This window comes from Myxine glutinosa, chromosome 3 (assembly GCF_964187855.1).
Source record: "Myxine glutinosa chromosome 3, kmMyxGlut1.1, whole genome shotgun sequence".
NCBI classification, from domain to species: Eukaryota; Metazoa; Chordata; class Myxini; order Myxiniformes; family Myxinidae; genus Myxine; species Myxine glutinosa.
This window is the reverse complement of record NC_136263.1, coordinates 17,326,004-17,470,182: the sequence shown is the minus strand read 5'-3', so window position 1 is coordinate 17,470,182 and position 144,179 is coordinate 17,326,004. Positions and strand designations below refer to the sequence as shown.

The window sequence follows — 144,179 nt, the reverse complement described above, 5'->3', positions numbered from 1 at the left end:
TGCAGTCGAATGGCATAAGGCCCATAAAGCCTGTTCAATGGTTGCCAACCTGTGGTGGTTTGTCCATGCTATATATCCTTTGTAAATGCTGAGTATGAAGCAAGGAAGCAGCACGTACCACATTTAACGTCTACGGTATGACTCGGACGGATTCGAACCGCTTTGCTCCCAGACCCAGAGAGGACGCCCCTACCTTTACACCAGAGAATAATTCCTTGGTTTAGCGAGCTGTTCCTATTGGTAAAATAACTTTCCTCGGACGAACCCAACAATCCATAATCCACGTGTTTTTATAATCAAATTGAGATATTCCGAGGTACTCGGTTATGCATAAGCAGAGGTTGAACTGATCCACTGGGATTAAGCTCAGAGTCTCTCAGTTTATTGGGCCCTCTGGGCTACAACAATACTCACCCAAAACTATGCTCATTTGGCTATGCAAGCACAACAACAGAAAGGTGAGATTAAATGATCCCAAAGTGTTTATTGGTAAAAGCGTTTCAGCATCAGATCGAAAACATTTCTACTGATCCTTGGAATTCTCTTTATCACAAAGGGCGTGCGTCCGTCCGTGCATTGAGTGTTCATGTGCAAGTGCTTCCCTCCGGATTCACTCGTTGATCGTGGCCACGGTGCAGTTTTCTGGCGGTTTTTTACATCCATCTGTAAAGTCTCGATGTCATTCGTTAATACGATGTCCATCTCATGCACAAATTTATCCCATCTCGTCTTCAGTTGTCGTACCCTTCCTCCAGTCCATGGTACACTGAATCTTGTGGTGAGGCAGTTGCCCGGAAACAACTTGCCTTTGCCTCTTGGAAGCAAATCCAACTGAAGGCAATCTCAGTTCCTTCGACCAAGCTCGGAACAAGTGTGTGTCTACCCTCAGGAGTGCCAGGAAGCACTATCTCTCCTCACTCAAGATTGAACTCTCAAACCTGTCTCCTTCCTCCAAATCCTGGTGGCGTCTGGTCAAATCCGTTTCTGGTGTTTGTTCCCCCTCCATCCCCTGCCTTACATCAAATGGCTACACAGTTGACACCAACGTGACAAAGTCGAATGCCTCAACTCTGTGTTTGCCTCAAAATCTTGTGTCCCAAACCCATCTCTCTCTGTTCCCACCTTTCCCAGTCGAACCCAACTGCTCCTGGACTCTGTGTCCTTCTCTCCTGACAAGGTGGAGAAGTTTTTGTCAAACCTCGACTCTGATTCTGCAACTGGACCAGACGGCATCAGCCCACGGGTCCTAAAATCCTGCTCTGCCGCTCCATCTCACCCTCTCTCTGTTCTTTTCACCCTCTCTTTTGCTCAAGGTCATCTGCCAGCATCTTGGAAATCAGCAAACATTACCGCTTTACACAAAAAATGTGCAAAAACAGATCCTTGCAACTACAGACCAATCAGCCTGCTCACAATTATCAGCAAAGTCATGGAATCCATCATTTCTTTGGATATCAAATCCTTCCTCTTCTCCAATGGCTTGATCTCTGATCATCAATTTGGATTCCGACCAGGTCATTCTAATCTGGACATGTTGCTTCTGCTGTCTCAACAATGGATGGAGGTCCTCAATGCCAAACAGGAAATCAGAGCTGTCTCCCTTGACATATCACGTGCCTTCGATACGGTCTGGCGCACAGCTCTGCTCACCAAACTCTCCTATGGTATCCATGCAAATCTCCACTCTTGGCTTGCGGACTTCCTTTCTGGTCGTAGGCAACGTGTGGCCCTGAATGGATTTCTCTCATCTCCCCTTCCTGTTCTGGCTGGAGTTCCCCAAGGTAGTGTTCTGGGCCCTGTGCTATTTCTGGTCTTCATCAATGATCTCTCCGACTCTCTGGAAAATCCTCTCTATCTCTTTGCTGATGACTCCACTATCTGCAGCTCCATTCCTCATCCCTCAGATTAGCAGTCTGCAGCCTCCTCACTCCCTGCAGACCTGGACAAAATCAGACTGGTCAAGCAAGTGGAACATGTCTTTCAATCCTGACAAATCCCACACTCTTACTATGTCTCTCCGAAAAGACTGACTGGAAAACCCTCCCATCTACTTTCTCCACAATCCTCTGCAAGTAGTTCTGTCGCTCAAGCTTTTGGGTCTCACTATCTGCCATGATCGTTCTTGGGAAACCACATTTCCAAGCTGGCCTCCAAAGCCAGTTGCTGACTGGGCATCCTCCATCGTGCGAAGTCCTTCCTTGGCTCACCTGAGCTCCTCACCACATACAAGGCTTTCATCCACAGCTCAATGGAATACTGTTCCCCCCTCTGGGCCGGTGCTCCTGCCTCACACCTAGCTCGGCTTCACGCTGTATAAATCAAAGCTTTCAGAATCATTTGAATCTCCTGCGTTGAAGCTATCTCTGAGGGCCTTTCACTCACTCACCGCAAGCAGGTAGGTGGTCTTTCTGTCTTCTACCGACTCCTCTCCGGCCTTGCTCCCCCAGCTCTCTCTGTGCTCTGTCCCCCTAATATTCCTAGAGGTCGCACAAGATCTGCCAGCAACCCTATTATGGTTAAACTGCCAAAATCTAGGCTCTCTGCTCACCTTCACTCTTTCATTCCCCTTTTCTCCCACCTCTGGAACAAACACCCCCACTCCCTTCAATCCCACTCCTCCCTCGAGGTCTTTAAAACAGCTGTTCACTACCATCTCTTATCTTCCCCCATCCAAAACCTTGATCTTTTCTACCCCCGCTAATTTTCACCCCAGATACACTTTTTTTTTGAAATTCCAACTTCTTTCCTGGAAGTCCTTGCAGTGTTGATGTGTTTGAAACCTCTGCCACCTCCCCCCAAGCCCTCCCCCTCCCACATTTCTCTCGGTGTCTTGCTCTCAAATGTTGTGTTTGTGTCCTTCCCCCTCTCTCCCCATCTAGTGTTCCGCTCCCCTTATTTTGTGTTTTATGTGTCGGTTGACTTTTTGTGTGATTAATGTTAGGTCTTTCACAAGCCTCGATCTTGTATACAAAATTTTTTTTTTATAAATGAGAAAGGTTATCGGGTTCTGTACATAGCGCAAGTGCATGCACTAGTCCAGATCGCTGGGCCGGACATCTCCCAGGTTAATAAAGGAGTCTGTGTTCATGGAGTTGAAGGTCTCAATAGGAATGGCACGTGATGCCATGCAAGTGAAGATTAATCCCCATTGTTTGAGCTCCTTTCATCCTTCTTTGATGATAAATGGGACAAAGTAGTCGACGACACTGTACGTGAAAGGTGGAGCTGGATCCAGTCTGTCTTTTGGTAGGTCAGACATCTTTTGCCCACATGGAGCACCTCGATGTTTCTGGCAGGTCACACATCTTAACACATGCATTGTCACAGCGGCTCTGGCTAGAGCTCTCCAAAATCCAGCTTGACAAATTCCATTCAATGTCATGCCACGACCAGTGACCACTCTCAACATGATAATGGTCGATGATGATGCTACTGATATGGCTGTGACGTGGAAGCAGAATGGGATGTTTGACATCCCTTAGCACCGCTGCTCTCTTAATGCGTCCACCAACTCTCAATATTCTGGTTTTATCTAGAAATGGGTCAAGCATGCATAGCGGGCTCCTCTTGCTGACTGACTGATATCTGCATTGATTCCCATCACTTGAATCATGGCTAGATCCAGATCTGCTCAGAATATAGATTTCCCTGGGGAAAGCCTGAGCCTGCCCCAGTCTCACAATCATTTCTTCTGCCTGTTGCATTTCAGCCACAGAGACAGGAGAATACGTCTTCATCCTGTCATCGAGCAGCACCTGGCGGTTAACAGGAATTCTAGATGGCATCTTCACGCTGTAATTTGTAAGTTTTTCATTAAAGCAAAGACACACTGCAATGTCTCTCTTGAGGCAAAACCAACTGGAGAAACGCTGAAATCTATCTATTAGACTTGTAGAGCCAGCGGGTGTGGCCTGGACACTGAATGCTGATAAGCTCTTCACCTCGGGATCATCTGTTGTCAGCTGGACACATTCATCGACAGGTGGTGGGATATCAGTCGTTGAAAGGAATTCTAGACCAGTCCACGATAACTTACTGTCAATCAATTCTTGGGCTGACAGACCACGGGAAGCGAGATCAGCTGGGTTGCTGTTGGTGTCAATATATCTCCAGTCCTGTGGCGAAGTGTAGTCTCGTATCTTCTGCACACGATTGGCAACGAAGATATGGAATCGTCTACTTTCATTGGAGATATGCCCAAGTACCACTTTACTGTCAGTATAGCAGAACTGAGTGATGTTATTGTATTCCAATTCCTTCAAGAGAAAGCTGCTCACTTTCACAGAGGTGACAGCCGCTGTATGCTCTAGTCTAGGTACTGTGACCAGTTTCAATGGAGTCACTCGCAATTTCCCCATAACCAGTGTTGAGCTCACTCTACCTTTAGCATCTGTCAGTCGAAGATAACTGCACTGACCATAACCATCCAAGCTGGCAACAGAGAAGTGGTGTCGTTCTGCTAATTTTACATCATCAAAGTCCTTTGGCTTGAAGCATCGGGGAATCTCAAGTAAAGACAAGTGACAAATATCACGTCTCCATTTCTCCCACTGGGCTTTGGTGCTTTCAGAGACTGGATTGTCCCAGTCACGTCTTTCATGGCACAACTCTTGGAGAATGAGTTTTCCCACGAGCAGGAAAGGGGCAACAAGACCAAAGGGGTCAAATATGGAGCTGACTGTAGACAGAATTCCACGGCGAGTGAGAGGTTTATCTTGGAGTTCAACTCGAAATTGGAAAGTGTCTGATTGAAGAAACCACTGTACTCCTAGAGTGCACTCCATAGGCAAATCTTCTGGAAACATGTCAATGTTCTGAACGTCCTTGGCACGCTCAGAAGTGGGGATTGCCTTCAGAACATCTTTGTCATTTGAGATGTACTTGTGGAGATGGAAACCTCCCTTCTCATATAGCCGCCTGCTGTCTTCTATCAGTTGTCGGGCTTCAGCACTTGATGCCACCGACTTCAACCCGTCGTCAACATAGAAGTCCTTCTTGATGAAATCTGCAGCTTTCTTTCCACAAATCTTCTCAAATGAATCTGCAGCAGACTTGAGTGCAAAGTTTGCACATCCTGGTGAGGAGGTTGCACCAAAGAGGTGGACAGTCATACGATATACCACTGGTGGATTGTCCAGTTGGCAGTTGCGGTCCTTCTCATCAACACTGACTTGGTGAAACATGGCCTCAATATCACAAGTGAAGGCCAAATGTTCCTTGCGGAAGTGGCACAAAACACCAACTAGATTATTGGTCATATCAGGGCCTTGCAGTAGGTGTCTGTTGAGCACTTCACCTTCATAATCTGCACTGCAATCAAAGACGATCCTTATCCTCCCAGGCTTCTTTGGGTGATATACACCATGGTGGGGTATGTACCACACATATCCATTGTCGAGAGCAAGCTCACTCTCTGGGACCCTCTCAGCATAGCCCTTGTCAATCATGTCCTTCATGGCGACAGTGTAGTCATCCCGGTATCCAGGGCATCTGATCATTTTTGCCTTCAACTTGTTAAGTCGTCTCAATGCCATCAGTTTATTGTTTGGAAGTTGGATCTTATCTGTCTTTAGAGGTGGTGGCATTTCAAAATGGCCATCGTCCTTTGAGTGGATTCCTTCTTGCATTTTTTTGGAGAAATCTTCTATCTTCGACAGACACCTTCTCATCCGTGGCCCTTTCAGTAAAGTCCAACTCAAACATCTTGCTGACCTAGATGGGAGTTATCTCCTTCACTTGGGTACGAAAGGCAAAATGACACTGTCTCTCATGTGATATGGTTGCAAATCCACTGGCATAGTTGTTGTCACTTGTATCTTCATGATGCATCATTCCAACGACATCCCATCCTAGTGCAGTGCTTACTGCATATGGGTCTTCTTCATTACCATGCACCACATCTCTGGGTCTGATAGCACGTGAACAATTAAAACCAATTAGAAGTCCAATTTCTGTGTCCTTTAGATTGGGAGGGAGCAAGTTTGCAACTCCTTTCAAGTGCGACCACCGTCTAACTGTACCTGACCTCGGAATCTGGCTATGATTTGCATTAATCGACTGTCTCGAGTAGGTACCTGGCAATGGTATCTCCTTGTTCTCATTCAATCCCTTGACGACAAGGCCATGTATTTTCTTGGATGACACTGTACCTTTACCCAGTATTGTAGACAAATTTAGTTTAACTGCTTCTCCATCCACTTCGAGCTTGTCCAGAACAGAGTCTGAAACAAAGCAAGAATCAGCATGTTCGTCGAGTAGGGCGTACACAATCACATTGTTTTGTTTTTTTTTGTTTTTTTTTGTTTGTTTTTTTTGTTTTTTTTTTGTTTTTTGTATACAAGATCGAGGCTCGTGAAAGAGCGAACATTAATCACACAGAAAGAAAAACCGACACATAAAACATCGGGAGCGGTAGACAAGATGGGGAGAGAGGGGGAAGGACACAAACACAACATTTGAGAGCAGGGACCGAGAGACATGGAGACATCGAGAGATCTGAGAGAGGGCGAGGGCTTTGGGGGGGGGGGGGGGGATGGGAAGGGGGCGGGTGGTGGGAGAGGTATAAAATATATGGACACTGCCAGGACTTCCAGGAAAGAAGTTGGAATTTCAAACAAGGTGGATCTGGGGTGAATTAGCGGGGGTAGAAAAGATCAAGGTTTTGGATGGGGGAAGATAAGAGATGGTGGTGAACAGCTGTTTTAAAGACCTGGAGGGAGGAGTGGGATTGAAGGGAGTGAGGTAGTTTGTTCCAGAGGCGGGAGAAAAGAGGAATGAAAGAGTGAAGGTGAGCAGAGAGCCGAGATTTCGGCAGTTTAACCATCAGAGGGTTGCTGGCAGATCTTGTGCGACCTGTAGGAATATTTGGGGGACAGAGCACAGAGAGAGCTGGGGGTGCAAGGCCGGAGAGGAGTCGGTAGAAGACAGAAAGACCACCTACCTGCCTGCGGTGAGTGAGTGAAAGGCCCTCAGAGATAGCTTCATCGCGGGAGATTCCAATAATTCTGAAAGCTTTGGTTTCAACAGCGTGAAGCCGAGCTAGGTGTGAGGCAGGAGCACCGGCCCATAGGGGAGAACAGTATTCCATTGAGCTGCGGATGAAAGCCTTGTATGTGGTGAGGAGCTCAGGTGTGCCAAGGAAGGACTTCGCACGATGGAGGATGCCCAGTCGGCGACTGGCTTTGGAGGCCAGCTTGGAAATGTGGTTTTCCCAAGAAAGATCATGGCAGATAGTGAGACCCAAAATCTTGAGCGACAGAACTTCTTGGAGAGGATTGTTGAGAAAGTAGATGGGAGGGTTGTCCAGTCGATCTTTTCGGAGAGACATAGTAAGAGTGTGAGATTTGTCAGGATTGAAAGACATGTTCCACTTGTTTGACCAGTCTGTGATTTTGTCCAGGTCTTCAGAGAGTGAGGAGGCAGCAGACTGCCGATCTGAGGGAAGAGGAATGGAGCGGCAGAGAGTGGAGTCATCAGCAAAGAGATAGAGAGGATTTTCGAGAGAGTCAGAGAGATCATTGATGAAGACCAGAGAAAGCACGGGGCCCAGAACACTGCCTTGGGGAACTCCAGCCTGAACAGGAAGAGGAGATGAGAGAAACCCATTCAGGGCCACACGTTGACGACGACTAGAGAGGAAGTCCGCCAGCCATGCGTGGAGATTTCCATGGATACCAAAGGAGGAGAGTTTGGTGAGCAGAGCGGGGTGCCAGACCGTGTCGAAGGCACGTGATATGTCGAGGGAGACAGCTCTAATTTCCTGTTTGGCATTGAGGACCTCCATCCATTGTTGAGACAGCAGAAGCAGCATGTCCAGAGTAGAGTGACCTGGTCTGAAACCAAATTGATGATCAGAGATCAAGCCATTGGAGAAGAGGAAAGATTTCATATCCGAAGCAATGATGGATTCCATGACTTTGCTGATAATTGGGAGAAGGCTGATTTGTCTGTAGTTGCTAGGATCTGTTTTTGCACCTTTTTTGTGCAAAGCGGTGATGTTGGCTGATTTCCAAGCAGATGGCAGTTGACCTTGAGCAAAAGAGAGGGTGAAGAGAACAGAGAGAGGGTGAGATAGAGCAGCAGAGCAGGATTTTAGGACCCGTGGGCTGATGCCGTCGGGTCCAGTTGCAGAATCAGAGTCGAGGGTTGACAGAAACTTTTCCACCTTGTCAGGAGGAAAGGACACGGAGTCCAGGAGCAGCAGGGTACGACTGGGTATGGTGGGTACAGAGAGGGATGGGTTTGGGACACAAGATTTAGAGGCAAACACAGAGTTGAGGCATTCAGCTTTTTCACGTGCGGAGTCAGCTGTGTAGCCGTTTGAGGTAAGGGAGGGGATGGAGGGGGAACAAACACCAGAAACGGATTTGACCAGACGCCACCAGGATTTGGAAGAGGGAGACAGATAAGAGAGTTCGGTCTTGAGAACGGAGAGATATTGTTTCCTGGCTCTCCTGAGGGTGGACACACACTTGTTTCGGGCTTTGTGAAAGGAAATGAGATTTCCTTCCGTTGGATTTGCTTTCCAGGAGACGAAGGCAAGTTGTTTCTGGGCAACAGCCTCACCACAAGATTCCGTGTACCATGGACGGGAGGAAGGGTATGACAACTGAAGACGAGATGGGATAAATCTGTGCATGAGAGAGAGCAATTTACTTTGGAAGAATTCCCAGGATGAGTTGATGTCAGAGGTGGTAGAGATGGGAGACCAGTCCAGATGATTGATGGCTGCTTGAAGACCGTGCCAGTTGGCCTGAGTGAAATGCCAGACTCGTCGACGCTGAGCAGGCTCCCTGAGGATGGTCAGAGAGATGTCCACTTTAACAAGGACATGATCAGATGATCCAATCGGAGCAGAAGAAGAGCAGCAGACATTTTCAGGGAAGTTAGTCATAACCAAGTCCAGAAGAGAAGATGTTCCGTTGACTGAGATCCGGGTCGGGAAATTGACAGATTGTGTCAGTCCCAGTGAGTGGCAGAAGTCCTTTGCTGAGGAGTTATGGCTGGTGAGAGAGGTACCCACACCCAGCCAACTGGCATGATGACAGTTGAAATCACCACATATGAGGAAGAGAGAGTTGGGATGAGTAGATAGAAGTTGGTCCATATCATCAGACAGCGAGTTGTAGATGGAGTCATCACTGTTTGGTGGACGGTACAACACACATATGAACAAGAGGTGGGAGCGAAGGGGAAGCCGTAGCCAGAGGTATTCCTGGGGGTGAGGTGGAGAGAGTGCAGTGCAGGGCGAGTGAGGAAGAGAGTTTTTGATAAAGATAGCAACCCCGCCTCCAGGACGAGGCTCAGGTCTATCATACCGGAGGAGGGAGTAGCCCGGGAGAGATACTATGGAATCAGAGACATCATAAAGGAGGAAAGTTTCTGTTAAGCAGATCACGTCTGGTTTGACAGAAGCAACCTGTATGGAGAGATCAGTTAAGTTTGAACGAAGGCCCCGGATGTTTGAGGTCCATACCGTTAATGAAGAGGAAGGGGGAGCATCGGATACAGAACAGGGGGGAGGAGGGGTAGGGTAAGATGTGGAAGAGGTAGGGAGAGCTGTTGAAGGTGTGTCAGAGATTTCAGAATAGCTCGGAGAAAGGGAAGGATGGGGCGGACAAAAGGTTTGATGGTGATTGGGTGAGCCACAATGAGGTGTTATTTGAGGAGGGGGAAGAGCGAGGCAGAAGGTTGGGGGAGATGGAGGTGAGAGTTTGAAGGGGGAAGAAGCGGGGAGGACGCTTTGAGGAGGGGGAGTGAGAGGGGGGAAATTGAGAAGCAATGAGGGTGGGGAGATTTGAAGGGGAGGGGTGAGGGGGGAGTTTGGGAGGGAAGGGACAAGGGGAGGGATTTGAAAGGGATGGGATATGGGGGAGATTTGGAGGGGAGGGGTGAGGCAGGAGTCTAGGAGGGGAGGGGCGAGGGGGCGTCTTGGCGGGGAGGGGTGAGGGGGTAGTTTAGGAGGGAGGGGGCAAGGGGGGAGATTTGAAAGGGATGGGTGATGGGGAAGATTTGGAGGGGAGGGGTGATGGGGAAGATTTGGAGGGGAGGGGTGATGGGGAAGATTTGGAGGGGAGGGGTTATGGGGAAGATTTGGAGGGGAGGGGTGAGATTGGATTTTTGAAAGTGTACGATTTATGGGAAACGAACATTTATTGCAAAATGAGTTTCTTGTGACCTTCGAGTTAAAAATACGTTTAAGGACGCTGGATGGAGGATGGAGTGCAGGAGAGTTTAGGGAATGTAGAAAAAAGGCACTATAGGAGATGGATATTTTTTTTGGGATGAATTGATTTGGTGAGCAAGTCGAAAGCAGCCTTTTAAAGAAGAAGAAGAAAAAGGTGTTATAAAATATGACGGAATACATAACTTGAGGGGAAAGTGTAAACATTGAAGGTTAATGAGTGAAAACTATCTGGGGAGATGGGGGAGAAACACGTGGTCGAAGAACGAACGAACGAATAAGAATGAATAAACGAATGAGAACAGAGAAGGAAATGTTTTTGGTTTTTTTTTTTGTTTTTTTTTTGAGTTGAGATTTACACAAGGAAGTAGGTAGGCTATGGGTGAAAAGACTGGGAATACAGAGAACGAAAGTTATTGGATCACAAACGACGGACCGCTGAGAGAAAAACAAAGCCTCAAGGTTGTACAGTGCACACTGTACAATGCCTCAAGACACGACACGAATTAACACGATTTTCAATACAGGTATGAAAGATTTGCACCTGAAAAATCTTCATCGGTACACAATATACGTACAGCACCATAAATAAATACAGTTTTAACGAAAATACAAATGGGAACAATCACTTAACTTCGATTTCAAATCGTTCGCGACGCGGCAAAGGCCTTGCTCGCGACACGGCAAACAGACGATCAATTTATGAAAGATAAACACCGAGAAACAACCAAAGTTGCACACAATAACTTCACACACCGAAAGATAAATACAGTTTCGACAAAATACAATTGTGAACAGACTTAACTTCGAAAAACGTGGAGACCGTGTGGAGCTTCGAAAATCCCTCCCACCGTCTCCGAGATCTCGCGAGATCTGATCTACTCCATGATGAGTCAGTGGATTGTTCTGTGGATTGTCTTGCTGGCGAAGCAAAACAGGGACAATGAGAGTATGAAAACAGTTCTGAGCAACATCACAAGTCTGGACACGATGTGCGGTGGTGATCTGGGCTTTGGTCTCCTTGTCATCACGGATGTCCTTTGTTTCTTTCTCAGGTGTTGACTCTGACTCATCATGGAGCAGTGTCCGGTGAGAGCGTCCACAGGTGGAGCACTGCTTATGTTTGCATTCGCGTCGTCTGCTACCCCATCTCACACATCCAAAACACAGGCCTCTTTTCTTGAGATAGTCCAGTCTATTGCTGAGATTCATGGCCTTGAAACTGAGACATGATTCAAGGCTGTGGTGACTCTGGCACAGAACGCATTTAGGCACGGAATCTGTAAAGCTGGGCTGATCGCTGCCTTTGCGAGACGTGGGATTTAATAAAACCTCATTTGTCTTTGAAGCGAAACTCTGAGCACGACCAAACTTGTGATGAATGGTGGGTTTAATGTTCTCTTTTTTGCTGTCATTAGGATTTAGGTTGAAGGGGCTGCAGGCAATGCATGCCACTCGACCTATAAACTTACACAGCTCGGAAAAGGGAGGGTAGTGAACATACTGAGTGTCAGTATTAAGATCAGCATCAGTACTGTCGGGACCATGTGTCCATTGGTCGATGACACAAAGCCACTTTTCCTGGATGTTCTTTGGGAGTTTTAGAAGAATCTTATTGTGCTCAGCCGGGTCGTCAAGTACATTTAACTGGCTGAGAGTGGCCATGGCTGTCTCACAATGGAAGAGGAAGTCAGACAAGTTGCGAAGTGCTTTGCCATCTCCTTGCTTGACTGTCGGCCATTTATCTATCTTCTCACGATAGGTGTTGGCGACCATAAACTTGTTGCCATATCGCTCAGCTAACAGTCTCTTTGCTTTGGTGTAGGCATGTGTAGTATTGAGAGTGAGTAGGCCTTTGATGCACTGATGAGCCTCACCAGTGGTATATAGGCCCAAGTAGTAGAGTCTGTCAGAGGCTAAAGGATAGCGTTTTTCAACGAGCACGATGAAGGAATTTATCCACACTGGGTAATCAAACACACAGTCCTTGAAAACTTCTGGTTTCTTGTTAGGTAGTTCCTCTTGTCTGTGTGCTAGTACATCAGCTAGAGAAGATATGGCACTGAGCAAATAATTTGGTCGAGCACTGGGATCAGCAGGTTGAGCCGTGTCACCGGGAACCGGTGAACAAGGCAAGGGTTGAGTGGATTCATCGAGTAAGGGGGCTGAACATGCAGCATTGGGCTGGTACCAAAATGAATTCGAGTTCTCACCAATTGGAGCACACAGAGTGGAGGTATTCAGTGCTTCACATTTATCAGCTGCCCTTTGGGAAGTCACAATGGTTAACAGTGAGTCAGTCTTCATGGCAGGATTTGTCGGTGTCATTGTTCGACTCTAATAATGACCCATCAGTAGCATGGGATTGGTCAATAACAACATCAAAACCTGTCTGCTTCAGTTGAGTGCTGCCGTCGTCAAACTGATCCAACACATTGATCCTAGCTCGACTCACTTCCATCTCAGTTTGTAGATTAAGCAGTTCAGTCTGTCTTTTAAGCTCGAGACGTGACAGCTCTATCTGTTGAATCAGTCTTCTATTGTCAAGATGCAGTTTATGCATGCGGTTGACAGCAGCAGAGTGAGCACCGAGTTCAGCTCTTTTCTGTTCTTCTTCAAGGCGTAAAAGTTCAGCATTGGAGCGTAGAGAGCGTGAACTGTCTTTTGAAGCATTGGACATATGAGATCTCTTGCTTACTACTGAGGCAGTGTCACCAAGCTGAAGATCATCTGCGGCCTTGGGCTGCAACAGTTTAGTGAAGAATTCCTCCACAGTGGCCTTGAATGCTTTAAGATTCATGGCCTTCTTGCTAAAGGTCTGGGTTTGCTGAGATTGCTCTTCTTCATCGAGGAGGCCAAAAAGTTCTTCTTCAGCGTTCCGAAACCCAGCATACTGCAAAGCCCAGTCTTTATACTCTTCGTGTATCAGGTGGGCAGTTCCACCAGATTCTATCACACACATGATCCGTGGCATCTTTTGACAAAGTTATTTATAGAGTCGTTCATAAACACAATGCCTTTTTTCTCGTAGTAAATCCCTACCTTTCTCTGTCAGCTTGATTTCTCTTCCAGTTCGACTCTTCGATCCAAAGGTGTTCCTCTCAGTCATGGCAAATCCCAAGGATAGTTTTTACTGTGGCGGTCATCACACTTTATGTCTATAATCCTCAGAGGTCACGGGACTTGTCTTGGTTTCAAAAAGCGTAGCCTTTAATTCAGGTAAAAACTGAAAAGGTAAAATACAGCCATTCAGTACATGCCGTTAATCATGACGGCACAACGAACTCGCTTTATGATTTACACAAAACCTACTACGATACATTTTGCACCCACACAATACAATAATTTTCCGAAAGTTACTTCGAGAAGTTCAACTATAAATTGAGATTCAGCTTACCTCTATCCAAGGGTCGGGTATTAAAGAGAAAACATCGAAAATGGAGCCGATCAGTTCGTTCGTTCGCCGAGGACAAAACAGTATGGCGGCAGAAGGTGGAAGTGCCAGAATGCGAATACAGTGAAGTGTGGTGAGTGAAGTGTGGTGAGTGAAGTGTGGTGCTGCGCACACACAACTTGCTTGCCAAAGAGGTAGGCCACAACGCGTTTGTTAAAACAAAAGAGTCTTTATTTCGAAAGCTCGAACTGCAGCACTGAGCGGGCTCGAACTTAGAGCCCGCATATATGTGCCGAGGCCACGCCTAGTCCCCGGGCGTGGCCGATCGGTCGAAGGGCGGGGCATGTGCCATCGGTCCCCGCCTGGGCGCTCGCGCCACCCACTGGTGCGCGGAATTATTGCCCCTTGTGCCCGCCACAACAGCGCCCAGCCACACAGGAAGTCATAATAATAATATTTGCTTACACAACAGTTACAGGATGAGTGTGATTGAAGAGCGTGTGCAGGAACAAAAAGGAAGGAACAAAAAGGAATGAAAGAGTGAAGGTGAGCAGAGAGTCTTGATTTTGGCAGTTTCACCAGAAGAGGGTTGCTGGCGGATCTTGTGCGACCTCGAGGAATATTTGGGGGACAGAGCACAGAGAGAGCTGGGGGGGTGGGGGGGCAAGGCCGCAGAGGAGTCGGTAGAAGACAGAAAGATTCCAATGATTCTGAATGCTTTGGTTTCTACAGCGTGAAGCCGAGCTAGGTGTGAGGCAGGAGCACCAGCCCAGAGTGGGGAACAGTATTCCATTGAGCTATGGATGAAAGCCTTGTATGTGGTGAGGAGCTCAGGTGTGCCAAGGAAGGACTTCGCACGACGGAGGATGCCCAGTCGGCGACTGGCTTTGGAGGCCAGATTGGAAATGTGGTTTTCCCAGGAAAGATCATGGCAGATCGTGAGACCCAAAAGATTGAGTGACAGAACTTCTTGGAGAGGATTGTTGAGAAAGTAGATGGGAGGGTTGTCCAGTTGGTCTTTTCGAAGAGTCGCAGTGAGAGTGTGAGATTTGTCAGGATTGAAAGACATGCTCCACTTGTTTGACCAGTCTGTGATTTTGTATTGCACATTAAAGGTCAACAACCTTTTCAAATCTCTAAAATACTGAATTTTCATCCAATTGACTTGGAATTTGAATGGGATTTTCATATCGGTTAACTGAATTCAACCATCAACTATTTTTGATATCAACATAGGTCATAAGGTCAATATAGGCTAAAGGTCAACTACTTTTTTCAAATTTCTAAAATCCTCAATTTTCATCCGATTGATTTGAAATTTGAATAGGATTTTTATATCATCGAACTGAATTCAACGACCAACTATTTTTGAGATCAACATAGGTCATAATGTCAACATAGGCCAAAGGTCAACCACTTTTTTCAGATTTCTAAAATCCTCAATTTTTATCCCTTTGACTTGAAATCTGAATATAATTTGCATATCAGTTTACTGAAACAAACCATCAACTATTTTTGAGGTTAACATAGGCCAAATTTCTAAAATTGTCAATTTTCATCAGATTAACTTCAACTTTGAAGGTGCTTTGCATATCAGGTCAATGAATTCTACCACAAATTATTTTTGAGGTCAAAAGGATGCTCTACTGAGTGCCATTCTACTTTGTTCTGTTTTGCCAAGTGTTGCTCTTTGAGTGATTTTTCATTTGTGTGTTTGTTTGTTTGTTTGTTTGTCTGTCCGCTCACTTATACTTGCCTACAGGTCACAATTTTAAACCGATCTTCACGAAACTTCACCAAATGGTAGAGTTTGTGGTCCGACAAAATTCTATATCGTTTTGAGGTCAAAAGGTCACAAGGTGTAAATAAATGATAGGTCAACCAATATAATATAATAATATAATACAATATAATAATATATATTATATTATTATAATATTGAAGAGCAGGGCCCTTGCTTGAGACGGACGAAGTGACGGGCAAGACACAGACTCGTCCGAGAAGATGTTTATTGTAAAAACCAACTCGGGAACTTTCCAAAGCCCGTTTATCGGGCTGCATATATATCAAAACCAGAAAGCACAACTGAAACCGAAAGCCACGCCTCTTAGGCGAGGTGCGCTTTGGTGGTCACGTGACCGACAGGTGCAAAGGATTATAACCGCACGCGCGGCACGCTTTGGTGGGGGTCCGGTGTGGTGGCGGGTGGCCGGACGGGGGGCGGCCACCGGCCACGCCGCGGTGGGAGAGCCAGCCGTGGCGGCTGGCCGACGTCCATGTGGGCCGGCTTGAGGCGGTCCAGCGAAATCTGGTCCGCCCGGCCGCCGATGTTGACGATGAAGGACTTGTTGTCCCGTCGTAGGACCCGGAAGGGTCCGTCGTATGGTGGCCGGAGCGGCCCCCGGTGCGCGTCGTGGTGCACGAAGACGTACTCCGCCGTGCGGAGTGCTGGGGGGACGTAGGATTGGGGGTCGCCGTGGCGGGATGTGGGCACCGGGGCGAAACGTCGGGCGGCCTCCTGGAAGTCCGTGCGCTGGCGCGCGGCGGACCAGGGGCTGGTGGTGTAGGGAATGAACTCGCCCGGTATGCGGAGGGCCTGGCCATACACCATTTCGGCGGTGGACGCCTGGAGGTCCTCTTTGGGAGCCGTGTGGAGGCCCAAAAGGACCCACGGGAGCCGGTCGGCCCAGCCGTCGTCCTGGAGGCCGGCCATGAGTGCGGCCTTCATGGAGCGGTGGAACCGCTCGCACAACCCGTTGGCCTGGGGGTGGTAGGCCGTGGTGCAGTGCAGGGTAACGCCCAACGTGCGGGCGACCGCGCTCCATAGTTCGGACGTGAACTGTGGGCCGCGGTCCGACGAGATGTCTGCTGGTGCGCCAAAACGCGCGACCCAGGTGGCGATGAACGCCTGGGCCACGTCGGCGGTGGTGGTGGAGGCGAGGGGCATGGCCTCCGGCTACCTGGTGGTCCTGTCCACCATGGTAAGCAGGTGGGTGAACCCCTGCGATGGGGGAAGAGGACCCACCAGGTCCACGTGGACGTGGTCCAACCGTCGCTCGGGCACAGTGAAGGGAGCCAGCGGAGCTTGGGTATGACGGTGGACCTTGGCCCGCTGGCAGGGTGTGCAGGCGTTGGCCCAGTCGCGGACGTCCCGTCGCAGCCCATGCCAGACGAAACGCGCCGCCACCAGCCTCTGGGACGCCTTCCGGCCCGGGTGAGAGAGGCCGTGGAGCGAAGCAAAAATGCGACGCCACCAGGTGACAGGCACAACGGGGCGAGGTCGGCCTTGGGAGATGTCGCACAGCAGGACCGTGTCCGCGAAGGGGACGTCAGCCAAGCGGAGGCCCGTGTCTGCCACCCGGAGCGCCTGCACCGTGCCGTCAGTGGCCTGGTCCGTTGCCATTAGGGTGAAATCGACGCCGAGGTGGACGGCGTTGGCGCCGGCTCGAGAAAGGCAGTCGGCCACGGCGTTGTCCTTCCCGGCGACATGCCGGATGTCCGTGGTGTACTCCGTCACGGCGGAGAGGTGGCGCTGCTGGCGGGCCGACCACGGCTCCGTGACCTTGGCCATGGCGAAAACCAACGGCTTGTGGTCGACAAAAGCCGTGAACGTGTGGCCCTCCAGGAGGTGGCGAAAATGGCGGACGGCCAGGTACAGCCCGAGGAGCTCGCGGTCGAAGGTGCTGTACTTCAACTCGTTGGGCAGGAGTTGCCGGCTGAAGAACGCGAGCGGCTGCCAGGCCCCGTTGACCCATTGTTCATGGACCGCGCCCACGGCGTAGTTGGAGGCGTCCGTGGTGAGGGCGATGGGAGCCTGGGGTACCCGGTGGGCCAGCAGCGTGGCATTGTCGAGGGCCCGTTTTGGGCCGGTAAAAGCCGCGTCCATGTCCGTGGACCAGACAACGTCGCGTTTCGCCAGCTGGCCGCGGAGGGCGGCGTACAAGGGCCGCATGAGTTGCGCAGCTCGGGGCACGAAGCGGTGATAAAAGTTCACCATCCCGAGGAACTCCTGCAGCGCCTTGACGGAGCGGGGGCGCGGGAAAGCGGCGATGGCCTCGACTTTGGCCGGTACCGGCACGGCGCCGGTCCGGGTGATGCGGTGGCCCAAAAAGTCGATCGTCGCCGCACCAAAGTGACATTTGGCCAGGTTGACAATCAATCCGTGCTCGCTGAGGTGGCCGAACAGCGTCCGGAGGTGGAGGAGGTGCTCAGCTCTGGACGTTCTGGCGACGAGGATGTCGTCCAGGTAGGTGTAGAGGAACGGCAAGTCGCGCAGCATGCCGTCCATCAGGCGCTGGAACGCCTGTGCCGCGTTTTTGAGGCCGAAGGGCATCCGGAGGAATTCAAAGAGGCCGAAAGGTGTAATAATGGCCGTCTTCGGGATGTTGCCGGGCGGACGGGCACCTGGTGGTACCCCCGAATCAGGTCCACTTTTGAAAAAATGGTCCGCCCCACCAACCGGGCAGAAAAATCCTGGATGTGCGGGACGGGGTACCTGTCGGGAGTAGTGGCGTCGTTAAGGCGGCGGTAGTCGCCGCATGGCCGCCATCCGCCCCCCGGCTTCGGGAAGATGTGCAGCGGCGAGGCCCAGGCGCTGTCGGAGCGCCGCACGATGCTGAGGCGCTCCAGCGCAGCGAACTCGGCCTTGGCGATGGCGAGTTTGGCGGGATCGAGACGGCGAGCCCGGGTGTACACCGGCGGGCCCGTAGTGGGGATGTGATGCTCGATGCCGTGACGCACCGCGATGGCCGAAAACATCGGTCGCGTGAGGGCCGGGAAAGCCGCGAGGAGACGTGTGAAGTCATCTGCCAATGGGAGGGCGCAGGAAAACTCGGTGGGCGCGGAACGGCTCAAAGCGCATGCCAGGGAGCTGAAAGTTTCGGCGTTGACGAGACGCCGGCGTTTCACGTCGACCAGTAGCCCGTGGGCGCACAGAAAATCGGCCCCGAGCAAAGCCATGGGGACGTCCGCCGTCACGAACTCCCAGTGAAAGAGCTGGCTTCCGAAGCGGAGGGCGACGGTGCGTGGGCCGAAGGTGCGGATGGCGGAGCTGTTGGCTGCAATTAAGGAGGGGCCGCAAACGGCGGCCCGCCTGTCCTCTGCCGAAGTGGGAATGACACTCAGCTGGGCACCGGTGTCGCAGAGAACGCGCCGCCCCGACGCTTGGTCCGCGATGAATAGCAGGTTTCCGGAACGGCCGGCATTCATTGCTGGTAGGGAACGCCGGCCCGCCCATTTCCCGACTTGCCGAACGTGCACGGGGGTCGACATGATCGGGCCTGCCGCCCGAACCTGGCGTGGAAATAACACCAGGCCGGGTCCGGCGGGGGCTCCGGTCGACGAGTCGGGACCGGGCGACGCGGCGTCGCCGCTGCCAGTCGCGCCGGCCCGGCGGCCTCTGGGAAGGAAACTGCGTCGCGGGCGCTGGGCGGGTGGGCGGGAGGGCTCCCGGCCGCCACCCCGACGAGCTGGCTCGCCGCTCCGGCGAGCTGGCTTGCCGAATCGATCTTGTCGGCCTCCTTGGCGAGGTCGCGGGGGTTCACGGTGGTCGTGCCTGCCAGGGCGACCCGTACCTGGGCCGGGAGCTGGTGAAGAAAAAGCTCCCGAAACAGGAAATCCGAGGGGTGGTCGCCGAGCAACGCGAGCATGTAGTCCATGCGTTCGGACGGGCGCGTATCGCCGAGCTCAGGAAGGTCGAGCAGGCGTCGTGCACGCTCAGCCGGGGAGAGAGCGAAAGTGCCCAGAAGAAGTGCCTTGATGGCGTCGTACTTGCCGTCAGCGGGCGGGTTCTGGAGGAAGCTCAAGCAGCGGGCGGCGGTCGCGGAGCCAAGCGCGGCGACCATGTAATGGTATCGCGTGGCGTCCTCCGTTATGCTACGCAGGGCGAACTGGGAGTCCGCCTGCGTGAACCAGATGGTGGCATGTGCTTCCCAGAAGGTGGGCAATTTGAGGGACACTGCGGTGTCCATCGTGTGTCGTAAATTCGGGGTCACTAGTGAAGAGCAGGGCCCTTGCTTGAGACGGACGAAGTGACGGGCAAGACACAGACTCGTCTGAGAAGATGTTTATTGTAAAAACCAACTCAGGAACTCTCCAAAGCCCGTTTATCGGGCTGCATATATATCAAAACCAGAAAGCACAACCGAAACCGAAAGTCACGCCTCTTAGGCGAGGCGCGCTTTGGTGGTCACGTGACCGACAGGTGCAAAGGATTATAACCGCACGCGCGGCACGCTTTGGTGGTCACGTGACCGGCCACCCCGGCGCCGTGGTTTGCCTGCCGGTTACGTCACCGGCTGGAGCAAGGAGATTCTGTTGCTGGTCTCGCTTGGGGGACCCATGGGTCTCTACAATATATTATTATATTGTAATAATATACATAATAATATATATAATAATATAATAATATAATATAATAATCTTACTATAATTCACCAAATGTCCCTCTGTCCGCCCGTCCGTCCGTTCGCAAGTACCGCAAAAACGGCTGAACCGATCGAACCGATATTTTGGGTGGGTAATCCTGGTACCCCCTGGAGTAAAATAGGCTATATTGTTTTTACAATTTCTCATTTGGCCTCCAGCATTTTTCGGTTTGAACTCCCTCATAACATTATTTTCCTGGGTACCGCACAAACGGCTGCACCAATCTCAGTAGAGGGAAAAAGTTGCTTCTGGACCACCTCTAATTTTACATGTAAGTGAATGGTGAAAAAGGGGAAAAACTTTCTGACCGGCTGTCCCACCATAAAATTGTGCACCCTTATTTCTCCCCCACTGAGACATGATCAAGTCCAGCCAGTTTAATATCTATCAAATCAAACCCCTGGTGTGTGTATTGACAACTGTTGCAAACTCAAACAAGGAGCCAATGAACACCCCTTCAACCTTTGGCAATAACTTAATTTTTTTTAAACATCCATCTCCATCCAGTATATTGATGAATAATACATTATCATTTTGTTCCAAGTATTTCTTTTGAACCAAGATAAAATGATACACCTCTCTTAATGACCTTGTTTGGTTGACCAAGCCACATATCATTTTAAGATTATAGTAAATTATTTTTCCCTCGATTTCTTGACAACCATCAAAATTTTCTGTCCATTCCAAGATATTTATTTTCCTCACATCCTCCAACTTATTAGTATTGAAATTTATTCTTTTATTTGTTTTATTTACCTTCACCCCCATTATCTCCTCAATTATACCTATTTGGTATTTCTCGCATTCGTTATGCTTTGCATTTATATACCAAGGTTGATTACACCTCCATTCCTTGGTTTGGTTATAACCTGGTTCAATCATTTATGTAATAGTAAAAAAGGCGACGGTAGCCCGTTAAAATCCCTAACCCACCTTTAAAAAAAAAAAAAAATCTTATCACTTATAACCACAAGAGACACTATCAATTCCATTCTCTAAAATAAATCTCTTATCATCAAAAGCCACCAATGCTTTCTTATTGACCTCTTCAGTATATACCTCATGCTTATAACTTATTATCGTATTCATTTTCCTACACTCTTCTGTCTTTAATGTTAAACAATTATAATAATTCTCAAAGTTTATACTACCTTTAATTACACCCTTCTTTATTCCTTTTAACTTTTTATCACAATTTTCAATGTTCCTATCAATATATTTATAAGCATATGCCTTTGACCTTAATGCAACAAATTCAGTCATTATCTTTCCGCCCAACTCATCTTTAAATTTACCAATATCTTTTTTGTTCACGTTTGAAAATAAATGATTACCCGATTCATAATTACTAGTATCGTAAATATCAATTTCATCAATCATATCTGAATAAACATCCTCCGTATTTATTTTCAAAATAAAACTATCTGTATCCATATAAAGTAGGTTAACTCTATTCTTGTATTTCTTCCTTAAATTGTTGTAAAAGTAGTCATACATTAATGACTCTGACAAGTCAAGAATTGATGTTCCTATATAAATTGGTTTATCCATTTCAATACTTTCTTTAATCATACTAGGGCATGCCCGTACTATATATAAGCTAGGACGTGCCCGTACGTGGGTGCCCGTTCCTTGCCAAAAAAAAAAAAAAAAAAAAATTTGTGTAGGGGTGTGTGTGTGTAAACATCCTAGGGCGTGCCCGTACGTGGGTGCAAAAAAACATGCGTGCAAACAACAACAACAAAAAAAAACTTTGAAACCACGTGGCAGTAACGACCACAGAACCCCCCCCCTCTATTTACATGAATGGTTTGGTCCATTCGCAACGACCACAGAACCCCCCCCTCTATTTACATGAAATGGTTTGGTCCAAAGCGAACGGCTTGCGGTGTTTGGTAAAGAAATCGCCATAGCTCGGTAACTACTTGTCCGATTAATTTCAAACCTTGAAAAGGCACATCCTCGGGTCCCCAGCAATATACCTGGCAAGTTTCAAGTATATCGGACCGGTAGTTGTCGAGAAACAGCGGTCACAGACAAACATACATACATACATACATACATACAAACATACAAACATACAAACATACACACAGAGATTACTGGAATTATAGATAGATGAATAGCACAAAAGTTTTCTGAAAACACTTCCGCTCTTTGAAAACTAGGTTTATTAATTAATTTAGAAGCTTGATTCCAAGATGAAGCAAGCCTTATGTTTTGTCTATTCCTAACATTTTCCATAGTCTTACCAAATACAGCATTATTCATTAACTTATAAAAGTCCTTTTCAAAATCAGTTTTAGCTTCAGTTCTTCTACTCGTATTGAAGTCAATATATTTCTTTAACCAATGACTTTGTCTAAACTGTACAACTCTATGAATTTTCTTCACTCTCAATCCGGCAGATAAACACTGTCTCAAATTTCTTTGATGTAAAACATAATTCTCTTTATCATACAACGTAGTAAGTAATTTTCCTGTTGATTGACCGTTGATATTAAATGATCGTTGATAACCACTAAACCATTCTTTTCTTGGACTTTCTTTAACAGGAGCATATGGCAGGTATTTATGTTCGTTGTGGAGTTCTTCAGGATATTTCAAATCAACTTCAAAATAATAATCAACTTTAGCTTTATCCAATTCTCCTTGAGTAGAAATTTTTACTCGTCTCAAAACCTTTTCATAATCTTTCTCTTTAACCTATTTAAGTTTTCCATGAGGTAGAGATTGAGACATAGCCCACCCATACAAGTTATTAGCATCATAATACATCAGGTAAGAACTATCTTCCTTAGCATTATAATTAGGAAGATATTTGTTGTTAGCTTTAGCATATCTCTTTGAACATACTTGAGATATTCCACCTCTTTTAGCCTTCTCTATCATCAATAGCATATCTACATCGTTGATTAATTCTAAATTCTGTTTTGTCATTTTTAGCATAGCACTCCAAGCCAATCCAGGAGCAGTGTAATAGTGAGCGGGATCTAAACCATAAGAATTTTTATTATGACAGACCGTTCTAAAGGTCTCAAACACATCAGCCACAATAGGACATCAGTTTTAAGATACAAATTATGTGCACTGTACAACTGTACAGTGTGCACTGTACAACCTTGAGGCTTTGTTTTTCTCTCAGTGGTCCGTCGTTTGTGATCCAATAACTTTCGTTCTCTGTATTCCCAGTCTTTTCACCCATAGCCTACTTCCTTGTGTAAATCTCAACTCAAAAAAAACAAAAAAACATTTCCTTCTCTGTTCTCATTCGTTTATTCATTCTTATTCGTTCGTTCGTTCTTCGACCACGTGTTTCTCCCCCATTTCCCCAGATAGTTTTCACTCATTAACCTTCAATGTTTACACTTTCCCCTCAAGTTATGTATTCCGTCATATTTTATAACACCTTTTTCTTCTTCTTCTTTAAAAGGCTGCTTTCGACTTGCTCACCAAATCAATTCATCCCAAAAAAAATATCCATCTCCTATAGTGCCTTTGTTCTACATTCCCTAAACTCTCCTGCACTCCATCCTCCATCCAGCGTCCTTAAACGTATTTTTAACTCGAAGGTCACAAGAAACTCATTTTGCAATAAATGTTCGTTTCCCATAAATCGTACACTTTCAAAAATCCAATCTCACCCCTCCCCTCCAAATCTTCCCCATAACCCCTCCCCTCCAAATCTTCCCCATCACCCCTCCCCTCCAAATCTTCCCCATCACCCATCCCTTTCAAATCTCCCCCCTTGCCCCCTCCCTCCTAAACTACTCCCTCACCCCTCCCCGCCAAGACGCCCCCTCGCCCCTCCCCTCCTAGACTCCTGCCTCACCCCTCCCCTCCAAATCTCCCCCATATCCCATCCCTTTCAAATCCCTCCCCTTGTCCCTTCCCTCCCAAACTCCCCCCTCACCCCTCCCCTTCAAATCTCCCCACCCTCATTGCTTCTCAATTTCCCCCCGCTCACTCCCCCTCCTCAAAGCGTCCTCCCCGCTTCTTCCCCCTTCAAACTCTCACCTCCATCTCCCCCAACCTTCTGCCTCGCTCTTCCCCCTCCTCAAATAACACCTCATTGTGGCCCACCCAATCACCATCAAACCTTTTGTCCGCCCCATCCTTCCCTTTCTCCGAGCTATTCTGAAATCTCTGACACACCTTCAACAGCTCTCCCTACCTCTTCCACCTCTTCCACATCTTACCCTACCCCTCCTCCCCCCTGTTCTGTATCTGATGCTCCCCCTTCCTCTTCATTAACGGTATGGACCTCAAACATCCGGGGCCTTCGTTCAAACTTAACTGATCTCTCCATACAGGTTGCTTCTGTCAAACCAGACGTGATCTGCTTAACAGAAACTTTCCTCCTTTATGATGTCTCTGATTCCATAGTATCTCTCCCGGGCTACTCCCTCCTCCGGTATGATAGACCTGAGCCTCGTCCTGGAGGCGGGGTTGCTATCTTTATCAAAAACTCTCTTCCTCACTCGCCCTGCACTGCACTCTCTCCACCTCACCCCCAGGAATACCTCTGGCTACGGCTTCCCCTTCGCTCCCACCTCTTGTTCATATGTGTGTTGTACCGTCCACCAAACAGTGATGACTCCATCTACATCTCGCTGTCTGATGATATGGACCAACTTCTATCTACTCATCCCAACTCTCTCTTCCTCATATGTGGTGATTTCAACTGTCATCATGCCAGTTGGCTGGGTGTGGGTACCTCTCTCACCAGCCATGGCTCCTCAGCAAAGGACTTCTGCGACTCACTGGGACTGACACAATCTGTCAATTTCCCGACCCGGATCTCAGTCAACGGAACATCTTCTCTTCTGGACTTGGTTATGACTAACTTCCCTGAAAATGTCTGCTGCTCTTCTTCTGCTCCGATCGGATCATCTGATCATGTCCTTGTTAAAGTGGACATCTCTCTGACCATCCTCAGGGAGCCTGCTCAGCGTCGACGAGTCTGGCATTTCACTCAGGCCAACTGGCACGGTCTTCAAGCAGCCATCAATCATCTGGACTGGTCTCCCATCTCTACCACCTCTGACATCAACTCATCCTGGGAATTCTTCCAAAGTAAATTGCTCTCTCTCATGCACAGATTTATCCCATCTCGTCTTCAGTTGTCATACCCTTCCTCCCGTCCATGGTACACGGAATCTTGTGGTGAGGCTGTTGCCCAGAAACAACTTGCCTTCGTCTCCTGGAAAGCAAATCCAACGGAAGGAAATCTCATTTCCTTTCACAAAGCCCGAAACAAGTGTGTGTCCACCCTCAGGAGAGCCAGGAAACAATATCTCTCCGTTCTCAAGACCGAACTCTCTTATCTGTCTCCCTCTTCCAAATCCTGGTGGCGTCTGGTCAAATCCGTTTCTGGTGTTTGTTCCCCCTCCATCCCCTCCCTTACCTCAAACGGCTACACAGCTGACTCCGCACGTGAAAAAGCTGAATGCCTCAACTCTGTGTTTGCCTCTAAATCTTGTGTCCCAAACCCATCCCTCTCTGTACCCACCATACCCAGTCGTACCCTGCTGCTCCTGGACTCCGTGTCCTTTCCTCCTGACAAGGTGGAAAAGTTTCTGTCAACCCTCGACTCTGATTCTGCAACTGGACCCGACGGCATCAGCCCACGGGTCCTAAAATCCTGCTCTGCTGCTCTATCTCACCCTCTCTCTGTTCTCTTCACCCTCTCTTTTGCTCAAGGTCAACTGCCATCTGCTTGGAAATCAGCCAACATCACCGCTTTGCACAAAAAAGGTGCAAAAACAGATCCTAGCAATTACAGACCAATCAGCCTTCTCCCAATTATCAGCAAAGTCATGGAATCCATCATTGCTTCTGATATGAAATCTTTCCTCTTCTCCAATGGCTTGATCTCTGATCATCAATTTGGTTTCAGACCAGGTCACTCTACTCTGGACATGCTGCTTCTGCTGTCTCAACAATGGATGGAGGTCCTCAATGCCAAACAGGAAATTAGAGCTGTCTCCCTCGACATATCACGTGCCTTCGACACGGTCTGGCACCCCGCTTTGCTCACCAAACTCTCCTCCTTTGGTATCCATGGAAATCTCCACGCATGGCTGGCGGACTTCCTCTCTAGTCGTCGTCAACGTGTGGCCCTGAATGGGTTTCTCTCATCTCCTCTTCCTGTTCAGGCTGGAGTTCCCCAAGGCAGTGTTCTGGGCCCCGTGCTTTTTCTGGTCTTCATCAATGATCTCTCTGACTCTCTCGAAAATCCTCTCTATCTCTTTGCTGATGACTCCACTCTCTGCCGCTCCATTCCTCTTCCCTCAGATCGGCAGTCTGCTGCCTCCTCACTCTCTGAAGACCTGGACAAAATCACAGACTGGTCAAACAAGTGGAACATGTCTTTCAATCCTGACAAATCTCACACTCTTACTATGTCTCTCCGAAAAGATCGACTGGACAACCCTCCCATCTACTTTCTCAACAATCCTCTCCAAGAAGTTCTGTCGCTCAAGATTTTGGGTCTCACTATCTGCCATGATCTTTCTTGGGAAAACCACATTTCCAAGCTGGCCTCCAAAGCCAGTCGCCGACTGGGCATCCTCCGTCGTGCGAAGTCCTTCCTCGGCACACCTGAGCTCCTCACCACATACAAGGCTTTCATCCGCAGCTCAATGGAATACTGTTCTCCCCTATGGGCCGGTGCTCCTGCCTCACACCTAGCTCGGCTTCACGCTGTTGAAACCAAAGCTTTCAGAATTATTGGAATCTCCCGCGATGAAGCTATCTCTGAGGGCCTTTCACTCACTCACCGCAGGCAGGTAGGTGGTCTTTCTGTCTTCTACCGACTCCTCTCCGGCCTTGCACCCCCAGCTCTCTCTGTGCTCTGTCCCCCAAATATTCCTACAGGTCGCACAAGATCTGCCAGCAACCCTCTGATGGTTAAACTGCCGAAATCTCGGCTCTCCGCTCACCTTCACTCTTTCATTCCTCTTTTCTCCCGCCTCTGGAACAAACTCCCTCACTCCCTTCAATCCCACTCCTCCCTCCAGGTCTTTAAAACAGCTGTTCACCACCATCTCTTATCTTCCCCCATCCAAAACCTTGATCTTTTCTACCCCCGCTAATTCACCCCAGATCCACCTTGTTTGAAATTCCAACTTCTTTCCTGGAAGTCCTGGCAGTGTCCATATGTTTTATACCTCTCCCACTGCCCCCTTCCCACGCCCCCCCCCCCCAAAGCCCTCGCCCTCTCTCAGATCTCTCGATGTCTCCATGTCTCTCGGTCCCTGCTCTCAAATGTTGTGTTTGTGTCCTTCCCCCTCTCTCCCCATCTTGTCTACCGCTCCCTATGTTATATGTTTTATGTGTCGGTTTGTCTTTCTGTGTGATTAATGTTCGCTCTCTCACGAGCCTCGATATTGTATACAAAAAAAAAAAAAAAAAAAAAAAAAAAAAAAAAAATCATGGTACTCTCCGAGGTTCTTTATATTAAACTTTCTCCAAACATTTTGTGCTTGTGTATAATCTTTATCAGTTATATGACTTTTATTTAACTCATTGTAGAAATTTTCTTTTGAGGGAAGTTGTGTTTCTTTAAATCTATCAAATGAATCCATATAATCATATGGATATATTCCCTTTTGTGATAAGAGTTCAATTTCTTCTTCCCTTGAAAAATGTGATTGAAGATTAGGAAATTTTTAAATGTTTGATGCTAAGTTAGATAATGGACTTGCCATAAACTTAAATGTATCAAGAAATCTAATACGAGTTATAGGGGATGTACGAATTGTTTTTGTGAATGAAATGTATTTCTGATCTGTGTTTGGAATCGCTGAAATGTCTCCAGATGTCTTTGAAAGTTCATTTATAAATAGATGTGTGTCATAGTTAGCGTTGTTATGAAGAAAGACAGGAATGAAAGAAGGAAGTTTAAAATTGAGATTACAACTTTGATGAGCAGGACCTCGATATTTACCGGTGAGATGACAATGGTCTCTTACCATTGGATCTTCACTAATTTCCTCCTCACAAATATGACAGACATTGTTTTTTCTAAATTCCCTTTTCTCTTCACTCGTCAAGGACATTGGTCTATTGCTTTTTCTCATTACCTCTGATAACCGAATGCAGTCTCTTTCTAATCTTTTAACAAACTCCTTTGAAGCATCAGGTCCTCTATAATGTTCTAATTTGTTATACTTTTTACCCACAGATGACTTAAAATAATAACAGAAACCGCAGGGAGTATGTTTTTGATATTTATTGGTGTAGGACCCTTTAGGGTCTGGAGAAGCAGTATCTATCTTTTCAAGGATACTTTCAAAGTCAGCATATATCACGAATGGATGTTTTATAGATTTATTAAAATCTTTAAATGATATATTTGAACCCGCTTCCGGCATAGTTGTAGCTGTGGATTTATGATTACTGCAATATTTTGAATGTTTCTCTAATCGTTCTTTAGTATGAAAGAAGTTGAGACATCGCTTACAAGGATATGTTTTATTTCTTCTATTGGACACTTGCGATTTGAATAATCTTGATAGATCTTTAATGTAAGCATAATGTGAATTTTTCCCTAAACTATAACATAGAAGGTCAATGTGTGTTTTATCATCTTTTTTATTATTGGAAATCTTAAATATCTGAACTTTGTTTGTATCTGTTCAACCGTATACATTAACTGAAAGATTATTCATCTTTTCAAATTTTGGAATATCTACCAATGTCATAGGGAACTTTAGATTCAGCGTATTCTCATATTTCTTATAATGAGATACTCTTTCAAGATGGTTATCTTGTGGATGTAGGTGTGCAAGAACAGACCAAAGAAAGCTTTTATTATCTTTATTCCTGATATTTATAATTGCTTTTTTACGTTTTATAACTGTTGGCAAATCAATGTAAGAAGAAGCCCTAAGAGTCAGATTTTAGAATGTGCATATCTAAGAAAATGATTTTAGTGATATTATATCCGCTACCTACTACAGTGTTATCAACATCTTCTTCTTGTCTACAGAGTTCTTCATAAACATCACTTACGATAAAATCTTGGAATGATGTAATAAAGTGAGGATTTGTTCTCATATAGGAGGATTGTTCTTCACCTTCCCTTTTCATCTTTAATTTTACTCCCATATAAAACTTTATTAAAGGACCGAATTCACCCAATGTGTTTTAAATTAGAGTTTCAACAGGCGGTTTTACCATATCAATGGCTTCAAGGATAGAGGATGGTCCGGGGTCTTCAAAGTGAAACAATCTCATTTTTATATGTCCCTTAAACGCCTCATCATTGTTTTCAATATAAAATTTACTCTTCTCATTCTTCTTGTGTTTTTGTGATTGAAGGTGTCTAGAAAAACTCTTCTTCAAAACATCCTAGAGCAAGTATCGCAATGTTTTGTTTCTTGTTCAAGTGGAGATATTAGATGAAGTAAATTAAACGTGTGTTTGTTGGTTTTGAATATGCTTTTTATAATATTTGTACTCTTGATTACAAACGTCGCAATACGTTGTATTCACCATATTTATATAGTAAAAAGATTGTTTAATTTATAGGTGAATCTGTGCTTAAACTAAAAGCCACTTTTTTACCTAATGAATACAATGTTTCAAAACACAAAAGCAAAATTTCAATCAATCGCCTCAACTAAAAAGGACATTGAAATATATTGCATGGATGTAAAATTGAACAAAGATGATTATAATAATTTTTGGATTAAACCCATTATGAAAGATAATATGAGTTCCTCAATCCCTTTTAAAGGAAGGGCATTCTCTATCTTTGGAAAACCATCAATTAAAGTAATTATAACAAAAGTTTCACCCTTGTTTATGGAGATTTATAATATACTAGAAGAGGTAATGAAAGATGTAAAAGTGTCAAAAAAGAAAACTCTTTTTAATGAAGCTGCCGAAAAAGAAGATAAAACTATTAACTCTAAACACGGTGAAATTTCTATTTTCTTTAATAATCCTAAAGATGTTAATCTGGAAGAAATGAGAGACGTTAATATATCGGGTGAAATGTCGTTCCACTCATTCGGAATTCGGAATCATTTTAAAATTACATTTAACATTAAAAATATCGTAGTTGAATCTACTAATGAGAAAAAGTATATGGATATATATGGTAATGTTTTTTCTACTAATTAAATATGAGCCATTATTCAAGTGAAGACTTTGGAGAATATGAACAAACTGATTCTGATGACTCCAATGGAACTCAAGACAGTTATTCTACCCTGTGTTCAAATGATAGTTATGAGAGTAGCTTTATAGATGATAGTTTGTGTTTGAGTGATAGTTATACTTGTAGTGATATTGAAAGTGTAGATGATATTGAAAGTGTAGATACTATTGATAGTGATGAGTCTTCATTTTAAGTAAAGTTTTACTATATAAATATGATGCGTTCAAACGATATGTTGGATTTTGAACCTCTTGAATTCTCAGATACTACATATGATAAATTAGAGAATTGCCCTGCGTGTGATAGGTTAGGATTAAACATAGAGTCAAAAGCTCATAAACAATGTTTATTTTGTGATTATCTATTAATTAATGATGATAAAAAATATAAAAAGGAAAATAATAATTTTAAAATTACACCAAAAATGAATGACTTTACAAGATTAATAAGAGAAATGAATATTTATTACTTCGATGATGTTAAACACCTATTTAAAAATAACTTGCGCACTGATATTGGTATTCATAATGTAGAAGATGCTCCTTTTCTCCCAATGGAAGAGATTGATAAAATTAGAGTGATGTTTCACGGTTTAGTGTTATTTTCTGTTAACGATTATCATTTTCAGGGTAATATCAACACAAAATATTATATTAATAAAATAATGGATTATTTTGAAATTAAACGTGAACTCAGGTTAAATTGTAGAATATCAAAATAAGCATGTAAAAATTTAGATCTCCTTTTTTCAAAATATATAAATGAATGATTTTTTACCCGGTTGGGAAAATAAGATAAAATTTAATAACCATAAAAATCTTCCAAATTCATTGAGATGTCTAATAGTTGGTTCAAGCGGATGTGGAAAAACCTGTTTGCTTTTAAAGATGCTCGTTAGTCCTAATTTTTTAGATTATGATAATTTAATAATTTTTGCGAAGTCAAGTTTTCAACCCGAGTATCAACTACTCTCACAGGGTTTTAATGCGGGTCTTAAAAAGGAAGACATTATCAGTTTATTTAAACTTCAAAACAAACTAAATGATAATAATATTGAAGATATATATACAATTATATAATACAATTATTTTGTGCTACACAGAAAACAAAGAAATCAAAACCTATTACTTGTATTCTCAGTGATAATATGGATGATATACCTTCACCTTAAGATTTAGATATATCAAAAAAGAATCTTGTTATCTTTGATGGTTGTGTTAATGAGAGAAACCAAAGGGTTATTGATAGCTACTATACAAGAGGGAGACATTCTTCTTGTAATTGTATTTATCTTAGTCAGTCATATTTTCAACTCCCTCGGCACTCAATAAGAAACAATACCAATACTTTTATTTTATTTAAGTTAAATTCAATAGATACAAATAATTTTTGGAGAGATAAATTGTTCTACATTATGTAGTAAGAAGGAATTTGAAAATTATATGAAGCATACGACTGGAAGATATAAATATGTTGTTGTAAAACAAGATGAGATATTAAAGGATGTATTTTTATTTTTAAGATAATTACATATATAAATGACAACAATTATTATTAATCTTGTGGGTAAATCTGCTTCTGGAAAAAACTTTCATAAAACTAGGTTCTTGAATAGTAATAATGAAAAGATTGCAAGTTTTATTAAAAAACATCCCGTGATTCATATTGTATCTACAACAACTAGAACCATGCGACCTGGAGAAGAAGGTGAAGATTATTACTACATTTCAATGGAGAAACATATGCGATTGAAGAATGAAGGTCGAATATTTGAGGAGGTCTCTCTTGGTTCTACAAAATATTCACATTGTAAGAGTGACGTTTTTACATGGCGACTTCATCCATCCATCCATTTTACATGGCGACATTCACATGACTTCATCCATTTACATGGCGACGAAGGTAAACATCTAGACCATGACATCTTTCGGCCATATCGATGAATTCGACCCTCATGAGGGGGATTTTGACACGTATTCTGAGCGGTTGTCTTTCTACTTCGAGGCGAACGGCATTGCGACTGAAGGCCGGATGAAGGCCGTCTTCCTGTCCGTTTGCGGAGGTGAGACGTTCACACTCGTTAAAAACCTGATTCGGCCTCGGACAATCCAGGAGCTCACGTATGCAGAGCTCAAGGCCGCTTTGAAGGAACATTGCAACCCATCTCCTTCAGTCATCCTGTGTCGGTTTAATTTTTACATGTGCAGACAGCAGCAAGGTCAGTCGATCGCAGACTTCATTGCACACCTCAAAAAACTGTCACATCTGTGTGAGTTTGGGGACACGATCGATGACATGCTTCGTGATTTGCTGGTGGTTGGCATGTCCGATGACCGCACTCGTAGACGCCTGCTTGCTGAGAGAAGACTGATGTTCCAAAATGCCAGAGACACCGCCATTTCCATGGAAAGTGCTGAACGCAACGCTACAAGCATCGGTGCCACTCGCTCATCTGGTACCAGCCCTGCTGTGAATCGGTTGGATCATGTTCAGCCACAACGTTGGAACAAGGCTCCTCGTCAGAAGCCAGTGCAGTCTCAAACCCACAACAACTGTTTTCGGTGCAACGGAAAGCACCCTCCGGAGACGTGTCGGTTCAAAGATGCCACCTGCCATTTCTGTTCGAAAACTGGCCATATTGCTCCAGCTTGCATCACTCGCAAATCGGGAAAAGGAAAAGCTGCTGACAAGATTCATCAGTTTATCGGTTCGGAGGAACCCGAGCTTGACCAGGTGAGCTCTGTTTCCGACAACTCAGAATCGTATGACCTGCTTCATATTGATTCTCACCATAGGCGGGACCCTCTTCTTGCCAATGTTGTCATCAACAATCGACCATTGCAAATGGAGGTCGACACTGGTGCGGCCGTCTCGCTCATCAGCCATGCTGTTTTCACAAACCTGTGGAGTGATGCTGACCGACCCCATCTGAAACCTACTACCTATGGACTCTCCACCGATACAGGTGAGAAGATTGTTCCCTGCGGTACATGTGATGTCATGGTGGGCTACGATAACCGTGAGTTTCACCTACCCCTGATCGTCATTCCTGGAAAGGGCCCTTCCTTACTCGGCAGGAACTGGTTGAGCATAATTCGACTGAAGTGGGAAAGCATTCATCAACTCCGGGCAGCCAACGTTTCTCCTACCGCAGCATACACACTCAAAAATGTGCTGGATACGTACCCGGATGTCTTCAAGGATGAGCTTGGAACCTTGAAAGGACATACGGCTAAACTCAGGGTTGACCGGGATGCCAATCCTATATTTTGCAGGGCTCGCCCAGTCCCTTTCGCCCTGCGTGAGCGGATTGACAAGGAACTGGATCATCTTGAAAATCTGGGGATCATCGAGCAAATCCAGTATGCCGAATGGGCGGCGCCCATCGTTCCGGTCATAAAATCGGACCAGTCCATCCGCATATGTGGAGATTATAAAATGACCGTGAACAGGTGTTCTTCATTGGATAAATATCCAATCCCGAGGATCGAAGACCTCTATGCTCGTCTCACGGGAGGCAAGACTTTTACGAAACTCGATCTCAAATCCGCCTATCTACAGCTCTGCTTGGACGAGAATTCGAAACAGTATCTTACCATCAACACGCATCGTGGGTTGTATAGGTACCACCGACTTAGTTTTGGAGTGAAATCTGCACCTGGAATTTATCAGCGTGTCATGGACAGTTTGTTTGCCGCCGAACGCAACGTCGTTTGTTACCAGGATGATATTCTGGTTACTGGTCGTACGGACGCGGAACATCTACAGAACCTGGAGAGAGTTCTGAAGAAGATTTCGGACTCCGGCCTACATTTGCATCGAGACAAGTGCAAGTTTATGGTGCCATCAGTCACGTACCTGGGTCATACGATTGATGCCGAGGGTCTACACCCGACAGATGAGAAAGTCCGAGCTATCAAGGATGCTCCTTCTCCACGAGATGTGACCGAATTGAAGTCATACCTCGGTTTGCTTCAGTTCTATGGTCGTTACATCCCGAATGTGACCGACGTTTTGGGCCCCCTTTATCGGCTTTTGAGGAAAGGAGTCTCCTGGAGCTGGGGGTCTACTGAACAATCAGCATTCCAGACCTCTAAGGATCTGCTCAAATCGTCCAATGTTCTCGTTCATTTTGATCCAAAGAAGGATCTTTTGCTGACATGCGATGCCTGTCGGTATGGAGTGGGGAGTGTATTATCGCACGTGATGCCTGATGGTACGGAAAGACCGGTTGCATTTGCATCCAGAACGTTGTCCCCGGCAGAGAAAAACTATTCCCAACTTGACAAGGAAGGATTGGGAATCGTTTTCGGCATCGGCAAATTTCGCCAGTACCTTCTTGGACATCATTTCACGATTCGCACTGATCACAAGCCGCTGATCAGTCTGTTTGGTCCAACTAAGGCGACATCTGACACACTACCACCCAGGATCATCCGCTGGTCCCTGTTTCTCGCTGCTTATGACTACACCATATGTTATAAGCCCGGTTCGTCTATCACAAATGCAGATGCCATGAGTCGGTTACCCCTTCCAGAATCCGTTGATGATTCGCCTACACCAGGATCCATTATCGCACTGATGGATCATCTGGAAGATTGTGCTGTCGATTCCGGCCAGATCCGCACTCATACTCGACGAGACCCCGTTCTGTCCAGAACTGTCCAGGCTGTACAGCTTGGATGGCATTTGCTTCCTGAGGGTGACCCAGATTTTGCGGCTTTTAAAGCACGTAAAAACGAACTCAGCGTGGAAAATGGTTGCCTACTCTGGGGATGTCGTGTCGTGATCCCGAAAAATCTGCGTTCCAGGGTCATGGATGAAATCCATGACTGTCACCCCGGGATTGTGAAGATGAAGTCACTCGCCAGAAACTATGTGTGGTGGCCGAATCTTGATGCTGATATCGAACATCATGTTCGACATTGTTACCCCTGCCAGAGCACCCGGAATACACCTGCGAAAGCGCCACTGCATCCCTGGGAATGGCCCAGCGAACCGTGGCATCGCCTACATCTCGATTATGCCGGGCCTATTAACGGCAGCATGATTCTAATAATTACGGACGCGCACACAAAATGGATTGATGCCTATGTGACGCGTGGTACTACGTCAGCCATTGTCATCGAAAGCCTCAGACGCTGTTTCGCCACTCATGGTCTGCCCAGGATGATCGTGAGTGATAACGGTTCGTGTTTTTCCAGTACCGAGTTTGCCAAGTTCACACGTCGGAACGGCATCAAACATAAGTTTGTCAGCCCACATCACCAGGCTTCAAATGGCTTGGCCGAACGATCCGTGGGAATCATCAAATCCGGATTGCAGAAACTTCAGGAGGGAACCCTGGAAACAAAGCTGTCTCGTCTCCTGTTCAAATACTGCATCACGCCACAATCAACAACCGGTGCAGCTCCGTCTGAGTTATTGATGAAACGACACTTGAGATCGACACTTGACAATCTCAAACCAGACATATCATCAAATGTTTATCAGAGCCAGCTTAATCAAAAGTTGGTGCACGATAAGACGTCCAACAGTCGATGTATCAACATTGGAGATCCAGTGTTTGCCCGAAATTTTGGTGCAGGTGCGGCATGGCTACCGGGAGACATCATCGAGAAGCCAGGTCCACTGTCCAGTGTGATTCGCCTGCAGGACGGCCGCGAAATTCGTCGACATCAGGACCACATAACCTACCGTCACTGTGAGTCAATGGAGCCTGTAGCATCGTCACAGTCAGGACAACAGTTCGACCCGCCACTGCCGGAGATCGTCGTGGCCGCTCCAGCCAGCTCGGATGCCCCGAAAACCTCTGCAAACGCTACACCCTTCGTGGAGACCAAAGGAATCACCTCGGACTCTGTATCCACTGGTACACCGCGACCCAAAGGAATCACCTCGGACTCTGTATCCACTGGTACACCACGACGCTCAATGCGTGAGAGAAAAGCACCCGACCGGTTGAATCTTTGAAGATGTTTTTTTTTTCACGTTGACACATGTTCTATTTTCACGTATTTTCATTATTCTCATAACCGTTTGCACACATATTTTCACATGTTTTGGAAATGTTGCTTTTGAAATGTCAATTCTGGAAATCTAGCACGTATTGCTCTTGGTAATTTTGGACTTAAAGGGGAGGATGTCATGTATGCAGTGCAAATGTTCACCGTTGTATCCCTACACCGGGACCGGGTTGTATCCCTACGCCAGAGCTCGGATGGCGCTGCTGTGAATCGGGCCTTGATCGGCAGAGTGAATAAACGCGTACGACAATTGATCGCAGTTTGTCGAGATACTTTACAGTTAAATAAACTAAAATCTAACGGTCTTGGGATTTTAGGAACTAATCCTGAAGGAATGAGACAAATTATTAAACATTTGCGTGGTGATGAAGTTAAGATTTTATCATTTGGTTTTGATATCGATGAGGAGACTCAACGCAAACGTATGAAAAGCAGAGATACAAGTATTAGTGAAGAAGAAATAACAACTCGTATTAATGCTAATAAAGAATTTGATGAAATATTTAAAGAAAAGGATTTATTTCAACACATCTACTATAATGACGAAGAAAAGGAAAATTTCCCCATTCACCTTTACAATTCATAAATGATATTTTCCAATAAATAAATGGATGCAAAAGAACATGCAAGACGGTTTAGGGAACATCAAGAGTTGGTTTCAAAAGTTGTAAAGCAAAAGGAAGACATAAAGAAGAAAAGGAAACAGAAACTGACGGGCGAAGAAGCGTTTTAAAGAAAACAAGAGAAATTTTTTAAACCGCTTTTAAAACTCCCCAAGGAAAGATTTCTTCGACATTTCCTATGATAGAATACACTCCAAAAAAACTTCAGATGTTGGATGATTTTAGTCAAATGACAGAGCAAGAACTTGAAGCTATAAAAGATGTTCAAATGCCAGAATTAGAACATGATGATGAAGAACTATTCCAACAACTAGAGGAGACAAATCAACCCCCTAATTATGTTGTGAAGGCTCTTCAAACATAATGAATATTCAACGAATTCAAAAACCATAGCAGGTCTCATTCCAACAGAATAACCAGCAGTATTCATTCTTGTTGTAGAAAAGGTATTGATACATAATAATCAATTAATGTTTTTGACCAAACTCAACCAAATGTTAAATTAACTCCAAGATTCATGTTTCTTCTCACAAAAGATGGATATACTAATTCAAAATATTTTGATGAACCGTTGAATACACAAAGTGAAGATGATAGAGTATATATTGATTTACTAAACTCATTTGATTATGGAGTTTCTGTTACTGGTAAAAGTAAGAAGAATGAGAAGGAGAAACATATTATTGATGCTTTAAGTAAGCTTGGTTCAGGTGCTAGTTTTCTTCCAAATGACCAATCGCAATTAGTTAATAGGCTATTATTGTTGTTTTTTTTTTTTGTTTTTTTTTTTTATGTGTACAGAGTCGAGGCTCGTGAAAGAGCTAACATTTATCAAACAAACAAATCAAACAAACAAGCAAACAAAGTATATAAAAAGGGGAGCGGTCGACAAGATGGGGAGAGAAGGGGAGGAAGCACACAAACACAGCATTTGAGAGCAGGGACATCGGGAGATGTTTTTGGAGGGAGAGGGCCTGGGGGGAGGCAGGATAGGTATAAAACGCAAGGACACCAAGGAGATTTTGGCAGTTTCTCCATTAGAGGGTTGCAGGCAGATCTTGTGTGACCTGAAGGAATATTTGGGGGACAGAGCGCAGAGAGAGCTGGGGGAGCAAGGCTGGAGAGGAGTCGGTAGAAGACAGAAAGACCACCAACCTGCCTGCGGTGAGTCAGTGAAAGGCCCTCGGACTTAACTTCATCGCAGGAGATTCCAATGATTCTGAAAGCTTTGGATTCAACAGCGTGAAGCCGAGCTAGGTGTGAGGCAGGAGCACCAGCCCAGAAGGGGGAACAGTATTCCATTGAGCTGCAGATGAAAGCCTTGTATGTGGTGAGGAGCTCAGGTGTGCCAAGGAAGGACTTCGCACGACGGAGGATGCCCAGTCGGCGACTGGCTTTGGAGGCCAGCTTGGAAATGTGGTTTTCCCAAGGAAGATCATGGCAGATATTGAGACCCAAAAGCTTGAGCGACAGAACTTCTTGGAGAGGATTGTTGAGAAAGTAGATGGGAGGGTTTTCCAGTCGGTCCTTTCGGAGAGACATTGTAAGAGTGTGCGATTTTTTCAGGATTGAAAGACATGTTCCACTTGTTTGACCAGTCTGTGATTTTTTCCAGGTCTGCAGAGAGTTAGGAGGCTGCAGACTGCCGACCTGAGGGATGAGGAATGGAGCAGCAGATAGTGGAGTCATCAGCAAAGAGATAGAGAGGATTTTCCAGAGAGTCGGAGAGATCATTGATGAAAACCAGAAATAGCACAGGGCCCAGAACACTACCTTGGGGAACTCCAGCCAGAACAGGAAGGGGAGTTGAGAGAAATCCATTCAGGGCCACACGTTGCCTTCGACCAGAGAGGAAGTCCACAGGCCATGAGTTGAGACTTCCATGGAGAACAAATTTCCATGGAAATTTCTCAAAAGTGAGTAGATTAATGAGAAAAGGTTCGAGTATGGTTAATGTATATATGTGCATCCCTGTCTTTTTTTTTCTTTCTAATATATAAATGATAGAACCAGGTTATAACCAAACCAAGGAATGGAAGTGTAATCAACCTTGGTATATAAATGGAAAGCATAACGAATGTGAGAAATACCAAATATGTATGATTGAGGAGATAACGGGGGTGAAGGTAAATAAAACAAATAAAAGAATAAATTTCATTACTAATAAGTTGGAGGATGTGAGGAAAATAAATATCTTGGAATGGACAGAAAATTTTGATGGTTGTCAAGAAATCGAGGGAAAAATAATTTACTATAATCTTAAAATGATATGTGGCTCGGGGGGTGGGGGGTGGTCAAACAAGGTCATTAAGAGCGGTGTATAATTTTATCTTGGTTCAAAAGAATTACTTGGAACAAAATGATAATGTATTTATTCATCAATATACTGGATGAAGATGAATGTTTAAAAAAAATTAAGTTATTGCCAAAGGTTGAAGGGGTGTTCATTGGCTCCTTGTTTGAGTTTGCAACAGTTGTCAATACACACACCAGGGGTTTGATTTGATAGATATTAAGCTGGTTCGACTTGATCATGTCTCAGTGGGGGAGAAATAAGGGTGCACAATTTTATGGTGGTGCAGCTGGTCAGAACGTTTTTCCCGTTTTTCACCATTCACTTGCATGTAAAATTAGAGGTGGTCCAGAAGCAACATTTTCCCTCTACTGATTGCTGCACGGCTGCACTGATCGGCTGCACCGATCGGACTCAGTGGCCTCGGACAAAGACCTTTTATAAGGACATGGGTTGAATCCCTGCTGGAGAGAATGCCAACCCCCTCCCCGCCATCACGGTCATCTCTCCAACTCACAATCCCACGAGATATGCAGAAAGGATGACCCAAAACCAATTATCTTCTTTTTCATTCGTATATAAACATCATTAAAAGTAAATAATGACCTCGGCCAAATTTCAAACGACGTGGGTTTAATCTCTACATGAGAGAATTCCACATAGCTATTTGGGAGGTGTATAAGGTAACAGATCGCTGTCTCCATCGATCTTGCCAAGGCCGTAACACCTATTGGCTCAAAATCCTTTTAACTGTTGACTTGGTAGTTTTTACAATGAAGGAAACACGTATCGGGAGTACTAACTACATAGCGATTGTGAATGTGACAGCTCTGAGGCGTCTTTAGCTTCGCATCGAATTATTCATTACATTCATTCATTCCTTTAATGATCATTATGCTCATTCTTACGCTCATTAAACGTTCATTAAACATTAAACGTTTATTAAACGATTACGAAAATAAAAACGAAAAACATTACGAAATTACGTTCACACCGTCACATTAAACACTACCGTGAACACAAACATCGTCACAACATTGTCACAAACGTTACCTTACGTAATTCAAACCGTGAACACATCGAATATTGGAGAGCACATTGCCCAAACGATTTGTTTTCTCTGGTACGTGTTTCTGGGCGGGTACCGTTTCAGATAAACCGGTAAAGTGCCTCACAAACGGAAATCTTCATTAACGAAAACGTCCAAGGAAGCTGTTGCACAAAAGAAGGCTAGACTAGACAAGGACTATCGGAAGCACGAACAAGGATGCAACACAGCACACCAGTCTCGGAGGCAGTCTGAGGAATACAGATCTGGTGAACAAGGATGTAACACAGCTGCACACCAGTCTCAGAGGCAGTCCGAGGAATATAGATCTGGTGAACAAGGACACAATACAGCTGCACACCAGTCTCAGAGGCAGTCTGAGGAATACAGATCTGGTGAACAAGATCGTAACACAGCTGCACACCAGTCTCGGAGGCAGTCCGAGGAATACAGATCTGGTGAACAAGATCGTAACACAGCTGCATACAAGAGGGTTTCTACCTTATAAACGTTCGCGGATCGCCACATGCAGATTCGCCACGGTCCCACGATCGATGTTTCTATACGTGAACGTACCCGTTTGTTTGCGAACAGGTACGTTTTTCATGGAAGTCCTTCACAAACTTTCTGTCCATGTCTGACGTGCGACTGAAGGTGCTACAGGAATGTGGAATTTATTGGTTTCATGCTATAGCATTCGCCGTTTCTGCATTGTCTGTTTCCTTCTGGCCTCCCACCCGTGCATAGCACGGGTACCTCACAAGTACAATATAATAATAGGTCAATCAAGGTCACAAAAATATGCCAAAGGTCAACCACGTTTTTAAAAATTTCTACAATCCTCAATTTTCATCCGATTGACTTGAAATTTGAATAGGATTTTCATATCAGCCAACTGAATTCAACCACCAACTATTTTGCAGATCAACATAGGCCAAAAGGTCAACGTAGACCAAAAGGTCAACCACTTTTTTCAAGTTTCTAAAATCCACAATTTTCATCCAATTGACTTGGAATTTGAATATCGCGAGATCTCGAGACGACGTCACAAATTTTTCGAAGCTCCACACGGCCTCCACGTTTTCAAAGTTAAGTCTGTTCACAATTGTATTTTGTCAAAACTGTATTTTATCTTTCGGCGTGTGAACTTATAGTGAGTCCCTTGGATGTTTCTCGGTGTTTATCTTTAATGAATTAATCGTTTGTTTGCCGCACGGAGTGTGAGGCCTTGCAGCCTCAGGCTTCCCCCGTTGAAGTTTGTTTCTTCCCTCGCTGGTTTTGCTAGGTTTTTTGATTTTCCCTTCTCCCCCAAACTTTCACCGAACATCTACTATTTGTCTAACGTTGTAACCCCCACACCCTCGCCCCCAAAAAAACAAACAAAAAAACAAACAAAAAAAACAACTTTTATTTCCCTTTCTCCTCATGTGCTTTTGCCTCTGCCCACGTGCGCTGTCTCGCCCCGCCCCCATTTTCCCCTTGCCTTCCACCTTTTGCCCTGTTCAAGTGACTCGTGGTCGTCGCTCTAGGCTTCCTCTCCCCATTGGTATTTTTGTGAATATAAGATTGTTCTTCACAGTTCTGTTTAAATATGTTTAAACTTTCCCCTTCAGTGTTTTATTCAGTGGTTTATTACAACACGCTGTTTTTCTTCTTATTTAAAAGGCTCCTTTCAATTTCCTCTTCAACTCATTCCATTTCAAAAAAAATTCAATCTCTCATGATTCCAAATCACTCCATGCTCTAAATTCTGATTCATTCCATCCCTCCTCCATCACTCTTAAACGAATCGCTAACTTGAAAATCACAACAAACCCAATTTGTTATATATGTTCATCTTTCATTAATCATCCACTTTCTAAACTCCCCCCTTGCCCCTCCCCTCCGAATCTCCCCACTTGCCCCTCCCCTCCTAAACTCCCCCCTTGCCCCTCCCCTCCTAAACTCCCCCTTGCCCCTCCCCTCCTAAACTCCCCCCTTGCCCCTCCCCTCCAAATGTCCCCCCTTGCCCCTCCCCTCCAAATTTCCCCCCTTGCCCCTCCCCTCCTAAACTCCCCCCTTGCCCTTCCCCTCCTAAACTCCCCCCTTGCCCCTCCCATTCAAAACTCTCCCCCAACCCCTCCCCTTCAAATCTCCCCCCCAACCATCCCTCCCAAATTCTCACTCCTCCCACCTCCTTCTCAAAGCTGCCTCCTCCCCACTTCGTCTCCCTTCTATGTCATAGCTCCACCGCCCCCAACCTTCTACTTTCCTCTGCCCCCCCTCAAACAACCCCTCACTGTGCCTCATCCCATCACCATCAAACCTTTCGTCCTCCTCATCCTTACCTTTCTTGTAACTCTTCTGTAATCTCTGACACACTATCAACTGCTCTTCCTACATCCCCCTCTCACGCTTCATCTGACCCTACCCCTACCCTCCACTGTCCTGCACCCGATGCTCCCCCTCTCTCCTCATTAACGGTATGGACCTCAAACATCCGGGGCCTTCGCTCAAACCTGATTGATCTCTCCATTCAGGTTGCTTCTGACAATCCAGACTTGATCTGCAAAACAGAAACTTTCCTCCTTCAAGATGTCTCTGATTCCTTAATATCTCTTCCTGGTTAATCCCTCCTCCGGTACGATAGACCTGAGCCTCGTCCTGGTGGTGGGGTGGCTATCTTTACCAATAACTCTCTTCCTCACTCTCCCTGCACTGCCCTCTCTCCACCCCACCCCCAGGCGTACCTCTGGCTACGGTTTCCTCTCCGCTCCCACCTTTTGTTCATATGTGTTCTGTACCGTCCTCCAAACAGTGATGACTCCATTTACATTTCGCTGTCGGACAACATGGACCAGCTTCTATCAACTCATCCAAACTCCCTCTTCCTCATATGTGGCGACTTCAACTGTCATCATGCCAGCTGGCTGGGTGTGGGTTCATCTATCACCAGCCATGGCACCTCAGCAAAGGACTTCTGTGACTCATTGGGACTGACACAATCTGTAAATTTCCCGACCCGGATCTCAGTCAATGGAGTATCGTCTCTTCTGGTCTTGGTTATGACTAACTTCCCTGCAAATGTCTGCTGCTCTTCTTCTGCTCCAATCGGTTCTTCTGAACATGTGCTTGTTAAAGTGGACATCTCTCTGGCCATTCTCAGAGAGCCTCCTCAGCGCCGACCGGTCTGGCATTTCACTCAGGCCGACTGGCACGGTCTGCAAGCAGCCATCAATCATCTGGACTGGTCTCCCATCTCTAATGCCTCAGACATCAATTCTTCCTGGGAATTCTTCCAAAGCAAACTGCTCTCTCTCATGCACAGATTTATCCCATCTCGTCTTCAGTTGTCTTACCCTTCCTCCCATCCATGGTACACTGAATCTTGTGGTGAGGCAGTTGCCCTGAAACAACTTGCCTTTGCCTCTTGGAAGGCAAATCCAACTGAAGGCAATCTCAGTTCCTTCCACCAAGCTCAAAACAAGTGTGTGTCTACCCTCAGGAGTGCCAGGAAGCACTATCTCTCCACACTCAAGATTGAACTCTCAAACCTGTCTCCTTCCTCCAAATCCTGGTGGCGTCTGGTCAAATCCGTTTCTGGTGTTTGTTCCCCCTCCATCCCCTCCCTTACCTCAAATGGCTACACAGTTGACACCGCACATGACAAAGCCGAATGCCTCAACTCTGTGTTTGCCTCAAAATCTTGTGTCCCAAACCCATCTCTCTCTGTTTCCACCTTTCCCAGTCGAACCCAACTGCTCCTGGACTCTGTGTCCTTCTCTCTTGACAAGGTGGAGAAGTTTTTATCAAACCTCGACTCTGATTCTGCAACTGGACCAGATGGCATCAGCCCACGGGTCCTAAAATCCTGCTCTGCCGCTCTATCTCACCCTCTCTCTGTTCTATTCACCCTCTCTTTTGCTCAAGGTCATCTGCCAGCATCTTGGAAACAGCAAACATAACCGCTTTACACAAAAAAGGTGCAAAAACAGATCCTTGCAACTACAGACCAATCAGCCTGCTTCCAATTATCAGCAAAGTCATGGAATCCATCATTGCTTCGGATATCAAATCCTTCCTATTCTCCAATGGCTTGAACTCTGATCATCAATTTGGATTCAGACCAGGTCATTCTACTCTGGACATGTTGCTTCTGCTGTCTCAACAATTGATGGAGGTCCTCAATGCCAAACAGGAAATCAGAGCTGTCTCACTTGACATATCACGTGCCTTCGATACGGTCTGGCACCCAGCTCTGCTCACCACACTCTACTCCTATGGTATTCATTGGAAATCTCCACTCATGGCTTGCGGACTTCCTCTCTGGTCATAGGCAACATGTGGCCCTGAAGGGATTTCTCTCATTCCCCTTCCTGTTCTGGCCGGAGTTCTCCAAGGTAGTGTTCTGGGCCCTGTGCTATTTCTGGTCTTCATCAATGATCTCTCCGACTTTCTGGAAAATCCTCTCTATCTCTTTGCTGATGACTCCACTATCTGCCGCTCCATTCCTCATCCCTCAGATCGGCAGTCTGCAGCCTCCTCACTCTCTGCAGACATGGACAAAATCACAGACTGGTCAAACAAGTGGAACATGTCTTTCAATCCTGACAAATCTCACACTCTTACAATGTCTCTCCATAAGGACCGACTGGAAAACCCTCCCATCTACTTTCTCAACAATCCTCTCCAAGAAGTTCTGTCGCGCAAGCTTTTGGGTCTCACTATCTGCCATGATCTTTCTTGGGAAAACCACATTTCCAAGCTGGCCTCCAAAGCCAGTTGCAGACTGGGCATCCTCCGTCGTGTGAAGTCCTTCCTTGGCACACCTGAACTCCTCACCACATACAAGGTTTTCATCCGCAGCTCAATGGAATACTGTTCCCCCCTCTGGGCCGGTGCTCCTGCCTCACACCTAGCTCGGCTTCACGCTGTTGAGGCGAAAGCTTTCAGAATCATTGGAATCTCCTGCGATGAAGTCAACTCCGAGGGCCTTTCACTCACTCACCGCAGGCAGGTGTGTGGTCTTTCTGTCTTCTACCGACTCCTCTCCGGCCTTGCTCCTCCAGCTCTCTCTGTGCTCTGTCCCCCCAATATTCCTTCAGGTCGCACATCTGCCTGCAACCCTCTTATGGTTAAACTGCCAAAATCTAGGCTCTCTGCTCACCTTCACTCTTTCATTCCCCTTTTCTCCCGCCTCTGGAACAAACTCCCCCACTCCCTTCAATCCCACTCCTCCCTCCAGGTCTTTAAAACAGCTGTTCACCACCATCTCTTATCTTCCCCCATCCAAAACCTTGATCTTTTCTACCCCCGGTAAATTCACCCCAGAGTCCTTGCAGTGTTCATATGTTTTATACCTCTCCCACCTCCCTCCCAAGTCCTCCTGATGTCCCTGCTCTCAAATGTTGTGTTTGTGTCCTTCCCCCTCTCTCCCCATCTTGTCTGCCGCTCCTCTTGTTTTTTGTGTTTTGTGTGTCGGTTTGACTTTTTGTGTGATTAATGTTAGCTCTTTCACGAGCCTCGATCTTGTATACAAAAAAAAAAAAAAATTGGATTGTCATAGCAGGTCACTGAATTCAACCACCAACTATTTTTGAGGTCAAAAGGATGCTCTTCCGAGTGCTATTCTACTTTGTTCTGTTTTGCCAAGTGTCGCTTATGAGTGATTTTTCATTTTTTTTGTATGTCTATATGTCTGTATGTTTGTCCACGCAGAATAAATATAATTTTCTGTGAAACTGTTGGTCCGATTGACAGAAATTTACACCTTAGGTGCGCACCGCCTCCTGTATAATTTTTTTTAATGATAATTATGACATCATAGGTCACGTGTTATGGGCGTCATCTTGCAAAAACTGAAAAACCTTGCACCTCTATATATCCGAAAGCACTGCATAGAAAAAATTGAGACAGACTCTTTATAAAGAACTCTCCATGGGGAATAAAATGTTAATGATGATGTCATAGGTGCCTCCATTATGACGTCATAATTCGACAAGTATAAAAATTCATCCAAAAAAGATGAAATTTCTTGAGTATCATCTGGGGATAAATTGGTGGAGAAAAGAAAATGATGACGTCATCGGTGACGTCATCGTAACCGATGACGTCATCGGTCACGTGGTTCGGCCGCCATATTTGTTTCAACACAAAAGCCTTAAACACCACTTAAAATACGTCCTGGCGAGGGTCTGCAATCTCTGATTGCTCTTTCTAGTTTAATATTTTCGTTTCCATCAGTGTGACATTGTGTGAATAATAAAACTATGTAGCGGCTACCGCTGGGTTTTCACAATCGCCTTGCACCTATCAAGGACGCGGAGCGATCACCATGCCGGGCTCGTCCAGGACGCCCGGGCAGGCTCGCCCTCAACTTGCCAGGCCGCAGCCAGCCCGCTGGGCCACGCCCCCTCTCGCCTTTCCTGGGCAAACGCTCCGGGATAATATGTATATATATTGCTGCCCGATAAACGGGCTTTTCAGAGTGCCTGAGTGTTTGGTTTGATTAAAGCAACTCGGATGAATTCCAGCTTTTTGTCGCGTCCATTCTTCCGATCGACGTGGGAGCCCCAGCTCCTTCATTGGTGACCTACCGACATGGACATGGCAATCGCCCTTAAACTGCCTACCTTCTGGGAGGCTCACGCGGCGGTTTGGTTCGCACAGGCGGATTCCCTGTTCGCCCTGCGAGGCATCACGGCCGACGACACCCGCTTCCACCATGTGGTAACAGCGCTCGGTTCGGCCACCGCGGCCCGCGCCCTGAGCCTCCTCGAGAGCCCGCCAGCCGCTGACAAATACGGCGCGATTAAGAAGCTTCTCCTCGATGCTTTCGCCCTCCCATCGGCGGAACGCGCATGGCGCCTGCTCGACCTGCCCGAGCTCGGCGACACGCGCCCTTCCGAGCGAATGGACTACATGCTTTCACTGCTCGGCGAGCACTCTCCGGCATTCCTGTTCCGGGAGCTGTTCCTCCGTCAGCTGCCTAACCCGGTACGCCTCGCCCTGGCAAGCACGACGATCACAGATCCCCGGGCCCTTGCCAGAGAAGCCGACAAGATCTCCGCCGCAGGACAGCGCATTGCAGCGGCGACATGGGACCCACCGCCGTCCGACGCAACACCCATGGCGCCCGAGCACCCGGCACGGTCGACGACCGAACTGCCAACGCAATTGGCGGCCGCTACACCGAGCCGACCACCTCCAGCACGACGACCGGGGCCTCCACCTGACCAAGCATGGTGTTACTATCATGCCAGGTTCGGACAGAAGGCCCGGACATGCCGACCCCCGTGCACCTTCGGCAGGCCGGGAAACGGCCGGGCCGGCGTTCATTACCAGCCATGAGCGCCGGCCACACGGGCAACTTACTGTTCATCACGGATAAAGCGTCCGGACGGCGCTTCCTGTGCGACACCGGCGCCCAACTGAGCGTGATACCCGCCTCTGACCAGGACAGGCAATCCGCGGTTTGCGGCCCCTCCTTGGTTGCGGCCAACGGATCGACCATCCGCACCTTCGGCCCGCGCAACGTCACCCTCTGCTTCAGCGGCCAACGCTTTGCTTGGACGTTTGTAACCGCAAACGTGCCCATGGCTCTGCTAGGCGCCGACTTCCTCTGCGCACACGGACTGCTGGTGGACGTCCAACGGCGTCGTTTAATCAACGCCGAAACCTTCAGCTCCCTGGTATGCACATTGAGCAGCTCCGCGCCGACCGAGCTGGCATGCGCCATCCCGGCGGCGAACGAGTTTGCTCGCCTGCTCACGGAGTTCCCGGCCCTCACGCGGCCGACGTTTTCGGCCGTCGCAGTACGGCATGGGATCGAGCACCACATACCAACCACGGGCCCGCCGGTCTACGCCAGGGCCCGCCGCCTCGACCCAGCCAAGCTCGCCGTGGTGAAGGCCGAATTCGACGCGTTGGAGCATCTCGGCATCGTGCGGCGCTCCGATAGCGCGTGGGCCTCGCCACTGCACATCGTGCCAAAGCCGGGGGGTGAATGGCGCCCATGTGGCGACTACCGCCGTCTCAATGACGCTACCACCCCCGACAGGTACCCGATCCCGCATATCCAAGACTTCTCCGCCCGTCTGGCGGGACGGGTCATTTTTTCGAAAATTGATCTCATACGGGGATATCACCAGGTACCTGTCAGGGCGGCCGACATCCCTAAAACGGCAGTCATCACGCCGTTCGGCTTATTCGAATTCTTGCGGATGCCGTTTGGTCTCAAGAACGCGGCTCAGGCGTTCCAGCGCTTGATGGACGGCGTGCTGCGTGACCTGCCGTTCCTTTTCGTTTACCTGGACGACATCCTCGTCGCCAGCACGTCCCTGGCCGAGCACCTCCTCCACCTCCGAACATTGTTCGGGTGCCTCAGCGAGCACGGCCTCATCGTCAACCCGGCCAAATGCCACTTCGGCACGACGGCCGTTGATTTTTTGGGCCACCACATCACCAAGAACGGGGCCGTGCCGCTGCCAACCAAGGTCGAGGCCATCACCACGTTCCCGCGTCCCCGCACCATAAAGGCCCTGTAGGAATTCCTGGGAATGGTGAATTTTTATCACCGCTTCGTGCCCCGCGCTGCTCAACTCATGCGGCCCCTCTACGAAGCCCTCCGGGGCAAGCCGGCCAAGCACGACATCGCCTGGTCCGCAGCAATGGATGCGGCCTTCCAAAGCTCAAAGCGGGCCCTCGCCAACGCAACACTGCTCGCTCACCCGGTGCTCAACGCTCCCATCGCCCTCACCACGGCTGCCTCCGACTACGCGGTGGGCGCCGTACATGAGCAATGGGTGAACGGGGTTTGGCAGCCACTCGCTTTTTTCAGCCGGCAGCTCCGGCCGAACGAGCTCAAATACAGCACGTTTGACCGGGAGCTCCTCGGTCTACACCTGGCCGTCCACCATTTCCGCCACCTCCTGGAGGGCCGACCTTTCACGGCGTTCGTCGACCACAAGCCGTTGGTTTACGCCATGGCCAAGGTCACGGAGCCGTGGTCGGCCCGCCAACAGCGCCACCTCTCCGCCATGTCGGAGTTTACCACGGACATCCGGCACGTCGCCGGCAAAAACAACGCAGTGGCCGACTGTCTTTCCCGGGCCAGCGCGAACGCGATCCACCTGGGCGTGGACTTTGCGCTTATGGTGGCGGACCAAACCACCGACACCACGGTGCAAGCCCTCCGGGTGGCGGACACGGGCCTCCGCCTGGCCGACATCCCCTTCGCGGACACTGTCCTGCTCTGCGACATCTCCCAAGGCCAGCCTCGCCCCATCGTGCCCGTCACCTGGCAACGCCGCATCTTCGCCTCCCTCCACGGCCTTTCCCACCCGGGCCGGAAAGCTTCCCAGAAGCTGGTGTCGGCGCGATTCGTCTGGCACGGCCTTCGTCGGGAAGTCCGCGATTGGACCAGCACCTGCACGGCCTGCCAATGGGCCAAGGTCCACCGACACACCCAGGCCCCGCTGGCACCTTTCACCGTGCCCGAACGACGTTTCGACCACGTCAACGTGGATCTGGTGGGCCCCCTCCCCCCGTCACGGGGGTTCACACACGCCGTTCCCCTCGTCTCCACCACCACCGCCGACGTGGCGCAGGCTTTCATCGCCACCTGGGTCGCCCGCTTCGGCGCACCGGTGGACATCTCGTCAGACCGCGGACCACAGTTCACCTCCGAGCTGTGGGGCGTGGTCGCCCGCAACCTGGGGGCCAAGCTCCACCGTACTACGGCCTACCACCCCCAAGCAAACGGGTTGTGCAAGCGATTCCACCGCTCCATGAAGGCCACGCTCATGGCCGGCCTTCAAGACGGCGGTTGGGCCGACCGGCTGCCGTGGGTCCTTTTGGGCCTCCGCACGGCCCCCAAGGAGGACCTCCAGGCATCCACCGCCGAGCTTGTCTATGGCCAGGCGCTACGCGTCCCGGGCGAATTCGTGCCCGACGCTACCAGTCCCTGGTCCGCAGCTCACCAGCGCTCGGACCTCCAGGAGGCCGCCCGACGGTTTGCCCCCGTGCCAACATCCCACCACGGTGACCCCCAGTCCTACGTCCCCCCAGCACTTCGCACAGCGGAGTATGTTTTTGTGCGTCACGACGCACATCGGGGGCCACTCCGGCCGCCGTACGACGGGCCCTTCCGGGTGCTGCGACGGGACGACAAGTCGTTCGTCATCGATATCGGTGGCAGGTCGGACCGGATTGCGGTGCACCGCCTCAAGCCGGCGCACGTGGACGTCGACCACCCACCACGGGTGGCCCTTCCGCCGCGGCGAGGCCGCCCCCCGTCCACGGTGCCCCCCAATCGACCGCCCACCCCACACCGGACCCCCTCCCATGACCCGCCAGGGGTCGCTTCGGCCGGGTCATCAGGACCCCCCTCAAATTGACCCTGCCGGTGCAAGTCGATTCTGGGGGGACGTGTGTAGCGGCTACCGCTGGGTTTTCACAATCGCCTTGCACCTATCAAGGACGCGGAGCGATCACCATGCCGGGCTCGTCCAGGACGCCCGGGCAGGCCCGCGCTCAACTTGCCAGGCCTCGGTCGGGACGCCCGGGCATGCCCGTGCATGCCCGGGCAGGCTCGCCCTCAACTAGCCAGGCCGCAGCCAGGACGCTGGGCCACGCCCCCTCTCGCCTTTCCTGGGCAAACGCTCCGGGATAATATGTATATATATTGCTGCCCGATAAACGGGCTTTTCAGAGTGCCTGAGTGTTTGGTTTGATTAAAGCAACTCGGATGAATTCCAGCTTTTTGTCACGTCCATTCTTCCGATCGACGTGGGAGCCCCAGCTCCTTCATTGGTGACCTACCGACATGGACACGGCAATCGCCCTTAAACTGCCTACCTTCTGGGAGGCTCACGCGGTGGTTTGGTTCGCACAGGCGGATTCCCTGTTCGCCCTGCGAGGCATCACGGCCGACGACACCCGCTTCCACCATGTGGTAACAGCGCTCGGTTCGGCCACCGCGGCCCGCGCCCTGAGCCTCCTCGAGAGCCCGCCAGCCGCTGACAAATACGGCGCGATTAAGAAGCTTCTCCTCGATGCTTTCGCCCTCCCATCGGCGGAACGCGCACGGCGCCTGCTCGACCTGCCCGAGCTCGGCGACACGCGCCCTTCCGAGCGAATGGACTACATGCTTTCACTGCTCAGCGAGCACTCTCCGGCATTCCTGTTCCGGGAGCTGTTCCTCCGTCAGCTGCCTAACCCGGTACGCCTCGCCCTGGCAAGCACGACGATCACAGATCCCCGGGTCCTTGCCAGAGAAGCCGACAAGATCTCCGCCGCAGGACAGCGCATCGCAGCGGCGACATGGGACCCACCGCCGTCCGACGCAACACCCATGGCGCCCGAGCACCCGGCACGGTCGACGACAGAACTGCCGACGCAATTGGTGGCCGCTACACCGAGCCGACCACCTCCAGCACGACGACCGGGGCCTCCACCTGACCAAGCATGGTGTTACTATCATGCCAGGTTCGGACAGAAGGCCCGGACATGCCGACCCCCGTGCACCTTCGGCAGGCCGGGAAACGGCCGGGCCGGCGTTCATTACCAGCCATGAGCGCCGGCCACACGGGCAACTTACTGTTCATCATGGATAAAGCGTCCGGACGGCGCTTCCTGTGCGACACCGGCGCCCAACTGAGCGTCATACCCGCCTCTGACCAGGACAGGCAATCCGCGGTTTGCGGCCCCTCCTTGGTTGCGGCCAACGGATCGACCATCCGCACCTTCGGCCCGCGCAACGTCACCCTCTGCTTCAGCGGCCAACGCTTTGCTTGGACGTTTGTAACCGCAAACGTGCCCATGGCTCTGCTAGGCGCCGACTTCCTCTGCGCACACGGACTGCTGGTGGACGTCCAACGGCGTCGTTTAATCAACGCCGAAACCTTCAGCTCCCTGGTATGCACATTGAGCAGCTCCGCGCCGACCGAGCTGGCATGCGCCGTCCCGGCGGCGAACGAGTTTGCTCGCCTGCTCACGGAGTTCCCGGCCCTCACGCGGCCGACGTTTTCGGCCGTCGCAGTACGGCATGGGATCGAGCACCACATACCAACCACGGGCCCGCCGGTCTACGCCAGGGCCCGCCGCCTCGACCCAGCCAAGCTCGCCGTGGTGAAGGCCGAATTCGACGCGTTGGAGCACCTCGGCATCGTGCGGCGCTCCGATAGCGCGTGGGCCTCGCCACTGCACATCGTGCCAAAGCCGGGGGGTGAATGGCGCCCATGTGGCGACTACCGCCGTCTCAATGACGCTACCACCCCCGACAGGTACCCGATCCCGCATATCCAAGACTTCTCCGCCCGTCTGGCGGGACGGGTCATTTTTTCGAAAATTGATCTCATACGGGGATATCACCAGGTACCTGTCAGGGCGGCCGACATCCCTAAAACGGCAGTCATCACGCCGTTCGGCTTATTCGAATTCTTGCGGATGCCGTTTGGTCTCAAGAACGCGGCTCAGGCGTTCCAGCGCTTGATGGACGGCGTGCTGCGTGACCTGCCGTTCCTTTTCGTTTACCTGGACGACATCCTCGTCGCCAGCACGTCCCTGGCCGAGCACCTCCTCCACCTCCGAACATTGTTCGGGCGCCTCAGCGAGCACGGCCTCATCGTCAACCCGGCCAAATGCCACTTCGGCACGATGGCCGTTGATTTTTTGGGCCACCACATCACCAAGAATGGGGCCGTGCCGCTGCCAACCAAGGTCGAGGCCATCACCACGTTCCCGCGTCCCCGCACCATAAAGGCCCTGTAGGAATTCCTGGGAATGGTGAATTTTTATCACCGCTTAGTGCCCCGCGCTGCTCAACTCATGCGGCCCCTCTACGAAGCCCTCCGGGGCAAGCCGGCCAAGCACGACATCGCCTGGTCCGCAGCAATGGATGCGGCCTTCCAAAGCTCAAAGCGGGCCCTCGCCAACGCAACACTGCTCGCTCACCCGGTGCTCAACGCTCCCATCGCCCTCACCACGGCTGCCTCCGACTACGCGGTGGGCGCCGTACATGAGCAATGGGTGAACGGGGTTTGGCAGCCACTCGCTTTTTTCAGCCGGCAGCTCCGGCCGAACGAGCTCAAATACAGCACGTTTGACCGGGAGCTCCTCGGTCTACACCTGGCCGTCCACCATTTCCGCCACCTCCTGGAGGGCCGACCTTTCACGGCGTTCGTCGACCACAAGCCGTTGGTTTACGCCATGGCCAAGGTCACGGAGCCGTGGTCGGCCCGCCAACAGCGCCACCTCTCCGCCATGTCGGAGTTTACCACGGACATCCGGCACGTCGCCGGCAAAAACAACGCCGTGGCCGACTGTCTTTCCCGGGCCAGCGCGAACGCGGTCCACCTGGGCGTGGACTTTGCGCTTATGGTGGCGGACCAAACCACCGACACCACGGTGCAAGCCCTCCGGGTGGCGGACACGGGCCTCCGCCTGGCTGACATCCCCTTCGCGGACACTGTCCTGCTCTGCGACATCTCCCAAGGCCAGCCTCGCCCCATCGTGCCCGTCACCTGGCAACGCCGCATCTTCGCCTCCCTCCACGGCCTTTCCCACCCGGGCCGGAAAGCTTCCCAGAAGCTGGTGTCGGCGCGATTCGTCTGGCACGGCCTTCGTCGGGACGTCCGCGATTGGACCAGCACCTGCACGGCCTGCCAATGGGCCAAGGTCCACCGACACACCCAGGCCCCGCTGGCACCTTTCACCGTGCCCGAACGACGTTTCGACCACGTCAACGTGGATCTGGTGGGCCCCCTCCCCCCGTCACGGGGGTTCACACACGCCGTTCCCCTCGTCTCCATCACCACCGCCGACATGGCGCAGGCTTTCATCGCCACCTGGGTCGCCCCCTTCGGCGCACCGGTGGACATCTCGTCAGACCGCGGACCACAGTTCACCTCCGAGCTGTGGGGCGCGGTCGCCCGCAACCTGGGGGTCAAGCTCCACCGTACTACGGCCTACCACCCCCAAGCAAACGGGTTGTGCAAGCGATTCCACCGCTCCATGAAGGCCGCGCTCATGGCCGGCCTTCAAGACGGCGGTTGGGCCGACCGGCTGCCGTGGGTCCTTTTGGGCCTCCGCACGGCCCCCAAGGAGGACCTCCAGGCATCCACCGCCGAGCTTGTCTATGGCCAGGCGCTACGCGTCCCGGGCGAATTCGTGCCCGACGCTACCAGTCCCTGGTCCGCAGCTCACCAGCGCTCGGACCTCCAGGAGGCCGCCCGACGGTTTGCCCCCGTGCCAACATCCCACCACGGTGACCCCCAGTCCTACGTCCCCCCCAGCACTTCGCACAGCGGAGTATGTTTTTGTGCGTCACGACGCACATCGGGGGCCACTCCGGCCGCCGTACGACGGGCCCTTCCGGGTGCTGCGACGGGACGACAAGTCGTTCGTCATCGACATCGGTGGCAGGTCGGACCGGATTGCGGTGGACCGCCTCAAGCCGGCGCACGTGGACGTCGACCACCCACCACGGGTGGCCCTTCCGCCGCGGCGAGGCCGCCCCCCGTCCACGGTGCCCCCCAATCGACCGCCCACCCCACACCGGACCCCCTCCCACGACCCGCCAGGGGTCGCTTCGGCCGGGTCATCAGGACCCCCCTCAAATTGACCCTGCCGGTGCAAGTCGATTCTGGGGGGACGTGTGTAGCGGCTACCGCTGGGTTTTCACAATCGCCTTGCACCTATCAAGGACGCGGAGCGATCACCATGCCGGGCTCGTCCAGGACGCCTGGGCAGGCCCGCGCTCAACTTGCCAGGCCTCGGTCGGGACGCTGGGCCACGCCCCCTCTCGCCTTTCCTGGGCAAACGCTCCGGGATAATATGTATATATATTGCTGCCCGATAAACGGGCTTTTCAGAGTGCCTGAGTGTTTGGTTTGATTAAAGCAACTCGGATGAATTCCAGCTTTTTGTCGCGTCCATTCTTCCGATCGACGTGGGAGCCCCAGCTCCTTCAACTACGTATTAAGCTGCAGGATGATAAAACCACAAGTTGGCAACAGCAACGCAGGCTTTGGTGGGTGTAGGTATGTATGTATCCACAGAAAGCTCACAGAATCTTGTTTCTCACAGTCTGAGAGTCCTTTAGGTGCTTTTTTTGCAAACTCCAAGCGGGCTTTCATGTGTTTTTCACTGAGGAGAGGGTTCCGTCTGGCCACTCTGCCATAAATCCCAGATCGGTGGAGTCTTGCAGTGATGGTTGTCCTTCTGGAAGTTTCTCCCATCTCCACACAGGATATTTGGAGCTCAGCCAGAGTGACCATCGGGTTCTTGGTCACCTCTCTTACCAAGGCCCTTCTCCCCCGATTGCTTAGTTTGGCCGGGCGGCCAGCTCTCGGAAGAGTCCTCGTTGTTCCAAACTTCTTCCATTTAAGAATGATGGAGGCCACTCTGCTCTTGGGAACCCTCAATGCGGCAGAGATGTTTTTGTTGGCTTGCCCAGATCTGTCCCTCGACACAATCCTGTCTCTGAGCTCTGCAGGCAGTTCCTTCGACCTCATGGCTTGGTTTTTGCTCTGATATGCATTGTCAGCTGTGAGACCTTATATAGACAGGTGTGTGCCTTTCCAAATCATGTCCAAATCAATTGAATTTACCGCAGGTGGACTCCAATCAAGGTGGAGAAACATCTCAAAGATGATCAAGAGAAATGGGGAGGCACCTGAGTTAAATTTCAAGTGTCATAGCAAAGGGTCTGAATACTTATGTAAATGTGATATTTCAGTTTTTTCTTTTTAATAAATTTGCAAAACTTTCTAAAATCCTGTTTTTTCTTTGTCATTGTGGGGTATTGAGTGTAGATTGATGAGGGAAAAAATGAATTTAAACGATTTCAACATAAGGCTGCAACATAACAAAATGTGAAAAAAGTGAAGGGGTTTGAATACTTTCTGAATGCACTGTACATGCATTGGCGTACGAGTTTGAATGTAAACAATACGTAAAACTGTCACTCGTGAACGAAACCGTACCTAGCTTTATCTTAGCCAAATTATAGAAATAAATAAGAAAAAGTATTTCCTACAAATGCATTTGATAAAAGAGTGTATTTTCTCACCTTAAATTGACAATTTCGGGCTGAATGCCGATGTACAGCTTTGAACAGAAGTCATTTGTATCGGCGATATACACAGTTATAATGCAGTGAGTTAACCTTTAACTTCGTAAGCTAATACAGTCTATTCCATGCAACAATCCGGGGTAACACTATAACAATCATTCTAAAACGGAAACAAAATCAGTTCAAATGTCTAATGAAGTATCCAATCCATCAAAGTACAGCATAATGATCCCTCAATTGTGAACTTGAGTTGGTGTGAAAAGTCCGTCGTGACATTGCCATCATGCTGTAACTTTAGTGTAGCCTGAGGGATTCAGTGTCATGAGTGTCGGCCTATTCAATTCACATGATTCAAGTTCATGCATATTTCCAAATGTTCCTCAGTTCCATTTATTGCAGCAATACATCCGTCATGCGCAATAGGCATTTGGTAAAATCCACAGCCACATTCTGCTGATACACACAATTTTCAGGCACTTCAAGATGTACCGTACAACAGTGATGTAATTTATTGTCCTAAAAACAAAATAGTTTTTGTCACTTGGTGTCTCCTTGATGGCTTATTTTCATTAACAAAACGTTCTGTGTACAGTCTGCCATGATGATGAAGAATAGTCCTCATGAATAAGGAGCTGATCATCTTCTTCCATCAAGTATTGGTCAAGGCAGTGTTCATTCAGATCTGAGAAGACAGAACCATGCACGGTATTCAGGACTTTCAACTGAACTGACTTCAACAGATTGGAGGATGTCCTCATGGTACATCATGTACTACCTTCAGTAGTACACAATGCGGTGTATGGTTGGGTACACAATGCGGTGTATGGTTGCGTACACATTGTGTACTACCTTCAGTAGTACACAATGTTTTCCTAAAATTGAAAGATAAATAAACTTTAAAGAAAATTGTAAACCGAAAAGGCAGCATGGACGTACTGCACAGCACATCAGTAACACTAGAAAACCTATGACCTTTGACCTCGACCTCACATTCACTGTGCATTGGTTCACTTCCAAGATCGATATTCTGTCTGACGTCATTGCATGTTTTAGGTTGTGCAGCTATAATGTGTGCGCACTGTCCATGGAATTGCGTCATAATATTTACGCATGCAAACAAAAGCGGTCAACAAGAAACGTGTAGTGCACAGGTAGAGACGCTTTGTAGGTGAACCAAAGCATAACATGTATGCAATGTTGCTTTACATGTACATCATGTACAGGTCATCATTGAGTGCAAATTTCATCAAAATACATCAAATCATGTACAATAAATGCTCAAATACAAATATTCAATGTACACGTTGAAAATGAATGACCGAATTTGACCGCTAACTGACTTTGACTTTTACCTCCCCAATATCATTTCCTCTTTCCAAGGATCACTCTATTCAATTCAAGTTAGGAGCAACAAGTCAGGAGACGACGATGGTTCACGAGTGAGCGGTATTCATTGACAAAGGACGGACTATAACCGAAACAGGCCCGGACAGGCCAGGCCCGGAAATGTCAAAACGAAGATTACTGACCTTGAAATGAGATAGAAAATAATGTATAATCAGTTACGAGGTTAGTTAGCTACACAATACCAAAAATTCGGTTCGATTCCGACAACTTTGAAAATTTGACCTTTGTGGCCTTCAAAGGTCAAAGGTCGAAGATTCTGACATTTGTTGGAAAACTTGTATTTCATTATGTATGTGATAATATAAGATCATGTACGACATTTCACCCTATCAGGAAGCGAACAATGTAATAAAAACATCAAAAATCGACTTTTCTAAATTTTGTGACCTTGTGACCTTGACCTTGGGGCGAAAATGAAAAATCGAGCTCCGTGGGGCTAGACACATGACATTGGCCTAACGAAATACCGAAACCCCTGTCAGATTCCACCAAACCCCCCGGAGAAGATGTAGCTTGAACTCGATGACCTCCTAAAAAGACATCTTTTTTGGGCGTGGCTCCACCCACAATGGGCGGAATACGCCCACTCTAGGCAGGACACAACTAGATCATGATATCAACATCCCACCCAAGTTTCCACAAGATCGGATGATATCACCAGTTAGTTATGCTGCGGACAGACAGACAGACAGACGCACACCCATGACGAATATAGTGGTCACTCTGTTTGATAACTCGTGAACCAATAATTACCCCCCTCCCCGTCCCCCGTGCCAAAAATTGATTGGCCCCTGTGTGTACCATTAAATTCCATGGGGGGGGGGGGGGCTGAGTAGTTGGGGTTGGAGCAAAATTTTCTTTTTGGCGGAAACTTTTTTTTTGCGCCACGCCCTTGGCGGCCAATTTTTTTATTCACCATCTATCTATAATTCCACTAATCTCTGTGTGTATGTTTGTTTGTATGTTTGTCTGTGACCGCTGTTTCTCGACAACCACGGGTCCGATATACTTGAAACTTGCCAGGTATATTGCTGGGGACCCGAGGATGTGCCTTTTCAAGGTTTCATATTAATCGGACAATTACTTACCGAGCTATGTCCAAAAAACGATTCAACCAATCAGAGAGCAGCGAGCTATCGCGTGTGCCGAACGTGGCGAACACACTCTGCCTCGGACGGCACATTTGAGAGCGTATTCATTTATTTCACGTTGGCAAACTATGTTGGCGTTAAACTATGTTTTAAAACTAATTAAAACTACTTTGCGATTCATCGTAACTGCGATTCGTAACTGCCGTTCGCTTTGGCTTTGCGAATGGACCAAACCATTTCATGTAAATAGAGGGGGGGGGGATTGTCACCGTACTCGCAAGCCGTTCGCTTTGGACCAAACCATTTCATGTAAATAGAGGGGGGGGGGGATATAATTTTAGATATAGATATAGTACGGGCATGCCCTAGTCTATCTATAATTCCAGTAATCTCTGTGTGTGTGTATGCGACCGCTGTTTCTCGACAACTACCGGTCCGATATACTTTAAACTTGCCAGGTATATTGCTGGGGACCCGAGGATGTGCCTTTTCAAGGTTTCATATTAATCGGACAATTACTTACCGAGCTATGTCCAAAAAACGATTCAACCAATCAGAGAGCAGCGAGCTATCGCGTGTGCCGAACGTGGCGAACACACTCTGCCTCGGACGGCACATTTGAGAGCGTATTCATTTATTTCACGTTGGCAAACTATGTTGCCGCTATGTTGGCGTTAAACTATGTTTTAAAACTAATTAAAACCATTTCATGTAAATAGAGGGGGGGGGGGGGGATTGTCACTGTACTCGCAAGCCGTTCGCCGTTCGCTTTGGCGTTGCGAATGGACCAAAACATTTCATGAACCAAACCATTTCATGTAAAGCGTTCGCCGTTCGCTTTGGCGTTGCGAATGGACCAAAACATTTCATGAACCAAACCATTTCATGTAAATAGAGGGGGGGGGGGATATAATTTTAGATATATATATAGTACGGGCATGCCCTAGTATTATACACATAACAGAATTTAAAAGCAATTTTTCTTCTGTTGCCTTCGAGGACGAAAATGTTTTAAAATCCATTTGGTGTGCGACAATTTTTTTCTTCAAAAAAACACCCAGCCCCCCGCCCCCCCCCCCCCATGGAATCTTTTGGTGCATCCCTACTGAACCATGTATACTGTACCTTAGAATTTTGTCTGTTGTTTTTACAATGTGGAACACATCTTCACGCGGTTAAACTAAGCCACCTCTGTCCTTCCTGGTTGTCAATTGGGATGGATATGTGGGGTCATGTGGTGAATCGCATGTATGATCAGCAGGAGCCTCAGCTGAAGAGTTCTTGTGAAGGTGTATGCAACAGTGTGTGCACTTGCAATCTTGGATGATGCTGCGTGTTATATAACCTGCCATATAATGTAGTATGTGGTCGTGAAACTCGGATGGATGTGAGAGTTCAGCAAACTTTCGCATTTTAGTATTAGCCATGGTGTACTGCTGCAGATATCGAGTGAAACACATCATTAAGCGGTTCTTCTATGGCGACCTTGGCTTTTTTTGATGGCCCATCGCATGCGGTAAAACATCAACCAAACTGCGCCGTTGCGGTGTTTTGAATGTCGCGGCCGGCTGACGTAAACAGCGCTGATTTGCCCTCTTTGGTGATGCTTTTGAGGCCAGCATTAAGGCCTGCCTTTTTTATAATAAAAAAGGTAAAGAATCAAACCTTTAATTTTAAACAGCCTTGGACGTGCACTTTGACCCCACGGCCAAGGCACACCGTCTATCATCTATCAGGGCTGTCCCATTAGCATACACATGCACCTCAACCCAAAGGCTGAAGCACATGGTCATTCAAACACATTCATCCTGACCCCGAAGGGCCACAATGCATGGTCATGACTCCATAGGAGTGAGTCCACCACTCCACCTGACCATTTGACTTGAGGCAAAAGGCTCTTCTAAACGGCACAGGGTCACGTGATAGGTGCGCACTCTTCTTCATTTATAGAACTCAGTGGCACGCACACGTCGGCACTTTTGTACTTCCGGTGAAGTGTAGATAAACCCTTCGCCGCAAACGATTAACACCTTTCCTGTTCCGGTCACGGCGCGTGAACATAACGTGCGCATGCGCAGTGGATAGTGTTGGGAAGTGTTCAATTTTTACATATTAATTTCTTTCCGCCTTTTGTGGTTTAATATCCGCCTTTGCTTTTCCTCAAAACCATTCTCCCCCTCCCTTTATCCCTTACCCCCTAGAGGTTTTTCCGTGCTTGCGTAAGATGTGTTAGTTCCGGGTAGCAGTTTAGCAGACCTAGTTGTTAGATTCGGGGTACTGGTCGGTCGGTCTCGGTCCTCGTGACCGTGCGGGAGAGCACCATGATGGGCGGGCATGGAGCGCTGTGGTTTCCCACGCACGTCCAAATAACCGTGATCCAATCGAGAGGCCTTCGTGGGAAGGGCAAACAGGGCCTCAACGACGCGTACACCATAATCCAGCTCGGGAAGGAGAAGTTCGCCACCACGGTCATGGAGAAGACCTTGTGCCCGCGGTGGCAGGAAGAATGCACGTTCGAGTTGCCCGCGGATGCCTCGGACGAGAAGGCGAGCGTCCTGCGGCTGATCGTGATGCACCGGGCGCTGCTCGGGATGGACAACTTCCTGGGACAGGTGTCTCTGCCTTTGCGGGACTTGTACCAGGACACCGGGCGCAAAAAGAACCAGTGAGTGGGGTGTAGTTGGTGGTTAATTGGTGAGGTGGGACGTGGATGAGGTGGGACGTGGATGAGGTGGGACGTGGGTGAGGTGGGACGTGGGTGAGGTGGGACGTGGGTGAGGTGGGACGTGGGTGAGGTGGGACGTGGGTGAGGTGGGACGTGGGTGAGGTGGTACATTCAGGGGTGGAAGGGAGGATGAGTTTTAAGGTCGAGGGAAGATCTGCAGGTGTGGGAGGTGGATGTGAGGTTAGAGGAGTTGATGTGAGGTTAGAGGGGTTGATGTGAGGTTAGAGGGGTTGATGTGAGGTTAGAGGGGTTGATGTGAGGTTAGAGGGGTTGATGTGAGGTTAGAGGGGTTGATGTGAGGTTAAAGGGGTTGATGTGAGGTTCGAGGGGTTGATGTGAGGTTAGAGGGGTTGATGTGAGGTTAGAGGGGTTGATGTGAGGTTAGAGGGGTTGATGTGAGGTTAGAGGGGTTGATGTGAGGTTAGAGGGGTTGATGTGAGGTTAGAGGGGTTGATGTGAGGTGAGGGGTTGATGTGAGGTGAGAGGGGTTGATGTGAGGTGAGAGGGGTTGATGTGAGGTGAGAGGGGTTGATGTGAGGTGAGAGGGGTTGATGTGAGGTGAGAGGGGTTGATGTGAGGTGAGAGGGGTTTATGTGAGGTGAGAGGGGTTGATGTGAGGTGAGAGGGGTTGATGTGAGGTTCGAGGGTTTGAGGTGAGGTATTGTTGTAGGGTTTGAGGTGAGGTATTGTTGTAGGGTTTGAGGTGAGGTATTGTTGTAAGGTTTGAGGTGAGGTATTGGGGTAGAGGTGAGGTATTGTAGGGGTAGAGGTGAGGTATTGTAGGGGTAGAGGTGAGGTATTGTAGGGGTAGAGGTGAGGTATTGTAGGGGTAGAGGTGAGGTATTGTAGGGGTAGAGGTGAGGTATTGTAGGGGTAGAGGTGAGGTATTGTAGGGGTAGAGGTGAGGTATTGTAGGGGTAGAGGTGAGGTATTGTAGGGGTAGAGGTGAGGTATTGTAGGGGTAGAGGTGAGGTATTGTAGGGGTAGAGGTGAGGTATTGTAGGGGTAGAGGTGAGGTATTGTAGGGGTAGAGGTGAGGTATTGTAGGGGTAGAGGTGAGGTATTGTAGGGGTAGAGGTGAGGTATTGTAGGGGTAGAGGTGAGGTATTGTAGTAGGGGTAGAGGTGAGGTATTGTAGTAGGGGTAGAGGTGAGGTATTGTTGTAGGGGTAGAGGTGAGGTATTGTTGTAGGGGTAGAGGTGAGGTATTGTTGTAGGGGTAGAGGTGAGGTATTGTTGTAGGGGTAGAGGTGAGGTATTGTAGGGGTAGAGGTGAGGTATTGTTGTAGGGGTAGAGGTGAGGTATTGTTGTAGGGGTAGAGGTGAGGTATTGTTGTAGGGGTAGAGGTGAGGTATTGTTGTAGGGGTAGAGGTGAGGTATTGTTGTAGGGGTAGAGGTGAGGTATTGTTGTAGGGGTAGAGGTGAGGTATTGTTGTAGGGGTAGAGGTGAGGTATTGTTGTAGGGGTAGAGGTGAGGTATTGTAGGGGTAGAGGTGAGGTATTGTAGGGGTAGAGGTGAGGTATTGTTGTAGGGGTAGAGGTGAGGTATTGTTGTAGGGGTAGAGGTGAGGTATTGTTGTAGGGGTAGAGGTGAGGTATTGTTGTAGGGGTAGAGGTGAGGTATTGTTGTAGGGGTAGAGGTGAGGTATTGTTGTAGGGGTAGAGGTGAGGTATTGTTGTAGGGGTAGAGGTGAGGTATTGTTGTAGGGGTAGAGGTGAGGTATTGTTGTAGAGGTGAGGTATTGTTGTAGAGGTGAGGTATTGTAGGGGTAGAGGTGAGGTATTGTTGTAGGGGTAGAGGTGAGGTATTGTAGGGGTAGAGGTGAGGTATTGTAGGGGTAGAGGTGAGGTATTGTTGTAGGGGTAGAGGTGAGGTATTGTTGTAGGGGTAGAGGTGAGGTATTGTTGTAGGGGTAGAGGTGAGGTATTGTTGTAGGGGTAGAGGTGAGGTATTGTTGTAGGGGTAGAGGTGAGGTATTGTTGTAGGGGTAGAGGTGAGGTATTGTTGTAGGGGTAGAGGTGAGGTATTGTTGCAGGGGTAGAGGTGAGGTATTGTAGGGTTTGAGGTGAGGTATTGTAGGGTTTGAGGTGAGGTATTGTAGGGTTTGAGGTGAGGTATTGTAGGGTTTGAGGTGAGGTATTGTAGGGTTTGAGGTGAGGTATTGTAGGGTTTGAGGTGAGGTATTGTAGGGTTTGAGGTGAGGTATTGTAGGGTTTGAGGTGAGGTATTGTAGGGTTTGAGGTGAGGTATTGTTGGGGTAGAGGTGAGGTATTGTTGGGGTAGAGGTGAGGTATTGTTGTAGGGTTGGAGGTGAGGTATTGTTGTAGGGGTTGAGGTGAGGTATTGTTGTAGGGGTTGAGGTGAGGTATTGTTGTAGGGGTTGAGGTGAGGTATTGTTGTAGGGGTTGAGGTGAGGTATTGTTGTAGAGGTATTGTTGTAGGGGTTGAGGTGAGGTATTGTATGGGTTGAGGTGAGGTATTGTTTTATGGGTTGAGGTGAGGTATTGTTGTATGGGTTGAGGTGAGGTATTGTTGTATGGGTTGAGGTGAGGTATTGTTGTATGGGTTGAGGTGAGGTATTGTTGTAGGGGTTGAGGTGAGGTATTGTTGTAGGGCTTGAGGTGAGGTATTGTTGTAGGGGTTGAGGTGAGGTATTGTTGTAGGGGTTGAGGTGAGGTATTGTTGTAGGGGTTGAGGTGAGGTATTGTTGTAGGGGTTGAGGTGAGGTATTGTTGTAGGGGTTGAGGTGAGGTATTGTTGTAGGGGTTGAGGTGAGGTATTGTTGTAGGGGTTGAGGTGAGGTATTGTTGTAGGGGTTGAGGTGAGGTATTGTAGGGGTTGAGGTGAGGTATTGTTGTAGGGGTTGAGGTGAGGTATTGTTGTAGGGGTTGAGGTGAGGTATTGTTGTAGGGGTTGAGGTGAGGTATTGTTGTAGGGGTTGAGGTGAGGTATTGTAGGGGTTGAGGTGAGGTATTGTTGTAGGGGTTGAGGTGAGGTATTGTTGTAGGGGTTGAGGTGAGGTATTGTTGTAGGGGTTGAGGTGAGGTATTGTTGTAGGGGTTGAGGTGAGGTATTGTTGTAGGGGTTGAGGTGAGGTATTGTTGTAGGGGTTGAGGTGAGGTATTGTTGTAGGGTTGAGGTGAGGTGTTGTTGGAGGGGAGGGGTTGAGGTGAGGTATTGTTGTAGGGTTTGAGGTGAGGTATTGTTGAGGTGAGGTATTGTTGTGGAGTTTGAGGTGAGGTATTGTTGTAGGGGTTGAAGGTGAGGTATTGTAGGGGTTGAGGTGAGGTATTGTTGTAGGGGTTGAGGTGAGGTATTGTTGTAGGGGTTGAGGTGAGGTATTGTTGTAGGGGTTGAGGTGAGGTATTGTTGTAGGGGTTGAGGTGAGGTATTGTTGTAGGGGTTTGAGGTGAGGTATTGTTGTAGGGGTTGAGGTGAGGTATTGTTGTAGGGGTTGAGGTGAGGTATTGTTGTAGGGGTTGAGGTGAGGTGTTGTTGGAGGGGAGGGGTTGAGGTGAGGTATTGTTGTAGGGTTGAGGTGAGGTATGTTGGAGGTGAGGTGGGGTTGAGGAGTTGAGGGTTGAGGTGAGGTATTGTTTGAGGTGAGGTATTGTTGTGGAGTTTGAGGTGAGGTATTGTTGTAGGGGTTGAAGTGAGGTATTGTAGGGGTTGAGGTGAGGTATTGTAGGGGTTGAGGTGAGGTATTGTTGTAGGGGTTGAGGTGAGGTATTGTTGTAGGGGTTGAGGTGAGGTATTGTTGTAGGGGTTGAGGTGAGGTATTGTTGTAGGGGTTGAGGTGAGGTATTGTATGGGTTGAGGTGAGGTATTGTTGTATGGGTTGAGGTGAGGTATTGTTTTATGGGTTGAGGTGAGGTATTGTTGTATGGGTTGAGGTGAGGTATTGTTGTATGGGTTGAGGTGAGGTATTGTTGTATGGGTTGAGGTGAGGTATTGTTGTAGGGGTTGAGGTGAGGTATTGTTGTAGGGGTTGAGGTGAGGTATTGTTGTAGGGGTTGAGGTGAGGTATTGTTGTAGGGGTTGAGGTGAGGTATTGTTGTAGGGGTTGAGGTGAGGTATTGTTGTAGGGGTTGAGGTGAGGTATTGTTGTAGGGGTTGAGGTGAGGTATTGTTGTAGGGGTTGAGGTGAGGTATTGTTGTAGGGGTTGAGGTGAGGTATTGTTGTAGGGGTTGAGGTGAGGTATTGTTGTAGGGGTTGAGGTGAGGTATTGTTGTAGGGGTTGAGGTGAGGTATTGTTGTAGGGGTTGAGGTGAGGTATTGTTGTAGGGGTTGAGGTGAGGTATTGTTGTAGGGGTTGAGGTGAGGTATTGTTGTAGGGGTTGAGGTGAGGTATTGTTGTAGGGGTTGAGGTGAGGTATTGTTGTAGGGGTTGAGGTGAGGTATTGTTGTAGGGGTTGAGGTGAGGTATTGTTGTAGGGGTTGAGGTGAGGTATTGTTGTAGGGGTTGAGGTGAGGTATTGTTGTAGGGGTTGAGGTGAGGTATTGTTGGGGTTGAGGTGAGGTATTGTTGGGGTTGAGGTGAGGTATTGTAGGGGTTGAGGTGAGGTATTGTTGTAGGGGTTGAGGTGAGGTATTGTTGTAGGGGTTGAGGTGAGGTATTGTTGTAGGGGTTGAGGTGAGGTATTGTTGTAGGGGTTGAGGTGAGGTATTGTTGTAGGGGTTGAGGTGAGGTATTGTTGTAGGGGTTGAGGTGAGGTATTGTTGTAGGGGTTGAGGTGAGGTATTGTTGTAGGGGTTGAGGTGAGGTATTGTTGTAGGGGTTGAGGTGAGGTATTGTTGTAGGGGTTGAGGTGAGGTATTGTTGTAGGGGTTGAGGTGAGGTATTGTTGTAGGGGTTGAGGTGAGGTATTGTTGTAGGGGTTGAGGTGAGGTATTGTTGTAGGGGTTGAGGTGAGGTATTGTTGTAGGGGTTGAGGTGAGGTATTGTTGTAGGGGTTGAGGTGAGGTATTGTTGTAGGGGTTGAGGTGAGGTATTGTTGTAGGGGTTGAGGTGAGGTATTGTTGTAGGGGTTGAGGTGAGGTATTGTTGTAGGGGTTGAGGTGAGGTATTGTTGTAGGGGTTGAGGTGAGGTATTGTTGTAGGGGTTGAGGTGAGGTATTGTTGTAGGGGTTGAGGTGAGGTATTGTTGTAGGGGTTGAGGTGAGGCATTGTTGTAGGGGTTGAGGTGAGGTATTGTTGTATGGGTTGAGGTGAGGTATTGTTGTATGGGTTGAGGTGAGGTATTGTTGTATGGTTGAGGTGAGGTATTGTTGTATGGGTTGAGGTGAGGTATTGTATGGTTGAGGTAGGTATTGTTGTAGGGGTTGAGGTGAGGTATTGTTGTAGGGGTTGAGGTGAGGTATTGTTGTAGGGGTTGAGGTGAGGTATTGTTGTAGGGGTTGAGGTGAGGTATTGTTGTAGGGGTTGAGGTGAGGTATTGTTGTAGGGGTTGAGGTGAGGTATTGTTGTAGGGGTTGAGGTGAGGTATTGTTGTAGGGGTTGAGGTGAGGTATTGTTGTAGGGGTTGAGGTGAGGTATTGTTGTAGGGGTTGAGGTGAGGTATTGTTGTAGGGGTTGAGGTGAGGTATTGTTGTAGGGGTTGAGGTGAGGTATTGTTGTAGGGGTTGAGGTGAGGTATTGTTGTAGGGGTTGAGGTGAGGTATTGTTGTAGGGGTTGAGGTGAGGTATTGTTGTAGGGGTTGAGGTGAGGTATTGTTGTAGGGGTTGAGGTGAGGTATTGTTGTAGGGGTTGAGGTGAGGTATTGTTGTAGGGGTTGAGGTGAGGTATTGTTGTAGGGGTTGAGGTGAGGTATTGTTGTAGGGGTTGAGGTGAGGTATTGTTGTAGGGGTTGAGGTGAGGTATTGTTGTAGGGGTTGAGGTGAGGTATTGTTGTAGGGGTTGGGTTGAGGTGAGTTGTTGTAGGGGAGGTTGAGGTGAGGTGTTGTTGGAGGGGAGGGGTTGAGGTGAGGTGTTGTTGGAGGGGAGGGGTTGAGGTGTTGTTGGAGGGGAGGGGTTGAGGTGTTGTTGGAGGGGAGGGGTTGAGGTGAGGTGTTGTTGGAGGGGAGGGGTTGAGGTGAGGTGTTGTTGGAGGGGAGGGGTTGAGGTGAGGTGTTGTTGGAGGGGAGGGGTTGAGGTGAGGTGTTGTTGGAGGGGAGGGGTTGAGGTGAGGTGTTGTTTGAGGGGTTGAGGTGAGGTGTTGTTGGAGGGGTTGAGGTGAGGTGTTGTTGGAGGGGTTGAGGTGAGGTGTTGTTGGAGGGGTTGAGGTGAGGTGTTGTTGGAGGGGAGGGGGTTGAGGTGAGGTGTTGTTGGAGGGGAGGGGTTGAGGTGAGGTGTTGTTGGAGGGGAGGGGTTGAGGTGAGGTGTTTGTTGGAGGGGAGGGGTTGATGTGAGGTGTTGTTGGAGGGGAGGGGTTGAGGTGAGGTGTTGTTGGAGGGGTTGAGGTGAGGTGTTGTTGGAGGGGTTGAGGTGAGGTGTTGTTGGAGGGGAGGGGTTGAGGTGAGGTGTTGTTGGAGGGGAGGGGTTGAGGTGAGGTGTTGGAGGGGAGGGGTTGAGGTGAGGTGTTGGAGGGGAGGGGTTGAGGTGAGGTGTTGTTGGAGGGGTTGAGGTGAGGTGTTGTTGGAGGGGTTGAGGTGAGGTGTTGGAGGGGTTGAGGTGAGGTGTTGTTGGAGGGGAGGGGTTGAGGTGAGGTGTTGTTGGAGGGGGTGAGGTTGAGGTGAGGTGTTGTTGGAGGGGTGAGGTGTTGTTGGAGGGGTTGAGGTGAGGTGTTGGAGGGGTTGAGGTGAGGTGTTGTTGGAGGGGTTGAGGTGAGGTGTTGGAGGGGTTGAGGTGAGGTGTTGTTGGAGGGGAGGGGTTGAGGTGAGGAGTTGTTGGAGGTGTTGGAGGGGTTGAGGTGAGGTGTTGTTGGAGGTGTTGGAGGGGTTGAGGTGAGGTGTTGTTGGAGGTGTTGGAGGGGTGAGGTGAGGTGTTGGAGGGGTTGAGGTGTTGTTGGAGGGGAGGGGTTGAGGTGAGGTGTTGAGGTGAGGTGTTGGAGGGGTTGAGGTAACTTGAGGCTGATGAGATGTTCGGTGGTATTTTGGTGCAAGGTGCGTTTTAAATGGTTACCTGGTGTATGACCATCATGGAATATGCTGCCTTGGAGTAATTGTTGAATGTTCAGTACGACTTGTTCCCTTCTCGGAGCGAAGACTTTGTGCAATACTTATCAAAGTTTCTAAATCTTGATTGTAAAGATTACCTGCACAGGCTATAAATAGGGAACAAAGCTGTGGAGGGTTCTTTTTGTCTTTTTGATTCATCTTTGTGTTAAATTGCATTTGTTTACATTAACCACATTCTGCGTGCTACTTTAACCATTTATACAACACCGCTGTTAAAGATTGAGGGTCGCCATTGTTGGCCTGGCTCCTTGAGGGCATGGTTCCTTGAGGGCATGGTTCCTTGAGGGCATGCTTCCTTGAAGGCATGCTTCCTTGAGGGCATGCTTCCTTGAGGGCATGGTTCCTTGAGGGCATGGTTCCTTGAGGGCATGGTTCCTTTAGGCCATGGTTCCTTTAGGCCATGGTTCCTTGAGGGCATGGTTCCTTGAGGGCATGCTTCCTTGAGGGCATGCTTCCTTGAGGGCATGGTTCCTTGAGGGCATGGTTCCTTGAGGGCATGGTTCCTTGAGGGCATGGTTCCTTGAAGGCATGGTTCCTTGAAGGCATGGTTCCTTGAGGGCATGGTTCCTTGAGGCCATGGTTCCTTGAGGGCATGCTTCCTTGAAGGCATGCTTCCTTGAGGGCATGGTTCCTTGAGGGCATGGTTCCTTGAGGGCATGGTTCCTTGAGGGCATGCTTCCTTGAAGGCATGCTTCCTTGAAGGCATGCTTCCTTGAGGGCATGCTTCCTTGAGGGCATGCTTCCTTGAGGGCATGGTTCCTTTAGGCCATGGTTCCTTTAGGCCATGGTTCCTTGAGGGCATGGTTCCTTGAGGGCATGGTTCCTTGAGGGCATGGTTCCTTGAGGGCATGGTTCCTTGAGGGCATGCTTCTTTGAGGGCATGGTTCCTTGAGGGCATGGTTCCTTGAGGGCATGGTTCCTTGAAGGCATGGTTCCTTGAGGGCATGGTTCCTTGAGGCCATGGTTCCTTGAGGGCATGCTTCCTTGAAGGCATGCTTCCTTGAGGGCATGGTTCCTTGAGGGCATGGTTCCTTGAGGGCATGGTTCCTTGAGGGCATGCTTCCTTGAAGGCATGCTTCCTTGAAGGCATGCTTCCTTGAGGGCATGCTTCCTTGAGGGCATGCTTCCTTGAGGGCATGGTTCCTTTAGGCCATGGTTCCTTTAGGCCATGGTTCCTTGAGGGCATGGTTCCTTGAGGGCATGGTTCCTTGAGGGCATGGTTCCTTGAGGGCATGGTTCCTTGAGGGCATGCTTCTTTGAGGGCATGGTTCCTTGAGGGCATGGTTCCTTGAGGGCATGGTTCCTTGAAGGCATGGTTCCTTGAGGGCATGGTTCCTTGAGGCCATGGTTCCTTGAGGGCATGCTTCCTTGAGGGCATGGTTCCTTGAGGGCATGGTTCCTTGAGGGCATGGTTCCTTGAGGGCATGCTTCCTTGAAGGCATGCTTCCTTGAAGGCATGCTTCCTTGAGGGCATGCTTCCTTGAGGGCATGCTTCCTTGAGGGCATGGTTCCTTTAGGCCATGGTTCCTTTAGGCCATGGTTCCTTGAGGGCATGGTTCCTTGAGGGCATGGTTCCTTGAGGGCATGGTTCCTTGAGGGCATGGTTCCTTGAGGGCATGCTTCTTTGAGGGCATGGTTCCTTGAGGGCATGGTTCCTTTAGGCCATGGTTCCTTGAGGGCATGCTTCCTTGAGGGCATGCTTCCTTGAGGGCATGGTTCCTTGAAGGCATGGTTCCTTCAGGGCATGCTTCCTTGAGGCCATGGTTGCATGAGGGCATGGTTCCTTGTGAAATAGGTTTGCTTTGGTCGGCAGCTTCGTTTCTTGTGAAAGAATTTTGAAATTATTTGAAAATTTTCAGTCTAACGATTTTGAAACAGGAAGACACACCCCCCCCCCCCCCCCCCGCATACCCCCATCCCCATCCCCAAGGCTGTAGACCTCCACAAACAGACAACTGGTGTTCATCTTGCGGTTACCAAGTTCGTAGATTGATCGAAAGAGCTGAGATGAATTTGAACAGGGAGGGAGGGTGATGGCGTTTTTCTTGTGGAACTGCTCAGGTGCATTGCAGTTGTGGTTGTTGTTTCAGGTTTGTTCTGTCTTTGTACGATCTCTCTTGGTGTTCCATAAGCAATGGCTATTAGGTATGTCTACCGATACTTGGTAAAGCATGATGACGCTACGTAATACAACTTTCACAGGATATCTATTTCAAAAGCTCTGCTCAGGATTACTTCAAGGCTTTTCCCACTTTGGGTTTTTACCTCCAAGTTACAATTTGAGTAATCCCAAAGAAACCTTTATGGGTCCTTGTAGATTCCTACTTGTGCTGAAGTGCCTAAAGGTTTATTCTCATTCGTCTGGTTCTTTGTGACATGATTCTCAAATTGACTTTAATCCATATCTGTTCATTGTTAAAACGTCTCATTATTCTTGTATTAGCAGAAGCACAAGGTTAAAATACCAAATGTAAACAAAGGAAGCCTTTTTCTCTTTCGTTGGTTTAAAGAGCTCAACAAGGGAAGTTTATAGATTTCTTAACAGGAAAGAAAAAAAAATAATTCAGGAGTGATCAAGGCAGTGAGTGGTCTGTTTGAAAAAAACCAAAAAAAACCGATAATTTTCCTGTTGGTTTGGATTCATTTGGGTTGAATTAACATTTACTTTTTTTTCTGGGGAACGTTTCGATGGGATAACGTACGTGTGTGTGTGTGTGTGTGTGTGTGTGTGTGTGTGTGTGTGTGTGTGTGTGTGTGTGTGTGTGTGTGTGTGTGTGTGTGTGTGTGTGTGTGTGTGTGTGTGTGTGTGTGTGTGTGTGTGTGTGTGTGTGTGTGTGTGTGTGTGTGTGTGTGTGTGTGGATGTGTGTGTGTGTGTGTGTGTGTGTGTGTGTGTTAGAGTGTTAGAAAATGGAGAAGATTGTCATGGGGCCGGCAAGGCTAATCCCTGCTCTAGCAGGGAAAATGGCCTTGAAATGCCTTGTTGTTGTTGTTGTTTGTGTATTAGGGTGGTTCTTAGCGACATGAGGCAAAAAAAAAAAATTGAATTGTTTTACACCTAACCTTTAATTTTTTTTGGTATTGAGGTAAAACTTATGCATGTGAATTTTTTATTTTTTGGGGGGAATACATAAAGTTTTAGGTGTTGCACAATCACTCATTGTTGCCTGATAATCTGCAATCAGGACACATCTTCCGATGTTCTGTCACAACTTGAAGCAGATACTGGGTTTGCTGTTCATCCCTTCTCAGGAGACGATTGTACTCTTCAATGAGAGCAACTGCATGCACCAGAGTACAGCTGTACTGTATTTAATTAACTTAAAACCAACTTCAAAATGTGCAGTACATAATAAAGTCATAGGTCAACTGTAATGGTCAAAAAATCACGAGTATAGCAGTGGAGAATAAATAATCGACTCCAAACATTTATGCGAGCCAAATATGTGAAATTACAAACTCCGCGTGCAAGCCCTAAATTGAGTCCAAATGGCTTAAAAAAATTTAATACATACAAAAATATTTTAAGTGTTGGTAGATTGACCGAATTGACCAAGATCGAAGATTGACCGCATGACTTTTCTAACTTTCATTTTGAAGAACGATCCTAATGTACAATGGAATGAAGGGATGAGTTTTGGTTGGTCCCTGGGGATGTCGGAGGAGTTCAGTGTGAACATCGGTTTGAGGCACTCTTAGCCCACTCATTTTTATTATGGTGATGCTGGTAAGCAGGAAGGTAAACATGAGTGGTATTCTAGGGGGGGGGGGTGGTGGTGGATGTGGATGATCTGGCTGTTGTGGTGAATAGTTAGTGGGAAATGCAGGAAGTACTGGGGAAGTGGAAGAAGGCATTTGAGAAGCATGGGCTGAAGATGAGTATGGAAAAGACTGAGGTGATGTGGGTTGGGCAGCAGAGAAAATCAATCAATATCAGGTTAGAGGGGAAGGAGATCAGACGAGGAAATGGGTTCGAGTTGTGGTGTCAGTTAGTGACCATTTGCAAATTAATAGTACGGTGAATCCAGTAAAAAGTAGTTTTCTCAAAGCTTTTGCCATGCCGGAGACATCACACCCTTCTGCTGGACAGTGCTTTGGGATCAACGTCATGAAATGGTCTCCATCAATCATTGTTACCCCCATCATTGAAGATGGACTTAGGTTATCTTTTCACCCCTGTGTTAGTTTGTTTGTGAGCAGGGTATCTCAAAATCTCTCAAAAGTGAATAATTTAAGTGATTCTTCACTATTGAGAGATCTGGGTCCAAACAACGATATATCGTATGACATTTCAAACAGCTGTGGACGGATTCGGACAAACCTGGTGGACTTGGCTTGATATCTGATCAATTTGGATTCAGACGAGGTCACTCTACTCTGGACATGCTGCTTCTGCTGTCTCAACAATGGATGGAGGTTCTCAATGTCAAACAGGAAATTAGAGCCGTCTCCCTTGACATATCACGTGCCTTCGGTACGGTCTGGCACCCCGCTCTGCTCACAAAACTCTCCACCTATGGTATCCATGGAAATCTCCACACTTGGCTTGCGGACTTCCTCTCTAGCCGTAGTCAACGTGTGGCCCTGAATGGTTTTCACTCATCTCCCCTTCCTCTTCAGGCTGGAGTTCCCCAAGGCAGTGTTCTGGGCCCTGTGCTTTTTCTGGTCTTCATCAGTGATCACTCAGACTCTCTGGAAAATCCTCTCTATCTCTTTGCTGATGACTCCACTCTCTGCCACTCCATACCTCATCCCTCAGATCGGCAGTCCGCAGCCTCCTCGCTCTCTGCAGACCTGGTCAAAATCACAGACTGGTCAAACAAGTGGAACATGTCTTTCAATCCTGACAAATCCCACACTCTCACTGTCTCTTTGAAAAGACCGTCTGGACAACCCTCCCATCTACTTTCTCAACAATCCTCTCCAAATAAGTTCTGTCACTCAATCTCTTGGGTCTCACAATCTGCCATGATCTTTCCTGGGAAAAGCACATTTCCAAGCTGGCCTCCAAAGCCAGTCGCTGACTCGGCACTCTGTCGTGCGAAGTCCTTCCTTGGCACACCTCAGCTCCTCACCACATACAGTACAAGGCTTTCATCCGCAGCTCAATGGAATACTGCTCTCCCCTCTAGGCTGGTGCTCCTGCCTTGCACCTCGATCGGCTTCACGCTGTTGAAACTAAAGCTTTCAGAATCATTGGAATCACCCACGATGAAGCCGATTGTGAGGGCCTTTCACTCACTCACCGCAGGCAGGTTGGTGGTCTTTGTCTTCTACTGACTCCTCTCTGGCCTAGCCCCCCCATCCCTGTCTGTGCTCTGTCCCCCAAGTACTCCTGCAGGTCGCACAAGATCTGCCTGCAACCCTCTTCTGGTGAAACTGCCAAAATCAAGACTCTCTGCTCACCTTCACTTTCATTTCTCTTCAATCCCACTCATCCCTCCAGGTCTTTAAAACAGCTGTTCACCCCCATTCAAAACCTTGATCTTTTCTACCCTTGTTAATTCACCCCAGATCCACTTTTCTGAAATACCGACATTCTTTCCTGGAAGTCCTCGCAGTGTCCATGTGTTTTCTTTGTTTTTTTTTAACCTCTCCCACGCCTCCTCACCCCAAGCCTTCTACCTCCCACAAATCTCCCGATGTCCCTGTTCTCAAATGTTGTACTTGTGTGCTTCCTCCTATCTCCCCATCTTCTCTCCCGCTCCCTTCATTGCTTGTTTTATGTGTCTGTGCATGTTTTCATGTTCAACGTGTTAGCTCTTACATGAGCCTCGACCTTGTAGACAAAAAAAAAAAGGTTGGGTATGTGACAAGAACAAGCAGATTAGATTTTGGTTCAGGTCCGAATCCAGATCCGGCCTAATAGTGGATATAAAACGTAAACTGTACAGCCTGGCAGAGGTATGCGCTCTACCGAGTGCCGTTCGAGTTGCCTTCCCCTCCTCTAATTCTATCAAATGCCCTTTTATGCCATCACTTGTCCTTGACAGGTATAACCCCTAGTTTTAAATATTATTGGTGGTAAATTCAGAGTAATGTGTGTTTTGTGCCATGATGCATCAGAATGATTTTGTGCAGCCTTGTTCCCAAATTTGTAGCTTTGCTTACCTTGAAGTTTGTGCATCTTGCGCTTGGATTTTCATTTGCGTACATTTGATGGGGGGTGGGGGGATGTGGGGGGGGTTTCCCCCCCATAATCTTTCCGTGAATTGTCCAGTTGTCAGCATTTGCTTGCATTGGACAAATCTTGCCTGCCAAAGCATATCTGGCCATGGTAAATATCCAAGGTACAAAAGATCCACGTGAGCCATTTGACCAGAATGCTGACAGAATGACGGAAAAATGTGCAGCTGCTTGGTTATCATGTGTCCGTTGTATATAATGGAGAAGCATTCTTTCCACTTACTAATTTCCTCTTGTTTACCGTTAAAACTATGCACCGTCAGGCACTTCTTATCCAAATGTTTCTGGCCATTTATCATGCCAAACAAAGTGTTCAGGTTACATGGCATATATATAATTATATATATATATATTTTTTTTAAGAAAGGCATTTCCAACCAGAAAGTAAAATTAGATATACTCCGCAAATTTGAGCAAATAAGCTAAGCTATAGCAGACCCAGTCTCAGGCTTTGGTCTGCCCGAGACTGGGTCTGCTCTTGATTATTTGCTCAAATCTGCGGAGTAGATCGAGTTTTACTTTCTCGTTGGAAGCGCCTTTCTTTCTTTAAAATGTATAATCCCTCCTGCCCTGATATTTTACCATATACCTATACAGTATACAGTGTCGATATGAAGTCTGCACCCCCTTTCTAAATTTCACCTTTTGTTGCTTTATAGCCTGGAGTTAAAATGCATTAAATCAGACTTTTACACCTTCATTTACTTCGTAACCCACAACTTCCAAGTGAAAAACAAATTCTAGAAATTTTAGAAAATTAATTAAAAATATAAAACTAGAATATCTTAGTTGGACTTGTGTCCACCCCACTTATAATAGAAATAGTAAATTAGCTCAGTTGTAACCAATCACCTTCAAAATCACACACCTAGTTAATTGACCTCCACCTGTGTTAAGTTGTAGTGATTCTGATTATTTCAGAATAAAATCAGCTGTTCATGTAGATTTCCTCTGCTCGGTTGTGCATTTCACAGGAAAGAATCGACCATGAGCACCAAGGAGCTTTCAAAAGATCTCCGGGATAAAGTTGTGGAAAGGCACAGATCAGGGGATGGGTATAAAATATTTCAAAGGCCTTGACTATCCCTTGGAGCACAGTCAAGGAATCATTAAGAAGTGGAAGGTGTATGGTACCACGAAGACCTTGCCGAGATCAGGCCGTCCCTCCAAACTAGATGACCAAGAAAGGAGGAGACTGATCAAAGAGGCCAATGGAAACATTGAAAGCGCTGAAGGCCTTCATGGCAAAGACTGGTCACGTGCATGTGACAACAATATCCCAAACACTCCAAGTCTGGCCTGTACGGTAGAGTGGCAAGAAGGAAGCCATTACTCAAAAAGCCCACCTTGAGTCCCATTTGAGATATGCAAAAAAATACTTCAGAGATTCTGAAGCCATGTGGCCAAAATTTTGTGTGTGACGAAACAAGATGGAATTTTTTGGCCTAAATGCAAAACGTTACATTTGGTGCAAACCCAACACAGCACATCACCCAAAGAACACGAACCCTACTGTAAAGCATGGTGGTGGCAGCATCATGTTATGGGGATGCTTCTCATCAGCAGGGACTGGGGAACTTATCAGGATAGAAGGGAAAATGGATGGAGCAAAACACAGAAAAATCCGAGAGGAAAACCTGCTGCCCTCTGAAAGAAAGCTGAAATTGGGACGGAAGTTCACCTTTCAGCAGGACAATGACCTGAAGGACACAGCCAAAGCTGGACTGGAGCGGCTGAGGAACAAAAAGAGAAATGTCCTTGAGTGGCCCATTCAGAGCTCCGACCTAAATCCAATCGAAAATCTGTGGCATGGCTTGAATATTGCTGTCCATCAACGGTCCTCACGCAACCTGACTGAGCTTGAACAGTTTTTTTACATACCAATAAGCAAATATTGCCCAATCAAGGTGTGCAAAGTTGGTGGAGACCTATCCCAACAGACTCCCAGCTGTAATTGCTGTCAAGGGTGCTTCCACCAAGTATTAACTCAGGGGGGTAGACACTTATCCAACCAAGATAACCTAGTTTTGTATTTTTAATTATCTTTCTGAAATTTGTAGAATTTGTTTTTCATTTGGAAGTTGTGGGTTATGTGTAAATGAAGGTGGGGAAAAAAAAATCGGATTTAATGTAATTTATTTCGAGGCTATAAGGTAAGAAATGGTAAAATTTTAAAGGCGGGTTAGACTCTCTGTAGGCACTGTGTGTATGTATGTATGTATGTATATATTGTTGTGGATCTCCCGAAGCCCGTTCCCGTTACAAAGGGGGGGTTAAACCCCTTTTTCCCCCTGGGTCTTTGGGTCCTCGAGGCCGAATCGCCACTTCCAGAGCAAGTGTGAAAAAGGGTATCGGGACAACTTCGCACGTACCTTTAACCCACGCTGCCACGAAAGTGGGGACCGAACCTCGCACAAGCCACGCTTAATCGAGTACGCCCGAGCGGTATGCGTATCACGTGACTCGTGCTGTTACTTTTATGGAACCCGATTCGAGCGGTTCTATTCGTACCATGCGAAGCCAATTGATGAAAGGGACGAGAACGGTCAAATCAAAGGAATAACACGATTTATTATTATTTACAATGATCAGGTGAAGGAAAGGGGACACAGAGCAGAAGCTTAATCGATCTTAACTTAGACCCAGACACAGGGCCCACTCACGCACACGGGGAGAAGAAGAGAAGAAGTTCGCGTGCAAAGCACGCTTTGCCGTCGGTCGCTCCGGGGCAGCTCGCCCGGCGTGGCTCTCTGATGTTCACGGCACGTATGCAGGCGAAGGCAGGCAGGAGGAGATCGCGCGTCTGTGGCCCGGCATGGGTCGTCTCGAGCGTGCGATTAATACAGCGCAGGGCACGGGGCTCGGGGGAAAGATAGTGTACAACTCGATCACCGCAATTCAATGCACTCGTTCTCGTGCGTGCTCAAGCTCAACTCAACTCCACTCACTCTCACAGGGAACTTGAACTCGTCTCACAGGGAACTGTAACTCAGCACTTGAACTCACGATACTCTCAGGCTCTGACGTGCACACGACTCTGACTGAGAACTCGTCTGAGGTTGGGGGGGGGGGCTCGTAGCAGGGTTATATGGCTCCACCCCGGCCCTATTCGAATGTTCCAAAACTCCACCTCTCATCGTCGTGGTTAGCCACTCCCCTCGAGCCCTGATTGGTGGCTCGTGCTTACCGGCCACTCCCTTCTGCAGCGTCTCCCTTCGGCCTCGCTAGACTTGTTCAGGCCTGCCACGTGGCATGCTATCGCCAAAAGAACCGCCCTACTCACGGGCCGGCTCAACGTAAAACTAAACACAGGAAAGGACTACGCTTACATTCACTAAGAAATAACTGAACTATCGCGAGGCTTCATGTTGTGGTGCGTCTACCTATGAGGGGGAATTATCCTTTATTCCAAAACCACAACAATATGTTTAGAACTTTAAAATGTCAGTGGATTTTTGTGTTCACGTTTGGCAGTTTCAGTAGTAGGAATGGAAAAATGTCCATAGACTGATGCAAGAATTGAACATACAAGTTATATCTTCATACTTTGCCACAAGTTCATGCCCATGACCCCCTCATCTCGTTTGTGCATGCCGGCTAGATCCAAGGAAATTAAATAGAAAATCCTATTGGATTAGTTTGGTTATTTAATTATTTTTTTTGAATGGAATCGGGTTGGGAAGATGTGGCCTGTGATGTTCAGGTGTTTCTGAAAGACCCGTCATCTCCAAAGAGACTTGGGTCACTACTCTGATCTCCTGTTAACCATGTGGTCGTGTCTCTCTTGCAGGTGGTACACATTGCAGTCCAAACCAGGGGAAAAAACGAAAGAACGTGGGGAGATTGAAGTGAGCATACAATTCCTACGTAACAACATTACTGCAAGCATGTTTGATCTCTCCCATCATGAGAAGCCACACTCAACCTTTGGAAAAATAAAGAACAAAGTGAAGGGAAAGAAGAACATGAGTGACTCCCGTTCAGCTGTGGTGCCCAGCTCTGCTACGATGGGCAGTGACCGTGACTGTGAAGATGATGTGGAGAAGAAAAAGAAGAAAGGGTTGACCTTGGGCTTTCTTGGAAAGTGAGTTTTCTCAATTGAAAATTGCTTGTTGTTGTTGTTGTCTTTCTTCTTCTTTTTTTTATTATTGTTATTATTATTACTCTTCTTTTTATTATTTTATATATATATATATATATATATATATATATATATATATATATATATATATATATATATATATTGTTACGGATCTCGGGGGTCGGCTCTTCCCTTATCAAGGGGGGGTTAATCGCCTTGTCTTTTTAGCTGGCAGTCCTGGGACGGCCAGCAATATTTCCCTGCTCGGTCGGTATTAGCTAGGGTCATTGGTCAAGGTAGTCCCAAATACCTACTTACTAACCCGACTGTAAAGCAGGGAAATAACTCCCGCTCGAACCACGGATGTGATGGAATACGCTGAGCGGATGGCAATCCGCGATCCGAGCCGTTAACAATAAGGCTAATCCCGATTATAGCGGTTCCTAATCGTGCCACAGGTACTCAATTGAGAGAAAGGACGAATGCGATCGGATTAGGGAAAACCAAGAAAGAACAAGGTAATTTATTACAAATATACAGGAGGAAAGAGGAAACAAAAGGATGTACAGGAAGAAGAAGAAGAAGCAGGACACAGGGCAGTCTTAAAAACAGTCTTAACTTATGGTCCCAGACAAACATACACACTCACAGGGATTGTAGCTGGTAGGGTGGAAGGTCCAGGTAGAGGGTCCAGGCTCCAGTCGACTCCGGTCCAGCGGGCGAAACCCGGCAGGCAGCTCCGCACGTAGTTGGACGCGAGCGGCCCTTACATATAGCGGGGGGAGGCTGGTGTCCTTCAGCGTACGTAATAACTGCACCAACATGCCAAACGCACCCTCTCCAAGGTTCTCTTAAAAGCGCCAGCAAGTGAGTCCTCCTTTGCAAATGTGCGCGCCTCCAACAAGTCCTCCCAAGTTCGTTTGCAATGAGCGCCGCCGAATAGTCCTGTGAAAGGGCTTTTCGTTCACGCTTATATAACACGAGCCAAGATCACTCCGCGCGCTCGAAAACCACACCCGCCAGCGATCTCGCCTCAGCCTTGGTTGGCTGGTGAAGGTTTACCGGCCACGCCTTTGACGGCTGGTTGACAGGCCACAACCTGTTCTTGGCGTTCTGCCCCATTCTTCCTCCAGCCTGACCGCAAGGTTAATGGCGGCGCCTGAGCGAACGCTAAGGCACCGACTGTAGGGGCGCGTAATGGCGTTGCTTGGAGAGGGAGGTCGCAAAATGAACAGAAGGGCCTACTCCTTATTTGATTGACGCAACGCAGATTCAACTATTGGAAACAAAGCCTTAACTAAACACATAATAATGAAATAACTGGAATTCCTATGGTGACCTACGTGTTGCTGTGGCCTAATTAAGGGTGCTACCTTTAACCTTTAATGTCATATTTACAAGAGTTATTTATTTACAAAAGTGTGGGTTCTAAAACCGCAACACTGCACCCTCCCTTTTTCCAGGCTCGGCCCGAGCCGAAACAAAGGAACTATCTTTTAAATTAGTGTGACACTTAGGTGTGGTTACCCTCTACTTTTAACCTCACCCTGAGTGTGACAGTTTTAACACTAAATATGTCCCACCTGCTGCGTTGCATCCTATCTAACTGACTCACGCCCACAATTAACCGAATTACGGAATGGTCTTCAAACTAAACATTTAGCCGGTGGGGAGCATTATTTACAATACACTACTAATTATTTACACTACAACCCAGGACCTGTCTTTTGTGGGAAAAGACAAGATGGTTTTGATAAGAGGAAATGCCATTGCCATGCACTGCACCGATACACCATACCATATGTACCCATAAAGTGCACCAATAATAAAAAAATGCACCAAAAGCACCAAAAAGCACCATCATCAAAATGCACAAAAACAAACATTTTTAAATTAACCAATGATGTCTTCTTGCTTCTCTGCTCTGCTGGGCCGATGTATCTTGCCTTGATCTTCTTGCTTGATGTTATTTATTTAATAAAAGGGCACACACCGCGTCCGCTTTTTATTATTTATATGGCCAGCAGGGCCAACTCAGGTGGTCCACTGCTGGGCATAGATGCCACTTTAAAATACAGTGGTCCGCAACCGGATACCGCTGGCAACCATGGTCGGTCCCAGCAGAGATGCCAGGCCACAGAACGTGTGGTCCATATGGTGCATCAGTGCAGGCAGGAGGCAGCAAAGGTGTGGGCGCACAACTGCGGTCACCTGCACACTCCCCCCGGGCACAAAAGAACAATGGTCCATGAGTGGGGAAGGAAGGACAAGCAGATCAGCGGGGCAAGGGTGCAAGGGTACACATCAGAACAAGGTAATGTGACATGAAGGGCGCAGGAGAGCGAGCCGCGAAAGCTCGTCCCTAGTGTACGTCACCCCCATGTCACCTACTCTACCCTTGCCCCTACCCTGTATTTACACAATTTACAACTTTACCAATTCCGTCTCTACGTCTTGTCTTTCCCATCCCCTAATACCAAATTTGTCATCAATCCCTCCTAAGGAGGAAGAGATGGAATACCCACAATGTCTCACCCACGTCAAGATGCGTCTTTCATTTCCAAACATTTGCACAAAATTGGTGTGGAGTTCTATCACCTTAGTGAGTGGATGCGGATGGTGCGAAGAGATTTTCTCCTCTCTATCTTCTAAATGACATTAACACTTTACACTACCCTGCCAATACCCTGCCTTTACACTACCCTGCCTTTGCACTACCCTGTCTTACCCTGCCAATTCATTGGCCATCTTTACACGATGCGGTTCTAAAAAACAATTCCCATTGCACATACTGTGGTGCTCACCAATTTGGGGTCTCACTCCCCCGTTTTTTCTCCCTGTGCCCTCGCACAATTTCAGGGCTGGGTCGTGTGGCTCACCAGCAGGTCCGCTCACCTGCACACCTCCGCCACTGCAGTTGCCACCCGAGCTTACCTAGCTCCTCACTAACCTAACCTGGGGAAGGCCCTCTGGCTCCCTTACCCCACTAATGGCCCCTCTGGCATCGGGCTACCCGGGTCCTTTCCTTGGGATCCTCAGGCCCCACTGAACTCTACTTGGCTCCCAGAGCCTACCTGCGGCCTCACCTGGCTGACAGACTACCAGTGGCGGAGTGCCCATTTAACCATTCATACTAACAGGCCACACGCCCCAAACAAAACACTGCTTCCTACTACCCGCACCACAGATGTCAATCTCCAACCACAATTTACCTACTCCCTCTACCTACTTTTAAACTACCCTCCCCGGGTACTCGTGAAGGGGTCCATCCTTCCCCCATCCACTCCTTTGCACCATACACTCCACTCCACTCAATCCATACTCCATCTACTCCACAACATTCATTTCACACACCTGTACTTCACCTGCACATCATGCAGGTTAGTCACTCAACACACACACACACATCTCTCTCGAGCATTGCCTCATTTCAACAAGCTCACCAGCAAGACTCATACCAATTCCTCATTTCATGCGAAACCTCATGCTCACACAGACCGCATCATTTAAGCTATCTACTCCCTTCTAATACTGGTGCTCCCCGTCATCCCTTATACTACGCACATCCCCCGTCGTTATCATCCAACTACTCTACTCTACGTCCCCACTACCTGTACAAAAGTCACTACTTAAATCTCGGTCACCTATGGTCATCTTTCTAGATCCTAACATTATCCTAACCCTCCCGGGCTAGTTTTCACCGCCACCCCATAAACTATAGCTCCTTTGCCCAAACATAGGGATGTGAGGGATGGTAGAGCTACCATCCCTCTACATCACTATCACCATTACTACTACCAAATGTCCATTAAACTTGAGCCTCTCGGTGCGTCATTACATCATCAAAGCTCGGCTTCGCAAAGCCGAGCAATGAATTTGGGTGGTTTGGTCTACTGTTGGTTGGGTCCGTCCGGCATTTACGATTCTGGGGAGGAGGTTTTGTTGGACCGAGATTCCAGGGTCCATCTCGGCGTGGACCCTTTCGGTCTCCGGCCTGATGACCCAACCTCACCCGGTCAGAACACCGCGCCCGCCAGGGGGCGAAGGTCCGACCTGGCCTTTCTCCCCCGGAATCACGCCGATCGCCGCTATGGCGCGGCACCGACCAGCGACCATACAGGGCGCCCGGCCCGAATCGTGCACGGCGCTCCGTGCAGGAGCGACGCGGCAACGATCCCCGCCGGCCCCCGCAGCACACAAAGCGCACCACGCCCCGAGAGCTCGCGTCGGCTATACGTCGGCCTAACCGCTGCCCCGGTCAGCGTCTATGCTCCACTCGCATGCTCACACCACTCGTTCCGTTCTACACTCACCAAACGCGGTGCTCCAACGCCTCTCATACACTCCACACATTTCGTCACCGCATTCCCTCGTGCACACCACCCAGGCACACTCACACACTCAGTTACATACCTCCCTCGCGCACACCCTGGCGCACTCTCCCCCGTTACGTACTCGTAACACTCACGGGTGTACACTCCATTGCACACCCACTCCGTGCACACCTACCCACGGGTGTGCAATCTCCTGTCGCACACCCAATCACGCGCTCTGGTGTGCACTCCCGCACACGCTCCACAATCAACTCGCACGCAGTGTCACTCTCACCCTCACTATCACACTCCGATGTGCATTCACTCTCGCACTCGGTAATACACTCGTGCTTCGACGCCATTCGCACACGCGCGCTATTTCCACTCACCCAGCGCACCACGGACCTTCCACAAGCGCCCGGGTTACGCCGGGATCCCAAGCGCGCGAAAAATCCTCTCGCGCCAAACCTTTTCGCGACATATACAGCCCGACTCACCTTGGCGCTTCCTCTTCTTCGCTCCACCACCTGCAAACTTTCCACTTGGTTATGCAGCACGACATCACGATGTGAATTCAGACTTTGAGTGCATTCCATTTCTTCCTTCCACGAGTGCTGTTCTAAGTCCGCCGTCTCTCCCATTTCAATTTCGACTATAAATAATTCCTTTTCTTTTTCCTCGACGGCCGCTGGCGCTAATAAAATCAAATTCTCTACTTCGGCAGTCGCCGGCTTCCCCATACCCCGGGTCGCAATTTCTATACCCGTCCAGTTACCTGCGCCTTGCTCTGGTTCGCTTTCCCCGTGCTTCTGAAGTCGCGCTACTTCGCGTACCCCCGCAACCTTTTCGCCCGATCTGCGGTCTCTGTCCCTCTCAAATTCCTTTGTCTCATACCTGGCTTTGTCCCTCGCTAACCCCTCATTAATTTCTCGGGCTTGGCCACCCATGTCCTCCAATTGGTCTCCTAATTTGTTTTCTAATCCCTCAAATTTGCTGTCTAATCCCCCCATTTGGCTTCCCAATTGCTTCCCCATTCTAATTTATTTATTTCCAATTTATTTATGTCCCGAGTGGAGTTGTCCCCCAACTCTTTTATTTCCTCCCCTCGGGTGTCCAGTTGCCCACTCATTTTTTTCAGACTATCCTCCATTTTTTTCGTTTGTGCCACGATTTGTCATGAGGGCTTCCATGTCGCCCACCCCCATTTGCGCAGCGGGCGCGGCCCTCGTCACCGTGTGCGAGGCGCCGCCATTTTGTGCGCCTGCAACCCCCACTACCGCACCTTCTTTAATTTCCTCCTCTATCTCTCCCACTTCTTCCCTGGGGTCCTGGGTTGATTCTAACCCTTCCTCTTCTATTTTCCCCACCGGCATCCGATCGCCTTGATTATCCATGGCACGATTTGATTTAGATGGAAATACAATTTCGGCCGCTCGTAATTTTGACCAAATTTTTTTTTCAGATAAGAAAATTTGGTTCTGGCCCCAAATCCCGCCCCCAGACACCAATTGTTACGGCCAATATGCACAATTGGTGTCCAAAATTTGGTCTACTAAATTTAGTCTCAGGTTCCAAATCCCAACTCCTGACTACCAATTGTTGCGGATCTCGGGGGTCGGCGCTCCCCTTATCAAAGGGGGGGTTAATCCCCCTGTCTTTTTAGCTGGCCGTCCCGAGTCCTGGGAAGCTATAACGTCCTTCCCGGCGCGGCGTTATGTAGGGTTTGCTAGGCCTAGGGGTCCGCTGCTACTTAAGTACTAACGCCCGCCGGAAACGAGGGAATAACTCCCGCTCGAACCACGGATATGATGGATAATGCCGAGCGGTTAGCAATCCGCGATCCGAGCTATTAACCAAAAGACTAAACCCGATTCTAGCGGTTCCGATCGTGCTACAGGTACTCGATTGAAAGAAAGGACGGATGCGATCGGATTAGGGAAAACCAAGAAAGAACAAGGTAATTTATTTACAAACCAAAAAGAAGAGGAAAGGAAAGAATGTACAAGAAAGGAAGAAGAAGAAGAAGCAGAACACAGGGCAGTCTTAAAAAGTCTTAACTTATGACCCCAGACAAACATACACACACACGGGGATTGTAGCTGGTAGGGTGGAAGGTCCAGGTAGAGGGTCCAGGCTACAGTCGACTCCGGTCCAGCGGGCGAAACCCGGCAGGCAGCTCCGCGCGTAGTTGGACGCGAGTGGACCTTACATATAGCGGGGGGGAGGCTGGTGTCATTCAGCGTATGTAATAACTGCACCAGCGTGCCAAACCAAAACCTCTCCAAGGTTCTCTTAAAAGCGCCAGCGAGTGAGTCCTCCTTTGCAAATGTGCGCGCCTCCAACAAGTCCTCCCAAGTTCGGTTGCAATGAGCGCCGCCCAATAGTCCTGTGAAAGGGCTTTTCGTTCGCGCTTATATAACGCGAGCCAAGATCACTCCGTGCGCTCCAAAACCACGGCCGCCAGCGATCTCGCCTCAGCCTTGGTTGGTTGGTGAAGGCTTACCGGCCACGCCTTTGACGGCTGGTTGACAGGCCACACCTTGTTCTTGGCATTCCGCCCCCTTCTTCCTCGAGCCTGACCGCATGGTTAATGGCGGCACCTAAGCGAACGCTCTGATCTCGTGATCCCTCGTGATCGATGCACAAATGCAGCCGAGCAGGCACAGAGTAGCACACACGCTTGCAGAGTTCGATATCAATTTCCTCAAACTTTGCAGTGATTTGAGCCTTCAATTCCTGAATGGTACGAGGCTTTTCACGATAAACAAGGTCTTTCATGAGCCCCCAAAGAAAGAAATCTGGAGGTGTAAGGTCTGGGGAGCGTGCCGGCCAATCCACTTTCCGGGATCCACTTCCACTTCCGTAATAATTTTCCCCCGAATAAATGGTTAGATAAACACGTCATTCATTTATTTCTACCTTCTTGTACACTGTAATACAAATGGCAAACAAACAATCAACTGACAGAAATATATATATATATATATATATATATATATATATATATATATATATACAGTGGTACCTCGGCTTACGAGTTTAATCCGTTCCGTGACGGAGCTCGTAAGCCAAATCGCTCGTAAGTCAAAGCAAATTTTCCCATTCAAATGCATTGAAATGCTATTAATCCGTTCCAGCCTCAAAAAAAAAACACCAATTTTTTTTGTTAGGTGCTTTTAAATAACAAAAATGTACTTTATAAATAACAAATAATGTATAAACAAGCACGACCTCGTATATACTGTACATAATACAAGAGAATGTAAAGAAATAAACTGGACCTCTATCCATGAAGATATGGAGAAGTTGTTGTTTGTGTGGTTGAAGGAGAAGCAGCTCGCAGGAGATACCGTGACCGAGAGCATCATGTGTTTGAAAAGATTGAAACTCAAATATCGAGCACGGACCACGAGGTGTTTTTTCTTTTTTCTTAATCTCGGTTTCAGTGAACTTTTGCTCTGTGCTCACGTGTACTGTACCTGTACCTGTAATGGTACGTCAGAGGATGGCACCTGTTGTCATCATATTAAGTGCAAGATGTTCTGCATCGTAAGTTGGTACACCGTGGTCTTTCGGCGGTGTTTAAGCCGGCCGTCTTGGCTTCTGTCACCATTGGCATTGAGTCTTTCGATGTAGGTAGGTCGTTGTGTGCCGGTGCCTTGGCCGAATTCCTTCATTGCTGCATTGTTAGCTCACCTGGTTTTTTATACCACATCTTTGGTTATCGGACCAGTGAATGACGTCATCTCCAAAGTATGGCTTATTCTCACTTGTCTTGGACGATCTTCTACTTCTAGCCTTCCACCGTGCATTTGGTGTCCACTGTACTTACTGTACAGTGCCTGGTAAAATTGATGTAATGGGTTTTTGACCGTCAACGCCATGAACCGCTAACACTCAAAAGCCCATTTATCGCGCCTTATAAAGCAAAACGCAAACCGAAAGCCATGCCTCTCAAGCGAGGCGTGCTTCCGTGGTCACGTGATCCACAGGTGTAGCTCATTATACCCGCACGCGCGACACGCTTTGGCGGTCACGTGACCAGCCACTCTGGAGGCGGGGATCCCCGCCGATGACGTCACCGGCTGGAGCAAGGAGATTCCTCGCTAATGTATTTCGACGATTGCGTGTTTTATATCCAAGCAGAGATGCTTTCACGGCAAGATAACCACGTGACCGGAACCGGAAGCCACAACCGGAAAATTCAAAAAAATAAATTTTTTGAGCTCGTACATCGGATCTCGGCTCGTATCCCAAAGCAACAAACCGCCCGAGCGACGGCTCGTATCCCAAAAAACTCGTACGTTGGGGCACTCGTAAGCCGAGGTACCACTGTATATATATATATATATATATATATATATATATATATATAGATAGATATAGATAGATAGATAGATAGATAGATATATAGATATATAGATAGATATATAGATGTATAGATATATAGATAGATAGATAGATGTATAGATATATAGATATATAGATATATATATATATATTTATATATATATATATACAGTCATCCCTCGTTTATCGCGGGGGTTACGTTCCAGAACCCCCCGTGATAGGTGAAAATCCGCGAAGTAGAAACCATATATTTATTTTATTATTTTTATATATTTTAAGCCTTTAAAAACCCTCCCCATACTCTTATAAACCTTTCCCACGCTCTTATAAACCCTTTCTACACTCTTAAACACACTTTTGAGACCCATCCTTACGTATTAGAAAAATATTTGTACGTGTATATATAGCTGTACAGTATATCTGAAAATACTGTAATAGATACTGGGTAAGTATATCAATAATAGTTTTTACTGTACTGCACAGCAAAGAAGAGCATTACAGCTCTTCTGAAGGCGCCACTTCGCGTCTCATGTCGCGTCTCATCCATCTGCCAATAGTGTGCCGCGTACGAAATCATCTGGGCAAACTCACGCAAGCAACCCAAGCTTGGTTTTCCATATGCGCGATTCTTTGTCTACTCATTTATAATGCGTATTTTATTTCGATTTACTGTAATATTCTTTTAATATAGGTTTTAATTAATGTGTTATATTTTTATTTATATTATTATTAATTTTTTAGGCTAGAAAATGCTTATTTTACCGCAAAAATAATTAAAATCTAAAAAAATAATAATACCTATAGGCCGCAGAATCCTGCGATATAATGAAAAATCCGATATATAATTTTACATACTAGCGAGAAAAACCCGCGATGTACCGAAGCCGCGAAAAGTGAAGCGCGATATAGCGAGGGATGACAGTATATATATATATATATATTAGGGTGGTCCTCAAATGTACACCAAAAAATAAAATTGGACTTTTTTCAGGTGCTTGTTGCTAAAATTGTTCCTTATTGTGAAAAAATGAAATGTGCCAAAGATGGTTTCTATTCGACTTCATTTACTACTGTCACACATGGGTTGAAAATTACAATGTTTCAGTATCGACACACAAAATTGTTTTTAATAAACTAACACTCAGATGTAATCCCAAATCAGTAAGAATGTATGACAATCATCATAAACACATGGAGTAAGAGTCCTCCAGACCATTGATTCCTCATTAATAAGTTCTGTGGTAAATTATTTCCTCCTTATCTTCTTTGCGTCGGGGAACTGATGGCGATGCCACTCAACAACTTGCAACAGGTACTGGCGCTGCTGTTCATCCTTTGTCAAGACTTGATTGTAGTCCTGTATTAATGCTACACCATGCTCTGCAAAGTCGTTGACAGTGGCAATACCGCGCAAGACTTGCTGTGATGACTGAAATGATGGGTCATCGGCCCACTCACCAGGGTCCTTTTCTAGGAAGTCAGTATTGACTTTGAATGCAGTAAAAATTTGCAGTGAGGCAGAAGTAACAAAATCTGCAACAGTCTTGGCAGCGATGGCTTCTTTTGCTGTAAGATCTACATGTACCCGTGGTTGAGGATTCTCTTCGCATTCTTCTTTAAGAGCAGCTACTATCATTCGCTTGACATCAAGCTCAACACTATCGTCAAACAGAGCAAGTCCTGCCAGTTCTTCGCTGAGGTACCACAAGTGATTGGAAAGCTTTTTGCTGGTGGCTTCGGCAATCACTGAATCAGGATAGAAAATGAGTGATTTTAAGAGAGCTAGGTCTCCAGCGGGAGCACCAATGGCAGATGGAGCGCTGAACCAGGCTTTGGTATACACTGCTCCAACAAATGCTGTAAAACGCTTTATGCCAGTGAGTTCCTTTGGGGTCGGTCGAAACTGATCACGGAACAAGTAGATCTTGATTCCATAAATCACACGGGCCATCCATCTTGCCCAATGCATGGCTCCTGGCTGCATGAACCTGAATCCTCTCGGAGGATGCTCACCAAACAGAATAATAGTCAACGCAAGAAGTTCACGGTAGTCATCTCGTAGTTGGCCCGATTCCAGTTTCTGGATGCAGAATGAAACGACATCTTCTTTGCAACTTAAAAATACACCTGAAACTACAGAGTCCAGGTCATCAGGCATCATTGGCTTAAACTTCCTTTGGTCAATGGAATTCCAATTTGACTGGAAACGCTTGAAGACGGCTATCTCAGGTCCTTTTGATGGACCAAGAAATGGTTTGAATGCTGCCATTGCTGCCTCTACCACTAGTTCCAGAATGTGATGCCGGCATGCAAAATGTAATAGTGGTCGTCCAAGCTTTTGCTGCAAAATAGTGCATGCACCAAGTGCTGAACCAGTGTTGCTGGCTGTCGTGTCAAAGCTCATACCTGCCACCATGTCTTGCAAATGCCATTCTTCGAGGCATTGCATAACAGCAGCAGCTGTTGCTAGTCCAGTTCCTGCTGGCAGCTTTGGCACACCCAGAAGCTTTCCAGTTCCTTGTGGGTCACTGACAATGACAGGAAGGCAATCAACTTTTTTTAGTCCCATCATCTGGAAGGAGCTTGCCATCCCAATGAACCACCAGACTTGTGTTTGGAGCATAGGATGCCTGTATGTCACCTGCAATTGTCTTCCGTTGGATCCGCCTGGATTTCCTGATCGATGTGCGGTTGATGGCCAACTCTGAAGGGTCGTGTCCCAGAGCAGTGGCTACTGCTGACGAGATGTGAACAGCTGATCGATCGCTAACCTTGGTGCAGTCAAGAGCTGCTGTTAGGTCTGGTGTAACAATGCTACTTGCACGCTTTCGGCTCTGCCTCTTTGAAGCAGATAGAACAGCAGAGTCGTCATGATCACTGGCTTCAGCATTGCTGTCTGTTGATGATGCTAGCTCAAGAGTCTCCTCTCGGGCTGCTTGGAGTGCTTGCTTCTCTTTTTCATGCTGCTCTCTTTCAGTCAACACCTTGTCGCGTTGATGTGTCCGCTCCTCTTTTCCTGCTAGCACCTTGTCAACACCAACCATAAAGCCCCGTCGACCTGGCTCCCGTTGTGCCTTAAGGAATTCACGGTCCTCTGGTATTTTGATCAGATCAAGGACATCAACATGAGCAATGTCAAATAAGTCACGTAGACCGGTTTGAAACTGCGCTTCTTTCTTTATCTGAGGGACAGATCGTCGGCTCTTTCCTTTCAGGATGGATCTGTATTGTTCTATTTTTCTCTCTAGTTTTGCAATGATATTCCGCTCATCTGCAGTGGGGATCCGTGCTTTCTCCCAGATGCATAATGTCTCACGAACAACAGTTGTTGCGGCATTGCTTATGTCCAATTTCTCAGCATGATGTAGCTTAAAGTATCGCTGCAGAATCTTTTGCCAAGATGGGAGCCGAGTTTCTGGTAGTTTTTCAATATGGTAGCCTATCAGCGACACATGGTTCTTTTTTCTGGTTGCTTTTCTTGAAGTACTTGCACTCGCCATCATAACTGAAACAAACTGAAATAATTTCTGTATAGTGCTGATTAGCAGATTAGCAGGGGCCATGTGACAGTGGTAAAAGTTTTCAAAATGAAATTAAATTTTACCCAATTTGTTCTCTCTACAGGTGTAATAAAAAAATGGAAAAGCACTTCAGAAAAGTTAATGTTTACATTTGAGGACCACCCTTATATATATATATATATATATATATATATATATATATATATATATATATATATATATATATATATATATATATATATATATATATATATCTATATATATATATATATATATATATATATATATATATATATATATATATATATATATACAGTGAACCCTCGTTTATCGCGGGGGTTACGTTCCAGAACCCCCCGCGATAAACGAAAATCCGCGAAGTAGCGACCATTTTTTTATTTTTATATATATATATTTTAAAGCATTATGAACTCCCCACACTCTTATTAACCTTTCCCATACTCTTATAAAACACTTCCTATACTCTTAAACACTTTTTACACTCTTAAACATACGTAATTTTAACAACATATAAAATTCTAATGGGTACTCACCATTGAAGATACTGTAGCTACCCATGGGTTCCCCAAGCAAGACCAGCATCAGAATCTCCTTGCTCCAGCCGGTGACGTCACCGGCGGGGATTCCCGGCGCGAGAGTGGCTGGTCACGTGACCGCTAAAGCGTGCCGCGCTTTGCGGGTATAATCAGCTACACCTGTTGATCACGTGACCACCCGATTCACCGAAGCACGCCACGCTTGAGAGGCGTGGCTTTCGGTTTCTGGGTTGTGCTTTATAATGCAGCCCGATAAATGGGCTTTTCAGTGTTCCCGAGTTGGTTTTGAGAATAAATATCTTCTCGGACGAGTTTGTGTCTTGCCCGTCATTTCGTCCGTATCAAGCAAGAGCCCCGGCTCTTCAATACTACAACTTGCGTGATGAAGATGATGATGAATTAGCTGTGCAGTGCTGATGACGATGAAGGTGATGACGATGATGAATGTACTGGCGTTTTCCATACGCACGACTCTTTGTCTACCCTTCTACTGTACACTATGTACAGTATTTTATTTCTTGTAACATGTTTTAAATACTGTATTTTTCTTATTTCTTTACGTTTTTTAATTTTTTAGGCTAGAAAATGCTTATTTTACCACAAAAATATTTAAAATAATAGTATATAAAAATACATTTATACGGCAAAATCCCGCGATATAATTTTACATATACTAGCGAGAAAAAACCGCGATGTACCGAATCCGCGAAAAGTGAACCGCGATATAGCGAGGGATGACTGTGTATATATATATATATATATATATATATATATATATATATATATATATATATATATATATATATATATATATATATATATATACCTCAACTGAAAAGCTGAATTCCTCAACTCTGTGTTTGCCTCTAAATCTTGTGTCCCAAACCCATCCCTCTCTGTACCAGTCATACCCAGCTGCTCCTGGACTCTGTGTCCTTTCCTCCTGACGAGGTGGAAAAGTTTCTGTCAACCCTCGACTCGGATTCTGCAACTGGACCTGACGGCATCAGCCCACGGGTCCTAAAATCCTGTTCTTCCGCTCTTTCACTCCCTCTCTCTGTTCTCTTCACCCTCTCTTTTGCTTAAGGTCATCTTCCATCTGCTTGGAAATCTGCCAACATCACCGCTTTGCACAAAAAAGGTGCAAAAACAGATCCCAGCAACTACAGACCAATCAGCCTTCTCCCAATTATCAGCAAAGTCATGGAATCCATCATTGCTTCAGATATGAAATCTTTCCTCTTCTCCAATGGCTTGATCTCTGATCATCAACTTTGTTTCAGACCTGGACATTCTACTCTGGACATGCTGCTTCTGCTTTCTCAACAATGGATGGAGGTCCTCAATGCCAAACAGGAAATTAGAGCAGTCTCCCTTGACATATCACGTGCCTTCGATATGGTCTGGCACCCTGCTCTGCTCACCAAACTCTCCTCTTTTGGTATCCATGGAAATCTCCACGCATGGCTGGCGGACTTCCTCTCTAGTCGTAGTCAACGTGTGGCCCTGAATGGGTTTCTCTCATCTCCTCTTCCTGTTCAGGCTGGAGTTCCACAAGGCAGTGTTCTGGGCCCTGTGCTTTTTCTGGTCTTCATCAATGATCTCTCTGACTCTCTTGAAAATCCTCTGTATCTCTTTGCTGATGACTCTACTCTCTGTCGCTCCATTCTTCATCCCTCAGATCGGCAGTCTGCAGCCTCCTCACTCTCTGCAGACCTGGACAAAATCACAGACTGGGCAAACAAGTGGAACATGTCTTTCAATCCTGACAAATCCCACACTCTTACTATGTCTCTCCGAAAAGACCGACTGGAAAACCCTCCCATCTACTTTCTCAACAATCCTCTCCAAGAAGTTATGTCACTCAAGCTTTTGGGTCTCACTATCTGCCATGATCTTTCTTGGGAAAACCACATTTCAAATCTGGCCTCCAAAGCCAGTCGCCGACTGGGCATCCTCCGTCGTGCGAAGTCCTTCCTTGGCACACCTGAGCTCCTCACCACATACAAGGCTTTCATCCGCAGCTCAATAGAATACTGCTCTCCCCTCTGGGCTGGTGCTCCTGCCTCACACCTAGCTCGTCTTCACGCTGTTGAAACCAAAGCATTCAGAATCATTGGAATCTCCCGCGATGAAGCTAACTCCAACGGCCTCTCACTCACTCACCGCAGGCAGGTTGGTGGTCTTTCCATCTTCTACCGACTCCTCTCTGGCCTTGCCCCCCCCCCCCCCAGCTCTCTCTGGGCTCTGTCCCGCAAATATTCCTACAGGTCGCACAAGATCTGCCTGCAACCCTCTTATGGTCAAACTGCCAAAATCAACTCTCTATGCTCACCTTCACTCCTTCATTCCTCTTTTCTCCTGCCTCTGGAACAAACTCCCTCACTCTCTTCAATCCCACTCCCCCCTCCAGGTCTTTAAAACAGCTGTTCACCACCATCTCTTATCTTCCCCCATCCAAAACCTTGATCTTTTCTACCCCTGCTAATTTCACCCAAATTCCACTTTTTTGAAATACCAACTTCTGTCCTGGAAGTCCTTGGTGTCCTTGTGTTTTATACTTCTCCCTCCACCCCCCCCCTTCCCACGCCTCCTCCCCCCAAGCCCTCTCCCTTCCACACATCTCCCTGCTCTCAAATGTTGTGTTTGTGTGCTTCCCCTTCTCTCCCCATCTTGTTTTCCGCTCCCTCTTTTTATATATTTTGTTTGTCTGGTTGATTTGTTTGTGAAGTAAATGTTAGCTCTTGCCATATATATATATATATATATATATATATATATATATATATATATATATATATATATATATATATATATATATATATATATAGTGAAACCTTGACTTACGAGTTTAATTCGTTCTGTGACAGAGCTCGTAACTCAATTTGCTCGTTTCTCAAATTAAATTTCCCCATTAAAATGAATTGAAATGCTATTAATCCGTTCCAGCACCCCAAAAACCACACCAATTGTTTTTGAGATATATATATATATAAATATCTCGCGCTTTATATTTCACCTGTATGCAGCATACAAGTTGGCAGGATGGCCTGGACTGGAGGTACGCACACTTGACTCTAAACTGTCCAGCCTGGGTTTGAATCCCGACCCAGCTATAACCTGTCATGTCGGTGTTTCACAGGCAGGGTGATTCATCAATGTGTGTACCGCTAAACTGGGCGCCCCGTTTGCGTCCCATTAGTTGTTGGATGTTAAGGATCTCACCGTGTCTTCCACAAAGAGAAGGCGAGCTATCGCCGGCACTCTGAACAAGTTGTGGCCTGGCATGCTCTTCTCCTCTGCCGTTATATACGTCCTCCTCGGCATCTTTTTCCAGAAGAGCCCTGTCTCGTCACAGTTGAAGATTTGCTGGGGGATGTATGTATCCTTCGGCTTCTATCAGTTCGGCAAAAGTTATAATAAAATCTTCAGCTGCCTTCACATCCGAGCTTGCTGCCTCACCATGCCTGACGACGGAGTGAATGCCGGTCCTCTTCTTAAAATTATCAAACCATTCCCGACTGCCTTTGAATGACTCTTCCGATGCCTCGTCCGTTGATGTTCCCGCCGTCTGCTGCACCAAATCCCCGTAAATGTCTCGTGCCTTCTCACAGATGATGCTCTCGGTCACGGTATCTCCTGCGAGCTGCTTCTCCGTCAACCACACAAACAACAACTTCTCCATCTCTTCATGGACAGAGGTCCGGAGCTTTGTAATAATCTTAACGCCCTTGGCTGGCGTTATAGCCTTTATCGACTCCTTCTGCTTCAAAATCGTACATATCGTAGAAGTACTACGATCGTACTGCCTCGCCAAGTCGACAACACGCACACCTCGCTCATGTTTTTCGACGATTACGTGTTTTATATCCAAGCTCGCTCGCTCGTAACTCAGATCTCGGCTCGCATCACAAAGCAAAAAATCAACCGAACGACGGCTCGTATCTCAGAAAACTCGTAAGTTGGTGCACTCGTAAGTCAAGGTTTCACTGTATATATATATATATATATATATATATATATATATATATATATATATATATATATATATATATATATATATATATATATATATATATATAATTATATATATATATATATATATGTATATATATATATATATATATATATATATTTATATATATATATATATATATATATATATATATATATATATATATACAGTGGAACCTTGACTTACGAGTGCCCCAACTTACGAGTTTTTCGAGATACGAGCCGTCGCTCGGGCGGTTTATTGCTTTGAGATGCGAGCCGAGATCCGAGTTACGAGCTTTCGCCACCCGGTCACGTGGTTATCTTGCCGTGCAAGTACAGTATCTCTGTCGTATAGCGCTGCATTTTTGTTTTCGCATTTTGGTTATTTCGAGTTTACTCCGCCAGGTGGGTTCTGGTCACGTGGTTATCTTGCCGTGCAAGTACAGTACGTATCTCTGTCGTATAGCGCTGCATTTTTGTTTTCGCATTTTGGTTATTTCGAGTTTACGCCGCCAGGTGGGTTCTGGTCACGTGGTTATCTTGCCGTGCAAGTACAGTACGTATCTCTGTCGTATAGCGCTGCATTTTTGTTTTCGCATTTTGGTTATTTCGGAAAATTTCTTAGTTTTAACCATGGGGCCTAAGAAAGTGAGTGGCAAGTGCAGTGCTGAGAAGAAGAAGAGGATGATGTGCTTGGATATAAAACACGCAATCGTCGAAAAACATGAGCGAGGTGTCGAGGAGGACGTATATAACGGCAGAGGAGAAGAGCATGCCAGGCCACAACTTGTGGATATAAAACACGCAATCGTCGTGTTTTATATAAAACTTGTGCTTGGATATAAAACGCCAATCGTCGAAAAACATGAGCGAGGTGCCGAGGAGGACGTATATAACGGCAGAGGAGAAGAGCATGCCAGGCCACAACTTGTTCAGAATGCCGGCGATAGCTCACCTTCTCTTTGTGGAAAACACGGTACTGAGAAGAAGAAGAGGATGATGTGCTTGGATATAAAACACGCAATCGTCGAAAAACATGAGCGAGGTGCCGAGGAGGACGTATATAACGGCAGAGGAGAAGAGCATGCCAGGCCACAACTTGTTCAGAGTGCCGGCGATAGCTCGCCTTCTCTTTGTGGAAAACACGGTGAGATCCTTAACATCCAACAACTAATGGGACGCAAACGGGGTGCCCAGTTTAGCGGTACACACATTGATGAATCACCCTGCCTGTGATTCACCCATGACAGGTTATAGCTGGGTCGGGATTCAAACCCAGGCTGGACAGTTTAGAGTCAAGTGTGCGTACCTCCAGTCCAGGCCATCCTGCCAACTTGTATGCTGCATACAGGTGAAATATAAAGCGCGAGATATTTTTATATATACTGTATATTTAAAAAAAAATTGGTGTGGTTTTTGGCGGGCTGGAACGGATTAATAGCATTTCAATGCATTTCAATGGGGAAATTTGATTTGAGATACGAGCAATTTGAGTTACGAGCTCGGTCACGGAACAAATTAAACTCGTAAGTCAAGGTTCCACTGTATATATATATATATATATATATATATATATATATATATATATATATATATATTGTTACTGATCGCGGTTTAAGATGTTAGTTACCGAGCGGTTTGGTATTGCCGCGACCGTTACAGGATCCCTGACTCACCCGATTCACCCAGAACTTTGGCCGTATCGCACCGTAGCTGCTCAATGAGGGGAAAAGACGAAAACGACGCAATGCAAGAGGAAAAGGAATCAAACGAGAAGACGTACAGACGAGTAATGGGGTTTATTATTTACACACACAAGCAAAAAGGAGCAATCAAGTTTTATTTACAACACATAAGACGCAGGTGACACAGTGCAAATTTTAGCTTACCTACCGACTTAATTAAATACCCAGGACAACAAACAAGACACTGACTCACGCGGGGAATGACAGGAATGGCAGGAGGTGGATGGCTGGAGGTGAACGCTTGGTGGAGCCAACGCGGAGCTTGGTGGAGGTGAACGCTTGGTGGAGCCAACACGGAGCTTGGTGGAGGTGAACGCTTGGTGGAGCCAACGCGGAGCTTGGTGGAGGTGAACGCTTGGTGGAGCCAACACGGAGCTTGGTGGAGGTGAACGCTTGGTGGAGCCAACACGGAGCTTGGTGGAGGTTAACGCTTGGTGGAGGTTGGTGTGACGGGTTCTCTCTCCTTCCCTCACAAGCTTCAGGACTCTTTCTCCCTCTTCCTTAGTCCCACCCAGGCCAACAACTTCCTCTCTTGCTTAGTCCAACTCAAGGCCTTTCTGTCTTCTGCTCTCCTCTGTAAAAGCGCATCTCTCTTTGGACACGCCTTGCCTTGGGTTATATAGGCCCCCGCCCCTCAACCTTTGCGAACCTCCCCGATCGCTCTTCCTCCGCCCTCTCTAGCCAAACCCCTGGCTCATGGTTGGTCGAGTGGGGCTGGCTCACTCCTCCCCTCTATGACCAGGTGGAGACACGCCTTTCTTCCCCAACCCTGCCTCGTGGCCAATGGTGGTTGAAGAAAACCGCCCAAAATGCGGAAGGCAATTGGAAGGGAGGTTTTGGGAATGGGAATGGAAGTTTTGGGAGTGGGAATGAAGGGAATCTATCTCTTTCACTGGTGCAATGGAGTATTTCTATTAATGGGAGACACAGCCTTATCCTAAAACACAGAATAAGATATAACTATCGAACATGGATATTCTATGATTGGCTGACGTGTATGCTTGTGGACTAATTATGGAACGCCCTTTTGATCTTTACACAGCTCCGGAGGCAGGAGGCACCGAATAACAATAACAACAATAATAATAATTCACACCAATTTACCACAATACAACACAATCAAAAAAAATATACAGTCCTCATATCTGCAACACTGCACCCTCCTCCTCTTAGGCACGTCCCGGGCCTACAACTTTTACTTTTAGTGTGACACGTAGGTGTAGTTCCCTCTACTTTTAACCTGACCCTGAGTGCGACATAAATAAATGTGTCCCGCTGCTCCATTGCACCCTGCCTAACAGACTTACGCCCACAGTTAACCGAATTGCGGAATGGTCTTCAAACTATACACTGACGGTGGGAAGCATTATTTACAACGACGCTATTTTTATTTACAAAACTAACCCAGGACCTGTAATTGTTCTTTCTGGGGGGGAGACAGTCTGCTCTGCATCGATGCACCATTAAAGCACCCAAAAACGCACCGATACACACCCAAGCACCAATCGGTGCAGTCACCATTGTTCATCAATAAAATAAAGCCAACAAACCCAAACCCTGCAGGTGTCTCTTGCTCTTCGGCTCCCTCTGCTGGTTATTATTATTTTCCTGGTGTTGTCATCTTCCCTTGCTGGCGGCCTATTTGCAATAATAGAATGCACCTAACGTGTCTGTTTTTATTTTATTTATGGCCCACAGGGGCCGACCGTGTGGTTCACCTGTGGGGCATCGGTGCCCTGTGGCCAAGGTCCGCCAGCAAGATTTCGGGCCCTCATCGCCGGTTCCAGCAGAGGGGCCATGCCCCAACCCATGGGGTCCATAAGTGGTGCTCGGCCACAGACATGTGGTCCATAATGTGGTGCATCGATGCAGACAGCTGGTTCTGGGAATTTCGGGCGCACAATGGCCGACCCACGCACGCTCCCCTCGGCACCCAATGGCGCACAGGTCATGTGGGAGACAAAAGGGGAAAGACAAATGAGCGAGGGGCAAGGTCACAAGGGTACACATCAATAAGGCAATGCAAGACGAAATGCGTACGGAGGGCGAAGTGAGAAAGCTCGTCCCTACCGTACGTCACCCCCCTGTCACCTACCCTACCCTTGCCCTTACCCCATATGTACAAAAATCTACACATTTACAAATTCGTCACTACTGTCACGTCTTCCCCATATTTCTCCTATACCAAATTCGTCTCCACAATCCCTCTAACCAAAATTTGCCATCACCCAATTCATCATCAATCCTCATAGGGAGGAAGAGATGGAACAACAAAGCACAATGTCACACCCACGTCATGATGCGTCTCACAATCCAAACATTTGCATCATAAAAAATAATCAAACCATGGCATGGTGTGGAGTACCTGTCACCTCAGGTGAGTGGATGCAGATGGTGCGAGGAGATCCTTCATCCTAGCTATCCTCTAAATGATTTTAACACACTTTACACTACCCGGGGTCTTTCCCTGCCAATCCATTGGCCACTTACACTATGGGTTCTAAAAACCAATTCCCATTGACCAAACTGTGGTGCTTCTCAATTTGGGGTCTCACTCCCCCGATTCATCTCCCGGTGCCCTCGCACAATTTCTGGGCTGCGACGTGTAGCTCTCCCAGCAGGTCTACACACCTCCACCACTGCAGTTGCCACCCGAGCTTACCTGCTCCTCACCCTAACCTATCTAACTGGGGCAGGCCCCTCCTGGCTCTGTCACCGCACTCGGTTCCCTCTGGCACTGGGCTACCCGGGTCCGTCCTCCGGATCCTCGGGCCCCATCCACAACAACTACTACCGGCTCCCAGAGCCCACCTGCGGCCTCACCTGGCCGACATCCTCACAGTGGTGGAGTGCCCAAACCAACTACACACACTAACAGGCTACACGCCCAGCCATTTCCACCACACTGCTGCACCCATTCAAAGACCATTCTTTCACCCGCACCACAGATGCCAATATCCAACCACAATTTACCTGTACCCTCTACCTAACACTTACACTACCCGCCCCGGGTATCCGTGATGGGGGTCCACTCTTCCCCCATCCACACCTTCGCACCATCCCCTCCACTCCACAATTTCCACCATACTCACTCCACGACCATCCATTCCAATACTCCATACCATTTATTCCATACACCTGTCCTCCATTCACCTGTCGTTGCACACCTGTGCAATCTCACCTGGTGCCACCTGCACCCTCCTCCTTTTCCTGGACCAGTTGGTCAACACAACACACAATCACCACTACTCCCTCATACACTGCTCCATTCACCTGTTCAGTTGCACACCTGTGCAATCACACCTGTTCAATTCTCACCTGTTCAATCTTCACACACACGGCATCATCTCAGCTAACTACTCCCTTCTGAAACTTGCGCTTCCCAGTCGTCCCTTTAAACTATTGCGCTCCCACGTCATTATCATCCACACTAAACTACCTGCGTCCCCACTACAGGTATCAGTCGCTATCTAACCTTAACGTCACCTAATGTCATCTTCGCTAGATCCCTATCAATATAACCTAACCCACCCGGGCTAGTTTTCACTGCCATACACCCCATAAACTATTGCGCATTTGCCCCACACGTGAGGGATGACAGAGTTGCCATCCCACCACATCGGGGCATCTCTCACTACCATCCCCCCAGTCCTCTGACGCTACGAGCCCCCGTCGCAAGAGGTACTGGGTCCTGCCTCGGCATCTAGAGCCGAGGCGATCCATGAGGGCGCCTGCTCGCCGGCATAAGGTCTTATCCGGTCGGCATGGACGATCCGAGGGGGGGTCCGTGGCCCCATTTTGATCTTAATGACCACGTCACAGATTTGCGACAGGACGACTCCTGGGCCTTGCCAGGGGGAGGTGAGTTTTGGGCACCTTCCCTTCCGCCTCCGGGGATTAAAGAACCAAATCTTCATCCCCGGAGCGTATTGACTCCCCTGGCTCCGGTCGTCGTACCTGCGCTTCATCTTGGCCCCCGCCAGATGGAGCTGGCGGCGGGCGAAGGCATGGACCCGCTCCATGCCTTCCTCCAGGTGTCGTGCGTAACCCTCCCTCGGCGGTGTATCCGTGGTGTCTGGCACGGGACCGCATAGCAAGTCGGTGGGAGCCCGTAACTCCCGCCCATACATAAGCAACGCTGGACTGCATGCGATGGCCCCGTGCTGGCTAGTTCGGTAGGCCATCAACAGGTACGGGAGATGTTCGTCCCAGTCATCCTGACGGGTGGTGGTGAACAATGCCAGTTGTTGTATCAATGTTCTGTTGAACCGTTCCACCATCCCGTCAGATTGTGGCCGCAAGGGCGTGGTTCTTGTTTTCCGAATTGACAGGAGTCTGCACACATCTTTTAGTAATTGGCTCTCAAAATTTCGTCCCTGATCGGTGTGCAGCTCCTGTGGAATCCCGTGCCGACATACAAATCCTTCTACGAAGGCCTGTGCTACCACCCCTGCTTCTTGGTTGGGGAGGGCATAGGCCTCTGGCCACTTGGTGAAATAGTCCATTACAACGAGGATATACTTATTACCTTGGCGGGTGCGGGGCAGCGGTCCTAGAATATCCATAGCCACCCGCTCAAGGGGGGCCCCCACCTGATGTAATTGAAGGGGGGCCCTCATCCTCCGTGCTGGTCCCTTTTTGGCAGAACAGGCGTCGCATCTCCGACACCAGTCCTGTATGTCGCGCCCCATATTCACCCAATAGAACCTCCGGCGGACCCGAGATATTGTCTTTGTCCTGCCCAAATGGCCGCCGGAGCGGGTACCATGCACCTGTTGCAATATGACGTTCTTGAATTTGTCAGGGACTATCACCAGCCAGGAAGTTCTATCAGAGGGAACCTCCACCCACTTGCGATACAAGATGTTGCCTTTCAATTCCAGGGTCTGCCACTGAGCCCAATACGCCTTTGTTTGCGCCCCGAGGGGGGTGACCTCTTCCCCCTTTGGTCTTTGCCCCAATTTGACCCAATTGAACACTGGCCCCAGGACAGGATCCTCCTGCTGGGCCGTGCTCCATGCCAAATCTCCAAATTCCTCGTCCGCGGTTAGTGGCAAAATTGGCCCTCTCACCCGGGTTGCCCGGACGACGAGAATCGGGGCAGAATCGCCCAATTGCTCCCTCTCCTCGTGTCTCGCACAAAACAATAACAACAATAATAATAATTCACACCAATTTACCACAATACAACACAATCAAAAAAAATATACAGTCCTCATATCCGCAACAATATATATATATATAATATACACACACACACAGACTTGGCATTTAATATGGAATTTTTTTTTTGTGGGGGTGAACTTCCTTTTCAAGATGACTTAGAACCAAAAGTTCATTGGAATTATGTTGAAATTATTCTAGATTTTGTTAATGTGACCTTTAAAAGAAACAAAAACCACATTGACATTTCGAAGCAAATAAATTGATCCTTGAAAGTGATGTAAACTGATATTGAACTCTATTCACGGACAGTACTGTGTTAAACTTCTGTACGTTTTCCAGAAGTATTTCTTTATTTTGCACATTAGCCAAATTTTTTTTTAACAAAAACAAAAGTTAAATTACGACTGGGATTACGGACAGTAAAATTACAGTTCAGTACATCGTGCAACCCCCACGAGCATTCAGGAGAGCACGTAAATGTTGAGGAATGCTGTTCACGAGATTTGCCAAGGTTTGGATAGGAATCTCTTGCCATGCAGTGACAATAGTCTGCTGCAATTCACGCACAGAGGTAGGCTGCTGGTCCAAGTTGTCGATTTGACGCGTTAATTCTGCCCACAAGTTCTCCATCGGATTCATATCCGGGGACATGGCAGGCCACTCCATATGCTCTACACCACGGTCAGCAAGAAAGTGTTGGATCATGCGAGCACGATGAGGCCATGCATTGTCATCTTGGAAGACAAAGTTTCCTCGAAAGGCTGCACCAGCAAATGGAAGCAATGTTTCTTCCAGAATGGCCCTGTACTTGAACTGGTTCAGGTTTCCATTCAGAACAACCAGGTCAGTTTTGCCCCCTGCATGAAAAGCAGCCCAAACGGTCACCCCACCACCTCCAGCTTGGACTCTTGGCACTATACAATCTTCGTTGTAGGCTTCATGCACTTGTCTGCGCACTCGGACATGGCCATCTTGACGATAGACCAGAAATCAAGACTCATCACTGAAGATCACGTGATTCCAGCGTCCTGGCTGCCATTGACGGTGCTCTCTGGCCCACTGCAATCGGCGCTGGCGGTGTTGTCTTGTCAGGCGTGGCTTTCTCAGGGGATGCCCGGCACGAAAGCCTGCTTGAACCAGTCGTTGGTTGACTAGCCTTCTGGATACAGGCACATTTGTCAGTTGCTGCCACTCAGCCCTAAGCCGATTAGCTGACTTGGTATGGCCATTGCGGACTAACCGGTGCAGCTGGAAATCATCCCTCCTTGTGGTTCGGCGGGGACGTTCTGGCCTCTATATTGCAGTAGGGACAACCCTCTGGGCATTTCGTTTCTGGATCTTTGACACCTGACCTTGAGTGATGCCATACTGCCGAGCAATAGCACGCTGTTTCATGCCGGAATTTCGTAAAGCCACCACTCCATGACAAACAGCATTGTCGAGTTGACGGACCATCTCCAGAGGAAGTGGCAATAACTTTTGTAGACGTGCAGCAGTTGTTTTCCTCTAATACAGAACGCAACAACCCTTATATACCCGATTGTGAAGCCAATCGTCAAATGTACCTGTCCGTACATTTTGTCACGCCACCTGTGATATAATCCTGTTATTGACTTCTTGCTGCGACAGACAATCAGTGACATGGTTCTTTTAACAAAGAAATCACCGAAGCGTAAAAGAAACTCACCAGATTGATATACCGAGTTCAGAAAGTAAACCCAAGTCAAGAAAGAAAGAAAATATTCCATATTAAATGCCAAGTCTGTGTGTATATATATATTGTTACGGATCTCTACGTCGGCCTTTTTCCCCTTAAGAAGGGGGGGGATTAATCCCCTTGTGTATGACTGACCGACGTGAGTCCTGAAGTTGCCCAAGCTCCCTCCGGAGAGGCAGGTGAGCAACCCCGTTCGCGACCGTGGACAAGATGTTAATTGCCGAGCGGATTAGCAGCCGCCGCACGAACCATTAGCAAGTAACTGACCCGATTCTTAAACGTTGGCCAAATCGTGCCACAGGTATCCAATGGGGAAATCACTAAAGCGAAACGGATCTAAAGCAAAGAAAGGCAAGGTAGGAAGAACAAATATAATTTATTACTAACTATTTACACAATTAAAGGAACCAAGGAGAAGGAAAAACGAAAATAATTTACAGAAGGATGGAAGGACCAGAAGACACAGTACAATTTCTAGCTCATACAGACTTACTTATACCCCAGGGACAAGACACACAAAACAAACTCACGTACACAAAAGGATGGAATTGTCAGGTTCACTATGTTAACAAATATAATTTCGTTCAAAATTTTGGTAGATTAGCAAAACTATACATTTTTGGAATATTCCGAGCATGAGGAATCCAAAAATTAATGTTTACATTTGCATAGACACCTTTGCGAAAATGACACTCAGGACAGTGATGAATATAGTCAGGTTCACTATGTTAACAAATATAATTTCTTTCGAAATTTTGGGATTAGCAAACCTGTACATTTTTGGAATCTTCAGAGCATGGAGAATCTGAAAATCAATGTTGGCATTTGCACAGACACCTGCATGGCCGCCATTTTGGATTTTGAAAATGGCCGCCATAAAATACATATTTTGCGTGATCTCGGCTTCTAGTCAACCTAGAGACTTAATTAAATATGCAAATCCTATGTTTTCTGGGTCAAGGAATCCAATAAAGGCCTCAAAATAGTGCTCAGGATTATAGAAAAGCAACAAACAAAGGTAATTGAAAACCATTGTCTTTATATTTGTGATAACTGTATTACATAATACATGACATTGCAAGTCCTTTGAAGTTATAGGTTGTTATAGGAAGTTATAGGTAGTATCAGATTGAACTATAAGTCCTATACACAGGATCTACGAGGTCGATACCGTTCAGGAATATGCTTTTACAGATCTTCATCACTGTCCTGAGTGTCATTTTCGCAAAGGTGTCTACGCAAATGTAAACATTAATTTTTGGATTCCTCATGCTCTGAATATTCCAAAAATGTATAGTTTTGCTAATCTACCAAAATTTTGAACGAAAAAACATAGTGAACCTGACTAGAATGGCAGGAATGGGTGTAGGGATGAGGAGGTTCAGGTTCGTGCAAACAGCAGGGCTGGAGGTGACAGCTCCGACTCCTCACACTCTGGTTCACAGAACGGGCGACAGGGAGATCCGAAGACCGCGGCACGTCGATGTTCGCGTGCACGTGCTGGTTGGTATCGTGAGCAGGGCGTGCCGATTCTCATTCGCTTTCCTCTCCACGTGTCTCACTCTCTCCTCCTCAACTGAGCTCAACCTCACTGCTCCTCCTCCACTGAACTGAACAACTCCACTCAACTTTCTCCCGGTGGACTGCCAACTCTCTGACGCATCTCTCTCCCTCAATCATCTCTGTGGGGGCGTCGCGTGACGGGTTATATAGGCCACACCCTCGAATCTTCGCGAACCTCCCCGATCGTTCTTTCTCCGCCCTCTCAAGCCAAACCCTTCGTGCTTGATTGGTCGGCAAGGGCTGGCTCACTCCTCCCTCCGATGACGAGGGCGGAGACATGCCTTTCTTCTCCGAACCGACCGCGTGTTCAATGGAGGGCGAATGCAGTTGGCAATCAAGGCTTTGGGAATGGAGGCTTTGGGAATGAAAGGGAATCTATCTTATTTCAATTTGGTGCAATGCAGAGTCAATTAATGGGAGACACAGCCTTAAACTAATACAGATAATAAGGAAATAACTATTTAGAAGGGTATATGGTGGCCTGCGTGTATGTATATGGACTAACTAAGAGGACGACCTTTGATCTTTACACACAACGGAGATATTTACAAGGAATCATTACACTACTTAGAGGGTGATATTTACACAAAAAAAACACAGGATTCTCAAATCCGTAACTATATATATATATATATATTTATTTATATATATATATATATATATATATATATATATATATATATATATATATATATATATATATATATATATATATATATCCAAATATATGTGCAGTTCTCCAGCTTTCAATGAGCGCAAGTAATGACGTCACTGCAATGTACATACGCTCTGCCTGTCAAGCTCTCAAGAGAACCCGAGCTGACAGAGCAGAATTTTGATCTTAGTTCAAATACTGTCATAAGTGTATGTAAAACTCAGTTACCGACCTGGTTTCGCCCTTTTGGGGCTCGTCAGGGCAACGCAGTGAGTACTGCATACACTTATGACTCTGAAAACCTTTCGGTTATATACCAGTCACTATGCGATTTCATACCATCAGTGGTGAACCGCCATTCAGGTATCCCATCTAGCAATGCTGTACCTTAATGGGAGCGATAAGTGCCATCTGCCACATGGCACATTACCTCTGGTATCCACTCATTATATGGAATCCCCTGGATGCAGCCGGGAGCAAACCAATCCAAATATATGTACATGGCAGTGACGTCATTACTTGCGCTCATTGAAAGCTGGAGAACTGCACATATATTTGGATTGGTTTGCTCCCGGCTGCATCCAGGGGATTCCATATAATGAGTGGATACCAGAGGTAATGTGCCATGTGGCAGATGGCACTTATCGCTCCCATTAAGGTACAGCATTGCTGGATGGGATACCTTAATGGCGGTTCACCACTGATGGTATGAAATCGCAGTGACTGATATATATATATACAGTGGTACCTCGGCTTACGAGTGCCCCAACGTACGAGTTTTTCGGGATACGAGCCGTCGCTCGGGCGGTTTGTTGCTTTGGGATACGAGCCGAGATCCGATGTACGAGCTCAAAAAATTTATTTTTTTGAATTTTCCGGTTGTGGCTTCCGGTTCCGGTCACGTGGTTATCTTGCCGTGAAAGCATCTCTGCTTGGATATAAAACACGCAATCGTCGAAATACATGAGCGAGGAATCTCCTTGCTCCAGCCGGTGACGTCATCGGCGGGGATCCCCGCCTCCAGAGTGGCTGGTCACGTGACCGCCAAAGCGTGTCGCGCGTGCGGGTATAATGAGCTACACCTGTGGATCACGTGACCACGGAAGCACGCCTCGCTTGAGAGGCATGGCTTTCGGTTTGCGTTTTGCTTTATAAGGCGCGATAAATGGGCTTTTGAGTGTTAGCGGTTCATGGCGTTGACGGTTCATGACGGTTCATGACGGTTCATGGCGTTGACGGTCAAAAACCCATTACATCAATTTTACCAGGCACTGTACAGTAAGTACAGTGGACACCAAATGCACGGTGGAAGGCTAGAAGTAGAAGATCGTCCAAGACAAGTGAGAATAAGCCATACTTTGGAGATGACGTCATTCGCTGGTCCGATAACCAAAGATGTGGTATAAAAAACCAGGTGAGCTAACAATGCAGCAATGAAGGAATTCGGCCAAGGCACCGGCACACAACGACCTACCTACATCGAAAGACTCAATGCCAATGGTGACAGAAGCCAAGACGGCCGGCTTAAACACCGCCGAAAGACCACGGTGTACCAACTTACGATGCAGAACATCTTGCACTTAATATGATGACAACAGGTGCCATCCTCTGACGTACCATTACAGGTACAGGTACAGTACACGTGAGCACAGAGCAAAAGTTCACTGAAACCGAGATTAAGAAAAAAGAAAAAACACCTCGTGGTCCGTGCTCGATATCCGAGTTTCAATCTTTTCAAACACATGATGCTCTCGGTCACGGTATCTCCTGCGAGCTGCTTCTCCTTCAACCACACAAACAACAACTTCTCCATATCTTCATGGATAGAGGTCCGGAGCTTTGAAATAATCGTAACGCCCTTGGCTGGCGTTATAGCCTTTATGGACTCCTTCTGCTTCAAAATCGTACATATCGTAGAAGGAGTACGATCGTACTGCCTCGCCAAGTCGACAACACGCACATCTCACCTGGCATGCTCTTCTCCTCTGCTTAATAAAACCAGTTTATTTCTTTACATTCTCTTGTATTATGTACAGTATATACGAGGTCGTGCTTGTTTATACATTATTTGTTATTTATAAAGTACATTTTTGTTATTTAAAAGCACCTAACAAAAAAAATTGGTGTTTTTTTTTTGAGGCTGGAACGGATTAATAGCATTTCAATGCATTTGAATGGGAAAATTTGCTTTGACTTACGAGCGATTTGGCTTACGAGCTCCGTCACGGAACGGATTAAACTCGTAAGCCGAGGTACCACTGTATATATATATATATATAAAAACAGAAATCGGGCACTACTTCTGACTCACCCTGTGTGTGTATGTATATATATATATTTGTATATATATATATGTATATATATATATATATATATATATATATATATGTATATATATATGTATGTATATATATATGTATGTATATATATATGTATATATATATATATGTATATATATATGTATGTATATATATATGTATATATATATGTATGTATATATATATGTATATATATATATATGTATATATATATGTATATATATATATATGTATATATATATATATATATGTATATATATATATATGTATATATATATATATATATATATGTATGTATATATATATATATATATATATATATATATATATATATATATATATATATATATATATATATATATATTGGGGTGGTGCTCAAAATAATTTTTTAAAAATATTTACTGGGACATGGCTTTATGTTGTTCCTTTTGTTCCAAAATGAAAAGACACCAAATATGAAAGCAATCTGATTTTATTTAGGGGTGCCACATCAGCCTTCAAACTAAAGGTGTCTACAAAACTTTTCTATATATGGATCGAAAGCAAAACCAGAAGTTTGTTTTATGAAAATCCACCCTCCACTCACTTTCTATGTATTCTAGCAAACACAAGTTACAATAGCTGCACAAATAGCACTATATTGCTATGAAAACTCAAATTCAATGATAATCCAAATGTTCAGTTCATAAAATGAAGAGACACCATATCACATAATATTAAAAAACCCAAATATAATGAGAAATGTAACTCCTATTTCTGGGCCTGTTTCACCACTGTTGCCTTCTTGGCATCGGGGTACATCTTCCTGTGAGCAGCAACAACTTGGAGCAGAGCTTGCTTTTGCTCTTCATCCTTTGTAAGGAGCTTATTGTAGTCTTGTATCAATGCGACACCCCTTTCTGCCCTGTCGTTCACCACGACTAAGCCACTGGCGGCTTTCTTTGCTTCCTGAAAGCTGGTTTCTTGCTCCCATGAACCAGGATCCTTATCCATCCAATCAGTTGGGGTCCCTAGGATGCTGAAGAAATGCTTGGTGTGTTTTGTTATGAGGCCAGCGATTGACAGGGCGGTTCCTCGTTTGATAGCTGGTCTCTTTGGGGAGGGGTTTTCACCGTCATTTTTCAATGCTTCAATCATATTGATCTTGCTTTCTTTGTCAATTCTGGTGTCAAAGAATGCAAATGCCACTAGTACTGGGCTCATGTACCACGTGTGGCGGCCAAGTGCCTTCAAAGCTGCCTGAGCCATCTTCTGATTGATTTGTTCAAACTTTTCCAACTTCTTGAAGAGGTTAATGTCATTCAGGGGAGCCTCAATAGCTTGTGGAGCCCGAAACCAAGCCTGTACATACACAAGGCAGACAAAAATGTTGAAGGCTCGGAGTTCTCTCGCCTCTCGAAGTGTCAAGTGGAACTCTGACCGAAACATGAACACCTGTAGTGAATATAGTGCTTTTGCCATCCATCTGGCTCTGTGCATTGCTCCTGGAGCCATGATCTGGATTCCACGAGGTGGGATTCCTCCCATGTATACACAAAGAATAAAGTTAAGCACCCCTACACAACGAATTAAGGTAAGCACCCCCTAATATATATTCTTTGTGTATATGTATACATTGGCATATATTCTAAGGTATGTGAGATCAAATAATGATTGGTATGACATTAGCAATTATCCATTGATGAAATTGAGTGATCAAAGTGAAAAAAAGTGATTGGTTGAGTCAGTGATCCGATCACGTGGGTCCTACACACGTTATTGACGCAAAGATCGCTAGAGGTCTTCTCAGAACAATGACTGTACATTAGAAAACATAAACGTCATCCACACTGTCCGTGATGGACCTATAGCTCCATACTTAAATTGAGGTGAAAATATGCCTAAAATTCCCAAAAAATTTCACCTTAAATTATTCAGAATAAAATATTGAAAACGGCATGATTGTTATGTTTTTATGTGACCATAATATCACTTCTCCAGAAAATATAGCAATATCATGGGTATATTACACTGTTTTGACGACAACAAACTTGTAATGTGCGAGGTTGTAAAAAAACGGGGGGGGTGCTTAACTTAATTCTTTGTGTATAGATGACAGTCAGTTCTAGGAGTTCACGATAATCATCTCGTGGCTGCTGATCTTTCAAACACACAAGAGCAAATTCCAGAGCTTCATCCATCATGTCATTGTTCTGTGCAAACTCAGCTGCCGTATCAGGATCTGTGAATCCATTTTTTGGTTGGTGATGGGCAATGGACGGCCACTCCGCCTGAAACCGCTTAAAAAGCTGGATGTCAGGGCCTGATGAAGGACCGAAAAGAGTGGTGAAAACATCTCCCAGAATGATTTCGTGCGCATGATGGCGGCAAGCCAAATGAAGTAGTTCAGTCTGTAGCTTCTTTTCAATGAGGACAGCAGCCCCTCCATGAACACCTGAATTGCTGGCCGTTGTGTCAAAAGACAAAGCCTTCACCTTGCCCACAAGGTTCCAGCTCTTCAGTGTGTCCACTACAGCGGTTGCCATAGCTTCTCCTCCCCCGTCAGGTAACTTGGGAACATTCAACAGCTGCTCCATTCCATGGTACTGGTTGGACACAAGGATTGGAAGACGATCCACCTTCACATGCACAAAATCTCCAGTGACATCGGGAAGAAGCTTTCCATCCCAATGGACCACTAAAGGACCCTGCACATTATGATGAAATGCTTCTTTTATTTCGTCCATGGTTTTGCATCGATGCATCATGCGATTCCGCCGCACTGTCCATCGGTTCAGTGCCAGCTCTGCAGGATCCCATCCTACTGCTCTACAAATGGATGCCAAGTTGTGGACAGCCATTCGGTCACTTGTTTTCGTACGATCCAAAGAAGCTGCGACTTCAGGAGTGACAATGTTGATAGGCCTTCTTTTCTTGGGACGAGATATCCCACCATCAGATGATGAAGAACCAGCCTGTGCCGTGGTCTCAGAGTCAGAGTCTGAGTCTGTGACTTCCATAGCAGTAGCACCCTTCATGACCATTTCCTGTCTCTTATTTTCCTTCTCTGCCTTAGTCTTCTCCTTTTCTTCCCTTTCTTTCTTTCGCTTCGTTTTTGCTTCCAACACAGTGTCTACAGATCCCATTGAAGCCTTCCTCTCTGAGAATTGATCGTGAAGAAACTTCCTGTCCTCGGGGTTGGTGATTATGGCCTCAGAATCTGCATGCCTAAGATCAAACGTCTTCTCCAAGGAGGCCTTGAAGGATGCTTCCTTTTTCTCTTGGGTCGCACCACCCCGCTTTGCACCTTTTTGGAGGCTCCTCCATTCTTCATATAGCCTCTCCAAACGATGGATGCAGTGCTGCTTCGTCGTTGTAGGTAGGTGAGCTTTTTCCCAGAACTTCACAACCTCTTCAATGGTGAGGGTTGCACTCTCCCGGGCAGTGCGATTCTCCTTCTTCAGGTGATGGAAAAACAGGACAAGAGATTGATGCACAGTCGGGAGCTTGGCACCTTTGATGGCATCTCCAGAAGTGGACCCAATGAGATACACATTATCCTGAGCCCGAGTTTGCAATGAAACACTGGTACTAGCACATGCCATATCTGCAAAATAAGCAAGAATGTGGGTAAAATCCTGTTAATTCTTACTCCACAGGGTCACTCTCTACAAAAGAGCCACAGTCAATAAGTTAGGCCTACATATTACACACTAAAAAAGCGTACCCCTGACCCCGGGAACCTGTACAAAACATGCATGAAAATTGCCCAGAAAATTGCCCACAGCCTTAGAAAACCAGCCCTATATAAGTCAATACCTCCAACGATACAGGCGCGCATTCGTGCCGCGTGACGTGGTGACGTCATCGCGCTTTCACCTTAAAAGACTTATTTGATATAAGTTAATATCTTGATATAAGCCTTAGAAAACCAACCCTATAGAAGTCAAATGGTCCAATAAAGGGTGATGGGAGGGTGATGGGAGGGTGATGGCAGGGTGATGGCAGGGTGATGGGGGAGGGTGATGGGGCCTCCCTATAGAAGTCAGATAGTGATCATAGGAAGTCTCAAAACTGTATGTATAATATATTGTATATAACTATATATATAATGTATAATGTGTATTTATGTATATTTATTATTTAATGTATATTTACTATATATTTAATTTTAATATTATATTTAATGTACATATATAATTATGTATTTATTTTGTGTATATACAGCCCAAAAAATGGGAATTCCTATTTTTGCATGGGGGAAAATTCATCACTGATGTGGCACCCCTAAATATTATTGGATTCCATTCAAATTTGGTGTGGTTTCCTTTGACACCAAAAGGAACAAAAATAGACCATGTCCCGGAGAAAATCTGCATTTTGATTTTTTGAAGCCCACCCTAATATATATATAAATATATATAGGAAGTACCACCACGAGGTGTGGGAAGGAAATACATGCTAATGCTGTTTGTCTTTGTGTCCCACCCTATAAAACGGAAACACTCCTCGGAGAAAAAAGAATTATTAAGTAAATGTTGCTTAAAATTAAACTGCACCTCTGGGAAAATTATAATACTGCCTCAATTTGGCAAACAGTAAAGTGGAAGTAATACCGTACATTGGACAGTGGAATGGCGGTTGGACCACGTGACTCGACATTCTGCCTCATTCACAATAGTCGCTGGGAGGTTTGGTTGGCAGATGGTGTGGGGGTCTGGCATCATGGGGTGATGGTCTGGGGAGGGGGGTTGATGGTCTAAGTCTAAGAGGTGTGTGAAGGACTGGGAGGGGTGGGGGGGAGGGTGGGTGTGTGGAGTGTTTGAGGGGGGTTCCCCACTCCCCAGGTCGGGAAATTTTGTATTTCAATATGAACCGAGGATCGGTACTTTCATTTTGTAAAATGAACTAAGGTTCCGATATGAACAGAGGAAGGATGTACTGCGATATCTTTGCTGTTAATAAATGTGATTTTTTTTCAGCTCTTTCAATCAGGGCAAGAATAAAAGCATTTTTTTTTTTTTTCATCGTGGTATTTTACCACGTGCTTCCAGTTAGTTATTATTATTATTAGTAGGAGTAGGAGTAGTAGTAGTAGTAGTAGTAGTAGTCATATTATTAACCTGAGTTGGCCCACAAGTGAGTGCTTTGTCGTGTATTTGTGATTACTCAAAGTAATCTACCATCAAACAGTATTTACATCCTGCTAAGCAGAGGGCGAATAAAGTGTGTACGTTCATCCCATGCGGACGGTGGTATGTTAATATTACTGGCTCTAGTGCCCATCTATGCCGGGCAGTGAAAGCAGGAAGTCCCCATAAATACCGTAAATATTCTTTCAGCTCGTAATCATATCCTGTGTGAAGGTTGCATTATTTATTTAGTTTCAAATGAAATTATTTTTTGCGCACATATCTTTACAATTTAATTCTACCTTAATAGTGCAGCGGCATAGCAAAAATTTAAGAAGAATTGTGCATTTTGTGATGGAAGCACCAAATTTGGCACAATGATAGAATGTTATATTTAGAACATTTTCAGATATGGAACCACTTTGAAATTCACCCAAGGTCGCCGCCATATTGGATTTCAAAATGGCGGCTTTAAAAATCTGTAACCCTTAGGGGGGGTGGCGGAAACAAATCCTACAGGCACAATTATTGCCCCATTCACCCTATATCTTTTCTAACATCAGTAGACACATTACAGCGGCGATTCTGAGCTCAAGGGAACATCTGGGGGTCTGGGGAGTGAAAAATTTGAAAATTTCGGCCAAAAATACCCCTAAAAGAGGTCATTTGGTGTCAAATTTCAGGGGGGGTCGTGTATTGTCCTGTAGATAAAACATGCTGGTCCGTTGATTAACCCCTAATTAAACGACTTTTTTGTTTGTTTGCTCCATCCAGGTTTCAATCATGTCGAAGCAGTTCAAGTTAGTTCATGTTACCAAGCATGTAACTTCAACGCCAAAGACGCCACTGGACTGGGAACTCTGGGTTCTGTGTCAAGTTGATATAGGAGAGTCCCTACAGTGTCCTGCTGTCACGAAAAGAACTGATGCAGGTGCTGGATACAAGACACTTGAAGACAATCTATCAGCATTCAATAAACTAGGCAAGCTGCCACAAGACGTGGACTTGCAACGACTGGATGAAGGCCAAGGGATAGCTGCCACTCTAGCTGCCCACCAAGCCAAGTGGCACAAGTCATGCAGGGTGAAATATAACACTACCAAGCTACAGCGGGTACAGAAGAGAAGTCATTCAGAGGGAAGCCCTATCCCCAGTACAATCACAGATAAGTACAAGCTTACTAGGTCTCAGGAAGCTTGTGTTGATAGCATATGCGACAATTTGTGCTTCTTCTGCCAGCAAGAGCTTGGTTTGGAGTTTCATCAAGCAGCGACATTGGAACTAGATAAACACGTTCGCAAGGCTGCAGAGTTTCTTCAGGATACCACTTTGTTAGCCCAACTGAGTGCTGGGGACATGGTCGCAAGAGAGGCCAAGTACCATAAGAAATGTTTGACATCCCTATACAACCGCGTGAGGGCAGCAAAAAAGCTTGCTGAGCAAAGCCAGAGCACGGTAGATGTCATTTCAGCAATAGTCCTTGCTGAACTGGTAACGTACATAGAGGAAACTGCTAAAGAAGAAGACACTGCTCCTGTATTCAAAATGGCAGACCTCACCAAGCTCTACACAATGAGAATGGAACAGTTCGGAGTTGTGCTGGAAACACGAGTCCATACAACCAGACTCAAGGAGCGTATCCTGGCACACTTCCCTGATCTGCAGGAGCACAGGCAGGGAAGAGATGTCCTGCTGGTGTTTCAGGAAGACATTGGCAGTGCATTAGCCAAGGCATGTCAACATGATATTGACAGTGATGTTGTGCACCTGGCACGAGCTGCAGGGATTATAAGGAAGGATATGTTCCAGTCATCTCAGCCTTTCAATGGGTCCTTCTCAAACAAATGTCAAGAAGAGTCTGTGCCACAACTGCTGCTGACAATGGTCTCCATGATTTTAGAGGGCGCAGGCATCAAAGATCAGGCATGTCAGTCATCGGCATCGGCGTCTGTGACAACAGCTCAACTTCTCAAATACAACAGTGTGAAGCATGAGAGGAGAGGTGCAGGCACAGACGTACGACACAGCATTAGTCAAGAGACTCCTTTGCCAATATATCTTGGCTTGATGCTTCATGCCCATACGAGAAAGAGGGAACTGGTTGACACATTATCTGGACTAGGGATCAGCATTGCCTATGATAGAGTGCTACGGATCTCTGCAGAGCTGGGGAACGGGGTCTGTCAGCGCTTTCGGGCGGAGAAGGTGGTCTGTCCCCCAAAGCTCCGCGGTGGAGTGTTCACCACATCAGCTGTGGATAATATAGACCACAATCCCAGTTCCACGACAGCACACGACTCCTTCCACGGAACTGGTATTTCATTGATACAACATCCAGACTATGACAATCAAGGCACAGACCGAGGTATTGTCATCATCGGGGGTGTCTCAAATGTCAAGACTGTGGAGGACCTTCCACGGTATTACACAGATGTACAACCAGTTAGTTCACTTGCCAAAAGCCACCCTGTACCAGCTGGAACCCAGGCGTCGCTGCAGAGGAATCCTGCACAAGTTGAACTGGATAAAGAGAAGAGGTGGCTCCAGACTGTGAAGGATGCATGTGACAGTGGTGACACACAGAATCCAGGAAACATTTCTTGGGCTGCACATCACGCAGAGAACCAATCGGCCAAGGATACTAGTATCACAGTCACACCCACTGCCTTGCTTCCCCTCTTCCATGACCAAGCCCACTCAGTGGCAATGATCCGCCATGCCATGGATGTCGTGAAAGCAGCGATCAATGAGCTAAACCCTGGACAGATACCCGTCGTCACACTGGACCAACCACTTTATGCGATCGCCAAGCAGGTGCAATGGAACTGGCCAGACACACATGGTGAAGATCTCTTTGTGGTCATGCTGGGTGGTCTACACACAGAGATGGCAGCTTTGAAGACAGCAGGAGACTGGCTGCAAGACAGCGGTTGGACACAGGCATTGGTTCAGGCAGAGATAGCAACAGCTGGCACAGCAGACTCCTTCTTGCGTGCAGCTCACGTCAGCCGTACAAGACGCGCCCACCAAGTAACTGTTGCTGCAAGTAACTGTCTTGAAATCCAATATGGCGTCAGTAAATCAACTTCTAAGTAGAACCATTAAATTCCTTGACCTCAAGTTTGTACATCCAGACACTAAAATCAAGGCTGTAGCTGGTATAGAACCAGAAATATTTGTAATTAAAGATTTTTAAGCCGCCATTTTGAAATCCAATATGGCGGCCACATTGGGGTGAATTCCAAAGTGGTTCCATATCTGAAAATGTTCTCCATATAATATTCTATCATTCTGCCAAATTTGGTGCTTCCATCACAAAATGCACAATTGGTTTGCTATGCCGCTGCACTATAAGTTTCTCAAAAACAGGTACTTACTCATTTTAATTTATTAAAAATACAATCCCTGTAGTTTTGGTTACATACACACATACACACATACATATACATTCGTACGTACTGTTGCAGTTTTTCCGGTTTAGTCACGGGTGGCCCCTTTATCCCTGAAGCTGGCTGCAGATAACTCGGTGGCATGACAGGTTGCTAAGCAACCATGGACACCAGCTGAGGTGACGATCTGGAAAGGGCCACACGCAAAATCTCTTGTTACCTTCACAGCGATTTTGTTATCCCATATGTGGTGCTGTGCTCTAGACGCCCCACCCTTAACTATTAATTAGGTACGGCTGAGCATTACCCTAAGTGGGACGTCGGCTAATCTAGCATAGCGAATGAATGGACATCCACTTATGACAAGCTATGTGTAACCAATGGAGGAAACAGACGATCGAGCAGGTTTGGAAAGATTATAACGATTCAACAAAGGCACGTATTTACAAGCAAGTATTCACAAAAGAAAATCGTAACCCCGAGCACGTAAGGAGCCCCTTATAAATTTTGCCTTCATACGAAAACGCAATACGGACACCTCATTCAAATGGGCGATGAGATGTATGTGCGTGTGTTTGTGTGTGCAGTCCAGATAAATCACATATGGTCCCAAGATGCAAGTTATAAACCATCCATATAGAGTCTACGTACTGTTGTGTGAGTCACCAGGTGAACACAAATGGCCAATAGTGAGCTTTAACTCTAAGGTGATGCCCAAATGCGGATTTTACTATATATGTGCGGGAGGAAGAAAGAAGAAGAGGACGCTGAAGAGCTTACCTGTGGTCCCGCCGCAGTCCTCAAACCTGCAGAAAATAAACTCCCACGAATCGGATTTAAACTGTACATAAATAAACAGATTTATTTTATGGAATGCCGGTAACAAGAAAAACGCGACGGAAAAACTAAATTCCCTACATGGAGCGCTCCCTCACCAGACTTATAAACACAGACGAAGGGAAATATGAAAATAAAATAAAAACGTGTGGTTTAACTGTGCACTTATCTCTGATCAGCTCGTGGGGTCACGTCAGGAATCGTCAAGGCCCCGTGTGCACAGTCCGGACCCGGTGGTGTTCTTCGTGGGAAGAAGGCTGCAGTCAGCTCTCTCGCGCCCTGCTAGGCCTCGCCGGGCGTCTCACTTCGGCCTTGTCACCCTGCAGCGGCAAGCCGCGCCCGTCCACACGTCGTCTGCTCGGAGAACCGCAGTTCCCGGGCTGTGGGCTCTTCCCGTTGCCTTTGCACGTCTCCCGGTGGCGTCTTCGACACGGTGGTCCAAGCACAAGAGCGTGAGGGAGAAGAACAAGGGACAAGAGCGACAAAGGAGCAAGAGAGAGGAAGGCAAGGAGCGGAGGGCAAGAAATAAAATGTCAGTCCGAGAGTTCTTTTAACGTCGGGTCGTGACGTCATCAGCGCTTCTTCACCAATCAGCCCACAGGCCACCACTGCCTGCCCAGCTCTCCACCAGTCAGCGCGCCGCTTCTTGCTCGCCCGTCTTTCACCCCGCTCGACCAATCGATGAGTGCCTTCTTGCTTCACCCTGGCCAATCAGCGAGTCCCTTCTTCCAAGTTTCTTTCTCTCTCCTGTTAAACATACGACTTTTTTTTAAATGGTAGCGGCTGTTTAAAAAGATAACCATACATTGGACACAATTGACTGAATAGATTGTCGTTATAATAATTTTTACTTCCTGTAATTTTTACTTCCTGTAATTTTTAGTTCCTGTAATTTTTACTTCCTGTATATGTGCCTCACAAAATGCCACGATAAGCTCTTTATACACCTTAACACAGAGTTTGTCTAATGTGGAAACCCCTTTGGGGAGGTGGTCAAATGAACTCCCGACAACCTCCGTCATGTGATCCTTGGTCCTCCTGGCAAGTTTGATTGATATTGGACAAGTAACGACTGAATGTGTTGTGTTCAGATAGACACCAAATTGTGTACCTGTATTTTAGTGTAATGGACAAGTGTTTATTTATTTGGCTGTCACATTGAACAGTCATTATAGGTAATGTACAAGAGGAGGGTGGAAACTAAAATTAAATCGAGCAAGCTAAGAACCCCAATGGACAGAGCATTTTCATCAGGTGCAGCATAATCGGCTGTCTTTGATCCAGGAATAGACAGATAGATGTTGAAAAAAAACCAAAAAAAAAAACCTGTATTTGTACGTACTGCAATCTAACGTCTTTCGTTTTTTTTGTGGAATATTTTGACGCGTCTAATACTTCATTGTCCATGATGAATCCGTTTAGGATATGGGAATGTGGCGAACAAAGTGAATGAACGAAGAATGTTCGTTTTTGGTTAGACATGTGAGCTGGTCGTCCATATGCCTATCCTTCATGTTGCAGGCCTGCACTGCAGAAACACCAACTGTCACAGTCCATGTTTACACTGCCCACTGGCAAGTCTGGCAGCGGGCTTCCTTTCCTCAAAGGCCGCGCTGGGAGCGCCGGCGGTGAGTCTGACTCAGACTCAATTGGAAGCAGCAGCACATTGAGCCTCAACGAGAGCACTTCTGGAACCCCATGTATGTTTCTTCTTCCTCACTCTAAACCCTGGCTGTAGTTTCCTCTCATTGCGTGCTCTGTTGTTTTCGCTCACACAGCAGATTGTTGGTGTCGCTCAGTTTGCGAAAACCTTGACCTTGATGTGAAAACAATTTCTATTCCATAGGATTTATTAGTATGGACTCTTTGTTCTGATTAAAAAACAAACAAAAAAAAAAAACCTTTAGAGGCCATTTTTCCCCGCAAAGCGGAGGTTGGCCTTTTTCGGGAACCGTGGTTGTTGTTTTTTGGTCCCCTTTTTGAAGCAATGTTTTACGGCCGGATGCCCTTCCTGACGCCAACCCTTTTTGCCGCCTTTAACGACAAACAGGGAATTACCAGTGAACTGGTACTCAATTAGCCGACCTCAGAAGGATGACAGGCTGAGTCAACCCCCCTGGCGTTAATTCAGCAATCGACCGGGATTCGAACCCAGGATCCTAGGTATCCTAAGCCGGCACCCTAGCCACTAGCCCAACACCAGGGATTTTGTTCTGATAGTTTTATCAAATTCCAATCTGAAGCAAACACTGCTGACTATGACATTCCTTGTTCATTATTGAAGGACAATTCTCAGCATCCGTCATCCCTAGCAGTGGGAATGGTTAGCATAGTGGTATACATTGCGTGTGATGCTTTACTGTCACATGTGATCACTCTGTCATTATGTCAAACAAACTCGGACTATTTGATGTGGTGGATTGCAACAGCAGTGAAGTTTTGGATTGTCATTCGTGATTAGAGATTTTGCCGTGTGTTGGAATGTTGTGTTGGAAACTAAGGAATGTTGTAATGTCGGTGTTTTGTTCTCTTCCAAAGAGACTTCCAAAGTTGTCCCTGTGAGGTCATTGCCACAGTTGCCTTTCCTCTCCCCCTACCTCCTCCATACATTTTGCCACACTTGAAGACACACTCATGCTGTGTTTTGTTTTTCTCTTCTTTTGTCATCTCGCTGCTGCAGCGAAAGGGAACTTGTCACCATCTCCTTCGCCACAACGGAAATTATTGGGTATATCTTCTGAGAATTTACGTAAAGGAAAGAAGCTGAAGGTGCCGTTCTTCAAAGTGAATGATAAGGACAAGGACAAGTACAAGTACAAGGAGGATGAGGAGGTGACATTGCCCCCAAATGAATCTCGCCCCAGTGCCTCTGTGAACCCCTTCTTGAAGGAAGGAAAAGCGAAATTGCAAGACACACCTGGGTGAGTGAGCTGTGATTGTAGATCTTGTGACACTGATCTATTTGCACACAAGTTGCCTTTATTTTGAACAGATTGTACCTGAAATTTGTGTAACTTACAGCCTGGATTCCTGGTAGACCTTATAAAGTAAACGATAGTGTTTGAGGATTGTGGGAGGAATTCTAGTCTATGGGATAGCAGAGCAAGTCGACCACTAGTTTAAACATTGTTGCACCTTCCTTTGGCCACTGTTCTTGGGACTCCTACCATTTTGTTTTCTTTGAATGATGTGAGCTATTGTCGAGTTGCTTTGAAGGTGATACACTTCCTTTTGTAAAGTCTCTCCATTTTTACCCCACGCACATGAGGTGAAAAAGCAGGGTTAAGCAATTGTTTCTCTATCTGTCAGCCTGTCCACAAACATCAGTCTATCATTGAGGAACAACTTGATTTCAATTTCGTTTCATATTTTGAACATTAATCGGAAAACAAACCTGCAGTTTAGCAGTACTTCGGCTCTGAAATTGGCAAAATGTATGGAATCTAAATCCCGATCGAGCATGCGCAGATGAGTAAGGTTTGTTTTTGTTTTTTTTACGCGTAGCCCATAAGGCAAAGCTGTCTACAACAGTGTTTCTCTGTCCATATGTCCGTGTGTATGTATGTATGTATGTATCCCTCACAAACGTACACCAATCAGAGCTGAGGATGTGGTCACATGACAGGGGTGACATGATGTGATTATGTCCGTGATGCCATTACGGTGTACGTCGGCTGACTCCACACACCGCAATTTTGATTTATATGCTGTTCAGGCCGAACATATTGTCGTACCTGTCATGTATCAAAATCGCCATGCTCTACCCTCACGTTTTTCATTCAGTGTGAAACACAAACAAACCGATTGTTAAAATGATTATCAAATATCGAAAATGTAGGTGTTACGGCTTTTCTAACGACACAGTACGTATCGGCCCCTTAGGCTTCATGCCTTCAGGCCGCTTCGGACAAATTAGCCAAAGTTTCTTGATACATTCGTATAGTTTTCATAATAATAACAACGTTAATAATGAAAACTAGAACGCCACTCAGTAGAGTGCATACTCCTACCATGGGTGGCCGCTGCTGAGCCCTATCTTCCAATGGTAAAAAAAATCCTTCAAAAAAAATTCCTGGATCCGGAATAATATCCTGAGCTTCACCAAAAACTAATCAATTCTTCCTTATCCCAATGGCAATCATCCCACCAACTTTCATCCAAATCCGGTCAGAACTTTTCCAGATATCTTGCACACACACACACACACACACACACACACACACACACACACACACACACACACACACACACACACACACACACACACACACACACACACACACACACACACGATCGAATGCATTACTCCCTGGAGGGAGTATTAAAGGAGAAGTAAATATAAACGTAACACTGCGATCCCCTTGTCGTGACTGCAAAGTTACTGGATTGAAGCAGTGTATGGTTGGTTCATTGTTGACTCAAACATACTGTATAGAATAAACCAGTGCCTCAATGCAATCTCTTCGTTTCCATGGTGACAGACAGCTTAGAGACTGAGTACCGTAAATTTCGGACCATTGAGCGCATCGTTATATAAGCCGCATCCCCTAATTTTTGTTTAAAACTGGAATTTAAACACACACAAGCCGCACTGGTTTATAAGCCGCAACCATTTGCGGTTGCCTTTGTTGACTTTTTGCAGCGAGAAAGTTCGCCCCTCTGCTTTCTCCAACGTCTGATCATGGATTCATTCACTCCAAGTTCATAGGCAGCAGCTCGGTTTCCCTTTTCAATAGCCAGTTCGATCGCCTTCAATTTGAAAGCTGCATCGTAAGCATTGCGTCGTGTTTTCGGCATGATGGAAGTTGTCTGCGCAAGGGCGATTAACTGAATGTTTCGTGTGTGTAAAGGCCGTGTGTAAATTTGGAGGAAAAAAACCATAAACAGTTATCACTAGCACACTTTTACAGTGAGTTTTGAATTCACGAAGAGTCAAAACCAGTTTTGAAACTTAATGTGAATTTAAACATAGACTGGAGACTGACGACAACAACTTGATTTGGCTTGAATGCGTCATCAGGAAAACCCGCAACATCGGAAAATTCCATAAACAAGCCGCATCGTTATTTTAGCCGCAGAGGTCAAAGTTGAGGGAAAAAGTTGCGGCTAATAGTCCGAATTTTACGGTACTTCAAAATAATTGAATACTTCCCTTTTTTCTAACTGGTATCCCCACCCAGGGTCATATTATCCTCCGACTAAAATATCAAACAAGCTTGGCTAAGCCACTGTTAGACTTTTGGTCTTGTTTTTAGATATTTTTTTTTTTTACTCTTTGGCAATCAAACAAAATTGAAAATCAATCCAAACAGGAAACCTGCTGTTTTTAGGGAAGTCGTAAAAGACACAAGCAGGCACGATTAACGAATTAAAATGTGTTAAACACTGTGGTGTAAAAGGTGCTGCATCGGCAGTGGTAAACTTCTGAAATTTTTTTTTTCTTTTTACAACCGTGAGTTTTTATTTCAATTGAATTGTGTATGAAAACTGGTGAACACAAAATGCCTTGTCGGCATTTTCAAAAAAACTTCAGTTTAGCGGTATTTTTGTTACCCTCTTGTTGTTGCTCTTGAACTCTTGTTACCCTCATCAGAGGAGAGGGCATTGCATTTTGGTGATTTGTCTGCACAGAACATGAGTATGCTTTTCTTTGCAACCGTTGGTCCAATTGACATGAAATTTTCACCGTAGAATTTTAGGAGCGCCTCCTCCTGTATAATTTTTTTTTTAATGATTGACATCCAGGTCACGTGGTACGGTCGCCATCTTTGAAAAACCAAAAGGCTTTGCACCTTTATATCTCTGAAACCGCTCCATGGAAAAAAAAAGAAACATGGCGCATTGTCAAGTACTCCACATGTGGAACAACATATATTCATGTCATCATTGCCTTCATCATGACGTCATAAGTGGACAAGTAGAATGCTTGATCTGATATGTTCAAAATTTCTTGAGTGTGATCTACACAAAAATTGTATGGGACAATTAAATTGATAACGTCGTCGGTCACGTGGTTAGGCAGACATATTGGATTGAACATAAATCTACGTCGTCAATACACCACACAAACAAAGCAGCTAATAAATACACCACACTAACACATCCTGGCACGGATCTGCAATATCTGATTGCTCATTTTTTTGGAGGTAAAGTTGTCACAAACCAAGTGTCACAACACCTTTTAAGATATTGTTGTGGATCTCAGAACGTCGGCTCTCCCCTTATCAAGGGGGGGGGGGGGGGGTTAATCCCCTTGTCCTCTTATCTGGCCGACGTGACCCTGGAAGTTATAACGTCCTACCCGGCGCGGCGATAGGTAGGGTTTGTTAGGCCTAGGGATTCGCTACTACCTAAGTACTAACGCCGGCCGGAAACGAGGGAATAACTCCCGCCCGAATCACGGATATTGATGGAAATGCTGAGGGGATAGCGATCCGCGATCCACGATCAGAGCTGTTAACCAGTGACTAGACCCGATTGTAGCGGTTCCGAATCGTGCCACGCTTACCCAATTGAGAAAACACTAGGACAATCGAATTAAGAGGAAACCAGGAAGAACAGGGCAATTTATTACACTTTGTACAAGAAGAAAAAGAGGAAACGAAAGAATGTACAAGAAAGAAAGAGGAAGGAAAAGTACACAGGGCAGTCTTAACTAGTCTTGACTTATTCCCTGGACAAACGGGCCCGTCTCACACACAGACACTCACACGGGGATTGCAGATGGTAGGTTGATGGTCACCAGCGCGTCCAGGCTCCAGTCCGGCTCCGGTCCAGCAGACGAAACCTGGCAGGCAGCTCTTCGTGTAGCGTAACGCGAGCGGACAATTGTAATGACGGGGGAAGGCTGGTATACTGGCGTACGTAATATGCGCACTACTCGCGCCAAACGCCCCCTCTCCAATGTCCTGCACGCTGCAGTTCGTGGCAATGCGTGCCGCGCGCTCGCCCTTAGTACAGCGGGTTTCCACAGCGCGTCTCTTTGAAACACCAATACCAGCGAGCTCTCTTTGATCAAGCGCACAAGTCCTTATACTCGCGAGCCCTTCGTAATCACGACAGTCCTTATACTCGCGAGTCCTTCGTAATCACGACAGTCCTCTCCACAACGATAAGTCCTTTTACCAAGTGCCAATTGTGCAAGTCCTTATGAGGGCTTTGTGCGCTGGCTTTTATAAGTCAAGCCAGCGATTGCTCTGCAAGCCCCAACCACGCCCTGTCAGGCGATGTCACTCCAGCCCTCGTTGGCTGGTTATGGCTTACCGGCCCCGCCCTGACGGCTGGGTGACGTGGCCACACCTCCTCCCTGATGCTCCACCCCCCTTTTTCCGGGCTTCACCTCGTGGCTTATGGTGGTGTTGAGCGAGCTCAAGGGCAGCGAAGGCTGCGGCCAAGGAGCGTACCAAATTGGGAGGGGCCACAGGGCACAGACTGGGGAGCGCGCTTAATGACGTCGCTTGGAGGGAGGCTGCAAAATGAACGGAAGGGGACCTACTCTTATTTGATTGACGCAACGCAGATTCAACTATTGGAAAATGGCCTTATCTAACACGTACTAAGAAATAACTGATGTCCTATGGTGACCTACGTGTTGCTTGTGGCCTACCTATGGGGTGCTACCTTTAACCTTTAATGATGTGATATTTACAAGCAAGTGTGGGTTCTCAAAACCGCAACAATATTGATTTCTGACAGGATGATAGAGATGGCACACTTGCCTTTGAGCTGTCTGGTTTAAGCTTGATGGCCGACTATAAACTGTCAGATTGGTGCTTCACATGCTGGGTATTGCATCAAAGTGCACCGTCTGTCAGGTGGACATTAAGCTGTGGACGCATCTGTTGGCATTAGCTGACAAACGCCAAAGATCTTTCATGAAAAGTGGGCTAGGGCTCATCTGTAGCACCTTGTACAAATTGCCTATTCTTGCCGAAATCCCCTTCAGTTGAACGTCATGCTTGGTTGGCCACCTGGTTCGTGAAGGATTTGGGGTGAAAACTTTACTCAGTAGATTCAAGGAGGTGGCAGTACAAGTAGTAGTAGTAGTTGTTTATTTGAATCCATAACGTATAAATTATTCTGGGCCCGTCAACACATCTACGGACCTCTTATTTTAACGATGACCCTTCAAGTCCAAGGATTCAGTTTTGTGTTGATATTTTGTAATGGTAGTTGTCAAACTAAATCGGGTTTGCCAGGACGAAGAAAAGATGGGCAGTGAGTAATTGGTGTAAAAGTGATGACTCGAGCGATGGAGTTCAATGACTATGCTTGAAAAGGTCCAATGCGTCAATCATTGTTTAAAGGTGTGTTTCAGGTGGTCCTCACCTCCATCGGTAAATGTTTTCCTTTAAATTTAATGTTGTCAAAACTTTATCATGCCTCTTGATTGCGAATACAGATGCTTGTGTGTGTGTGTGTGTGTGTGTGTGTGTGTGTGTGTGTGTGTGTGTGTGTGTGTGTGTGTGTGTGTGTGTGTGTGTGTGTGTGTGTGTGTGTGTGTGTGTGTGTGTGTGTGTGTGTCTGTGTGTTAACTCTATCTGGAAAGGTCTCTGTACCTGTAAAGGGCCACTGATGTCATCTTTACTGTTGTTATAATATTATACCTCTAAGTGCAAATACATTAGTCAATTAATGATTTAATTGTTGTTGGGCTGTGAGCCTGTTGTGTTTGGGTGTTCACACGACGTGTAATTGAGCAGATTAGGCGCAGCCATATTTTTGTAAGGTGGTCTCGAGTCTGTTCACGTATTTGTGTCCAACTCCCGCAGACATGCACTTTAGAGGTCCTGGACTCAGTCTGGCATGTCAATGTTACTTTAGTTTGACGTTTGTATTTGTTGAGAAATTGTAGCGGTGTAGGTGTTGAATTGTGGCAGGTGTCGTTTGGAAGGTGTGTTAATGGATGTTGTTTTTTTTTTTTTTTTTTTTTGATATGATGCTCTGGAGTATCGATGTAAGGCTGTTAATTGGGATTTTTTGTGGTGAGGGTTTGGGCTTCTGTTCCAATAATATATCTGTTATTAACATCTATTTGTATTTGCATAGCAAGGAAGTGAAGTGCCATTGAACACCTGTAGGAGATCTGAAAACAGCAGTTGGGAGAATGCACCCTTTAAATGGTGTTCCCAAATGATCCGACATCTGGAAATTTGTGTGAATCAGGAAATTCTTGTTGTTGTTTTTTTTTTTTTTTCGCACTTTACTACAAGGGCAGAGAAAAGAAAACCTTTCCCTCTTCACCACTTTCCATAGCTTTGGGATGATGTTAAAGGAGTGTCTGTGGGCGTGTTCTCCCACAGTACACTTCTTGTTTAGCGTCAAATTTGTGTTTTGAGGTTTTCTTTGTCTGCCTTACTTGGCTCAAGTTTAGTTTTAGATTTGTATATTTCCCCATAAATCCATAAACAGAAATAAATTGGGAGAAGTGCCTTTGGGATGATTTAATGTCCTTGCGGGGAAACGCGTTTTCTTCCTCGTGTATTTTCTTTTTAATCAATACTTTTGTTATTATTCCTACTTCTTCTTCACTTGCATTTCTCATTCCTAATGGGTGGAAGAGAGGTGTTTGACAATTGAGCCATCTGCTATACAATCATGGCCAAAAATATAGGCACCCTGGCACTTTTTGCAAATAATGCACCATTTATTCTAAACTAAATCTTCGTTTATTCCATGGAAATCCTAAAATTGCCTGGACAATATTATTGGCACCTTTTATAAGTTCTTTGAAATGATTAGATTTCAAGCAGGTGATTCTCCTTTACTTTGGAATTGAACTCACCTGGGGTGAGTTGCAGGTGCATGCGATATTAAAAAAAAAAAAAATCACTCATTCAACCAGTTTGAATGGAGAAAAGGAGTCTTTCTGTTATTTTGTGTCACTGTGTACCGCAATGAGCGTGGAGAAAAGAAAGAAAACCAGAGAATTGTCTGAGAAGGTTGGACACAAGATTATAGCCAAGCATGGAAAATCTCAAGGCTTCAAGTCCATCTCCAGAGACCTTGATGGTCCCGTGTCCACTGTACGCAATGTTATCAGGAAGTTTAAAGCCCATGGCACTGTAGCAAACCTCCCTGGACGTGGCCGCAAGAGAAAACTTGATCGAAGATTGCAGTGAAGGATTGTTCGAATGGTGGAGAAAGCACAATCTATCAACTGTCAAACAGATTCAAGCTGACCTTCAGACACAAGGTACGACAGTTTCAACTCGCACCATCCGTCGCCAATTCAATGAAAGGGGGTTCTATGGTAATTCAAAATCATTCTGGGAGAATGGACAGGTGAGGCCAAATTAGAGCTTTTTGGTAAAGCACATCATCTCTATGTTTACACAAAACAAAATGAAGCCTCCAAAGAAAATAACACCTTCCCTACAGTCAAACATGGAGGAGGTTCAGTGATGTTTTGGGGTTGCTGTGCTGCCTCTGGCACTGGGTGCCTTGAAGGTGTGCATGGCATCATGAAATCAGATTACCAAGGCATTTTGGAGCGCATGGGTCTTGCAGCAGGACAATGACCCCAAACACACTTCAAAAAGCACCCAGGAAATGGTTCAAGACAAAATGCTGGACTGTTCTGTGGCCAGCAATCAGTCTGGATCTAAATCCTATTGAACACCTGCAGGGAGATCTGAAAACAGCAGTTGGGAGAATGCACCCTTTAAATCTGGGAGAACTGGAGCAGGTTGCACAAGAAGAGTGGGCCGAACTGCCAGTAGAGAGGTGCAGGAAGATCATTCATGGCTATGGGAAGCGCTTGACTGCAGTTGTTTTGTCCATGGGCGGTGCTACCAAATACCAAGTCTAGGGTGTCAATAATATTGTCCATACCATTTTTATTTTCTGATTTAAAAAAGATATATTAAGTTCTGAATCAAAAACAAAGGTTCTGTAATATTAACAGTGAAATAAAGAATTGTGGAGACCAAATACTGTTGTCAATTTCGACTTGTTTTTCGAGAAAATTGTTTTCTTTGAAAAAAGTGCAAGGGTGCCAATATTTTTGGCCACAACTGTAGTTTACGGACTGCCTTTTGCAGTTGTGTACTTAAGCTATATTGCTGATTGCTGCAAAACTGAAACTGGCTGCTGCCTTCCTTTCCTGACATTTCATGTCCCTTATTTCTTTCTTTTTCATCTTCTTCCCTCCCTTCCTCTTCCCTCTCCCCTAATCTGTTACCAATACTTCTGCTAGGGTGCTCGCGCCACAACTTGGTTTTCAGCGGCGTTCTGGTGTAAGGCGCAGCAAGAACGCAAGTGGCAGCGGCCCTTTGGCTGTGGAAGTAGATACAGGAGCTTTCCCAACTGTTCCAGAATGGGAAGATTATATGATACCAGATTCACCACCTCTAGACCGGCAAAGCCAACGAGCTTCAACCTCTGCTCTGGTCAGCATTCTCCGTCCCTCACGACCAGATCCTGCAGATGTTCCGGACACTTTTGACAGCCATTCTACCATTCCTCCATTAAAGCAGATCAGCACAACTGATGAGGTGGTCGTAAGGCATCTAGTTGATACAATTACTGAGGTGGAGAATGGGGATAAGCCAGCCAATTTGCTTCACACTTCCAAATTTGCAAAATCTCATGACAGCACCAGCCCTGCAGAGGTCCCCAAACCTTTACCCAGACGAATCGTGCCTCCGCAATCGATTGTTTCATCAAATGCACCATTGAATTTACCTCAGTCTAATTCTGTGCCAGCCTCTTCTGTAAGTCCTACACCAGGTAGAACTGAGAAAAAAGCTTCAGCTGAACCTTCAGTTAGGGCTCGAGAGGATGAAGGAGAATCCCGTCATGAACAAGTTGGCAGCAACATTGAAACAAAGCAAGGTGACTCGCATTATACGCCTCGCTTTCTGGAACTGGCAGAGACTTCCACAACATTGTGCTCTTCTGACATTCCATCCCGCAGCTATGATAGTGCGTTGTCTGAAAAGGTAGATGCTAAGAATGGAGTCCCAAATGTTTGGACAGCACCCACTGAAAAACTTTCAGAAGAGGTAATGACACGAGTAAATGTAGCTAAGAGTGCATATTCACATGTTGTACCAGAGAAGAGTCAAAATGTTTCAGAGGGTTATCGAGTGAGTGTTGAAGAAAGGGCACCAGAAACCCCCTCTAGGGAAGATGACTTGCACGTGAAATCTTTTTCCACGGTCGATGATTGGCCTAGTATTAACCAGTGTATGACCTCGGAGAGTATTTTGGAGCTTCCATCTGAGCAAAAGCCAGGTAAGATGGAGAAACATTCTTTGGCTCCACTTGTGGTGGTCTCTGGACGTGGAGTAGATATGATCCAAAACAAACGAATGGGCGAGATAAGAGAGAAAGATGAGGATTTGCCACATGTATATGGCATGCAAGAAGTAGTAAAGACTTCAAGCTCGGCATCGTCTGAAGTTTTGTTCCATGACTCTGATCCATTTTCCAAACCGGGAGACAACTTTACGAAAGACGGAACTAACTCTGGTATGCCGCTTGTCAAGTGGAATGCAGACAAGGAGCCAATAATGGAAGGGAAAGATGTTTCAAAGATCTCAGGTGTGGATAAATTAAAGACGGGTGTGAGTTCCAATCAGGGTGTCACTGACACTATTCGAGACGCGCCAACATTCGAGAACACCACGGAAGCTCGTTTGCAGGTGAGATCTGCACGGATGCGTTCTTCTGGCACACCCGAATCGACCGTGAATGGTTCTTTGGTAAGTGGCTCGAGTGTTGACGGGGATACACAATATGAGAAAGGGAAGCTTTTTGAGTCGACATCTGACCAAGTTTTAGATGAACAAAAGCTTTCTCAGACTCGGAATAAAGAGAGGTCTGGAGTTTCTGACATAGGTTTGGTCTTGGACACTCCTGTTCCTTCAAGTAACACTTCAACATCACACCAATTTACTTTGGAGGCCACTGAAGATATTGAGAATACTTCAAGCAATTTGATTGGTTCGTTGTCAACTATCGAGGCTTCTGCTCAAGTTTTGGATCCGCATGCTCAGATTTCTGGGCTTGATTTGTTTGACGTTCCAGCAAAACCACCCCGCATTCACTCTTCCTCTTCACCAGCGCAATCGTTTGACCTTCTACAACCAGCCAAGACAAATCAAACATCAACTCCGATCGCAAAGGGTCTCGCCGTTTCAGCGCCTTTGTCTTCGAGTAATGTGATCAATGTTGGTTACGCTTGTACTCCGACTACACCACCTTGGAAATATGCCGAGGGTAACACAATAGAATCTTCCCGTCGAGAAGATGGGCCGAGGTCCTGCGACAACATTGCCACCGTGGAAGCCGGCCCTTCAAAGAACGTCAGGTGAGCGGAAGCTGATAACGGTTCTTTGCTCATCATGCCATGGTTGCTTTTTCCTTCGACATCACACTGCCATGCTCGGAAAATGTAATTTGTTTGCATTAAGAACACAAAACCACTTGATTTTTATTTAAAGATTATCTGAAATACCGTAGATTTTCACGTAATTAAAGATTTTTTTATTTTTATTTTTTACAATTGCTTTGCTCGCCCGATATACTGTACTTTTTGACGTACGAGTCGTCACTTCCCTTTGACGTACACCCCTTACCTCAAAAGAATGGGCCTCGACTTGTACTCAGAATTGACTTATCTGTGGTTCAAGACATTTCATTCCCTAAATGAAAACTGGATGGAAATTGTCTGGAACGTTTGCCGATTGGATGGGCAATTAACCGTTAATCCGCTCACCAATGCATGCAATATTATCTAATCAACATGAGAAATGTGTTTGGGACTGGCGTAAAGGAAAGGATACGTTGCGGCCTACCAAGAAAACCAAGAAAACCGAGAAGGCTGATCTCTGCTGCGAAGCTAGGTAGACAAACATTTAGGATAAGTTGGAGGAAACTTTTTCCATTCCTAATTTATCCAAAGGCCGTACCACAAAGTACTTCAAATAATATCCACAAAACAGCTTATTAATTAATACCCATGATCCTGGAAGAACTGCATCTAGCTAGCAATGTGCATTGTGTCTCTCGGGGAGGAATTAACACCTCAATTGTTCGGACTTGCCAGTCTTGCTAACCACGGTAGTTTGTCTGGCTTCATCTTGTACTCCGAAACGATTTATCAAGGAATGAAGTGGAAAAAATGGGAAAATCGGCCAAATCGACTCGTACTCCACATCGCCTTGTAGGCCGAAAAATGTGGTAGAGGCTTGGGCACAGATGTTTTGCTTGAGGGAAGGCAAATACCATGATTAAATGACTGATAATCTTTGCTTTAATTTTTGTACAATCATGGAATTGATCTTTTTGTGCTTTTATTTATTTATTTATCCTTTTCTTGCATGCTTTTCACAGATTGAAAGAGGTGCCAGACAGCGAGAGGCAATCTCACCAAAAAAATTTCACTGCATGCCCAAAATGAGTTTCCAACAGCTAACAGTCGTCTAACAGAGGAATAAATGTCGATGAGAGAACGACTAGGCCACCTACGAGCTACAGATGGAGTTGTTTTGATTTCAAAATGAAAATCATGATTGAAGAGCTCATTTGGAAGAGTCAAAAATATTAGAATAGAACTGATTAACAAAGACACATAAATAGTCTTCAACCTCCATGAAGCTTTCTCAGAATCAACTGACTGGCCAAAGGTCAGAGGTAATGTCAAGAGGTTCTAATGGATCTTTGCAGAGTCAAACAAACCAGAAATTGCATTTGCTTAGAACAACTTGTACAATTGGAAACGGATTGCTGTGAAGAAATAAAGACTTGTTGGGTGGGATGGGCAGCATTTGGAAAAGTAACTATCATGAAAGGCAAACGGACTTGGTCTGAAAAAGAAAGTTCACAATCGGTGTGTTCTACCAGCAATAACATATGGCGGGGAAACGTGGTCTCGAACAGGGAATATGGAGTAAACATTGATCCCTATGGAAAGATGGTGTCTTGGCCTAGCAGAAAAGATTGCACATAAAGCATTTCTTGACAAAAACAACTCCAATGGAACCGTGCCGGCCACGAAGAACGGACACCAAGAATTACAAACTTGTAACCACGAGAAGGCCGTTGAGGTTGACCTGAAATTGCATTAAGCGGTCTTCAAGCTGCTCTTTCTGTTTGGAAACCTTCAAAAACATAAAGTAGTCCTAATCGTGTACTTTCATCTCTGATTCTGCTTTGTGCTGCTTCCTGGGAGGTGCTGAAGTTTGTTTGACGTCGCTTGCTCTGCCTTTGTAACCTTGTTTTATTTATTTAATTGTTTATCTTTTTCTTCATTGTCGTATCCTTTGGCCTTTTTTTTTTTTTTTTTTGTGTGACGTTTTATTTATTTATTTTTCACAAGTTTCTTTTTTACCTCTGCTACTGAAGGTGGATGAAGGTTGTTTTCACCCATGTTTGTGTCGGTTTGTCTGTCTGTGAGCAAGATGTCACAAATGGTTGTTGGATTCAGGTGAAACTTGGTGGACAGGTTGTGCGTGTGATAAGGACGAACTGGTTCAATTTTGGGGAAGATTCGGATGCAGATACGAGAATTTTTTTCAGTGATTCTTCACCATTGAGTGATGGGGCCAAAAACGATAAAGAGCACGGTATCTCAAAAAGTTGTGGATGAGTTAGGTCGGTAACAAGAAGAAGCCGATTAGATTTTGGTTAAGGTCCGGATATCGGTGGGATACAAAACGTGAATTGTTCGGCCTGGCGGAGGTATATGTGCTCCACCAAGTGCCGTTTTAGTTCCTTTCTTTTTCACTGCTGATGTAGAACCAGGAATGGTGTTAATGTGAACTTGTGAAAATCTGTATGGCCCTTGCGAAACGTCCCCTTTTCGGTGGTTGTCCATGGTAATGCCCTGCGGAGATACCTTTTTCTTGTCATGTTGTGTTTTGTTGCTGTCTGGATCTTGACCCGGATGATTATTCAGAGCAGGTTAGAAACAGCTCCGTGTCCAATTTTAATCTCCATATCATGCGTTAATAGTAGTCCCCTGGCACTCGTTGACTGGAAACATCATTGCGCCATTTTTCCAATGTCGTTTTGATCCGTCGTGTAGCCAATGGCAACTTGCATGATGATTATCTTGCGTTCCGAGCAATGCCACTATTTAAATCCAATCTTGTTTACCTGTTAAGGAATACATCTTTATTTATCAGCATTTTTCAAATTGGCTCTTTGTTCGAATCTACTTGTATCATCCGAGTACGCATTGCTTGGTGATCACCTTCTCTACACCCTGATTTGAGGTTTATATCGTCTGGGTACAGCTAATGGGTCGACTCTAGTGCAGTATCGGTACTTCACTGTCACGAGTTGTTTTGAGCCAGCATTAGCATGGACAACTAACTCATCACTGCCATGTTTTTACATTTTATTCCCAAGTTGAGGATATTTTCCATTTTGATTGGAATATGGAAGAGTGTGAATGGTTTTGTATACTTTTGCATCGTAGTTTTGGTTTCCTCAGCGACCTGGTTGCATGACGGTAGTGTGAAACCAATGCAGCGCATGTCGTGCCATTTTGTGCTTTGTTTTCCTGTCTTGTGTGCCCAGCTTTCAGGCAGTGAAAACCATTCCAGTACAACCTGTAGAGGGTTCCAGGAAGAAGGTGGTGCCCAGTGTGTTCCTAATGGACAAGCTCAGCAGTGAACGGGTGAGTGCGATGGATGTCGTCACAAAGTGAAGTCCGTTAATTACCTCCACCACCGAAGGTGGATAGAGGTTATGTTTTCACCCTTGTCTGTTTGTTTGTTTGTCTGTCTGTGAACAAGATATCTCAAAATGTTGTGGACGGATTCGGTCGAAATTTGGCAGAGATGTAGTGTATGTGGGGAGGATGAAATGATTAGATTTTGGTGAAGATCCGGATCCGTCTACTATAATTTTTTAAAGTGATTCTTCACCATTGGGAGATGCGGCCAAAAACGATATATAGCAGGACATCTCAAAACGTTGTGGACGGATTTGGACGAAAGTTGGTGGACTGGTTGGGTGTGTGACAAGGACAAATAGATTCGAATTTGGTGAAGATCTGAATATGGATTCGGATATGAGAATTATTTAATTTTTAAGTGATTCTTCACCATTGAGAGATAGGGCCAGAAACGATATGTAACACGATATTTAAAAATGTTGTGGACGAGTTATGACTAAATTTGGTGGACGAGTTGGTTAGGTGCCAAGAACAAGTCGATTAGATTTTTGGTTTAGGTCCAAATCTAGATCCGGCCTTTCAGCGGGATATAAAACAACCTGTACAGCCTGGTGGAGGTATGCGCTATAATCGAGTGCCGTTCTAGTTTGTTAAGCATTGATCGTTATTGTGACTAATACAATCCATCTTTGCCTCGTGTTATATTTTACTTTAAGGACTATTTAATTGTGCATCCATGCCATCATGGTGCACCTTTAGTGCATCTGTAATGACTGGTTCACCCTGTTGAAGTGTCTCGGTAAATCGTAAGGCGCATCAGTATTCTATTCCTGATGTATTCGTACGCATCACATCCCGTTATTCCAGCCCAGTTTCTAGCAACTTCCCCACTTTGACGAACCCTTTTTGAGATTGGAGGGAAAGCCAGAGACGCAGGTAGAGACGCAGGCGCAGGTAGAGACGCAGACGCAGGCGCAGGCACAGATGCAGGCACACAGACACATTTTTGTCATTTTTCTTCACCATTCCAATATGGTGAAGGGTGAGCGTTGCGGTGGGTAATGGCCTGTCCTAATCTGTGTTTTTGTCAGGACACCACCGGTGATGACCAAGGACCCTGGACTCACCTTACCCGTGCAGAGCTGCAGCAGCTCATTGTCCATTCTGAGGCAGCATTAAAAGAACGCGACGACCGCATCCGAGCACTCGAGAGCTACATCGACAATCTGCTCGTGCGTGTCATGGAGGAAACCCCGTCCATGCTTCGGACCAATCCCCGCACCTCGCGCAAAGCTGGGCGCATATGGTGACTCCTCTGGCGGAGGAGCCATTAAACCACTCCACACGTTGAGCACAGAATTTAGGAATTGTGGATGATGACCTGCTGTGGTCTAGTCAACCTATCAGGTCCTGTCGAAGTGTCTGATCTGCTCATTGAAAGTCGCTGCGCAGTCAATGGGTGTAGAGCAGCAACGTTTTGAAGGTTTTGAATGTTCCAGCATTTGATTATCGGAAACGATTTGTTCACCATCAAACGTGAGCTCAGGTTACCTGTGCTTGGGCCACAATGTGTCTCTGCTTAGGCTGGCATCTGGGCAAAGCGGTAGCACATCCTTCTCGGTCCCACGGCAACTTTGGTATCTTTTCGGAACCTCGTTTTGCAATATGGTGGAAAGGTAGACCCAGTTTGCCATCCTACATGCTTTGTCCTCAATGCTGCAAGTGGACTCGTGTACTGTCCATTCGTTTGGAATTTCCAAATTGTGTTGTCCCATTTGCAATATCTCCGTTGTCCTAACCACTGTCCTTTTGAACCCACTCACGACGAAGATTCATTGTAACGTTTTTTCACTATTCTTGCACTCCTCCTCCTATCCACGACATGCTTTCTACTATAGTTTCAAGTTACCTTCGTTTCGTTTTTATCGGTAAAGAATTATTTTGTTTCCTTTTGCCCCTTAACTGGAGCAATAACTAATCATTCAATCAGAGGGTCCCGTAAAGACGCGGAGATGGGGTCGATCTTGAGCCGTTCGTGTCGGTGATTCTCGAGCCGAAGCTTGTCGGAAATAACCAGCAGGTCAATGACTTTGTTGCTTCCTTTTGTTTATATTTATCTATTTTTGGGGAGGTAAAGGTGTAGTTGCAACCTTTGCAGACGTTTTATTGGAATATAATTTTTTTTTTTTTGCTTTTCAAATAAGTTTCAAAATCCTTTTTTTCAAATTTTCAGCCATAATCTTAAAGAATTTTCTCATCTTCCTCAAATCACGCACCTTTACATTTACCTGTTGAATCTGTTTGACCAATGAATTCCTTGTCTTCTCGGAATTTCCGTATTTATTCTCGAGTATTTTCCTTGCAATGATTGTTAAATTTATCATGTTACTGTACGTGTGGCAATGAAGTTTTGAGGTGGGAATTCTCAGCCTAGAATGATCGATCGGTCACCTTTTGTGGTTTACACCTTTGATTATTAAAAAAAAAAATCATTTTCAAATGACTGCTTTTGGGGGCTGACGTCTTACTTCATTTTCCAGGCTCTTCCTCCTCTTCTTTCTCTCCCCTCCTCCGGGGCGATGTTAAAGCATCCGTCATCCATCCTGTGCATACTCTGTAGAGTTTCCGTGTTTTCCTCGTCTTGAATCGCACAATCATGGTGCTTCTCTGAACCAAATTTTTAGATTCTTGTTTTAAAACGAATGAACTTCTAATAAAGTATTTTTCTTTCAGATCGATTTTGTGGGATGTTCAGTTTAATGCTATCCACCTCCCTCCCCCCCCCCCCCCTCGCCACCCCCACCCCTCACCCAAAAAAGTATTTTAATGGTTGATTATATTGTACGTTGTGGTGATTTAATAATTACCTGTGCCACCAAAGATGGATTGAGGTTATGTTTTCGACGCTCTGCCTGTCCGTTTGTGAACAAGATATCTTGGTGCTCCCGCTTCACACCTAGCTCAGCTTCACGCTGTTGAAACCAAAGCTTTCAGAATCATTGGAATCTCCCACAATGAAGCCGATTGTGAGGGCCTTTCACTCACTCACCGCAGGCAGGTTGGTGACCTTTCCGTCTTCTACCGACTCCTATCCGGCTTTGCTCCCCCAGGTCTATCTGTGTGCTGTATCCCCCAAATATTCCTACAGGTCTCACAAGATCTGCCAGGAACCCTCTTCTCGTAAAATTGCCAAAATCAAGACTCTCTGCTCACTTTCACTCTTTCATTCCTCTTTTCTCCCGCCTCTGGAACAAACTCCCTCACACTCTTCAATCCCACTCCTCCTTCCAGGTCTTTAAAACAACTGTTCACCACCATCTCTTATCTTCCCCCATCCAAAACCTTGTTCTTTTCTACCCCCGTTAATTCACCCCAGATCCACTTTTTTGAAATACCAACTTCTTTTCCTGGAAGTCCCAGCAGTGTCCATGTGTTTTATACCTCTCCCCCCCCCCCCCCCCCCCCTTTCATGCCTCCCGCCCAAGCCCTCTTCCTCCCACAGATCTCCCGATGTGCCTGTTCTCTGCTGTTGTACTTGTGTGCTTCCCCCTCTCTCCCCATCTTCTCCCGCTCCCTTTATTGTATGTTTTGTGCCGGGGGTTTTTTTTTGTGATTAATGTTAGCTTTTACACGAGACTCGATCTTGTATACAAAAAATAAAAATCTGAAAGTTGTGGATGGATTCGGACGAAATTTGGCAGAGATGTAGTGTATGTGACAGGGACTAAATGGTTAAATTTTATGAAGATCCGGATACTATAATTTTTTAAAGTGATTCTTCACTTTTGGGAGACAGCCAACAACGATACATAGCAGGATATCTCAAAAAGGTATGGAAGGATTTGGACGAAACTTGGTGGACCGGTTGGGTGTCTGACAAGGACGATTCGATTAGATTTTGGTGAAGATCTGAATGTGGATTCGGAAATGAGAATTATTTAATTCTTAAAGTAATTCTTCACCATTGAGAGATAGGGCTAAAAACGACACATAGCAGGATATCAAAAAGTTATGGCTGGATTTGGACGAAACTTGGACAGGTTGTGTGTGTGACAAGGAAGAATCGATTCCATTTTGGTGAAGATCCGGATCAAGTTAGTAGAAGTTAAGTGATTGTTCATCATTCAGTGATATGGCCAAAAACGAGGGGTCGATATCCTGCTATTGGTCGATTGTTTTACACTGAATTGAAAACTTGATGGCATGGTGATAATATTACATTATCAGACGTGTCTTAAGCCTAACATCAGACGTAAGCTTCGGCTTCTAAAATGGCAGACGTTTCTCTTGCTTATTCAATCCAAGAAGATGTGCTTTTAAAACGGGCATCTTTATGTTCAAACGGACATTCATATTGTTCCAAGTGAATGGATTCTCAGTTTTGCCACAAAGTAAATCAATTATTACCTTTCAAACTACCATTGTTATCTGTGACGTGTCATAGGTCGACAAGAGCTCCACAAGTCTGGTGTTTGCTTATCGTTTAAGGTGGCTGGCTTAAGATCCTAGGGTCTTGAGTTCAAGCCCCTATCGTTCCATTAAATTAACATCAGGTGGGCCGACTCTGCCTGTCATCCTTCCTTCAGCGGCACAGCCGGGCCCCCAGAAAATGATGCAGCCAAGCAGCCACAGGCTGCATATGGATAAATAAATACATATCCGAATGGTTGTTGCTGTTGAGGTTCTTGTTGGCGGTTGATTTTGAAACGTGCACCCATTGGTCAAGACAGCAGCTGGACCCCACCCATATTTGTTGCTCGACTCCACCCACCATGTCACCCAGATGAAATATGGCCGCCATCTTGGTTTTATGCTGGCCTTAAGCCATCGGTCCTGTAGGCCTCTGCTAATTATACACTGTTCGGGTTTGTTGCGTCAGTTTTCCATTGCTTTTATTTCAAGGGTTGAGTGTTACTCATGATGAGGGACTCCGGAAATGTAATTGGTGGAATAAAAATTACAAGCAAGGTTTAATCAGGCCCGTCAGCAGGCACGGAACGTGCCTCCCTAAAAACAAATAGCGTTACGTAATTTTTGAATGGCCTCATATTGGGATTAAACGATCGATCCATGAAGAATCAGCTCGTTCTGATATAACTGTGGTGGAGGCTGACATGGTGAGAGGTGTCGAGTTATAAATATTTTAGTAGTGCATTAAATGTTTCCCAATCGGCCTGTTACAGGACTTTGTCGCAGGTTGTGACCACAGTGCGGTCATTCTTATTAGAGTTGTGACAACTGCGTTGTTTGGCTACAGGTAATGCAGCAGTGCAATTTAAATGAGCATTGATTCCAAGGACACACGCACGTGCAAGCACACACTCCTGACACAGCTTGCGTAGTTGTGTGTGCATGCGCACACACATGCATACACATACTCATACATCATGCATGCCTACACATACATACACACACACACATACACATACATGCACACACATACAATCGTGCACAAAAATATTGGCAACCTTGCACTTTTTTCAAATAACTCGGTTTTCTCTAAAAAATAAGTTGAAATTGACAAAAGTATTTGGCCTCCACAATTCTTTATTTCACTGTTAATATTACAGAACCTTTGTTTTGATTCAGAACTTAATATATCCTTTGAAATCAGAAAATAAAAAAATGGCTGACACCCCAGAATTAATATTTGGTAGCACTTTGGACAAAATAACTGCAGTCAAGCGCTTCCTATTGTGGAAGTACTGTACTGCATTAATGTACTGTATGGCATGGTATTAAATGTACTGTATGGCATTAATCAAAACCAATATGGAAGTAGAGATCTTGACATCATATTGATCGTTGGAATTGGAAAACGAAGCAGATAGACGATTTCGTAAATGAATGTCAGGAATTTGCACGAACGTGGTAATCTCTTGTTCACCTGGTCACAGCCCCGGGCTAGAGCACCCTCCTATTGTGAGGCAAATGCAACTCCCAGCAGGGGGGGAGCGAACCGGCTCCAATGAGGCGAGCGTGGATGACCTCGGGGCATTTGCAGAGAAAGGATTAGCGCGACGATGCCCATAAAGACAGAAACATACTTTGAGTCAGGAGCACTTGCCACGAGAAGCCCTGCCCGACGGAATGAACGCGTACCACGGGTTCGGCGCTGCAGCCACAAAAGAGGGACTATGCGGATAGAGTTACCTGAGCCATTGAGTTAAACGGTATTATTTGGTAATGGAATGAAGTGAATAACCAGTTAATAAAGTTGTGACCTTTTGTAAAACCTGTTTCCGACCATTGGCGTCTTGAGTCTCACCCACCACTTCCCCGATAATCTGGAGGCACCGCTGGAATTTCGAGTGGACGTCGCCAAGGTAAGCATGGCGTCCATTATGAAATACGAATTCTGAACATGGTGGAGGAGGTGTGTGTGGGGCTTGCATTCCATAGGTAATCCAAGGAGTGTAAACGTATTTTTGTCACGACCGTCCGAGGTAAAAGTCACGGATGGAACGTTTTAAATGATTCTATTATTCGTGTGCTTGCGAGGATATGTACGGTATACGCTGGGTGTGAAGAGCCTTGCTCTGGTCTGCAGGCAAATCGGCTCATGAAGTGCACCATGAGGCGATTTGTTTGCCGGTTCGGTAAGGTTCGGTAAGGTCCGTACACGTGTACAATCGTGTACACCCGTTTTAAATAAATAAATAAATAATTTTTTTTCAGTTTTCCCGCCATGTCTAAAACTCGTTTGATTACAATATAAATTAATGACAGACAACGCCATCTCATGCCGGTCCAGAATTATTGTGAAAGATGGTGATTGGATGAAAATTGCATACCGACACGCCCTCACTGTCCCTCATTGTCCCTCATGTTCATTCCGGCTACCTGTCTCTTGCTCCCGCTCCTTCCCCTCCCTCTAGTTCCCATTGGTGGACGTTTTGCGAGAAGCAAAGCGTTTTGCAGGAAGCTTCCAGGAAGCAAAACCAGTGCTGTTGTGTTTTTTTTTGACGAAATTTGTCAGACAGATAGCATGGGTGAATCGGATGAAAATTAAGGATTTTTTGAAATTGTGGTTGACTTTTGGCCTATGTGGAACAAAATAGTTGTTGGTTGAACTACAGACTTGGCATTTAATATGGAATATATATTTTTTCTTGACTTGGGTTTACTTTCTTAACTCAGTATATCAATCTAGTGAGTTTCTTTTACACTTTGGTGATTTATTTGTTAAAAGAACCATGTCACTGATTGTCTGTCGCAACAAGAAGTCAACAACAGGATTATATCACAGGTGGCGTAGCAAAATGTACGGACAGGTGCATTTGATGATTGACTTCTCAGTCGGAGATAAAGATGATATTCAGACACATAGAGAGAGACAGACAGACAGAGAGAGATAGACAGAAAGAGAGACAGACAGAGAGAGATAGACAGAGAGAGACAGAGAGAGAGACAGAAAGAAAGAGAGAGAGACATAGAGACAGACAGAGATAAAGATGATATTCAGACACATAGAGAGAGACAGAGAGAGATAGACAGAGAGAGACAGAAAGTGAGAGAGAGAGACAGACAGAGAGAGATAGACAGAGAGAGAGAGACAGAAAGAAAGAGAGAGAGACATAGAGACAGACAGAGATAAAGATGATATTCAGACACATAGACAGACAGACAGAGAGAGATAGACAGAGAGAGACAGAAAGTGAGAGAGACAGACAGAGAGAGATAGACAGAGAGAGAGAGACAGAAAGAAAGAGGGAGAGACATAGAGACAGACAGAGATAAAGATGATATTCAGACACATAGAGAGAGACAGAGAGAGATAGACAGAGAGAGACAGAAAGTGAGAAAGAGAGACAGACAGAGAGATAGACAGAGAGAGACAGAAAGAAAGAGAGAGAGACATAGAGACAGAGATAAAGATGATATTCAGACACATAGAGAGAGACAGACAGACAGAGAGAGATAGACAGAGAGAGACAGAAAGTGAGAGAGAGACAGACAGAGAGAGAGAGACAGAAAGAAAGAGAGAGACATAGAGACAGACAGAGATAAAGATGATATTCAGACACATAGAGAGAGACAGACAGACAGAGAGAGATAGACAGAGAGAGACAGAAAGTGAGAGAGAGACAGACAGAGAGAGATAGACAGAGAGAGACAGAGAGAGAGAGAGACAGAAAGAAAGAGATAGAGACAGACAGAGATAAAGATGATATTCAGACACATAGAGAGAGACAGACAGACAGAGAGAGATAGACAGAGAGAGACAGAAAGTGAGAGAGAGAGACAGACAGAGAGAGATAGACAGAGAGAGACAGAAAGAAAGAGGGAGAGACATAGAGACAGACAGAGATAAAGATGATATTCAGACACATAGAGACAGAGAGAGATAGACAGAGAGAGACAGAAAGTGAGAAAGAGAGACAGACAGAGAGAGATAGACAGAGAGAGACAGAGAGAGAGAGACAGAAAGAAAGAGAGAGAGACATAGAGACAGACAGAGATAAAGATGATATTCAGACACATAGAGAGAGACAGAGAGAGACAGAAAGTGAGAAAGAGAGAGATAGACAGAGAGAGAGAGACAGAAAGAAAGAGGGAGAGACATAGAGACAGACAGAGATAAAGATGATATTCAGACACATAGAGAGAGACAGAGAGAGATAGACAGAGAGAGACAGAAAGTGAGAGAGAGAGACAGACAGAGAGAGACAGAGAGAGAGACAGAAAGAAAGAGAGAGAGACATAGAGACAGACAGAGATAAAGATGATATTCAGACACATAGAGAGAGACAGAGAGAGACAGAAAGTGAGAGAGAGACAGAGAGAGATAGACAGAGAGAGACAGAGAGAGAGACAGAAAGAAAGAGGGAGAGACATAGAGACAGACAGAGATAAAGATGATATTCAGACACATAGAGAGAGACAGACAGACAGAGAGAGATAGACAGAGAGAGACAGAAAGTGAGAGAGACACAGACAGACAGAAAGAGAGACAGACAGAGAGAGAACATTTTTGGGAACGTTTTTCACATTACTTTCCTGCAACATTGAAATAATGTTGTTGTAAAACGTCTCCACAATGTCGCTACAACGTTTCACTTTCGTTGTTGCAACGTTTTGCTCCAACGTTTTGGGAACATTCAAATGTTGGGTTTTGCTGACGTTTCCACAACGTCGCTACAACGTTTCACTTTCGTTGTTGCAACGTTTTGCTCCAACGTTTTGGGGACACTCAAATGTTAAGTAAATCGGATAAGAATTCACGAGTTATTTAATTATTAGCGATTAATGAAGTACTTATTTAATTAATTACATTTCTTATTACATTACAGTAATTACATTACAGTAATTACCTGAGGTAATTACAGTTCCGGTAATTACAGTAATTACAGTAATCATTACAGTAATTGCAGTAATCTTATTACAGTAATTACATTACATTAACTCAGGCACCTTTTGAGTAAGGAAGCTGATATTTGGACATGA

At 46.5% G+C, this 144,179-nt stretch overlaps 1 protein-coding gene across 1 annotated transcript; it reads left to right on the top strand.

The window, feature by feature from the left end:
- The first annotated feature begins 60,762 nt into the window (after positions 1–60,762).
- On the top strand, positions 60,763–137,464 carry LOC137418041 (uncharacterized). The gene is made up of 7 exons (XM_068104020.2): positions 60,763–61,381; positions 78,574–78,867; positions 119,624–119,802; positions 120,783–121,023; positions 129,300–131,417; positions 134,633–134,732; positions 135,824–137,464. Exons 1-7 carry the CDS (start codon positions 61,038–61,040, stop codon positions 136,040–136,042), a joined length of 3,495 nt encoding a protein of 1,164 aa, XP_067960121.2. The 5' UTR covers positions 60,763–61,037; the 3' UTR covers positions 136,043–137,464.
- Positions 137,465–144,179: the final 6,715 nt, after the last annotated feature.

Coding starts and splice junctions, on each gene's coding strand:
- LOC137418041 (XM_068104020.2), top strand. CDS start 61,038: ATGATGGGCGGGCATGGAGCGCTGTGGTTTCCCACGCACGTCCAAATA. Junction 121,024..129,299: donor AAATTGCAAGACACACCTGG/GTGAGTGAGCTG, acceptor TACTTCTGCTAG/GGTGCTCGCGCCACAACTTG. Junction 131,418..134,632: donor GGCCCTTCAAAGAACGTCAG/GTGAGCGGAAGC, acceptor TTGTGTGCCCAG/CTTTCAGGCAGTGAAAACCA.